This window comes from Gadus morhua, chromosome 13, assembly GCF_902167405.1.
Source record: "Gadus morhua chromosome 13, gadMor3.0, whole genome shotgun sequence".
In the NCBI taxonomy this organism is placed as follows: Eukaryota; Metazoa; Chordata; class Actinopteri; order Gadiformes; family Gadidae; genus Gadus; species Gadus morhua.
Genome location: NC_044060.1, coordinates 23,697,228 through 23,804,727, shown reverse-complemented (window position 1 = coordinate 23,804,727; position 107,500 = coordinate 23,697,228). Strand labels below are relative to the sequence as shown.

Sequence of the window (107,500 nt, the reverse complement as noted above, 5' to 3'; positions counted from 1 at the left end):
CCTCCGATTTTTAAGCAAAAACATTGTCAGTATCCAATAGGGTGTGAGATGCTGGAGGGTGAGTGTGATTTGCTGGTGGGTTCAGCTGTTGAAGGCACATGGCTACAGGCTGTGTGGTTTGGTTTTGCTAACAGGCAGCGAGGACCGAGCTGTCCTGGTTGTGGACGAGCTCTTAAAGGTATAAACACTGCATTGTGAAGAGGTTCTTTAGCACGGGATACATGATAGCTGATATCTCATTTTATCCAACTATGAATTTCTAACAATATAAAGTGATGTGTTTAATATACTGTCCGGAGAACTGAAAATGAAAGCTACAGGCCTATGTGAGATGGAATAATAAATCCTAACAAAGCAGCTCTATATGTTGGTGGATGCTCCTTGGGGAGCAATAAATAACTGTGCAATGGATGACGCGTTATAGCTACCCTTTGAGCAGCTATAGAGCAACCAGCCTTTAAGTCACTATTGTACTTCTCTCCACATTTCCCCTCCCCCCTCTCCATGAGGCCCCCGCCCCCCTCGGGCCTACCATCATTTATAGAGCAGCACGGTCATTCACCTAACTGCTCAGCGAGGAAGGGGGCAGAGATGAACCCAATGAGATGAACCCAATGAGAAGGGGAAATTAGTTCATTGCGCTTAGACCAGTGAATGCCCCAGGGCGGCGATAGGGTAGGGTAGGGCTAGGGCAGGGTAGGGCCGGGGTAGGGTAGGGCTGGGGTAGGGTAAGGTAGGGCCCGGGTAGAGTAGGGCTGGGGTAGGGTAGGGTAGGGTAGGGCTGGGGTAGGGATGAGTTGGGGTAGGGTAGGGTAGGTCTGGGGTAGGTTCAGGCTTGGGTAGGGTAGGGTAGGTCTGGGGTAGCATAGGTCCTGGGTAGGGTAGGACTGGGATAGGGTAGGGTTGGGGTAGGGTAGGATAGGGTAGGGTATGGTAGGACTGGGATAGGGTAGGATAGGGCTGGGGTAGGGTAGGATAGGGTAGGTTAGTTTAGGGCTGGGTAAGGGTTGGGCTTGGGTAGGGTAGGGTAAGGCAGGGTGAAACTGGGGTAGGGTAGGGTAAGGCAGGGTGAAACTGGGGTAGGGTAGGGTAAGGCAGTGTAAAACTGGGGTAGGGCTGTGGTTGGGCCGGGGAAGGGCTGGGGTAGGGTTGGTGCACTGCCTTGCAATGTATTGTTCGGTCCTATTGTTCAGGTTCTCAACGTGTGCCACACCTTTTAAGCATTCGTGTATTCAAATTAACGAATCCTGTGAAACACCACTTCCACATTTGCGTTGTCTTTTCTTTCATCTTCCATTTTCCATCTTACTGGGTTTTGTTTCTGCCTGTGCATATTGTCGGGTCCTCTCCAGCTCTGTCATCGTGAAACATTAATCTCTATACATGTATTATTAAATACTGCAAACATTAAATTATGAATGAGTGTGGGGTTAATCAAGACGTCTCTGCTCCACAAGACATTCTGACATTGTCCCCTATTTACCAGTTCACTTGTTAGACATTCATAGTCCAGGCTTGGTTTGGCCCCTTTGCACCTCACCTACTCTCTCCTTCCTCCTTTGTGGCCCCGATGGATGAAGATGCTCAGTGACACTCCAGCTGTTCAAAGCTCGTTCACAGCTCACTGTGGTTGCATTACGTTGCATATGTGTAGAAAAACATGCAACACATTCAGATACAGTGTCATTCATTCAATCTTCTCTGACATATGAAAGATGCACACACACAAATGCACACACACACAAGTGGTAAAACACACATACAAAGACACACAAACACTATCACGCACACTAATACAGACACACCTAAACACCAACATCCATGCACTTAGCAGTGTTGGTAGTGTGCTACACCAACGCCGCTCTACGTGTTGGAGAGCCTGAAGATTAGTGTAGAGAGAGGGGATCTCTCAGAGTAGCCTTCCATTAGGATCAACATAGTTGACTTTAGCCAAATGCACCTGCTCAAACCCACTTAGAAATAATGTTAACTCATAGATAAACCCATTCTGTGATGGGCTAACCCATCCTGTAATGGGCTAACCAATTCTGTGATGGGGCTGACTCCTTATGTGATGGGCTAACCAATTCTGTGATGGACTGACCCAATCTGTTAAGGGGTAAACCCATTCTGTGATGGGCTAACCAGTTCTGTAATTGGTTACCCATTCTGTGCGGGGGCTAACCAATCTTGTGTTGTGCTTACCCATTCCCTGATGGGCTAACCCGTTCTGTGATGGGTTAACCCATTCTGTGATGGGCTAACCCATTCTGTAATGGGTTAACCCATTCTCATAGGGGGTTAACCCTTCGAACATCAGCAATTCATCCATTCAGCATTAGCCACTGATGTGGTCAAATGTGAAAGAGAATTATAAATACCTTTATGGTGTAACATGTTTGAGTCGGTTGGAGAGGGTTATATACGGACAAATGCATTGCGGGGAGGGGGTGACATTTTCTACATCCATTGTGTGCAGAAGTCTCATCCCTCCTTTCTTTGGTATGGTCCATTAGATGTGTCTCTTCGTTCTTCTTAGCATTATTACTTTATCATCTCCCCTGTGTTCATCAGTCAATGCTGCTCTGCTGTTTTGCGTGTATTTATTTATTATTCACGTATCATTTTGTCAATTTTCCTCTGACTGAATTTGCCTATCATGTTTGTATGATAGTTTGCAATATGTCGACATTAATTCAATGATCTAGATATAGTTTGTGTGGTACTCCTGCCCCTGCCACGGGTTATGAGTTCTGGCCAACAGGACAGCCAAAGACAATTCCTCTTCAGCAGCACGAGATCACTGGGTTACCCTCATCCTTCTCCCTCAGTGAAGACAGCAGGCCCCTCCTCCAGGGAGCTAGTTAGGTGCTAGTGGGGGGTGCGTGTCATCATCATCACTGTTTACCTCAGAATTCCTCTCTGTGACTTGCCATGGCTGCTGGATTATGTTCTGCTCAAGTGACACGATCATGGCTGATGGCTGTGGGTAACCTTTTTCCAGGTTTTCCCTGCTGTTCCCAGCAGTACCCAGGATTTCCCAGGTGTTCCCAGGTGTTCTCAGGTGTTCCCAGGTGTTCTCAGGTGTTCCCAGGTGTTCCCAGGTGTTCTCAGGTGGTCCCAGGTGTTATCAGGTGGTCCCAGGTGTTCTCAGGTGGTCCCAGGTGTTATCAGGTGGTCCCAGGTGTTCTCAGGTGTTCCCAGGTGTTCCCAGGTGTTATCAGTTGGGCTCAGGTGTTCTCAGGTGTTCCCAGGTGTTCTCATGTGTTCCCAGCTGTTCCCAGCTGTTCTCAGGTGTTCTCTTCTCATGGCGGAGGCCTGAAACAGAGCTCTCCACATTTGAGTTAGCGAGTATGCTTCGGAGGGAGCTATTTCCTGTTCAGTTTCTGTATTCACCTATCATAGCATCTGGCTTTCTGATCTACAGAGCCAACCAATGCCTATGAGCTCAGACCTTTTCAGACGGCCAGGTCTTGAGAGACAGGGTTTCATTGGTTGGCTCTTTGTCGCTGCTCTAGGTCAAAGGCTCCCGCAGCGTTGGTAAAGATTGCTGAGGCATTCAGGTCCAGGCTTATCAGTGACCAGTGACGTCTGCTGTGAGAAGGGTGTGGTGTCCTTGTAACTGTGCCAGGCCTACAACGTTGGTTATGGGGACTTTGAGGTTTGATCTGGAGCTGTCTCATCCGTATTGCCCCCAGATATATGGTGCCGACATTGGCTTCTGCTCTATATATATACTCATTGCTTGTTGCTGTCACAATGAATGTTGTAATCAATGTTGACATTGCAACAGATAAACAAACCGTTCCGCCAATAGTAGTTTGAATTACTGATATCAAGCTTTTGACCCTTTATTACTCTCTCTCTTACCGTATATATAAATATATATAGATTATCTCACATGAGTGGTGATAGAATGCGACTAGTCAGCAAGGGCCATGACTCTAACTGCTCTGGCAGCTAATCGATGGCCAGGCGACATGAGGAACTAGCTCCATGGATTGCAAATGGGACATGCCATTCAAATTCACATGAGGATGGAGAGGGAACATGGCTGCATGTACAAATGTTCTAATTTGCAAGCTCATGCAAAAATTTTCTAATTTGCAAGAGACGCCGCCGCCGCAAGAGACACCGCCGCCGCCGAAAGGGCCGCCGCCACCGCAAGAGACGCCGCCGCCGCCGCCGCAGGAGACGCCGCCGCCGCAAGAGACACCACCGCCGCCGAAAGGGCCGCCGCCACTGCAAGAGACGCCGCCACCGCCGCCGCCGCCGAAAGGGACGCCGCCGCAGAAAGGGACGCCGCCGCCGAAAGGGACGCCACCGCAGAAAGGGCCTCCGCCGCCGAAAGGGACGCCGCCGCCGCCACCAGAGACGAGGCCACAGTGGGGGACGGAGATGACGCAGTGGGAGATGACGCAGTGGGAGGCGGAGAGGACTCAGTGGGAGATGACGCAGTGGCAGACGGAGCCGACGCAGTAGTAGCCGACGCAGGGGGAGACGACGCAGGGGGAGACGGAGCCGACGCAGGGGGAGACGGAGCCGACGCAGGGGGAGACGGAGCCGACGCAGGGGGAGACGACGCAGTGGGAAACGGAGCCGATGAAGGGGGAGACGACGCAGTGGGAGACGACGCAGTGGGAGATGACGCCGCCGCCGCAAGAGACACCGCCGCCGCCGAAAGGGCCGCCGCCACCGCAAGAGACGCCGCCGCCGCCGCCGCCGCCGCCGCAGGAGACGCCGCCGCCGCAAGAGACACCGCCGCCGCCGAAAGGGCCGCCGCCACTGCAAGAGACGCCGCCACCGCCGCCGCCGCCAAAAGGGACGCCGCCGCAGAAAGGGACGCCGCCGCCGAAAGGGACGCCACCGCAGAAAGGGCCTCCGCCGCCGAAAGGGACGCCGCCGCCGCCACCAGAGACGAGGCCACAGTGGGGGACGGAGATGACGCAGTGGGAGATGACGCAGTGGGAGGCGGAGAGGACTCAGTGGGAGATGACGCAGTGGCAGACGGAGCCGACGCAGTAGTAGCCGACGCAGGGGGAGACGACGCAGGGGGAGACGGAGCCGACGCAGGGGGAGACGGAGCCGACGCAGGGGGAGACGGAGCCGACGCAGGGGGAGACGACGCAGTGGGAAACGGAGCCGACGAAGGGGGAGACGACGCAGTGGGAGACGACGCAGTGGGAGATGAGGCAGCCCAGGGGATTGCAGAGGCCCTGACCAGGAGGGATGCTCTAGGGAGCTGGACCGCCCCTCCCTCTAGGTCGAAGCTGAGGTGGAGGGTGTGTGACCGACGCCAGGGAGGAGTGAGGGGAGGGGTAGGTCTGGCAACCTGCTGGCTCCACCCCAAAGCCTTACATGGACTTCCTCCCTTTAACGAGGCAAGCCTGGGGATCGTTAAGCAGGGGTGCTTGGGCTTAAGAGGGCGAGTAAAGAGACATGGGAGGATAAAGGAGGTGGATGACCCTTTTCCCACCCTAGTTTTGTTTACAAGGTGAATAAACCAATCGGCATTGGAACTGCTCTCTGTGTTGTGTCATTTTGTCTATTTAACTTGGTGGCGTGGAAAGCCCACACCCACAGGCCCGCTACAATATATAAACAATAGCACAAGATGTCAATTCTCTAAATCGGTTTGTATCTTCTCACGCCACATACAGAAGCCAACACTGCTAGCTGATCTAATGTTGCACATCCATTTGGCAGCTAAGAGCAGATGTGCTCCCTTCAAAATGGCCTTCAAGGCTGTACAATTGATATCTTTCTAAGGTCATATAAGGCTTATATTACCTTATATAAGGTCAAAGAGACTACCCTGAACAACACCTAGTGGTAATTTCTTATTTGATTGATCCCAATTCAATAGAGTACAATATATCACTACTGGCCATTTTCATGTAATTATCAAAGTGTTTCAGAGGCACTTGTTATTTACCAATATGCCATGTGGTTGTTTAGAGATGATGCTGAGATTAAATAAAAAATAAATACATGTTCTAAAGCAATACATGTCTTACTAAAGAAATACATGTTCTAAAGCAACACATGTTCGAAAGTAATACATGTTGGGTTAGTATACTAAAGCAGTACATGTTCTAGATGTTCTACTAAAGCATACATTTTCTAAAGCAATACATGTTATACTAAAGCAATACATGTTGTACTAAAGCAATACATGTTCTAAAGCAATAAATGTTTTACTATACATGTTCTACTAAAGCAATAAATGTTCTACCAAAGCAATATAGTTCTAGTAAAGCAATACATGTCTATGAAAGCAATACATGTTCTATTAAAGCAATGTTCTTAAGCAATACAAGTCTAAAGCAACACATTTAGGCCATGGGTAATCCCACTTGTTGTATTAAACAATATTGTGACACATAATACATGAGACAGCTCTCCCTGGCACATAATAAATAATCCATCCTATAGTTAATCGTCATCAGATAACATGCAATATCAGGTGATAAAGGTAATGGGGCCATTCCGTTCTATGGCTTCTACTGAGAAGATGCATTATTGTAACATGCAGTCTTCTTAGCTGGAGTATATCCATGGCAATGGATTGAGGAGGTGGAGTGACGTTGAGAGATACCAGTTAGACAAAGTTCAACTCATATGTACATCCTTGGCTCCAGAACCAACAGAGGACAAGGAAGGGTTTCCTCCCACCACTACTGCTACTGGCAGTTGGTGGGATGGTGGGAGCAGATATCCCGCTAGCGGCCTCGCCGTTGGCGTGCATCCCAGTAGACGAGAGGATCCAAACATGTGACTTTGAGGTGCATGGAGGAAACTCTGACTGTGTGTGTTTTTGCGTGTTCACATGAGGGTGTGCAGGTTACTTCTTAGTGCTAGTTATTCTTGGAGAGGTTTGGAGGACTCTTTGTAAGACCCTACCTACTGACTGACATCCGTCCAATGGGACCCCTCATGGGCCCCTGAGCCGGGGTCTGACTCCACTGCTCAGGGGCCTTTTAGAAACCCTGGTTGAACCACAGGGCCGCTCCTGGTACCATGAGCACCTATTAGCCAAAGGGTCAGGAGGAGTCGGCTCTGTAGTCAGGACATCAGACCAGCTGGGGTCCAATCACTTCATAGTCCTGAGTTGGACCAGATGGTGACAGCTCTCCCTGACCGCCTGTTGACCGCAGAGTACCGTGAGGGCTTGGAACTACCAATGACTGGACACTGATCTCACTCTCATCTCATGCCATTGATCAACAAATCCACAGAGAAGTGCCGCTAGGCTAGTCTGGTTGATGGTTAGGCTGGAGTCAGATGAGGCACTCTACAAGCCAGGGTATCTGTTCGCCATACAGGAGAGAGCGACAGAGGCCCCCAGGGCTCCATCCTTCTAGAAGGGCCAGGGAGGCATGTGCTGAAGGCGCTGACATGGCATACGTCTAGATTGAGTGAATAAAATAGTTATATTTTTGTATGCATGAGCCTCTGCTCTGCTTCCTTTATGGGGAACGATGTGTGGGGGTCAAAGTAGTAAAAGGTTAAACCACAGGTCGTGGGTCAGCCCTATGGGAGGGAAATTGTCTTCTGTCATTTCTGAGATTGCCGATTCAGGTCACACATGAACAAAACTAACCATAAACAGTATGCTTCTACCAGTGCAGGGCTATAACCGTGCAGTCGCACGGATATTCCAAAAATGCTCCTAGTTGTGAAAGGAATATCTGCTTTAAACAGGTTTGAAGAGGACTAAGATCCCCCTGATCCCACTATAAGACCCCAGAGCCCCTTGGGGGGGGCCCAAGCCGGCTCGGCAGGCCGGCTGGGTGCTCCTCTAGGGAGCATGAGATAGACGGTTCCCATAATTTATACATTTAATGTTCTGCTCCACAACAAGCAACAAACAATGACATCAAAATCAGGTTCCAATTGACACACAACCAAACCATCACGGATCAGAGTTGGCCTTTCTGGAGCCGCTGGGAAACCTGTTTTAGGAGGCAGCCTTGCGGCATGAGGGCCCCGGGACTCCACAGCCCCCGAGGTACTATTCCCCCCCTAGATCTATCCAGGTACCCTGTGGTCTCATATCCCACTTGGACAACCGCTGTATCCCACTAAACAGATTTATCCATTCAGTGCTTTACAGACAATAAGTATGTATGTTTTTATATGTTGACAGCCAGGAAGCCAGAAATAAGGATCTAAGAACAGAGTTGATATGATCCACTTTCAAGTTCAAGTTCGAGTTCAAGTTCAATACTTTTTTGCGATGTCAACATAGTTGATTGAAATTTGTCTTGGTGTAAATCAGGTTAAAAAAAAAAGGCAACACACACACAAGAACATACAGTATATAAAAGACAATCACATAGAAAATCCTTCAAACCAGAAAAAGCTGTAAAGATCTTGTGCTATTGCAACTTCCCATAATGTGCCTTGTGCAGTCTATAAAGTGCATTTAAAAAAGGTGCATTTAGTACAGGTTTACTCTGCAAGGTGCCTGAGCATTTCTTTCGGCTCAGTGAGGACGGGAGCAGCAGCGCTCTGAATCAACTGCAGCTCTCTGATTGATTCTTTAAGGAGTCTCGCAAAGAGACGCTGCTCCCTGCTAAGACTTGAGATCTGTATTCCTTGATGAAACCTTAAGGTGTTAGGTGGAAGTCGACCGGCTATTTGGTGGCTTAAGGTTGTAATTTGGCTCCGATAACAATTACTTTTATCTTTGTTTAATTTAATACGGTTTTGGCACATCGAGTCGTTCATCTGTTTAATGCACTTACTGCTAGAAATGGACCATAATCCCCTGGTGATATAATTATATAAATTTGTGTGTCATCAGCATAATTATGATAACAAATATACATAATTATCACTCAATTACTTAACTACTTAGAATCCATGACCCTTAGCCCACACTACCCCAAACCTAAAGGCCTGATGACATAGTCAGAAGAGGTCCTATGAACCGTTCTGTTTTGTCTCCTCAGTCCCCACGAGCGGCTAATTAAGGATCTTGTTGAGTATTCAGCATCTTGAATGGAGCCCAGTTGTCACCTGTTCATGAATCATTCTGTCCACCTGTGGTCCAGCTGTTGCAGTTCCCTGGTTCTGGTCCTGCCGGGTTTGCTATTGAGTCTGCTTTAAGGTTGTTTTCTGCGACTTCCTTCATGCTCTTCTGCCTCTGGTCTGGCGTCCTGGTTTGGCATCAGGGTTATAGAGGCAGAATGGATGGCTTAAGGGTTTTAGAGGCAGGACTGATGGTTCAGGGTAATAGTGGCAGGATGGATGGTTCAGGGTAATAGAGACAGGATGGATGGTTCAGGGTAAAAGTAATGGCAGGATGGATGGTTTAGGGCAGGCCTATTCAACTAGCGGCCCGCGGGCCGAATCCGGCCCATCTTACTTTTTATCTGGCCCGCAAGATGCTGCCTGTAAAAAAAAATATATATAAAAAAAAAAAAATTATAAAAAAATAAAAATTATAAAAAAATAAAAATATATATCTATGAATCAAATTACACCGTGTATTACACACGCGGGCCTTGACTTTTACCACGAGGCCCTAGTCCCCATTAGCGTCAGCAGCGAGGGTATTCTCTCAGGATTTTGAAGAGAATCTTTATTTATTTTTTTACCCAGAGACAGCGCTGGGAAATTATCTGATTGGATAAGGGCTCTAATACATATATTGTCGCGCTGGAGTCAACGCAACTGAAGGAAAAACAAATAAATACGTATTTAGACTTATGTGAACACACTTATTAAAATAGAATGAATGAAAAAAATATATATATTAAAAGGTATAAATTATATATTTAATAGAAATAATGTATTGTTCTGAAAGAATTATATAAAGAATTATACGGCAACAGGATTACTTCCGCTCTGTCTGCACCCGCCAACGGCTCAGTCAAGGTCACATTGCATTTTATGCTTGCAGACCACGGAGAAACTCACTGTAGCTAGGCTAACAAAAGCTCCAAGATGTCTCTTTCTAAGCCAAAAAAAAGGAAGGTTGATGGTGAAAATCGCCAATTCAATAGCGAATGGACTGAAAAATATTTATTTACTTTGCCATCCGCCGCAAGTAGTAAACCGATGTGTTTACTGTGCAACGAAGCGATTTCCGTGATTAAGGAATACAATGTGAAGAGGCACTACCACTCAAATCACGGCTCGTTTGCTTCCACTTATCCCGCGGGCTCGGAGGAACGGCGAAAAAAATTACAGGTGCTGCAAGCATCGTTTGAACGGAGTCAAATGGCACTTGGTCAGTTTTGCACGGAACAACAGAGAGCCATGATAGCATCCCTGCGTGTAGCCTGGACTCTTACCAGACAGAAGAGGCCCTTTACCGACGCGGACACCGTTAAAGACTGCATGCTTGCTGTCATTGATGAAGTGGTTATTGACCAAAAAGTAAAAGAGAGCGTCACTTCAGCCATTAAAAAAGTGCCTCTTTCAGACACATCAATTCTCCGCAGAGTGGAATTACTGGCAAAAGATGTGTCGGGGAAGCTTTTTGAAAACGTTCGAAAAGCGGAATATATATCGATTGCTGTGGACGAATCAACGGATTGTACCGACATGGCGCAGCTTTGCATTTACGTGAGGTTTTTCGATGGAGTGAGATTTCGGGAAGAACTTCTTGGGCTTATTCCGCTGGAGGGACACACTACAGGTGAAGTGATTTTTCAAAAGATAGTGTCATTTTTTAATGAACATGAACTGGATTTACAAAAGGTGTGCCTGTTGGTTACTGATGGCGCTCCGGCTATGGTCGGCAGAGTTCAGGGGCTGGTGGCGCGGCTATCAGCCATAGCCCCGCATATGCAGTATTTGCACTGCATTATTCATCAATCGGTGCTGTGTGCTAAACTCAGTGGTGATTTGAAAAACACTATGGACACCGTCATGAGCATTGTGAATTTCATCCGCTCAACCTCCAGCCTACAACATCGCCTGTTTCGTCAGATGCTTGCGGACACGTTCGCCGATCACACTGACTTGCTCGTACATAACGACGTGAGATGGCTGAGCAAGGGAAAAGTTTTGGATCGTTTCTGTGAGCTCCGCCAGGAGATTGTGTCTTTCCTTCGCACATGTAAACATAAACGAGCAGCGAATCTATTGGAGGGCATGTTGGATGAACGGTTTATGGCAGAAGTCTACTTTCTGTGTGACATTTTTGGACACATGAACACTTTGAATCTCGAACTGCAGGGGCGGGGAAAGTCGATCGCTGATCTGGTTGAGAGACTTTGTGCCTTCAAGACCAAGCTATCGATCTTCAAAACAGACCTGATCACAAAAAAACTGCTGCACTTCCCACAACTCCGTGCATTCATGAGCACATCGCCACGGGGAGAAATAACGCCTGTCATGACAGACTGCATGACAAAATTGACAGAGAACTTCACTGAGAGATTCCAAGGCTTCAGCATTCCCATTGAGGTATTGCAGTTTGCTCGTGACCCATTTTCCATCAAGCCTGATGCAGACTTCTGTGTAAAAGTAAAGGAGGTATTATCCTGTATCGATGAAGGCACATTTCAGATGGAACTGGTTGATGTGCAGTCTTGCTTTGCTTTAAAACAGCAATTGCAGTCTGAGGGTGTAGCTGACTTTTGGTGTAACCATGTTAGCCAGTATCAGTACCCCACGATTAGGAAAGTCGCATCACTTATCCTGACAATGTTTGGCTCAACCTATACTTGTGAGTCAAGCTTTTCACACATGAATGCCATTAAAACAATGGGACGTTGCTCCATGAGCAATCAGAAGTTGCATGAGTGTCTCAGGATTGGTCTTACAACGTATGAACCAAACTATGCTGAAATAGCAAAATCAAGGCAATGCAATTTCTCTCACTGAATATAACTGTGTCATATGTACAGTAGTTCTGTTTTGTGATAATTCCAACAACATTGTTGAATCATAAAAATTTGTCAAAAATATTGTTATTATATTGTTATTATAAATATGTCAAAAAATATGTTCGAATCATAAAAATGTGTCCAAAATATTGTTATTGTTATTATAAATGTGTCAAAAAATATGTTTGAATAAAAATTATGTCATATGTTCATTAGTTCTGTTTTTTGATAATTCCAACAACATTGTTGAATCATAAAAATGTGTCCAAAATATTGTTATTGTTAATATATTGTTATTATAAATGTGTCAAAAAATATGGTTGAATCATAAAAATGTGTCCAAAATATTGTTATTGTTATTATATTGTTATTATAAATGTGCCAAAAAATATGTTTGAATAAAAATTGCTATTAAAAATATTTGTCCAAAATATGTAAGATCAAGAATTGTTATAAAGATGCAATTAAAAGTGAAAAAGAAAGGAACGCGTCTTACAAGTTTATTCCATTTACCACTATATCAATTAAGTTAACACTGCTTTAAGTACGATTTATTTGTAGCGATTAATTGACATAAGTTTTGTATGTGTGGCCCATGAACCACCAGCGGTTTTCCTTTTTGGCCCACTTGTTAAGGAAGTTGAATAGCCCTGGTTTAGGGTTATAGAGGCAGGATGGTTCAGGGTAATAGAAGCAGGATGGTTCAGGGTTATAGAGGCAGGATGGTTCAGGGTAATAGAAGCAGGATGGTTCAGGGTTATAGAGGCAGGATGGTTCAGGGTAATAGAGGCAGGATGGATGGTTCAGTGTTATAGAGGCAGGATGGATGTTTCAGTGTGGCTGGCCTGCTTTGAGTGCACTGAGTGGGAAACAGCGTAGAGGAGGCTACTGATGTGGTAACTAACTATCTAACTTTCTGTGAAGCAATGGTTGTCCCTACTAATACTGTTAAGGTTTTTTCTAACAACAAGCCTTGGATTACAAAAGCCCTGAAATCAACCCTGAATGTAAAGGAAATTGCGTTCATTTCTTGAACTTCTTGAATGCTTAACGAGTCTCATTCAAAATAAACTGAATTGTTGCGGTTTTTTTAAGTAAGTAGTCCAATCCTTGGTCGCTTTTAACTCACATAATTTGTTAAATTGGCCTATTTTGGTATGGTAACTATGAAGCAAAAGGGAAGGAATTGTATCTAACGCGTATTGAGAATAATATCGTGCACTACTTCGAGTCCCGGGCTTAGGCCCGGTCCTCTCGGCGGGGCTACCTATTCGTTCTGGCCTAAATCTGAACTCTGCGCTGGTTTCTATCAAGTGGGCGTGGCATATGTGAAGTGGGCGTGGCCGCTGTGACGTAATCCTCACCAGTCTAAAGTTGCTGCCATCTGTGGCTGGAGTAGTTATTGCAGTTTATGTGTTCAATCCTGCTTCCTAGTGGCTATGTAAGGGTAATGCAGCTTGTGTGTTCGATCCTGCTTCCTAGTGGCTACGTGGGGGGAGCCACGTAGCAGCAAAGAAGGAATACAGAAAAAAAAAAAAGAAAAGCAGCAAAGAAAGAATACAAGGAGAGAGTTGAGAAATTCTTTCTGGAGGGTAATCCAAGAGATGCCTTGCAAGGTTTCAAAACCCTAGCTGGCCTCGTAAAACAACAACTCAGGTCTTCCCACCACCGGGACAAAAGACTGCATTGACATGGCAGAGAACCTTAACCAGTTCTACGGCATGTTTGAGAAGTTGGACCACACACAGGAGAGGGAGAAGCTAATGGAGGAGCTCACTGCTAGGATGCCGGGCTATGTAAATCGGGAGCTGCAGGAGGCGGAGGTGGGGCTGGTCTTGAGAAGGATGAGGCCAAATAAAGCACAAGGGCCAGACCAGATCTGTGGCCGCTTGCTGAAGGCCTGCAGCACCTCTTTAACCGCTCACTGGCGGAACACTCGATCCTCTTAGTCTGGAAACCTTCCATCATATGCCCAGTGCCTAAAAACCTAACCTGTGACCTTAACATCCCTGGTCATTAAAGGCTTTGAGAGGATAATTCTCACACAACTACAGGCAGAGGTCAGTAAGTATGCTGACCCGCTTCAGTTTGCGTACAAATGTCACAGAGGGGTAGACGACGCCTCGCTAAAGCTGCTGCACGGAGCACCCACCTACACCCACCTTGAGAAGCCCAAGTCATTTCTGCGGCTGGTGTTCATAGACTTCTCAAGTGCCTTCAATACTGTGCAACCCCATCTGATGGGACAAAAACTTACCCAGATGGATGTCAATCCCCACCTCATACTCTGGGTCCTCTCATTCCTGACAGGCAGACACAAGACAGTGAGAGTTAGCGGCCACCTCAGCTCATCCAGGTCCACCAATCCGTTCTGATAGCATTCTACAGTTTCAATGAATCCATAATCACCTTTAACATCACTTCCTGGTTTGGAGCACTGTCCAACATCCATAGGAACCCACTGAACAGAATCATCAAACTGAGAAGCAAAATAATTGGACAACAGAAGGAATTCCTCATCAATATATACAAGAAAATAACTAAGCAAAAAGCAACACAAATCAATCACCCTTGACATCACACACACTCTACACAGCCAGTATTCCCTCTTACCCTCAGGCCGCAGACACAGAGCCCCTACAGTAAGGACAAACAGAGCCCTGTCAAGCTTTGCCCGGCATCCATAAGACTTTTGAATGGTTGGACCCCTCTTTGAACTGTATCCTCTCGTTTTAATACCCTGAATCTTTTTAAATTATTGATTTATTTCTCCTCCACTGTGGAGGTACTACTATTAATCTGCCATGTGTCTAGTGTGGGCTGATGGTGTGTGTGTGTGTGTGTGCACGTGTGTGTGTGTGTGTGTGTGTGTGTGTGTGTGTGTGTGTGTGTGTGTGTGTGTGTGTGTGTGTGTGTGTGTGTGTGTGCTTGTTTGTTGTATGTACTGTTGGCTATGGACACACCCTGCTACTCCTCCAAATGGGAAGTTCCTAACAGAAGAATAAAGTTCTTTGAATTTTGATTTTAATAGAGGTAGGATGGTTCAGGGTTATAGAGGTAGGATGGTTCAGGGTTATAGAGGCAGGATGGTTCAGGGTTAGAAAGGCAGGATGGATGGTTCAGGGTTATAGAGGCAGGATGGATGGTTATAGAGGCAGGATGGTTCAGGGTTATAGAGGCAGGATGGTTCGGTAACCCTTCCTTTTACAGTCCCCTAATTACTAGGTATTTACCCGGTACATACATGGTAAATCATAGTGTATTACTGGGCAATTACCAGAGGTAATAAGAAGGTAAATACAGAGGAATTTTCCGGTAAATTATAGTGTTTTACTGTGTACTTACCACTGGTAATAAGGTAAATACAGAGGAATTACAGCTTAAGTACTAAGTAAAACCTCCACTATTACCCATCAACTCAACTAAGTAGCGTGTAGTTGCAACTGTTTTAGGTTGGTAATAACTCTGATATTGTGTACTTCCTAGGAAATTAGGCAACCAATTCTTGAAAACACCTATTATCCAAGGTTTATGTTGATAACAGCCCAAGTTTAATTATGTACTATCTAGAAATTAGCATAGTACTTTCCAATAAAATACTTAAATACAAATCTTAGTTATTATTCATAGCTACACCCATTTAGAAAGGGTTTATTCGATTTACCACTATGGAATTACTTACCTGGTAACAACCTCTGCAGGAACAGTTTTCCTCTGGTGTTATGGTACATCTTCTTAAATACTGGGTACAAAGCCGTTTGTTTCCATGGTATTACCAGGTTCTTAGCATATCATTTATAATAGATACATTCCATTATCCATGCAGTCAACACAAACTTGTACCATGTACGTTCTGCGACGTTACCAAGTAAAACATGACAATTTACCCAGTAATTAAGCTGAAACTGTACTGTAAAAGGAAGCCTCGTTTGTTTCCATGGTATTACCAGGTTCTTACCATATAATTTGTAATACATTATTCCCTTTTCCATGCAGTCAACACAAACTTGTACCATGTACGTTCTGCAACGTTACCAAGTAAAACACGACAATTTACCCAGTAATTAAGCTGAAACTGTACAGTAAAAGGAAGGAAGCCTTGTTTGTTTCCATGGTATTACCAGGTTCTTACCATAAAATTTGTAATACATTATTCCCTTTTCCATGCAGTCAACACAAACTTGTACCGTGTACGTTCTGCGACGTTACCAAGTAAATCACGACAATTGATCCAGTAAGTAAGCTGAAACTGTACTGTAAAAGGAAGCCTTGTTTGTTTCCATGGTATTACCAGGTTCTTACCATATAATTTGTAATACATTATTCCCTTTTCCATGCAGTCAACACAAACTTGTACCGTGTACGTTCTGCGACGTTACCAAGTAAAACACGACAATTTACCCAGTAAGTAAGCTGAAACTGTACTGTAAAAGGAAGCCTCGTTTGTTTCCATGGTATTACCAGGCTCTTACAATATAAGTTGTAACTGGTTATTCCCTTTTCCATGCAATCAACACAAACCATATATGTTCTGCAACATCGTTCACCAGTAGTTAGGCACTTTAATTGTCGTTATAAAACCCCAAACCACTGTTGATGAAAGGCATATTAAAATTAACCAAAATCAAAGGCTTATCTTTCAAACAATGCATATCTCACAAACTGGCACTGAACACTGAAAAAATCAGACAAAAAAAGAGCCGTCGACATCAACTCAATTTAAATGTTACTGATTGTGTTTTGATAAAACACATGACAGTGTTATGGCAAGTGACCACAAGGAAGACTGCTTCAACCCCTACAATTTGAATAAGTGGTGAATGCCATGCAGCAATCTGCCTATGGGAGCATCTTTGTGGTCATTCGCAAACCAATGAGTCCACTCGATGAATGAGAGATGGCTCTTTAGTGTCCTCTCGGGTATCCCTGCAGTCTCCACATCTGGGATTTGAAGGCTGACCCAAGACCTGATCCAGGTACCTCCAAATCTCCCCTTCCATACTGTAATAAAGAATCAGAAGACAAGAAAATAAACATTAGGACTGTCAATTAATGAACATTTCATTCACATGTAGTACTCAAAGATTATTTGACTTATCGGTTAAGAAACGATGCTGTTCCTCGGGCCATTGTGTTTGGTCATATTGAAAAGAGAAAAAGGCATAGCCATAAATACAGTTAATAGGACGGGAGGGGACAGGCTGTTAGCTCCGGTTAGCACTTTAGCATCGAGCTAGAGGAGCTTCTGTCATTCAAACAACTCGGACATGTTGTTTAAAACCTATAACACCCAATTTATTAAAATACCGGATTTAAATCGGGCTCCCTCCCATAAGTACAGTTAATAGGACGGGAAGAGACAGGCTCTGTTAGCCCCGGTTAGCGCGATGCTAAAGAGCAGCTCTACCGGAGTATGCCGCCTCAACAGGCGCAAGTTAGCCTCCGGTTTGATATTCGCCGTATATTCCACCCTATATTCCAGTTTACCACCCAATCGGATTCATCAACATAAGTGCAATACATTACGGGCTTAGTATGTTGAGGACGGTTTAGGACGGCGTATCGCGAAAATCACATGTTGTCGCCATCGATGTCTGTAAACTGAGTGTTTAAAGCAGGTTTCAATAACCTGTCTTGTGACGCTCAATGAAGGAGTTTAATGAACGAGCATGAAAGTTCGCAAATGTTCAAGAACCTTCCTACGTCAATCGACGCGATCTCCCGTTGCCAGGCGGGTTTGAAATTTGTCAACAACTGATGACGTAGGCCGGTACAATTTTCGCCCCCGGTACAATTTTAACGTGACAGAGCCCGTATCGCGAAAAATCACAAACACATGGGCCGTTTCTCAATTCCTAGCACGCGTACTACAGACTCGATGACTTGCAAGTACTTGGCAATTGGAACAGCAGCGGACTCGATGACGTCACCACCTCTGCTCGTCTGTTAACTGTGCTACGGCCTCATTTAGGCATATACTACTGAACAATATAAACAAATGATATAAAACAAAATCCCAGCCTCTTTCATTTTCAAATAGTATGTAAATATTCTGAATGAATACAAATTGAAAAGATATGCATGTCCTATCCTGTCCTGTCTTAACTTGTTCATTTATATTCTGGACTAACAGTCTGTCAGTGAAGGACATGAATAGTTTAAATAAAATTGTGAAGATCTGCTCTAAGATCACTGGCATCCAGCTCAAGAGCATAAGTTCATTGTGGAACAAACAAGCAGTCCAGAAAGCTAAATGCATTATCAGTCAGCCTGGCCATGTCCTCAGTAAAGAATTTAAACTAATGCCTTCAGGGCGGCGCTACTGTTCAATCAGGACAAGAACAATGAAGTACTCCCACTCTTTTATCCCTGCAACCATCAGGTTACTAAATGATGACAAAAGTCAGGAGTAGGTGGAGAGCACACCAGTGTTGCTGGGTGTTTCCGGGGGCAGGGTGGTTGATACTGACAGGCTGAAATGAATTGTGAGTTAAATGTGTGTGTTTGATATATGTTTTTGTCTACCTCCTATTGCTATTTATTGTATTTATTAAGTAATTTATTATGTGAGACTGGAAACTGTGAACGAAATTGCCCATCTTGGGATAAATAAAGTTGTTCTAATCTAAACTAATCTAATGTGTATAAACTATACACACACGACTTTATATATATATATATTTATATATTATCTTATATCATTATTATTATTAGTAGTATTATTATTATATATTTAATAATATATATATAAGTTAAGAGTAACTTAACAAAAAGAAAAACAAGTAGGATTTGACAGGTTGGAGAATTCAATGAAAGTCTAATAAAAACGTTAAAAATAATAAATACCGATATTCGTGAAACAATATAATAATACAATAGCTTACAATTAATAGCTTATAGATAATAGCTTACAGTTGTGCGTCTTCTCCATATTGTCCGCCATCGTACTGCTGCGAGTGCGAAATGCATCCTGGGATTTATAGCGGTTGCAAGAAGATACATGTTATCGCCATCGATGTCTGTGCAACAACGTCATCTACGTTCTGGCTGCCTGCTACCTGCTTTAGGGACCGTCAACAAATTACACTCACAGACTGGTGGAAGAGACGTTACCATGGAATTGTTTCTGGAAATAACTCATATAAAATAACATAAAAATCACAAAAAAATACATTTTGTCACCTGATTGTAGTAGTAGTTGCCAATGGTGGGCTGCTACTTACTACAGGTAACTTTGCTAATATATTGCATTATTGTTAAACGGGATGCAATTAATAATTTCAAATATAGTTTAGTAGATTTTTGTCGAATATTAAATTATTAACTGCATTATGATTAACTATAATGCAATATATTTGTGTGATTAATTTCCTGAAACAATTCCATGGTAACGTCTCTGCCACCAGTCGGTGAGTGTAATTTGTTGACGGTCCCTAAAACAGGTAGCAGCCAGAACGTAAATGACGTTGTTGCACAGACATCGATGGCGACAACATGTGTTTGTGATTTTTCGCGATGTGGTGTCCTAAACCGTCCTCAACATACTAAGCCCATAATGTATTGCACTTATGTTGATGAATCCGATTGGGTGGTAAACCCAATATCCGGCGAATATCAAACCGGAGGCTAACTTGCACCTGTTGAGGTGGCATGCTCCGGTAGAGCTGCTCTTTAGCATCGCGCTGTTCCAATACCCGTACTTCCATGAGTATACTTAAAGGAAGTATACTATCCGCACTGACTACTACGTTAATTTTTCAGATGCGAGTGCTGTTCCAAATCGAGTACTCCGTGGTGCACTAACCGGAAATTACGATCACGACTGCCGCCGTGGCTCCTCCCCCGCAATAAACATCCCGCTTTGAACGGTGAACTCTTTACGCCTAGCAGCTATAAAAACTACAAAATGACTCTATTAATGCAGGCTATGTGGAAAATGAGCCGACTTTGGCTCAGCCTGGCTCCGCCTCTTCCGCTACGTAGCTAAGATGGCTGCCGTTGAGTACGGGGAGTGTCCTTCGATCCACACTTCACGATTAGCCCGTTTTGAGTACGGCATACGGGTCCTTGAAGTATACTTCTTTTCGCCAGATCTGAATTGGAACGTACTACGTAGTCAAATTTTGGCTAGTAAGTACGGACAGTACGGGTATTGGAACACGGCAGCTAACAGAGCCGGTCTCTTCCCGTCCTATTAACTGTACTTATGGGAGAGAGCCCGATTAAATCCGATATTTTAATAAATTGAGTGTTATAGGTTTTAAACAACAGGTCCGAGTTGTTTGAACGACAGAAGCTCCGCTAGCTCGATGCTAAAGTGCTAACCGGAGCTAACAGCCTGTCCCCTCCCGTCCTATTAAAGGCCCACTGTGCAACTTTTTTAGCCAAAATTACATTAATTATGCTGGTTGAGAGTTATTCTGATGGTTCTGCACCCATTTCTGGGTTGTTTGGTGGGTGTGTCATTGCCCCATGTCACCTCTCCAAGGAAAAAGCGCATATGCAACTTGCTCTGTTCGGACCGACACAATCCGGATGTGACGCAGCGGAAGTATCCAATCGCGCCTCGAAAATGTAGTGAGATTGTAGTTTCGAAAATGCTTTACGGCACAGACACACACCCAAACATGGCACCGGCTAGATATAAACAGCCAGTTGCGAGGCAATTGTTGCATTCATCATGGATCAATCGACTGATAATGGACCCAAGAGGCGACTGTCGGTGGAACAAAAGAAGATTGGACCAGAAAAGAGATCAGACACGAGTGAAAGGGGAACTATGCAACTTTTTTGGCTTGATTTACCTTAATATAACAGGCTAAGAGTCATTGTGATGGTTCTATTATACATTTTTGTTCGATTGTTCGTTGTTTCGACTCCCCCTTGCGCATCTTGGCGGAGAAAATGAATATGTTTCTGCCGGCGACCCGCCGGCATTCTTGATGTTGATAGTCTCTGTGCAAATGTGTTTGCTCAACCATTTTGTTGTGAGCCCTGTAAAAAAAAAATTCTCGACCGTTTTGTTGTGAGCCCTGTATATTTCTAGCTTGCTTGGTTGCAATCATATAAACACTTTTGTTTCCATGGGTGTTTTGCTGTTCGTCTGTCTCGTCCCCCAGATACAGACTGAATCACCGAATCCAGGTTCTTGTTTATTTCGATTATTATGTTGGCCAACACTCTTACACTGATTGTTCTGTTCAACCTAAGATAAAACAATTATAATCTAGAATATAAATTCTCCCCGTCAACTATAAAAAAGGATGGATTTATGTTTATTGCAATACAAATACACCATTTTAAAAATGTATAACCTTGCCTACACTTTATGAACATCTACTTCGGACATGGCTCCACGCATTCGCCGGCTTCTTTGAAAACAAATGCACATGGCTCGCGTAGAAGTGCATTGGGAAGGGTCGTCAACGAGTTGTTACGACAGTGTTGTAAAATATCTACTACGAAGCTGTAGGGGGCGCTGTGTAGCGAAATGTGCGTGCCAAAACCAAGAAAACAGCGAAGAAATGCCCGAAGTTGCATAGTGGGCCTTTAACTGTAATTATGGCTATGCCTTTTTCTCTTTTCAATATGACCAAACACAATGGCCAGAGGACCAGCATCCTTTCTTAACTGATAAACAAACTAATCTTTGAGTTCTACATGTTGTAGAAATGTTCATTAATTGACAGTCCTAATGTTTATTTTCTTGTCTTCTGATTCTTTATTACAGTATGGAAGGGGAGATTTGGAGGTACCTGGTCAGGTCTTGCCTACAAATCCCAGATGTGGAGACTGCAGGGATACCTCTCAGAGAGGACACTAAAGTGGACTCATTAGTTTGCGAATGACCACAAAGATGCTCCCATAGGCAGATTGCTGCATGGCATTCACCACTTATTCAAATTGTAGAGGTTGAAGCAGTCTTCCTTGTGGTCACTTGCCATAACACTGTCATGTGTTTTATCAAAACACCATCAGTAACATTTAAATTGAGTTGATGTCGACGGCTCTTTTTTTTGTATGATTTTTTCAGTGTTCAGTGCCTGTTTGTGAGATATGCATTGTTTGAAAGATAAGCCTATGATTTTGTTTAATTTTAATATGCCTTTCATCAACAGTGGTTTTGGGTTTTATAACCACAATTAAAGTAAACAACTAAACTACTGGTGAACGATGTTGCAGAACATATATGGTTTGTGTTGATTGCATGGAAAAGGGAATAACCAGTTACAACTTACATGGTAAGAGCCTGGTAATACCATGGAAACAACGAGGCTTCCTTTTACAGTAAAGTTTCAGCTTAATTACTGGGTAAATTGTCGTGTTTTACATGGTAACTTTGCAGAACGTACATGGTACAAGTTTGTGTTGACTGCATGGAAAAGGGAATAATGTATTACAAATTATATGGTAAGAACCTGGTAATACCGTGGAAACAAACAAGGCTTCCATTTACAGTACAGTTTCAGCTTAATTACTGGGTAAATTGTCGTGTTTTACTTGGCAACGTCGCAGAACGTACATGGTACAAGTTTGTGTTGACTGCATGGAAAAGGGAATAATGTATTACAAATTATATGGTAAGAACCTGGTAATACCATGGAAACAAACAAGGCTTCCTTTTACAGCACAGTTTTGGCTTACCTTCTGGGTAAATTGGTGTGTTTTACTTGGTAACGTCGCAGAACGTACACGGTACAAGTTTGTGTTGACTGCATGGACAATGGAATGTATCTATTATAAATTATATGGTAAGAACCTGGTAATACCAAGGAAACAAACGAGGCTTCCTTTTACAGTACAGTTTCAGCTTACTTACTGGGTAAATTGTCGTGTTTTACTTGGTAACGTCGCAGAACGTACATGGTACAAGTTTGTGTGGACTGCAACTGCATGGATAATCGAATGTATCTATTATAAATTATATGGTAAGAACCTGGTAATACCATGGAAACAAACGGCTTTGTACCCAGTATTTAAGAAGATGTACCATGACAGAGGAAAACTTCCTGCAGAGGTTAGTAATTCCTTAGTGGTAAATCGAATAAACCCTTTCTAAATGGGTCTAGCTATGAATAATAACTAAGAAAAAGTATTTTATTGGAAAGTACTATGCTGATTTCTAGATAGTACATCATTAAATTTGGGCTGTTACCAACATAAACCTTGGATAATATGTGTTTCTAAGAATTGGTTGCCTAATTTCCTAGGAAGTACACAATATCGGAGTTATTACCAACCTAAAAGAGTTACAACTACATGCTACTTAGTTGAGTTGATGGGTAATAGTGGAGGTTTTACTTAGTACATCAGATGTAATTCCTCTGTATTTACCTTCTTATTACCAGTGGTAATTACACAGTAATACACTATAATTTACCGGATAATTCCTCTGTATTTACCTTCTTATTACCAGTGGTAATTACCCAGTAATACACTATGATTTACCATGTATTTACCGGGTAACTACCTCTGTATTTACCTTCTTATTACCAGTGGTGATTACCCAGTAATACACTATGATTTACCATGTATTTACCGGGTAACTACCTCTGTATTTACCTTCTTATTACCAGTGGTAATTACCCAGTAATACACTATGATTTACCATGTATGTACCGGGTAAATACCTAGTAATTAGGGGACTGTAAAAGAAAGGGTTACCGATGGTTCAGGGTAATAGAGGCAGGATGGAGGGTTTAGGGTTATAGAGCCAGGATGGTTCAGGGTTAGAAAGGCAGGATGGATGGTTCAGGGTTATAGAGGCAGGATGGATGGTTCAGGGTAATAGAGGCAGGATGGATGGTTCAGGGTAATAGAGGCAGGATGGATGGTTCAGGGTTATAGAGGCAGGATGGTTCAGGGTTATAGAGGCAGGATGGTACAGGGTTATAGAGGCAGGACGGATTGCGAGGTAATACTGACGCATCGAACAGGTTAAACCCTTTGGTGCGTAAACAATACCACAACATCCGTTCTCTCTCTCCTCCGTCTCTCCTCATCTGTAGGGCCAACTTCAAGAAGAGCATAGCCATTTTAATTATAGCAATAAATATATATATATATTAAATCACATTCAACGTTGAGTTTTGTTAAGCAGGGAATCTATTAATCCTAACCAATACATAGGGAAGGCAATGTGAACAACCTTTTGGACCAATTTGTGTTAATCTTGTTCATGAAGTGAACCTTGTCTGAACAATGGACTGTATAAAGTCATTGGTATGAGATACATTCAGGTAATGGAGAAGTCTCACGTCAAATTGAAGCCATCCTTATCCACGTATTCCTACAGAATTTCTAGGATTTCACCAATACCCTTTGCTGATGTAGACGTTTGGTAGAAATAGAGCGGAACCCATTCTAACGTAGATCCGAAGCCTGTTCACTGCACGTCCAGCCCTGTACAACCCACAGGATCTCACCTTAGTGCTCCTGTTCGACGTGCTCTATTAATCAGATCAATGATTTAGGAGATGCATTAGGGGGGGTTTATGATCTTCATGTTGAACACCATCATACATCAAAGTGCTCCCCCCTCTGTGTGCCTTCATTGGTCTTCCCGTTCTTTATCTGTTGTGTTTCCATCTTTACCCTGATAGGTCTGGAACTGAGATTGGCATCAGCTCGGATTGGCACTTAATTTGATTTATTCATAGAAAAATATTGAATGTATATCAATATGTCATATTTGTGAATTGCAATCAGGTTTGCTATATAAAGTCACATTTATTGAAGTGGTTGAGCCTAAACATAAAAACAACTCAAATATCAACTCAAAAAGGATGGAATGTGTCAGTAATTGCTAAGTCAATATGAATCGTTGAATGTCTTTTGAGAGAGCCCAAATATTTGCGCTTTACTATCCCTTCCGTAGGTGCATCCTGAAACATTTGACAATTGCGTCAAAACAAATCGTGTGCGGTATATTTGGTAGTATTGTGTGTCTGTTGCTTTGATTTGGTGTGTCTCCATGTGTATGTGAATAACCTCAATATATTAAGATGAATGTATACATTTTAAACATTGTGTGTGTGCGCTTGTGTGTGTGCGTGTGTGTGTGTGTGTGTGTGTGTGTGTGCGTGTGCGTGTGCGTGTGTGTGTGTGTGTGTGTGTGTGTGTGTGTGTGTGTGCGTGTGTGTGTGTGTGTGTGTGTGTATTTGTGTATCCTGTGTGGGAGCACAGCTTTCAGCTGAGGCCAGGCTGCTGTTTGAAGTGAGCGATGGGGTGCAGGAGCACAGCTGCTGTTTGCATGCTAATATTGAGGCAGCGCTGGAGAACGTGGGAGATGAGGGGAAAAGGCCAGAGCCTGCCCACTCTACCACTGTTACTTAGGAGACACACAGGCACACACACACACACGTGCGCACACACGTGTGCACATGCCCGTACACTTACACACACACGCAGACACAAACACACGTATGCATATGTACATACACTTACACTTACACACACACACACACACACACACACACACACACACACACACACACACACACACACTCACAAACATTCACACGCACGTACACATGCACATGCACAGTAAATACACACTCATATATTCAGCACCAAATAACAGCTATATATCTTTTTCAAACTAAAAACATTGGGCACATGATTGTGGCCAGATTGTTGATGATTACGATAGAACTGCCTCAGATTGCTGTAGGGAGCTACGTAGGATGTGTTCTGCGGGGGAGGAAGGCATAATTTGTATAGAGATTAAGGGTCATTATATAGTAGTAGTGCATTCGAAGTGATAACAATATTGCCTACTGAAAGGGACGTCCGGAAACATTCGTTTCGAGGATGTCTTTAGGTTACAGTCATTGGTCCATTCTGTGTGTGTGTGTGTGTGTGTGTGTGTGTGTGTGTGTGTGTGTGTGTGTGTGTGTGTGTGTGTGTGTGTGTGTGTGTGTGTGTGTGTGTGTGTGTGTGTGTGTGTGTGTGTGTGTGTGTGTGTGCATGTATGTCAACATCCATAGAACTGTGAATTAAAGCACAAACCAGTGTAATGCAATCACAAGCAAATACCCTGATGCAATACTAAAGTCAGTAAAGGCTGATGAATGATCATCTTAAATGCAAATTAATTAAAAACCTCTTCACAGCTAGTGAAGATAACTTCTGCAGGTAACTTCTGCCACAAACAGAATATTAGCAGTGGTTCTCTGTAGATTTCAGATCAGAATTCCGTGCTCTCATTTCACACATGCTGATAACAGGCTGAATGGCCTTTCAGACATCTGATCCTAAAGACACATCAGCCTAATGATCATGAGCTGCTTACTAATGTGACTATGCTTCACAGCATGTGTCTATAGGAAGGCTAACTGCATTACCCTTTGTCAACCAAAGCCCTCCTAATCAAGATAAATATTTGAATTATCGAATTGAACTTGTATCTAGATCCTAAAACTGATCTATTTATATCTCAGCCAGTTTACATGTAGGGAAAGTACTGCTAAACTGGTTTATTCTCTCTTAAATGCTAGTACTGGACATGGTAAAGAGAAGTTTGGGAGATCATTGCTTTTGATTGATGTTTTAGACATTGTTTGCATACTCGCTTGCCGGGATTACATCTGTGCTTTCTGACAAAGTGAACTTGCAAAACTTTAAATGCACTAGTTTATATTGATCAAATCCTTCATTGGTGTAGGTGGAGCTGTCTGCTTTCTCCTGCCAAGCATCACATCCTCCTTGTCACATAGCGAGGCCCTTCTTGCATCAAACACCCTTGCATAAATGGTCTGCATAAGGGACTTCATTGCTCAACTCAAATATATTTAAACTGCTGCATGACAAGCAACCTATGTAAATCCAAAAGCAATGAAATACAATGCCTTTCCTTTGAAGTCACATAAAAAACACACGACAACAGGCCTACCACAGTAGTACCTTGAAGGTATTAACTGGATGTTAATGTTTGACGTACTAGTGCAGGCAGTTCAAAATGGCTCTCAGAACAGCTATTAGAGAAACGCTCTTCCAAGCCACTTCAAATCTGCAGCTGCCAAATGTGACACACGCACACACAAGCACACACACACAGAAAAATACACACACACACACACACACACACACACACACACACACACACACACACACACACATACACATACATATACAAGAGTCTCCCTCCATTACAGTAAGATGGTATCTCTACATTTATATTTATGGTTTGGTTGGCAAATCTGCACTTTTTTGTAGTTGTGTAGTCCGAAATTGTCCCGAATTGAGAAAGCCAGTGCTAACGGTTTCTTCACAAGAATGGATGCATTCTCCTCTGGTAGGAGTGAAGCTGGAAGATCACAAGCTGAAAGATCCCTATCACTTCCCCTCCACATTCTAGAACTCTGGTGCAGTTCAGCAGAGCTTCTCTATCGACTCTGGACTCTGAACGATCTGGATTACAGGCGTCTTAAGTATACCATAAATTAAGATAAGGGTTTACAAGGCTTTGTTTAGCGGTTTAACTTTCTTTAAACTTCAGTGATTTGAATGTTTGCAACCTGCAATTGTTATATCCTTCCTACATTTCTGGTCATGTAGATGTTTAGTAATTGCCGCCACAGCTTCAAACAGCTTCTATGATTTGGGAAGCTTGGGTGAATACGTCATGCCCCTCCATGATGCAACAATTTTGCATTCCACTAAATTGTCATATGGTAAGGTATACAGTTAAAGGTGCAGTTTGTATGATTTAATGGCCTCTAGTGGTGAGGCTGCAGATTGCAACCAACTGAAAAAAACCCGCCCCTTCCCTCTCCCCCCCCCTCCCCTCTCCGCCCCCTCCCCTCTCCGCCCCCTCCCCTCTCCTCCCCCTCCCCAACCCCTCAGCCCTCCTCTCCCTTCCCAACGATGCAAGAGAGCTACGGTGGGCCGGACTGCCTGGAAGGTGCAGGAGGTGCTTCACAATGATCACAATGATCATCCTCTACGACAGCATCAAGCAACCAAGTGTCAGGTGAGGAGGTTCATGGTAGATTTATGAATTGTATTTAGCTAAGGAGTCTGTAAAACTATAGGTCATAGCTCACACGTATCCAATTGTACAGACTGGCATCTGTATAGCCGTTTAATAACGCCATTCAAGGTTTTCAGAAGATAGGAAGAAGACAGAATACACCCAAAAGGAGCCAGTTTTCCTGGGTCACATAATGTGAATACCAATTCAGTAGAAAGCATCTTAGTGGCAGCCAGCAGCAGTTTATATTTATTTTCACAACTGCAAATTGAAGGAATTGTGTGGGTCAGATGTATTCAAGAGAGAGACAGAGAGTACATTTGAAATACATGCTACTACTAGCCTGGTCCAAATGGATGTTCTAATGATGCATTTTTGGAAAATACTCAAGCTTGTTCTTTGCATTATCCACATAGGATCTGGGCTGCTGCTGGCTTGAATTCCACAGCTGAATTCATCGTGCTCCACTTGGTTGGCATAAGTTCAAACTGTTGTGGGTGGTTTTCACTCTGTCATCACCACTTTCCCTCATCATAGCGTCTGCCTTTCCTGTTATTCTGCATCCCATCTATCCCTGTTATCGCCGCTGCTCTGCTTTGATATCACCGTTCTACGGCTGGGAGATGTCTGAGGAGCCCAGTGTATTCCGCACCACCTGCACATGGGCGGTGGTTGCAGTGGAGCTGATATTATTGTAGTTGTAGTGTAAAGGGTACCTTTATTTTTTCAAATGCAATTTTTGCAGAGCAACATTTCTACACTAATGGTAATTATGGAAAAAGCCTCTGAATCAAATCCATCAAGCTTATGTAATGGAATGAACTCCTGGGGTCAGAATCCACCCACACCGCGGCAATCTCACAACGGCTGCATTTAGACAACTACTTGAGGTGGGAGTGCACATAAATCCCTGCATATATGCACTGACAAGGCTGCCGGGAGGAGGTATCCATGGCTACGGCTTTGCACACAATTTATTGTTTTTACAAGCAATCCAGTTATCCCCACCTTGGTATCATTGGTTTGAGCTTATCTTTTGTATTCTATGGGAGAACACATACGAAACAACGAATACATGGCACGCAGATTTATTAGATCCATCATTGAATAAACGTAGCAGAATGTGATAGGCATTTTAGTTAGTTGGTGGCCATTGTTAACACACACACACACACACACACACACACACACACACACACACACACACACAAACACAAACACACAGAAACACACACACACACACACACACACACACACACACACACACCGTTGTAAGACTTAATTATGTCATAAATCCCCTTCAGTCAATTAAACCCATTTAAGGATTTATTTATTTAATTTCATGATTTAGATTTAGTTGCTTATCAGAATTCAAAGGGGCGATGACTAACCCCCTAACCAAATGTAATTTGGGTTCCCTTGTTTATGGCAATACTGGGGTGATTGGATACAGCTTGATCAGCAGCCCATGCTCTCAAGGAAACATATCAAAGTCGCCCTGCAGTGGTTGTGAAGGTCAAGGACGAATGGATGTTACCATGAAATTGCTACTTTATAAAATAGGAGAATGTTATTTGTCTCAATTACCTATGTTATGAGCTTTTTGCCGAACAAGCCCTTTATATATCAACTGAAAATCAAAGAGCGAACCTTTCAAAGATGTGTCCCAATCAGAATGTACAGTCTGCTGTTATGTAAGAGCCTTGAAAGACATTGAGTGGTGATTCAGGACCTGCAAGAGTGTCCCTAAGATAAGAAACAGTTCTGGTGTTTCAGGGAGGCATCCGCTTTGGACAGAACCAATAGCTTATGAGCAATGGGAATCACATAGTGTGTTGATTAGAAAATCAGGCCAGGGTCATGATACTCTGGAGGTCTTTCTGAGGCGGACACGCATTGAGAGGGGCACTTCTCTCCATCTACACAACTATACTGCTGCTGAGGTAAATAGGAGGGATAATTCTAACTCTATCAACTGGATGCATAATGTTGGCATGTTGCATGCATACTGTAGCAACAGCCATGCTTCACACCACCAAGACGAATGCCACACTCCACCTAGTTGGCTTCTACTGGGCTCCTCCAGCCCAGGACGCAGGGTGTATGGGTCAGAACATTCTCATTAAGAATGAATGCACAGAGAAGGATTCACAAATGTATTTTGTGATTTATATATAAATTACTCTCTTCTCACAAATTCAATGCACACACAAATGGATATCGGTATGTTTAAATGTAAAATGTATCCATAAACAAAAATAAGTTTCACAAACACATTTCTGATCCACACACAAATGTAGGCCTACCTTGTTTTAAATAAATGTAATATAAATCCATAAATATATGAATTAAAAAAATATTTACAATTTTCATCAAAACGTGTTTGGATGTTAATAATAATAATAAATGAAATTTATCTAGTGCTTAATATGGTACTCTAAGACGCTTTACATATTGCCCTATCAAAACTATGTAAGACAGACTAGGAATAAAAGAAAAACAGAGGTTAAACATGAAGAGTAAGGTGGGAGTTAGGTGGGGAAGGCTAGTGTGAAAAGGTATGTTTTGAGGGCAGATTTGAAAGAAGAGAGGGTTGGAGAGACTTTGATGTGGGAGGGGAGTGAATTCCAAAGGGTGGGGGCAGCAACTGAGAAGGCCCGATCACCCCAAGTCCGTCGCTCAGTCCGTGGAACTTGTAGCAGGTTGGCAGAATTGGACATGAGGAATCGGGAGGGGGCGTGGTGATGGAGGAGGTCGGCAAGGTAGGGGGGGGCTAGGCTGTTGAGGGCCTTGTAGGTGATGAGTAAGATTTTGTAGTTGATTCTGTGTTTAATTGGAAGCCAATGGAGTTCACGGAGGACAGGTGTGATGTGTTCTCTGGAGCGGGTACCAGTGAGGAGGCGTGCAGCTGAGTTCTGGACATATTGAAGTTTTTTGAGGACTTTGTTGGTGGTGCCATAGAGAAGACCATTGCAGTAGTCAAGCCTGGATGAAATGAAAGCGTGGATGAGTGTCGCAGCAGCGGTAGTTGACAGGTTGGGGCGGAGGCGGGCGATGTTTCGGAGGTGGAAAAAGGCAGTTTTGGTAATATGGTTAACATGGGGGAGGAAGGAGAGAGTGGGGTCCAGGATAACTCCAAGGTTACGGATTTTGGTGGAGGGGGTGATGGTGGAGCCGTCAATGTTAAGGGTGAAATTCAGAGTGGAGTGAGTGAGGGTGTCAGGACCAATGATAAGGATTTCGGATTTGTTGGAGTTGAGTTTGAGAAAGCTGTTTTGCATCCAGGATCGTGTCAAAGGCAGCACTGAGGTCAAGGAGGATGAGGATGTTTAGGGAGCCAGTGTACGAGGATAGCAAAAGGTCATTGGTCACTTTGAGGAGGGCAGTTTCTGTACTGTGTTTGGAGCGGAAACCGGATTGGAAGAGTTCAAAGAGGTCGTTGGTGTCAATTTATATTACATTTATTTAAAACAAGGCACATGTGTGTGGATCAGAAATGTGTTTGTGAAACTTAATTTTGTTTACAGATTTATTTTAGATTTATACATACCGATATCCATTGGTGTGTGCATTGAAATGTATTTGTGAGAACGAAGAGAGTAATTTATATATAAATCACAAAATACATTTGTGAATCCTTCTCTGTGCATTCATTATTAATGAGACTGTTCTGACCCCATAAGGGTGGGGATAGGCCGGTTTATTGGAATGTTAGCAGTCAATCATACATGATGCTGCTGCTCCACGTTGTCATGCAGGAAGTCTCTCCCGGAGTGTGTGTGTCAATGGCTGTTTTAAACAATACACATCGATTACTCAACAAATGACAGGTGTGTAGCCTCACCCAGCCCCAGAGTCCAATCAGTCTGACTAAGGCCAGGTGAGGCTGCTTAAACCATCCTTCATCAACACAGTCCTATGCTATGGATAGCTTACCAAGGACCAAAATGTCATTTTTATTAAGACTATTCCTTTGAATTTGATTTTTTTTATGCAATAATGTTAATAAAAAAAACACATCAGCAGCTGCAGTGTATTTTACTTCCAAATGTACTTGGTTTGGACTTTTGTGTTATATTATACTGCTAACTTGGGAAAGGGGCTAAACGGGTTGGTTTACATGAACAGCCTTGGAATGTGCTGACTCACAATTATGGAACAGTTCACCCATTCCTTAACCTGCTGCAAATAAAGGCGAGGCCTTTCCTCCCTGCACATCCAGTGTGTGAGAGAGGGAGCACCCCCAGCATCCCATTGCAAATGGAAGGCCTGTTATGGCTCCGCTTCAGACAGACTTTATCACTCTGGGGGCCACAAGCTCACGGTAGGGGTCCGGAGACCAGGAGTGGTCGGGTCGAAGCGGGCCGTGACTGGGGGAGCAGCTCCGTGATCAGGAGGCTCCCGGGAGGCTCTCAGTAGGACCTGGTTTGAGGGGTGCCAGCCACTGAGACAAGACCCAGGCCAGGGACACCTGGGGGACTCCTGGGAGGATCTGGAGGAGCCCATCGGGGGGGGAGAGGCACCTGTCAGGGAGAGGGTCCACTTTCCCTGTGGCCACGGCAACCCTTACAGGGAGAACCAGGCATGAAGATGGTGGATCTGCACTAGGCGAGGAGCGTTCAGGTGCATATTAACTATTTCTGCATCACTTTCCTAGGTTGTGTCTTTAGAACACAGAGGCTCAAGGAGTAAAGGTTTATTTGTAACTGACCTGTACAATAAGACCTTAAAGAACATGACCTTTCTGCCATGCTGTGGTTTGTGAAGCCAGTCTATATTTCATAAAGGTGTTGCAGGGGAAACTGCAGTGTGTGTGTGTGTGTGTGTGTGTGTGTGTGTGTGTGTGTGTGTGTGTGTGTGTGTGTGTGTGTGTGTGTGTGTGTGTGTGTGTGTGTGTGTGTGTGTGTGTAGGTTTGAATTTGCATGTGTGTACTTGAATACACTCTATATTGAATGCTACAACCCTTTTTTCAGCTACAGACACTGTCTGCGAAGAGCAACCACTGAAACAACGTGACCGTGCCCATGCGTGGAAAATGTGACTGATCTCAATATTCAGCAATTCTTAGACAAAAAGAGGAAATTGGAAAAAATAGGAAATATCCATAATATCCCTCTTAAAACAATCTGTCAGACAAGCTTGTATACACACTTAAAAAATACCTAGACACCGTAGAAGGGTATTGATGAAGAATACCTTATTTTTAGGACACTCAAATATTTTATTCTATTAAAGAGCCCAGTCATGGTAGGATTCAGGCAGCAATTTACCAAGCATACATTCAATGAAACAAAGGTGTATAGGATTCTTATAGGGAAACATTCACATTGTGGGTAGTAAATACAAAGGAAACAAAGGTAAGGGGGAGTGACCATCGTGGAGAGTTTAGGATTGGCCATGGCTGAATTCAGCCATTGAGGGAGAGACCAGCTATATTGCAATACACTATGGTTGAAGTGGGCATGTCAGCAAGACAGTTAAAGGACTCTACACAACAAAGAAGTATGTTGCTTTGCATCAGTGTCAGTCCTTGTGGCTACAATGGAAATACAAAATGCTAACTATCTATCTAAACACATTTCAATTAGAGCGAGGAAGGGAGGCATCTCTAGGTCAATGGAGAATGCATACAAATTCCTTTTCAATTGACTAGTAATTATTTAAATGGGGTCATTGTAAAAACAAGGTTTATATCATTAGTATTTAATTATGTATTATACTTACGATAATGATTCCACCACAGGTGTTGCTGGTAAAAGGCCACCTCGGTGTTGGGATCAAAGGTCAAAAGGTCTTTGTTTTTACATACAACCACCACCTTTCAGAGTGAAAGGTCTGAGGGCGGGTACGAGGGGGGACCTGCTTGCGATGGGTAGATCAAAGATCAACATTCATATTGCACACATCCAGTGAACCATGTTGCACTGTACTGTACAGCCATGAGGCTCTAGACACAGAAAGGTTACTATACCCAGTAGCAGGATTACCTATTGTAGGAGCCAATTCCTTTGTTTTCTCTTGAATATATACTTTTGAATATTTGTTTGAATGAGCTTTGGAATCTGAATAGTTAATAAATGAAGATCCTTTTATTTACATCTCATCTGGACATTCAGTTTTTTCCCTCGACATCAAGCATCTACTATAGCCTATACCCAGTCAGCCCAAGGGTGATCTACACACAGGAAGAACAATAGACATCATAGTCACTAAACGGATCCCCTTCAGCTAGCCACAGTGCTGTATGGTAAACCATGGTTCACCATACAGCAGTGTGGCTAAATACAGAAAGGTTACTATCCTCGTAGCAGGACTTCCTATACCCTTCAACTAGCCACACTGCTATATAGTGAGCCATGGTTCACTACATGGCAGTGTGGCTATGGACAGAAAGGCTACTATCCTGAGTAGCAGGATGATCCCCTTCTGCTAGCCAGACTGCTATGTAGTGAGCCATAGTTCACCATACAGCAGTGTGAATACAGACAGAAAGGTTACCTTCCTTGTAGCAGGAATACTGATCCCTTCAGCCCCCCGCCCTGTCGGTGGTGCATAACAAGAAGCCATAGTATATCATTACCGATTCCTCGGGGAAGACTGCAACTTGAAGGTGGCATTAAAAATTAATTAGGCTTAGAGATGTTCCATATAGCTCCTGAATTAAATGAATTATATATATATATATATATATACACACACACACACACTATAGATGTTATATGTTCAGTTAAACCTCTGATATCCATACCAATTAGAGTGGAATGAATATTCTTTTACTGGATTAGGACAAATATGATGACCGGTAAATTGCGCATTTGTTTTCTACGAACTCCCTTGCTCTTTTATGTGAAATTGCACAAGTCTGTTTAAAGTGCCAATGAATATAGTTTTTTTTGTATGTTTATTGTCATCCAAGCGGTAGGAGCAGCTGGTGAAATGTACACGGAAGAGGAGGAATGGAGAAAGAGATTCTCTGAATGTGAAGCTTCTCCTTGGCCATGAACCGGAGCAACCTCGGAGACACACTACCCAGACACTAGCATTCAGCCCGCACCAGGGGAAGAGGACAGCCAGTGTTTACCTATCGCAGCCAACAACTGGCCACACTTTAGGCCTGCTCTCCAGTCTGCTCTAGAGTCTGACCAGGGCTTAGGTCTAGAGTCTGACCAGGGCTTAGGTCTAGACTCTGACCAGGGCTTAGGTCTAGAGTCTGACCAGGGCTTAGTTCTAGAGTCTGACCAGGGTTTAGGTCTAGAGTCTGACCAGGGCTTAGGTCTAGAGTCTGACCAGGGCTTAGGTCTACCATGCATACAGATGTTTTGAAATACATCTACCACATATACAGATGTTGTGAACTAAATCTATCACACATACAGCTGTTGTTTACTACACCTACCACACATACATATGTCGATTGTTAGACTTAAGGAACCACACCTTACTCAAAATCTTAAATCTCTTTTTTTAATTGCAATGATTCCTTTTCCAACTGCGATACAACTGAGCTCTTTAATATATTACTGTAAATATATTTATGTAAAAAATCTGATCTGACAGAAATTATAATGAACTAATACTAAATTCCCCCTCATGCATATAACATTAATTAACTTATATTCCTAAAAACTAACCTCCCTGTGCTTAGCTTACAGCAATGTCTGTCCCCCTTACTCATCCATTCTATCGTTAACGGCCATTTCCCGGCCCACTGAACAACAGGAAAGAGAATCGTTTAAATGACTCATTTTTGTTTATTTGAAGTCTATCAACTTGGTTTGTATCTGGATGTCATCATGCACCCCAGTGAAGAAACTCGACTTGTGCCCCTCCCTCCCTGTTTGGGCTGAAGATAATGTTTGGATCCTAGCATCAGTAGGGTCTGGGAAGAGCGTCTCTGCATTGTGTCCACCTCTCCCATTCCGTGTTGCCATAACAGCCATAGCCTTGTATGTAATGTCAACAGAGCACTGTCTGATGAGAGAGAAAGTCAATATTTATTGGATGAGAAAGAGTGGACAGAAATTCCCGTGAAAACTGATCAACTGTGAGCAACTCTGGGATACTCAGAGATCTATTCTACTGATCCTTCCATACTTAGCGTTGAGTAGGCCTATGCTTTTTTGAAACATGAAACATATTTGCAATTCTGTACTTTAAAAGACATTGTTTTTCTGAAAAACATTGCATTGCCATAGACTGCCATATGAAAGTAATTATTAACTGTAAAAACAGGCTGTTAAGAGGCTGAATTTACATCTAATGTAAAAGGTAGGCTACTACAAAAGGACTCCATAGGGAAGAATCTTTGTGGCCAACATATTTTGACAAATCATGTATATGTAAGATTATATACACTATATATATGGCCTATATGTAATGCCATACACTACATTCTCAGTTCCATATGGTAGGCCTATCTCCAAACACAATAATAGATGTGATTGGGATAGGCCATTCTGCCGCTCGGTTTCTTTGAGTCCTCTGGCCTAGCCCTGGATCAGGATATGGAGTTTGGTTTGCAGCCCATCCCTTTCCATTCAGGCCATGCCCACAGTCAGACAGTCAGACGGCTCTGAAGGGCCCGTTTAGAGAAGGGAATCCTGCTTTGGCCCCTCCCCTCTCTCTTTTCCGGGGCTCTCCTGCAGCGCATCGAGCTGAGCTCACCTCCTTCTTTTCAATCTCCTACCACCGAAATCACGGAAGACCTCGCAACTCTTTTTTTTGTCCCGACCCGGGCTCGCTGTCCACTTGCCTGCTCGTCTCGGTGCGGATGTAGGCTGCTGGGCTCCGTGTGGATGATAGCCTACCCTCAAACTTTGAAATCCAGACACATCTGTTGCAAATTGACGACTACAGACCTGTTGTGAACTGTATCTCTGGGTGTTTGGTGTCGGGAAACACAGAGACTACTGAAGAGACTACTGAAGACCAGGGGGACCAGGCGGTGCTGCATCAGGGTCTGAGCGGCACCACATGCGGAGGAAGAGCGCTTCTGTCCTGTGAATATTCCGCTAGTGCGACCACGTTGTGGTTCTTTTCGTCGAGCAGCCTTACGCCATCAGGTTCCCGGTGGAAACCAGCATTCCCCCCCACCCCCCAACCCAAACCCAAACTTCCCTGATCCTGCTCCATTTCCTCGCCCTTCGCCTTAAGACAGACTGCTTGTGGATCCTCTGAACGCTGAACCCTCGAGGTGTAGGCCGATATAGGTCTGGATTGAATGTCATTTCGCTGTGATCAAAGCAGAGGAGGGCTTTGACACACGTACACACGGGAGTGGATTTTAAACGAGGGTCTCATCGACAGACTCTGGAGTCCTGCCGTGGAGCATCTGGGTAAGGATCCTTCTCCGTCATAGTCCACCCTACCGGGTAACGACTGGGGACAGCGGTACCTTTTTTCCACAGGTGTGAAATGTGAAATGGGGCTCTGGTATCTGAAAGAGCACCGTTTAACGTATTATTCTTATGAACCGGGAACCAGTCCAAACCAACACGTATGGTTCGCGCTCGCACTCGTCTCGCATGAGTTTTCTAAACGTCCTTCATGGTACCCGTGCGTAAAATAAAAAACGTTGGGTCCCCTCCTCAGGTGGGGCTCGAGGACCCGGTCCCGCAGCGCAGTGGGGGGTAAAGCGATACCGTGGGGGACCGCAGAGGTTACATGTCCCCGCAGTTCCTGAATAGGCTACTTAAGTAAACATCTGATCAGAGGCACAATCATGTCTGAATAGGAAGCAGTACTTTCCGTCTGAAAAACGCCGAGGTGTGATCATGCCTCTGCCCGGACTGGTGTTTCCAGATCGGCGGGCTCAGCCTGCTTGTGCGGGTCAACCCATGGACCCAGGAGCAGGTCTGCTTTTTTCAGACCGCCTATCCTTATGGACGCCAGGCGCTCACAAGACACTCATTAGGCTCACTAGACTGACTAGGCTCACTAGTCACTCATTAGGCTCATTAGACTCTCTCACTAGAGTCCAACCAGGCTCTCTCAGTAGACTCTCTCTAGAGTCTCCCTAGACTCTCAATAGACACTTTTTAGACTCTAACTAGGCTGACTAGACTCTCACTAGACTCTAGGCTCCCACTAGAGTCTCACTATGCACCCGCTATGCAGTCTCACTAGGCTCTCACTAGAGACTCACTAGAGTTACTAGACTCACAAGAGTCTCACAATGCTCACTAGAGTCTCTAGGCTCACTAGAGTCCCACTCCCACTATAGGCTCTCACTACTCCCACATAGGCACTCAGTAGACTCTCATTAGACTCGGTTGACTCTCATTAGACTCCGACTATTTTCCCACCTAGACTCTCAAAGCAACTTGTTGACGAGTAAAGCGGCGGACGCAGACAGAACCGGTCTTGTTTTAATGTCCTAAAAGCTTCTCCGTGGCCTGCTGGTTCCTCCTGACGTCATGCCCCAGGACCAGGCCCCGCCCCCCTGTGGTTTTGGGTGTGTCCTCTGGTAAAAAGGGAGATCCCGCACTCTGCCTCTGTTTGTCCCCCGTGACCTCCAAAGAGGTTATATTGTGGCTTGTCATATTTTGTCTTTCATCTGAACACCATTTTTCTAGATATGTAACGTGACTAATTTTTTCTTAGCGCCTTTTTAAGCCAAAATAATGTTATGACTCGGGTTGGATTCCCCCAACCCGGTTGTACCGCGTCACAGAGTTCCCGTTTTGTTTTTTTTATGTATTCATTTTTGCATTTGTATGCTTTATGATAGCGTGAGAAAGACAGGAATGTACGGGAGAGAGAGGGGAGAATATGCAGCAGAGGACCGCGGGCAGGAATTGAACCCGAGTCGCTGCGATCATGAATGTGCCGTTTTGTTACGCGCTCTACCCTCTGTCACTGGGGCGCCCCTCCGGCTCTCGTGTGAGGTGACTCTTGGTGCGCAACACGCGGTGCGTTATTCATCCTCTCCCGCTGCGGAGAGCAGACCGGGTTGGTTGATAATGGAGCATGATTTCTCCATTTAGCGAGACGTTAGAACCGCGCCATCTTTCCCTCTCTTGTATGCATATACAAGAGAGGGAATGCATATTCAGAGAACGTGGCGGTAGTTAGAGGAATGCATATTCAGAGAACGTGGCGGTAGTTATTCAAAAAACGTCCATAGTTCTAACAGGACTGGAGCACGGTGTGGTGCTATTTGTTGTGGTAGATTGTTTGATTCATTGTCACGAATAATATGCCTGCTCTACCCTCCCCCTGAGGGAGCAGCATACGTCTTCATCCCTGTCTCATGAACCTGTAAGACGCTTACCCTCTACCTTGGGTGGGTATATATCGTTTAAGATTATGTACCTATATAGTCATGTTCCTTTCATAACACAAAGTATCGTCTATCACCAACATGTGTGCCCTTGAAGCGTGGCTCCTGGGGGCCCCCCACTGGGACGTCACTGGGGACCAGGAGGAGCAGTTCTGTAGTTAGGAAAGGCTTTGCTGATTTCCCTAATTTGAATGAAACTGATGTTATATTATTTTCCTCTAGAAACGGTTTCCCTAAAGTACCCTTCTAATAGCTGTATCCTCACTAATAGCTGATTCACTTTCGGCCAACATGAGATGAATGGTCTGTCACGTCATTGTCAACATCAGGGACAGTAAAGGTTGAATTAGGTTAGATTCATGACTCATGCAGGTCCTATATATAATTTAAAAATACAGTTTAGTAGCCTATTTTTAGTAGTTTTAGGAATCGTTCTTCCCCTTTTCCAATCATTGTAATGGTCTCTCCTTAACATGTACTATGTACTGATGTTCCCATAGCCACAGTATGCACGGTCTCTCCTTAACATGTACTACTGATGTTCCCATACCCACAGTATGCACGGTCTCACCTTAATGTGCACTATCTACTGATGTTGCCATATCCACTGTATGCACGGTCTCTCCTTAGCATGTACTATGTACTGATGTTCCCTTAACCACAGTATGCACAGTCTCTCCTTAACATGTTCCGATGTTCCCACTGCTACTCTGCAGAGCATGCATGTACATCTGCAGAGATTCGCCCACTTCATCCCCCTCTGACCCAGTGATGCACGTTGGTCTCCCAGAGCTCTGTGTTTCAACACTGAGCAGTTGGACATTAACCATGAACCTCAGATCAGGTGCCTGGCTGCTTGTCGGGCCTTAACAAGGATGTAGTACAAAGACGCAGAATCACGCACCAGTACCTGAAAGGGCCACGCATCCACACCATAGATGGGAGGCAAGACTGCCTTGAAGAAATGTATCACCACATCCCCCACGTTTGGGCGACTCGTAGGCAGCTGATGAATGATGCCAAGCCATGACTAAATGGCTGAAGGGGAGGAGTACATGCAGGTCATCTGTGGACTCATGTGATGCAGAGCACAATGTTTTCTGTTCGGGCCTCTCCTGGAAGAGGAATGCTGGTATCAGAACACATGCTCTGTCTGCATACTAGACATCATGAAGCATCTATGGGGTTTTCTTATAGTCTGCAAAAAGTGTAAATTACTGCTAAAATGTCTTGTGGATGAATTGATTAGTAGAAATATTATTGATTTGTACTAATATTTATAGTAAGTTCTCAAGGGGCCTATCTATATGGCATGTGTCACTTTATCTTATTTATTTTAACAAAGGCAAATCTACTGAGTCGTTTAGCCCATGTTGTTTTACACAGAGGAATATGGAACTCGTTTGAGGATATTTATTGAGTAGGGATGGATATTTTCAAGCAGTTGTTGGCTTTCCCTCATGGCTACAGGGTCACAGGGCTCTGCTTTGCTCATCCTTTGTGTTTCTTTTTCATCAACATCTCCACTGAGCTATGTCCCTAAATGACACATGGTTGGACAGAGGTGGAGAGAGAACACTGTGATCAAATATAAGAAGATTAACATTGGAGCTGAAAAGGCTATTACCATATGCGATCACTTATAAAACCAGGCATGGCTTAAAACCTAACGGCTGAATACTGCGCTTCCACTTTTATCTTGTTAGATTACATATAACATTTCCTTGTTGTGAACTGGAAAATCCCAAGGTTTTCTAAGCTTTTTTTCCATGGGTGTTTTGGTGCAGTGCAGGTAAATAACTATTGACTATCACATTAATGATGAGGTTGGAGCTATCTTGGTTTACCAATAACAGACACATGGTATGGGATGGTAATGAAATGTTTGTTAACCATCTGGAGACTTAATACAAAAATAACTGGTCATTGGTTAGACGATCTCATAGGGCTGGGAGATTAATCGAATTTCGATTTCAATTTTAGCGTCAAACAAGCACAAAACTAATATTTGTTCCATAGTCGAGCAGCCCTACGTTCACATGTAGAATACTGAATACTCCCATGATTGGGAATGTGCTATAGGGCAACCAGTGATCATGCTCGATAAAGATTCACCAATAAGGGGCTCCCACTATTCATCTCATCTCATTGCTAGATCAGTGGTGGTGTCATGCCAAATTTGTACCGGCTGCCAAATTTGTACCGGGCGCGTCATCCATACGTAATCCACTCCAAATCTGCCTGGCAACAGTTGATCGCTTCGTCCGTTGCCTGGCAACGGACGATCGCGTCGAATGACGTGAACATTCGCAAACCTTCTATCTAGCGATTCGTTATCTGTATTGTGCTATTTCGTCCTTGACCTGCTTTAAACACTCAGTTTACTTGCTAAATTTGATTGAACAATTAAATACAATACAAATATAAAGTAAAAACAAGTGTTATCTGTAATGATATAAACATCAGTTATTAGACCGTCACACGGAGCATGCGCAGTTGGATTGGCGCGCTGCATGTTGATGTCTAGATACATTGTGTGTTTATTAAGGAACCCAACAAAACATTACATTATCTAGCGATCCGTTAACTGTATTATGTTATTTAGTCTTTGGCAACATGAGCGCGAATGTTTACAGATAGCGATCCGCTATCTGTATTATGTTATTTCGTCGTTTGAAAACATGTTTTCTGCATCGCGTCGTCTGTTGCCGGGCAGGTTGTCAGGATGTAAACAAACGATGACGTAGGCCGGTACAATTTTCGCCCCCGGTACAATTTTAACGTGACACTGCCATGCAGGTTTGGAATGGATTACGTATGGATGACGTGCCCGGTACAAATTTGGCAGCCGGTACAAATTTGGCATGACAGTGGCATTGTGTCCCGGCTCGATCCCCAACCTGGCTCTTGTACGACATCTTGTACGACATCTTGTACCCCCTTATCATCCCTCTCTCTAATGTGATTCTATCCTCCTCCCCTGGTCTTGGGGCCAGTGGGATGTGAGGGTCCTATACTCACTGGCAGTGGAAGAGGGGTCGTATCCACTCCACATAGTGAGTGTGAGTGTGAAGGGGACAACCCGTCCCCTACACACTCAGTGACTCATAATCACCATCTAATGCCTTCAAAGGGCCTTACATGGTGATGGTGAGTGTAAAGGGGTCATATCCCCTTTACACTCACCATGTAAGGAAGGGCCTTACACGGTTCTTCTTATGATTTAGTTGTAGTATTATTATTAGTCCATTCGTTTATTTTAGTTATTTTATGTCATTCTGTATGGCATGCTTTTGATTTCTAAAGAAGAATACACATTGATATGTCCTCTCTGTTAGGCCATCCTGCTACCATCAAGTATTATAAATAGCCTCCTAACATATTCAATCCTACTTTCACTGTAAGCTCGATACAGGATGTGGGCCTGCTTCTGCCAAGATGGGAAACGCAGGCGCACACCAGTCATTGTTTTCATCCTTGATAGAAATTATTTTGTCTCAGGCATCTGAGATACTGTGGCGAGCAGCGCGGGAAGGACGAGACGGGAGCCCAGGTTCAGCGGTTATGCATCTCTCAAGCCCCTTAAACCGCACGACTACGAGAGTTGCCTTCATTGAACATGCACACATGACACACCAAAACACACTCAAAATAACTCACCAACATAAACGTCTTGGTGTCGGGAACAACAACTCAGTCACAGCAACGCTAACCCACCCATAGCGATCAACAAACCCCACACAATGTCTCTGCCGCAAAGGACCTAGGAGGGCGCCAGAGGTCCAACTTGCGATTGTCCTACCTAACCCTCACCAGGATCTGTTGCAGCACCTTGAACACGGCGACAATGCCCACGGTCGCCACCATACACTTTGGTCACCAGTAAATTTGATTACTTTGCATCGGACTCTTTATAAACGCACAAGCAATGCCTTTTTCTTTGTGCTATTATTCTATAGAGTACACGTAGAATAGGAACACGTCTGTCCACATTGAGGGTTGGTAGCACAGCCAGGCAGCCTGCTGTTCAGAGATTCATGCTCCATACGATGTGTCATGAGAGACTCTGGGTATGGTCAATGGAATGAGAAACTAGGTGTGGCGCTGCAGTTTGGACAATGTGATGAGGCAAGATGCATGGAGCCATTACTGTGTTTGCATGGAAACAAGCATTCTCTATTCGAAGGGTACAACCCTTCACAGTGCATCCATTCACACTCTGGCATGCTCATTCGTTGAAATGCTATTTGGTAATAAGTGTCATTTTAATTTAATCAAGATTAAGAAGTCAAGATGGTCGATGTGATTCCATGAAAACACATCATTCATTAAGTGTTTCAGTGCAATGCTGTTAAGAGATGCGTGCGTTCAACACAATGTGACCATGGCGTCATGATCATCCCAGACATGATCTAAGCAGTGTTGGAAGACATATTTTAGTTTCAGTGCCATTGTTAACACAAATTTTTGAACAATCATCTTTTAAATATTTGACTACGCAACCCTTAACCTGCCTCTTCTCGTTTCCTGGATCCTGCAGCCCCCTGCTCTTTGTTTTGACAGTGAGAGGAAGCTAAGCTACCCCTTTAGCCGGTTGGCTAACACTCATTTCAATAAGGCCTAAAGGTTATGATTTCTCAGGAATCGGTTGGCAGCATTACCTAAAACGTGCCTTAACATTGTACCAACTTCTGGTGTGAATTGCATTCTGCCGTGGAGCTGGGCCTGCCGCTTATTTACACTGGTTCTATTAGCACAGTGTCGTAAGGATCATGTACCACTGGCTTAAGCTCTGTCGGCAAGATGAATCAGTTTGCAAATGGAAGGCCTTAAATAGCCTTATGTTGGCCCGTGGTTGAGGTTTCATTGATTGTTTCTTTCTCCATTTACAGCACAAGAAAGTTCTCTTTACAGGATTATCATTTGGCCTTAAAACATACAATTTTCAATCCAACCATATCAGTTCCTCAGTGTACATGGGGTCTGATGGGAACAGGTTAACTTATACTAACCTGGGGCCTCAGGGCACTGTACCCTGGGGCCTCAGAGCATAGTACCATGGTTCCTCAGTAACCTGAAGCCTCAGGGCACAGTACCCTGGGGCCTCGGGGCACAGTACCCTGGGGCCTCGGAGCACAGTACCCTGGGGCCTCGGAGCACAGTACCCTGGGGCCTCGGAGCACAGTACCCTGGGGCCTCGGGGCACAGTACCCTGGGGCCTCGGGGTACAGTACCCTGGGGCCTCGGGGCACAGTACCCTGGGGCCTCGGGGCACAGTACCCTGGGGCCTCGGGGCACAGTACCCTGGGGCCTCGGGGCACAGTACTGTGGTTCCTCAGTAACCTGGGGCCTCAGGGCACAGTACCATGGGTCCTCAGGGCTAGGCCGTCCCTCCAGGGCACACTACCTGGGTCGTCCCTCGGAGAGTAAGAGGGCTTGTTAGGTGATGCAGCCCTTAAATGTGCAGATGTTTGGAAGCACTTCAAAATAAATGTCTTTCAAATTGGTGAATAAATAAATAGACATGTTTCACACAAAATACAATCTGGCATCCCATTGGAGATTCCAAAACGGTTAATGACATATTTCAGCACTGTTTGAATATTTGGCTCATTATCCAGTTACACGCCATTGAATACAAGCACAAAGTGACGCATCAATATTTAATGACCCGGTTTTGATTGGAAACTACTAATTTTGTCCTGTTCACTTGCAAGGAGCCCATGAAATAAATCAAATGAGATAGTTTAAACATGTGGATGTACTTGTATTATTACAGAAGTAAATCTTCCTTCTGTAAAGGCAGGATTCCCACTGAGGTGTTGGGCCCATGTTTCATTATGAAAGGTTCTAGAAACGGCCCATACTCATCGAACAACATGGATCTGGTTCGAAAGCTTTTTCGTGGAGCAGATTTTGTCATCATCCACATGATGGAGAGGTAGATCTTTAACAATGATATACAATTGAATTTGTAGTTATTTCATCTCCAGGGTCACACTCAACAGTTCCTTTAGCCTTTGTGGTCTACAGCCCCCGCAAGCACATGGAGGGTATAATAACCTTCTCTAGTTCACTCTGTGGTATAGCGGAAGGTTATTCAAAATGAATCCAACAGAAAAGGTTCCTAACATGAAATGCACACTAATGGGCCAACAGATGATCTGAGTAGACTTAATACTTCACATTCTCCCAAGCAGGGCTGGTTCCTTGTTTTTCTCATGGTTTTCGAACGTTTGGTACAGAAGTTCTGCTTTCTATTGTACCCTCTTGTGGATATCCATTATTCTCAGTGATCACAAAGGTCATTTCAAGAATTGTATGAGTCTACCTAACTATAGATGTTAAAACAACAGTAGTGCAAATTATTTGGGTGTTGTTTTTGTAAAAATAAAAAAAGATGACAGACAGAAACGATAATGACTGTAGGATTTGGGTGAACCGATCGGTAGGAAGATAACTGAAGTCCTATGTAGTAGCACACCATTGGCAATGCTTGAGAATATAGGCTTGGCTTGGGCCACTTCCATCTCCATAGGGGAGTATCTGATCAATAATGTCATAGCAAAGGAAAGTAGAATGTTCATCTAACTACCTAACCTACAAACCATTTGATCATCCTTGGTAATGGCGTTTGTCTTCTGGATGACTCTGAGGAGGTTAAGTTAAGGAAGTGTATGTTAATGATAAAACATGGCCTAATGTTGGTAATTGTTATTGTTTACACATTGGCTTTGAGTACTTCAATCGCCTAAGGGGTGGTTCATGTATTATTTTCGGCGTACAATGATATTGTGAGTAACACCGCGTATAAATGTGTCACATGTTTGCTTTTTCTTTCTATTTCAAGAACTGTTCTGGCATTTCTTTTTTCTCTTTCCCTTCCTTTTTCCCCTTTTCCAAGTCTAATTCGGTTCACAATGTATTTGCCTCGTCCCTTGATTTAATTCTGCTCAATCTGTGTCCATATAGTCCTCTCTCCGTTTTCGTCTGCGTCTGGGTTCAGCAGTGACGTGGACTTCCCTTTCCCCTCGGGTCACATGACTGCAGATACGGGTGTGGTCCTGCCTGCATTCCACCCGTACCCCCCCTTCCCCCTCTCCTCTAGGCACACACAGGTACACAGACAAGTAGAGTGAAGTCCTCATGAAGGATGGATTGGAACTGGCTGAAGGAGCTGTATGGAATAAGAGGGAATGGTGTGGTAGGAAACTTTGTGCATCGGTCCTTTCATGAGAGAAACTCCACGTGTTTGTGACGGCTGTGCACACAAATGGAAACCTCTTGTAGTGTGGCAATGAACGTGGAGTTGTACTTATCTCTTTAGCTTACTCCCCATATCTGTGTTTAGACATGTAAAAATCCACTCGGTGTCAACGTGGCTCTCTAAACTATTGACATAAACACTGTTTACAATAGACAAGTTTTGCAAATGTTGTTTGAATGTGCTCAGAGGCAACATGTTCGGCAGCCGTAACAGGAAGTACGCGATCGCTAACACTGTGCAACACTGCTTACCCTCCCTCTGAGGGTGGGGCGTGTGTGTGTGTGTGTGTGTGTGTGTGTGTGTGTGTGTGTGTGTGTGTGTGTGTGTGTGTGTGTGTGTGTGTGTGTGTGTGTGTGTGTGTGTGTGTGTGTGTGTGTGTGTGTGTACACAGAGCAGGCTTTACTGGGTGAGGACGGTGCAGTGTTCTGATTTGGTATGCAAGGCAGGTGTGTCTGCAGAGGCAGGGAGGTGGAGAGTGGGACAGGAAAGAACATAGAGGAAACGATAAGAGGGCAGACCTAGTGGGTAGTGGTGACGGAGACATCATGACTTCACTCCCTGATACTTAACCACCATGCTTATGTGAGCTCTCTTCTCTGCCCCAAACCTACATCGATTCCTCATGACGTCTGTCGTCTTTTAGGTGCATTACATTAGATGCATTGCGCTCCAAATGGGACCAACAGTGAAATCAACCATGAAGATACAACCCAGGCATTGCAAGAATCATGCGATTTCATACAATTCATCAAATAATGATAAACTGCACGCTACATTTTAGTGAACGTTTCAATATTATTAATTCAACGTGTGTGTCTGTGTGTGAAAATAATTCCTTTTTCTCATTCCTCTAAATCCATTTTGTACACAGAAGACTTCTTTTTTTTAAATTGAGCATCAAATTAAATGATTCATTAGAATGTTCCATTAATTAACATTTTCAAATTTCAAAATGTCAGACTGAATGATGCAATCAGATTGATTCGGTATAGAAGTACTCATCAGTTGAGCGTTGCTATGTTTAATGCACTGCACAGCCAATGCACCGCAGTTAAGGATAGGTGCTTTGAGTAAACACAATTTTAAGTGGACCAAATGGTTCCATGGATTATGGAAAGGAGAAGAAAGAAGAACTGAACATTATGTGAGGACAAGATGCAAATACATTATATGGTGATACATGAAAAGATCTTGAGAAGAACACATGATTACAGATTTTAATATTATTGGTTTCTTGGTGAGAAACCTACAACATAGATGATGCAATCAAGTAGTATTAAGCTGCCCTCAGTGACTGGGCACACCAACTTCATGCAACATCACCCTCAGCCTGATTTTGTTTCCAGTCCGACAGATTGTCCATCAAAGACCAGTTTCCAAATTCCAATACCCTTTTGGTCCAACGGGTTCTGTGTTGAATTCCACTACCGTACCTCTTTCTGTCTGGTATTTGAGCGTCTACATGGGAAAGGCCTACACAGAGACCACAATACCGGCCCCCATTAGATGGAGTTTGATACAGAAATGTTGGGGACATGTGCAACATCCCGGCAGTGAGATGGCTCCTCCTTTAATCTGGAGTCCATCAATTCACCTGACTGAGAACACACCCAGACTAGTTCCCCCACAGACGCAATCAAATGCTCAACCAATACATGCTTCACTTTTTCATGGTCTTTGAAGCGACTCTTTTTCCCATTGGATGCATATATTGGTGTTTAGAGGTTCCGGTAGTACCATCTCCACTGGTGTATCGAGGTTCCAGTGGTACCGTCTCCGAACAACTGGTGTATCGAGGTTCCGGGAGCACCGTCTCCACTGGTGTATCGAGGTTCCGGTAGTACCGTCTCCAGACCACTGGTGTATCGAGGTTCCGGTAGTACCGTCTCCGGACCACTGGTGTATCGAGGTTCCGGTGGTACCGTCTCCGGACCACTGGTGTATCGAGGTTCCGGTGGTACCGTCTCCGGACCACTGGTGTATCGAGGTTCCGGTGGTACCGTCTCCGGACCACTGGTGTATCGAGGTTCCGGTGGTACCGTCTCCGGACCACTGGTGTATCGAGGTTCCGGTAGTACCGTCTCCGGACCACTGGTGTATCGAGGTTCCGGTAGTACCGTCTTCCGGACCACTGGTGTATCGAGGTTCCGGTAGTACCGTCTCCGGACCACTGGTGTATCGAGGTTCCGGTAGTACCGTCTTCCGGACCACTGGTGTATCGAGGTTCCGGTAGTACCGTCTCCGGACCACTGGTGTATCGAGGTTCCGGTAGTACCGTCTCCGGACCACTGGAGTATCGAGGTTCCGGTAGTACCGTCTCCGGACCACTGGTGTATCGAGGTTCCGGTAGTACCGTTTCCGGACCACTGCCTCACTGCTGTGAAGGAGGGCACTCCCCCTGCCGCCAGAGGCAGGTTGACTTGGAATTATTAATCGTAACCATATTAAAGAGTGCTATACACATTTTATAAACCTTGTTTATATTATTACGAGTCAATTGAAAAGCCATTTGTATGAATTCTCCTTGGACTAAGAGATACTCCCTTCCTTTCTGTAATTGAAAGGTGTTAGGCTAGTTTGAATTGCAACTGTAGCCCCGAAGTCTGACGATGAGGCCATTCACTTGACTTATTTGGGGTGGAGATTCTTGCTCCTCCTTGCAGACATGCCCTCCTCACCCATAGTGTATTGAGCATTTACTTGGTCTCTCCCGCAATGGGTGTCTTCAGACTTGTGTGAGCGGGCGCAAGTTCCTGAACTGCATGTGTGAAAAGTGTAAATCACTAGCGGTGCCTGCGATGGTCTCCCAGTGGTTTACCGGGAGCTGTGTGTGAAAGGTCCTAGGGCTGTTTGATAGAAGGTGGGCAGGGTAGCGGGCCACAGTGCGTCAGCAGCAGGCTTATCAGCCGCTGCCTCCAGAACTACAAGTAGACAACAGGTGCATTGTGCTGCGTGGGAGAGGCATGACAATGTTCACAACCCTTGTCACTCATGACTGTTGACACAAGACGCTGTCTTGTGTGAGCCATTTCAGTGTTTATTTAGTGTTCAATCAAGTAAACTGTACCATTGATGTTTACAGAGTAAAATAATTGCAGCTTTAATGGGCTTATATTCTTGACTTTGAGCTTTGTCTGTATTTATTTTTTATATGAAGTATAATGTGGTAAGATAGCTAAATATTTCTTTACTCAATACTTATTAGAAGAAGACTTGACTGAAGAGAAGGTTATGCTATTCTTTAAAGGCCTTCTAAGCCGGCTCGTGGTTATCACAGGTAGGAAAAGAGATCAGTGAACTCTCAGAATAGATGTGGTGTTAATTTGAGTCCGAGTCAAACAACAGCACATGAAGGTGTGTCTATGGGTGTGAGTGGGAGAGAGAGTGAGAGCAAGAGAGTGTTTTTAAGCCTATGTTACTTTTGCTGACAGTTTAACACTTGCTTGTGAGCTGCTGTCACATGAGTTGAACATCAGGCAGGGATCATTTCAAATGTTTTGTATGTCCTACAGTTTTACTACCTTTTACATCTTTGCACAAAAAACATTGTAATCTGGAAGAGGAATAACTTTTTCTAATTATGTATTGTTTGTTGGTGTTGGTTTTCATACTTTGTGTATGTGTTTGTGTCTGAGATTCATCAATCCCTAGAGGTATTACTTGGTCACTACCAGTGCAAGTCATTGGCATAGGTAGCGGGCCAATGCTAGCGATTTAACACTATTTAACAATCTGTATCGTAGTGTAAACGATATGCAGCTATGTTGATGGAGAGAAATATGTCCCCTTTAACATATTGTGATGTTATGCATTCAACCAAAATGGATCGGTTAAAACCCTCAACAAATTGTAGAAAACCATGAATGGCATTGTGGTTCTATTCCCCAAGTGTGTCTTTTCCTGAAAGAGAAAACTTTAAATAATACATTATGTGGTTTCTGTGAAAAGTGTAATTTGTCTAGAGGAAACGCATCGATCCATGGATGTTTTCTCCTCTTTTAGACAGCTATTCTATGCTGTCCAATTTGTGTGTTACATTTAAGTAACAACAATGAGTGCTCTATAAAATTATGATCGAGGCTGGCACTTGTTAATTGCAATAAATGAGATCAATGCTTCAAATATGAAACTAAAACAAGGTTCTCCCCGTCTCGTGCTCGCTGCCCCAAGAGACGTCCACTCCCATTTGATGGCTTCATCCTCATGCCTCTTCAATGAGCTGCCTCCCTCAAACCTCTTTCTGTACCTTTCTCTCTGCAGTGCGAAGGGGAAGTCCACCGGATCATGTTTACATCCTCCTCTCCAGACCTGCTGACTGTGAGGTGCAGATCAGGTTAAAGATCTAACCTCAGAGATCCCCTCAGGCCGCTCCGACCTACCTGGGAACCACCAGACTTGACAGAAGGGTTCCCCAGCTGCTGCTGCCTCTGGACCAGGTGTGAGACCACGTGCCGAGGGCCCGCAGACGCTTGAAGGAGACGACAGAAGAGGGGAAGATGGCGAACAACGCTGCAGAGCACCCACCGGGGAACTCGGTGGCGGACCCCAGCCAGGAGGGGGACTTCGGCATCACCACCATGGACCTTAGGAACCTGATGGAGCTGCGCAGCGCCGAGGCGGTGGCCAGCATCAGGGACGGCTACGGAGACGTGCAGGGCATCTGCCGCCGGCTCAAAACCTCGCCCATAGAAGGTAAGGAGCACCACCCCCACATAAACACTTTTGTACACATGATTAGGTCAAATACTACATATTTAAGACCCCAGGTATAAACCTTCTCTTAAACAAATCCATTGTCTGTCACAATTCTCTCTCGCTGACGCTATCGCTCTCTCTCCCCCCAATTACGCAAAGTGCATCTCACCAGAGATCCATTCAGGGTTCCTAAATGAGTTTCAGTGGGTCCCCTGATGATGCCATAGATCATTGCTCTGTTCCATTTAGTAATCAAAGGACGGCCGTAACATCCATCGTAGAAATTACGAAGGTTAATGAATAAAAACAAGGGTATTTTTCGGTATGCTAGTAGGGGGATGGGGCTCCAGATGAAGACATGTACGGATGAAAACTTCTTTCATTCCTGGGATCACCTACCTACATAGATATCAGATATCAGGGATGGGTCTCATGTTGGATTATTCGTTAGAGGAAATGAAAGTCTGTACAGTCCACCAGAACTCACTGAATGTTGGTCGTCCAATCACATCACACACAGCGCTGCAATATGCGCTAATTTGCATAAAGCCCCCATTGCCCCACCCCTACAATACGATACCCCCCACCGGCAAACGAGCCTTCCCACAATCCCACAAAAGAAATGTGCTCTGCTTTTATACTAGATTGAGCACGAGTGATTGTTGGCACACAACGAATAATCTTTGGTCACCCCACCCACTGATTATTCCCCACTGACCATGAATAAAGGGAATATTCGCATCCCTAAATTTGTGTGTTTGGGAGATGGGATGGATGGATAGGTCTAAGAGGGAGAAATACATGTGAAAATATGATTCATTGTTAATTACTGAATAAGAATATAATACTTCCATTACTGCTGTTGAGGCTTGAACAATAAAGTATATTTTAAGACTCGGTCTCCACCCTCAATTAGACTAAAGTACACAGATATTGGCCTTAGCAATAAGCATCATAGCTTTTACAGCCTTTGAATTTAGTATAAAAGGCAACAAATTCCTCTAGGACAAAATACTATTTAGTCCTTTAGTGGATGCTTTTATTCCAAAGCAACTCAACGACTAGATATCAGGGTTCGAACCAGGACCTGTTGGCTGGCAGACGGATATCCTAACCACTAGACCACTAATCTGTTGACCCTCAACACCACACCCTATTGTAAGGTTTTAAGACAAGGAAATGTAAGTTGCATCTACCAGCTGTATGTAGCGAGGGGGAGAGAGTGTTGTCTACAGTGTGTGGACGGTGTGTTCACGCTAGTCTCTACCCTGGAGTCGGGCTGCTCTAAGCACTCTCTAATGGATTCTAGTGTCCTTGGAATGCATGCATACTGTCAACAACATTCTCTATCCATTAGTCCAGAGGTTAATACCCTTCAGAACCGCCACCCCAGGTTCTATCTATGAGTCCTCTGTATCTAAAGTGTAGATACACGTGTATCCTCTAAGAACCCCTAATTTAAAGACCCCCATCCACTCGGACATGGCTATTAAAACAGCGGGAGGATTTTTAGCGGTGGCTAGGGTACAGATTTGCCTCGGATGCTTTAATCAATCAAAAACCAATGCGTGCTGTCCATCATCATGCTTAATGATGAACTTGACTCGCACGATGCAATTGGATAAAGTACTTGAGTTAATGGCCACTGCAGGCAAATTCAGTAACTTCCTATTTCATCCGTACACGAGAGGTCAGCAGAAATCCAGTTCTGGGAACAAACGTATGACGCCAACCTCACATGAATAATGGTAATATGGTATTGGTCCGCCATGGTTTTGAGGTTATTCAACCCAATATATTGGGGTTTGACCGTAGAACTGTACTGGAGTTGGACCATACTGAGAGGAAGTGGGATGGACCGTAGAACCGTACGGGGGGGGGGGGGGGCGTAGAACTGTACCGGGAGTGGACCGTAGAACTGTGTGAGCGGCCTTCACACAGAGCCATGCCCTGGCTCAGCTGCAGATGACTTGCTGTATAGCTGGGAGCAAGATGGCATCTTGCCAGGTAACGCCCTGCCCCGTGTGACCGGGCTGCCGGGGACACCCAGTATCTGGTGCTATGGTTAGCTCTCTGTCTTAGTGGGGGAAATCCGTCCCTCTCTTGATGTAAGAAGGCTTACTCCATGCCCTTGCCCTTTGTTTGTGCTGACATGCGTAGTTTGATCTGCTCAACAGCTACTTTCATACGTGGGAATAACAATAGGAAATGTTTTGGAGACATTGTAAAAAGATAAAATATTTATCTTTTTTATATTTTGAGCCTTGTGAGATATTCCTGATCAACTATTCGCAATACAATTTTCAGTATAGTTCAAAAGGTTTCTGGTTAGAGAAAGAGATGGGAAGCCGCATTTAGAACAATGAAAATTCATCAAATGTGTTATGTTAAAGGTGCTATCTGTAACAAATGTGCTGTTCTAAATCACCAAACGACCGGGATGTGTCATCAGAGATTAAGGTAAATGCTAAATCAAAAATACTGGCTACTCCGACAGCAGAGCCCCAGCCAGGTGTTGGAGACCCTCTGTGGTGCGGTGACTGGTCGCTTTCACTTCTGAATCTCTATCAACACAAAGCACACGGAGCCGTTCGCCACAAACAACACAGAGAATCCTATTTTAAAACTGAACATAGCACAATGCTGTTTTATACTTTGAGAAGAGCAGTCTCGTCTCTGTTGAATATGCAGTCAGCCTGAAACCTGTTATTAATGTTTCATACCAAACCTGTGAGCACTAGCCGTTGAGGAAGAAAAGGTTCCAGAGACTTCTGAGATGAAGGGCAGCTTGGAAATGGGTCAGTAATTGGTACCAACATAAAGGGCCAGGTCTGATTCTTCAGCAGGTGCTGGCCGCTCATTATTAATGCGAAGTAAAACTTGTTTGAGGAACTTGGATTGGATCCGTATTCATAGAATCATTTTAGTTTGAGATTCTATCGGGAATCAATAACCAGAAATCCAGGTCCCTAGCCCCTGATCAAACAATTTTGCCAATTGAATTACTTTGCACGTCCATTAAAATCCCCTGTAGTTTCCTTTGTTTTGGTAGGAATGTCTAAATGAGATGGTGTCATATGATTGCAATGGAATAATGGGTTGCTCGGGTAATTCTGCGGGGCAATATTTTGTGCACAGTACCCAGTCGTCTTGATTTGTTGTAAATGAGTCATACACATGCTTCATTTCATAGGCCTTTCTTTTGTCTTGCGAGTTCAGAGGCAAAGAGACGCAGTGCTCCACTCAGTAGAACTCTTTTGTGAACCAGTGGAGTCACAGAGCATCAGAGCTGATGTTTTCGTGTCAGCATATTGAAGACAGCAGTGTTGTGAAGAGCAAGCATTGTGCTACGAACTACATGGGCTGACGTACACACAAGAGCATTCCTGCCTAAGCAGTCCTTCACACACACCATAAGCCATGGGGCCACAGCTGTCCCTGCTGAGTGGAAGACTGCTCTTTGAAGGGATCTAGGAAGAGGCAGGGGAAGACGTGTCACTGATCTTTACTGCCACCCTTACTCCCATGTCCTCTGCCTCCCATCACTCTCTGTGGCATTAGCCTGCGTAGCCTCTGTCCTTCTCCTTGAGTTTAATCATGCATAAAGGGTTAGGCAATTGGCCTTTTGTATGGATTCAAAGTCACACCCTCGTCTGCTTCGTAGTGTAACAGTGTAATATATGGAAGCTGCCACTTATGGACTGACAGTCTGGTCTCTATGTTTAACAATTGATGAACAGCTGGTTTGACAGCGGCGTAAAATCCGTCATTGTACATTTACATGGGGGTAAATTAGGCTAAATATTAGTAGAATAAATTATGTAAGACTGGCCTGTTGCATTTCATGCATTAATTCACAAAACTCAAAAAGAATCGCGATAGCATGCTAGCCCCGGTAAGGAAATGGCTCGTTTATCTTCGTTCCATCTGCTCTACAGATTGAATGCATTCACATATCTGAGCATTTTGTGTTGTTTTTACTTCCTAAAAAATGAAAAATAGGAATGCATTTAATCTGTAATGTCGATGATATTGTACATATATGGAAGGTGTGTTGCAGCATCACAAAGCATAGGGATGTCAAGTAAGTAGTGGATGAGGTGACGCATGGACCTACACACTCATGCATGCACACTGCACTTAATTATTATTAATAGAGGATCATAATTGTGTCTCCTCCCTCTTTCAGGTCTTTCTGGCAACCCTGTTGATCTAGAAAAACGGCACGCTTCATTTGGGAAGAATTTCATCCCACCCAAAAAGGCCAAGAGTTTCCTGGCACTGGTGTGGGAAGCTCTGCAAGATGTCACCCTCATCATCCTGGAGATCGCTGCCATCATATCCCTGGGCTTATCCTTCTATCATCCACCAGGGGGGGACAGTGAAAGTAAGCGCAAAGAAACGCATTCATCAGGAAGGCATTATCTTCTATTGTTTATGACCTAAATAACACTCCTTGTGATTGACTATCGTTATTGTGTGCAAATGAGGCATGCACATAGAAATGCAATTAAAATCAAACAAAGAAGGACAACAGGCTGATGTCTTTCGTGTGTCGCTGTGTTCACTTCTTATCCACACATCTCCAATGGTGAGCGTGTGACTCGGTGGAGGACAGCAGTCTTGACTCTGTCCCCCCACCCCCCCCCCCCCCCCCCCCCCCGCTGTGCCCCTCAGGTTGTGGGCAGGCAGCGTCCGGTGTGGAGGACGAAGGCGAAGCCCAGGCGGGCTGGATCGAGGGCGCCGCCATCCTCTTCTCGGTGGCCATCGTGGTGCTGGTCACAGCCTTCAACGACTGGTCCAAGGAGAAGCAGTTCCGCGGGCTGCAGAGCCGCATCGAGCAGGAGCAGAAGTTCACGGTCATCCGCAAGGGCCAGGTCATCCAGATCCCTGTGTCGGAGATCGTGACAGGCGACATCGCGCAGATCAAATACGGTGAGACCTCCCAGAACATCCACCCAGCCGGGACTCATTTGAAACAACAGGACCATGTTCAGTGAGCTGTTCCTTTATTCCTATGGTACATTTAGATGGAGTTCCCTGCGCTCCTGAAACAGAACCCTGTGCGGCAGGTTAGGTTCAGATCACTACTGAGGGGCTAGGGCATCTGAGATGGGATGTGGATGTTACAGCGGGAAGTACAGGGCAGCAGTGGAATAAAACAGATACAGATTCTAAAACAGTATCAACCCAATTGGTGGATTAAAGTAGGGTTTGTGCTTCACAACTTTTATTTTACAAATTAATCCACTTCACATTATCCCATAGAGAACCCAATGACTAGTGCCGCCATTCCACCGACAGTTCCAGCTCAACTTGCCACGACTTGGCGCGGCACAGCTTTCTTGCGTTATTTCTCGGAGGCGCGCCCACTTTTGGTCGGGCCCCCTCGGAATTCTAAGAGTATACCGAGTTCAGTGATGACGCTCTCAACAAAAATGGCTCCGCCCGTAACGAGATTTATTTTCTTTGTATTTGTATCACGTTGGTCATTTAATGTTGATTTTAAATTTTCTTACACAATCTTTTTTAACATTGCTACTTTATTCCGGTCACCAATTAATGCATTGCACGGTCTTGCTGTGTGAACGCGCTTTCATTTATTTTGTCTGTGCTTTCTAGGGTCACATCATGAATACATGTAAGACGTGTAAACTATTGCGTATTTTAGTGCCCTCGTAGTTCATTATTGTGAATGGGATATCTCACGTTTTGGGTTGCCTATAAAATGCAACATCTCTTTCTGTGACAAGTTGCTCATCTTGTGATGATATAAACACTGCTATAACGCGGAGAGGGGCTGTGATTTCCGACGGGGAATTCATTTTCGGCGCAACACCTGGTGTCGGGGGTCGGGCTCAGACGTCACACTCGTCCGTTGTCGTCACTCTCTGACCAATCAGTGGCCAGCAGCCTGTTTACGATACACCAAAGTACAGCATCAGCTCTCCTGGAACCTCAACGGAGGTGAGACTAAAAAAGTACCAGGTACCACATTTTGGCGATGGAAACGCAAAAAAAAGGTGGGTGGGTCGGGCGAGTTGAGCTGGTACTGTCGGTGGAAAAGGAGCATAAGTGGCATCAGCGCGGTGGCAAGGCGATCTCCTCCTTCTCAGCTCAGTAGGGGCCAGACGGGCTGACATTAGGATCAGAATAGCAGCTACTGGTATATAATTAAAGTAATAACACAAGTCACGAAGCCAATCAAAATCAGATGTTGTAGTCTGGTGCTGAGCGGGTCTCTGGAACCTGGTCATTATAAATAAAAATAAACCATAGGGGTACTGAGTCAGAAAGCAATGCAGATAGGTGTACATATGCATTTATACTAGCTGTTCTACTTCAAAGCGCACAGATTGGGAGCACATTTAGTTATTGTATCTAGTGAAAAATAAATCAATTCATCATTCTTTCTAGAAAATGACGTTTTGACCCAAACAAATGGCACATATAAATACATAAATACATAACGTAGGGAAATGGCCAGGTGAGTTGGTGACGCTGGTGAAGTGAGGTGCAGTCCCTGAGATGAGCAGGCAGCGCTCCAGGGCGAGGTCAGGAACTGGACCGCAGACCAGATTGAAACGGGCTGGTTTCTGGATGTCTGAAGATCGAGAGCCACCTCCCTGTCACGCTCATCAGGACAGGGATGCACTGATCTCTTGTTAATGAAGAAGTGGTCCAATCTGGATTAAGGCGACTGAGTGGATTCAGCCAGATGTGATGAGCCATGTGTGAATGACATGATATATTCGAGGTTATATGGCCGGCACTAGTGTTACGTGTCAAAAGTGGCAGCAAAGGCAGACAGAGAGTCATGGATGAGTTACCAATATTTATCTTCAACTTCAGCATTAAGACATGTTATTATTCACAAAGTTACACCATTTTCCCCCGGTTCCCTCAACACAATGGCCATCGCGACCACGGAGCGTCGGAGAGCGTCCAAACGATAGGGCATCACGAGGGAGGAAGTGAAGAGTGTTCAAACGATACAAAAACCAAGGCGTCCACGAGAGCGGAGGGAGTGAAGAGACGTCCGCGTCACGAGGGAGGAGGTGAAGAATGTTGGCGATCCAAAAACACAACGTCCACGAAAGCTCAGGGAGTGAAGTGACGTCCAAACGAAAGCGCATCCACGGGCGCGGATCGGTGCGGATAGAGTCAAGCCCCCTCTTTCCGTAATTCTCTGCGCTATATACTGCGTGTAATCAGGAATGGGCCAATCACCAATCACTAACGCTAACCACGCATGCTGATCTGGTGATTGACAAAAACAAATTAGATGTCCTTATGACCACAAATAACATACAGAATCATGTCAAAACAAAACAAAGCAATTCAGAAACAAAGTATCAATGTAGGTTCATAACACCTTCCCCCTTAAAAGGGAAAATTTTGATCCGATAGATCAAAATTTTCAGACAGGTCTATCTACAATTTCAACATCTTAACACCGAGATAGACAATCAGCAATGACATTATCTTTACCCTTGATATTCTTGAATACCATGTCATACTATTGCAAAATTAAACTCCAGTTTAACAATCTTCTGCTTTTGTTTCCCATCTTTTTTCCTTTTTCCTTCCCTTATTCTTCCTTCTGTTTTTTTCCTTTTCTTTTTCCTTCTTCTCTCTTTCTTTTCTCTAGTCTTTTCCTTCCTCTCTTTCTCTTTTTCCCTATTCCTCTCTTTTTTTTAAAGGCCCTAGAAATAGTAACTTCCTTGATATTCCTAAGTGGAATTGCTTCAGGGAACCTTGTTGAGGCACACATGATAGTCAGCGTGTACACATTTCCAGTTCTTGTCCTGGGTAAAGGTCCTATGCAATTCACAATAACCCTGGAGAAAGGTTCACCAAAGGCTGGGATCGGTTTCAATGGTGCTACCGGAGGGTCTAAGTTGTGCTTACCCACCACTTGACAAGTGTGAACTTTAGGTACGACAACCTGATTGAAGACTGCCCAATCTTCATTGGCAGGTATATCAGGGGGACGCCATTTCCGCATCAAAACCCCATCTTTAAGATAGTAACCAACTGGTACTTTGACAATTTCGTCATCTGGGAGAGCTTTTTCTCTCAATCCAGCAATATCTGGATCACTGCTTTGCTCAGTGATCAATTGCTTTCTTGACAAAGATAAATCATCAGACACTTGTAAATCGTTCCCAGTGTCTTGTGGTGACTTACCACTGTACTTCTCAAAGACTGTGCTAAGAAATGTATCTGACAGCTCATCAAAACCTGAACTCTTACTAGAGCCACGATCTGACCCCTGCTCTGAAGGATCATGGTCTCGTTTTAACAAAGTGCGAGATTGCACAGAGTCCTCCTCTTCTTTTGCCTTTTTGGCCATAGCTCGAGTCACTGCACATGAAGGGAAAATATCAATGTCTAAATTAGACTCATCTTCAGTGCTCGGCTTAGAGGTTAACTGAACCGAGGGGACAACTTTCACACCAGCTAGGTCGTTGCCAAGTAAAAGAGAAATACCTTTGATAGGGAGGCTGGACATAAGCCCCACTTTAACTTGTCCTGTTACTAAGTCTGACTTCAGAAACACAGAGTGCAGAGGTACAGTTACAATTCTCCCCTCAATCCCCTGAACAAGAATGAAGTCACCCATTTCAGTGTCTTCATTTTCACAGGAGGGCAATGCCTCTCCTAACAAAAGCGACTGGGAAGCCCCAGTATCGCGGAGAATTCGAATGGGTTGAGGAGCAGAATTTTCACTTGAAGAAACAAATCCCTCAGACACAAAAGGAAGGAATTCTTCCCTCAGAAGATCAGATTTTTTTGCATTGTCAGGACAAAATGATTCCATAGAACCACACTCAATAGGCATCTCTGTCAGAGTTCACCAAAGCGTTAGGCGAGGCCTCTTTTTCCTGCTTTCTTCTAAGAGTTAGGCACTCAGACAGAACATGACATGGTTTCTTACAATAATGACAAATAGGGCCTGTGGGGGCCTCTTTCTTGGTGTCACTGAACTTGTTCTTAATATAAGCACTTCTCTCCCTAACATCCGTTGCATGTGCGAAGTATGGTTTACTACCACTCTTCTTAGGCTGATATAGCCTATCATGAGACCCAAACTTATATTTGTGCGTGAGTGAATACTCATCCGCAAACTTAGCAGCTTCACGTAGTGTGGACGCATCTTTCTCATCAAGATAAGACTTAATATCATCCTTCACACACCGCTTAAATTCCTCAACCAGCATCAAGTCTTTCAACAATCTGACATCATTATTGACAGCTTTAGATGCACACCAACGCTCAAAGAACACCTCTTTGTCATGAGCAAATTCAACATATGTCTGGTCATCAGTCTTTCTGAGACCACGAAATTTCTGCCTATATGCCTCTGGAACCAGCTCGTAAGCTGTCAAAATGGCTTGCTTAACCACATCATAACTTGAGGCATCATCAACAGACAAAGCTGAATAGGCTCGTTGTGCTTTTCCTTTTATCACACTTTGCAGCATCAAGGGCCAATATTCTGTAGGCCACTTTAAACACTCAGCCACTTTTTCAAAATGCTGAAAATATTTGTCAACCTCCAGCTCATCAAAAGGAGGCACTAACCTCACTTCTCTGCTAGCACTGAATTTGTTTCCCCTTAATGGTTCTGCTTTTTCTAGCTTTGCCAACTCAAGTTGTTTTTCTAATTTTTCTCTTTCCAGTCCAATTCTTTCTCGCTCAATCAACATTCGTTCTTTTTCCATTCTTTCATGTCTTTCTCTTTCTTTTTCTCTATCCTCTCTATCTCCTTCCAATCTCAATTTCTCCAGTTCAAACTGCCTTTCTTCTTTTTGTCTTTTATTCTCCAACTGAATTAGGCGAATTTTTAACTCAGTTTCAGAGCTAGGCTCAGGTTCAGGGTCACCATCAACGTCTACAAACGGAGCTAAGTCTTCACTTGTGAACAAAGACTCATCATACAAATCTTGTGCTATTAACTTGGCAATCTGAGCTTTTCTGTAGCTTGCATTAACCTTAACTAGGTTCAGCGATTTTGCAACTTCCAATAAGTCCGTTTTTTTTAACTCCTGCAGACCCGTAACACTAGGTAACTCCAAAAACTCTTGCACTGCTGCTGCCATGATTATAAAATAAATCAGTTGAGTGAGTTGGATTCCAATTGAATTCTCAAAATTGCTTAATGCCAAAGACTCATCAAAACCGGTTCAGATCCCGGACGAGCCCCCAATTATGTTACGTGTCAAAAGTGGCAGCAAAGGCAGACAGAGAGTCATGGATGAGTTACCAATATTTATCTTCAACTTCAGCATTAAGACATGTTATTATTCACAAAGTTACACCATTTTCCCCCGGTTCCCTAAACACAATGTCCATCGCGACCACGGAGCGTCGGAGAGCGTCCAAACGATAGGGCATCACGAGGGAGGAAGTGAAGAGTGTTCAAACGATACAAAAACCAAGGCGTCCACGAGAGCGGAGGGAGTGAAGAGACGTCCGCGTCACGAGGGAGGAGGTGAAGAATGTTGGCGATCCAAAAACACGACGTCCACGAAAGCTCAGGGAGTGAAGTGACGTCCAAACGAAAGCGCATCCACAGGCGCGGATCGGCGCGGATAGAGTCAAGCCCCCTCTTTCCGTAATTCTCTGCGCTATATACTGCGTGTAATCAGGAATGGGCCAATCACCAATCACTAACGCTAACCACGCATGCTGATCTGGTGATTGACAAAAACAAATTAGATGTCCTTATGACCACAAATAACATACAGAATCATGTCAAAACAAAACAAAGCAATTCAGAAACAAAGTATCAATGTAGGTTCATAACACTAGTGATGGGTTTGTGTATCCAAGAGCTGCTGGAAACCAAGCGATCATGATGCTACAGTTATAATTTACAAAACATCTAAATCCAAATGAACCACCAACGCCAAACGGTGTAGAACTGAACCGTGAGGGTTGCTCATGCATCCTCTGAGTAGTGCAGAAGAGGACTTCTGAAACCACATGTAGAAGCATGAAGAGCTTTGAAGGACGTGTTGTAGTACAGTAGGAGAACTCACCCATCTTAAGGGTGATCCTAATAATAATGGATGAGGAAGCTTTGAAGGATGGGTTGTAGAACAGTAGGATAATAATAATGGATGAAGCAGCATGAACCTCTGGTGTCTGACTCCTCGCTGCCTTGGTGATTCAGGGGACCTTTTGCCAGCCGACGGCATCCTGATCCAAGGCAACGACCTGAAGATCGACGAGAGCTCTCTGACGGGCGAGTCCGACCACGTCCGCAAGTCCCTGGACAAGGACCCCATGCTGCTGTCTGGTGAGACCCCCTGCACTCGCTTCACATGGAATCAGATGGAAAGGGAAAAAAGTGACCATGAATAATTTCAACAATAATACTATCTTGGATTATGCACTACTTCTTTGTCCATTTAATTGTATGCGTATTTCTGTTGTGCAGCATTAACGTGTGGTGAGATTAGTTAGTGAATGAAAGGATGCAGAAGTCATTAAGATAAGCACTTCCCTCTCCAGGCACCCATGTGATGGAGGGCTCTGGGCGCATGGTTGTGTCGGCTGTGGGCCTCAACTCCCAGACAGGCATCATCTTCACCCTCCTGGGGGCGGGCGACAGCGACGAGGAAAAGAAAGTCAAGAAAAGTAAGAGGCAGACCAAACGCAACCCCTTTAATCTCCTACCGTAGGAGCTGCTGCTTTGGTTTGGGGTTGTGGGAAAGGGTTTCCAGGTAAATACTGATTGTGTAACGCATGTGACCATGAAAGTAAACGCAAAACGGGATATAAGTGGGTTAGAATGCCTCAAAGAGCAGCGTATTCGGAAGACAGCATTGACACGCTGTCTTTCATTGTGTTCTAATTGCGGTTTCACATCTCAGAATAATCTTCAAATGTAGTGCATGATCCCTTCTGTGAGTCATCACACGGCGGCAGCAGCAACAGCACAATGGACTACAGAAGAGTCGTACAAACATACACACTTGTCTCCCTTCTACCTCTCCAAATGGAGTATTTCCGGAGAAATGCACTGAACTCTCTGTGCCCCTCTTGAGATGAGACTTCAAACAGCCATTGGTAGACAGGATGCTGCTGAGCCTCATGTGGACGTGTGATCAGGAGTGATCTGATGGAACATGGAGGGCTGGCCCAAGACAAAGGATTCTACCCTGTCCACCTCCTTATGCTTTTCGTGCTGGAATCATCGTTAATTGGCCGTCTAAGGTGGCTAATTTGAAGCTTTTCACAAAACTGATGTCAATTATTTCAAGCTGAAAGCACGTCTGGCGCATGTATTCAGGTCTTAGAGCGGTCAGTGGATAGTTTAAATGTTTGGTGAAAGATATCAGGTTTATCCAGCAAACTGCCTTTTACGATAAAGTATCCGTATACAAGAAAGCATTTTCTCAACATGTTGAGGTATGTTATGGCTAGTTTAAATTTTAGGCTAAATGGATATGCACGTCCTCATTTGTGAACGCTATCTGTATGTCTTATTTATGCAAACATGAAGTGTAAGGTGTACATGTATTCATCCATTCACCAGTGGATTAAGGTGTTCACATGCTGGGATGTACTTGATAAACAGTACGACTGTGTTGAAAAAGAGGGAGGAACCAGGCCATGCGGTTTGTATCATTCACTTGAACAGATACCGCTCTTTATCAATATTTAATGTTTCGCAATTGCATCAGATTTGGTAGAATTAAGTGTCTGGCTGATTATTATTTTTTTCTTCAGTGCCTCTGACCAGCACTGAACACTGTTTTTTGCACTTGTTTTTTTTCTTGTATAACCAGGCCTTTATGAAATGTATTTTTAAAAAACACTTTGATCATTCTGGGTACCTTGCGTAGTATGGAAACAGCGAGGCCATTAGCTGGGGATGGTAACATGTTTTCTATTGAGGTACATCTTATAGCCCTTTGGGGCTGTTTCTTTCCGAGATACTGTTAAGCATTGTTCTTTAAATTCCATGTTAATCACTCACTATTATGTTTATGTTGAACTTTCAGAGGAATTGAAAAAAGGATGATAAATTAGCCAGCAGGGATGAGCCCTGAGATCACCTAGTCAGTCACATCCGCACTCTGAGAATCTCTTCTCAAACAGCTTGGTTTGTCTGCGTAAGGCAAGAGGATTGGGCTCGGATTTATATTTGGTCACAAACGAGACAAAGAAAGGTTGAATCAAACCAGACCAACTTGTCACCATTATCCTCTTACTCTAAAATGATCAAATCTAGCAATTTAACTCTAATCACATGAACAATTATTTAATGACATGTATTTGTGCCGCACACGTTGACAACATAAGCAGATGTCACTAGACCGTTCTGCCTTGGGACTTGTGTTCAAGCTGTCTAAGGCTTTAGGTGGATTCAATCGTTCTTAGGCATCTGTTCTATACACACGTGTGTGTGTGTGTGTGTGTGTGTGTGTGTGTGTGTGTGTGTGTGTGTGTGTGTGTGTGTGTGTGTGTGTGTGTGTGTGTGGTGTGTGTGTGTGTGTGTGTGTGTGTGCGCGCGCCAGGGAATGACAAAGTGTGTGTATTGGGTTTATTAAGTAGCTCTTTTATTCAGGGCCTGTTGCTTATGTTTTTTGTCAGTTAATGGGAATCCTTGAAATAACTTGTTAAATATTCAACCACAATTGGTTGTTTTACATTCACAATTACTTACTGCCTAGATCTCTCTCTCTCTCTCACTCTCCCCCCCCCCCCCCCCCCCCCCCCCCCCCCCCCCCACACACACACACAAAACGAACACAGAGACATTCAGATGGAGTTATATCAGTTTGTGACCTCTGCATTTTTCCTCAGTTCTATGATTTGTTTTTCCTCTTTCCTTTGAGTCATGTTATCAGCATTCCGCCCTCTCTCCTCTGTCCGAACAGGTAAAAAACAAGGACCCCCTGAGAATCGCAACAAAGGTAACCCCTCCCTCCCTCCATGACCTCATCCTTTCTCCTCTTTCCTCCTTTTTGCCTACTTTGACTTCGACTCCTTCCATTCAGTGGGTTGCTGGGAATCTAATGTCGGCCTCCCGTCCGCCTGTCTGTCTGTAGCTCTCTCTCTCTCTGTCATCTCTCTCCCCTCGCTCCATTCCCCACAGCCATTCTTTGACCTCTACCTGCTGCTGCATCAGGGCCTCACCGTGACATGACCTATAAACAAAGGTGCAACTCTCACAGCAGGTCTTACACAAAGGAAGGCGCAGGCGTCTCAAAAGACATATTTTCACCGCACATTTCAATCACTGTAGCTGACAGATGGCTATGCCATTTCAGAGATTGGCACTTAAATGTACCTCCAGCAGCTGCAGTCAATAGTTCTGTTTTATTACACAGTATAGATGAAGACTGGGCATCCAACGTGGGCTGTTGTGTGGACTACATGCATCCAGGAGAAGATGGTTTGCACTCCTTTTTAGAAGAGGCCTATCAGGATTCTAGTTATCCTTTCTAATGAGACCTAGAAGGTATCTAGTTAACCTTTCTAATGAGACAAAGCAGGTTGCTAGTTAACCTTTCTAATGAGACCTAGTAGTTGGTAGTTAACCTAATGAGACCTAGCAGGTTGCTAGTTAACCTTTCTAATGAGACCTAGTAGTTTGCTAGTTAACCTTTCTGATGAGTCCTAGTAGGTTGCTAGTTAACCTTTCTAATGAGTCCTTATTTATCTCTAGTAAACCTTTTCCAATGAGAACTAATATTGAACCTTACTAATGAGTCATACTATGTTGCTTGTAATTACTGCTCCCATGGGCTTTCTCATGTTATTCAGAATCCATGTATTCTTTCTATATTTTCTGCCCAAGCCTTTTCTTGGCTGCGTCTGCCTGGTAACTGAAGCATGTTTGTGTGTCTTCACCACAACCCCACCGTCAGGGGAGAGGTTGCAAAGTCCCTGCAGCGAAAAGCATCCTCCGCCACGCCCCGACTCCCTCCCTCTGACTCCTGGGCTCGGTGCGCATCGCACGGTCCTGTCTCACACACATACACTTGCGCACACGTACGCACTAACACACACACACATGCAGACCCACACATGCACACACACACATGCGCGCACACACACACACACACACACACAAATAAACACACACACACATTATCTAACCCTGTACCTCCCACGGGTTTGGCATCTGCTGCAAACAGACGGTGTGTGTGTGTGTGTGTGTGTGTGTCTGTTTGTGTGTGTTAAAATGAGTAAGTAAAAAAAGTTATGCATTTCCTCTAAGCTTTCAATTCAATACATTTTATCAAAATATTAAGAGAATATTGGCTGCATATTTTTGGAGTATTATATTGGTCATTATTTAGACGGCTCCATCCTTCCACATGGTCTCGCCCTCCTTAGTGGCCATTCAGACCTGCCTACACCACCAACAAGCTCATCTCCTCCACACTCTGAGCTCTAGCTGAACTAGATCTCTATCACCATACCGGGCTCAGTAAGCAAACGAGCAGAGCCCATGAACCCAGAAGGTGTGCGAGAAGCAGGAGTCAGTGTTGAGACTGTGACTCTGTGACTCTGCTGTGTGGGAGTTGCACCTTTCAGAATATACCAGTGGGCAGTCATGTTTTCTCTGTGTGTTTTCCATTTTCAGTTTTTCCTTTGAATTATCTTGTTTATGTCACTGTTGCCTTCTTCCGGGCTGTTGCCCGGGGCTCATGCTGTCTTGTAACCGGTGTTTGACTCTCTTTGTAACAAGTGTCACAAGCTCACTGTTTCTCTGTTCCCGGTTCTTCTCCTGCTCTCTGCCTCTGTCTCCATGGGATGTTGCTTACAGGATTTCTTACTTTACCATCAACGCTCACTCTTTGATTATCGTTGGAGTTTGGTATTGTTGTTTTATTTTGAGGGTATCTCCTTTATAACTGTGTTGTTGTAATCTAGTGTTATTTGGTTATTTATTCATCCATTTACTTTAAGACCTCACTGTTAAACGTGTTGTAAAGTGTATTTTATGTTGTGACCCACACTTGCTCCATTACCCCTCTTCTCTCTGGTGTGTGTGTGTGTGTGTGTTGTGTGTGTGTGTGTGTGTGTGTGTGTGTGTGTGTGTGTGGTTGTGTGTGTGTGTGTGTGTGTGTGTGTGTGTGTGTGTGTGTGTGTGGTCCAGTGGTTGAGTATTGCATCTGTCCAAGGGACACTCTGAGACTGTGTCTGAGTTTGCTGCCATCTCAAGGTTGAGCACATGTTGGCCCTTTTTAATTGAGTTTCGTAATCAAACCAAAGGTCTAGCTCGGGGGGTCTTTAGGATGGTGTTGCCATGACTTCTCTTAGTGAGGGAGTGAAACGGTTTCTGTGAGCGTCACAAGGTCTTCACAGTGACCCTGCCGGGGGTGTTGGCCTTGAGATGGCAGCTTGAACCTGGTCCCCTACCGGCGTCAGTCTGCCAGTGAGGCCCATTCTGTGGCTGTGTGAGTGAAGGGCGATCTTCTCCTACTTTGTTACTCCAATCTGTCATGGGGCATTTGTATATCAGTCTCACCTGGTTTGACTGGCTGTATTTTTCAACAAAAAGCATTATGATTCCTTTGACTGGATTTTTTTTAAGTGTCTTAATGAGATGGTAAACGGAGATATAAGCATGATGTGTTTCGTGATCAAATAGTTTTACACACACTCACGGCACACTGAAAGACACTAAATGAAGTCCGTTAGAGATGGAGCACAGAGCACTGTAGATGGATAGCCGATGATTGAGCACATAGTCATGTGGTCTCCACGTCTGCCTGCTTCACTGTATCTTAGCTCTGATATTTCCACTGGTTTCCAGACATTGTTGTGTGATCGCTGTTTCGTGTCTTTTCTTTTTCCTACCGCTATCTTTCTTAGGGCACATGCTAATCTCCCATAACCGGTTTACAAGTGTTCAAGATTACATTTAGCCGATTCAATTGTTAATTTATTCATGGTGGAGGACTTATTCAGTCCTCCACCATGATTGGATGGCTCCCTTTCTTAAATCTGTGACTTCTTCCAATAACGACTATATGTATAATTCATGTTTTGGTAAGTTGATCTTGTTAATGGTAGATCTTTAATATATTTTATTACCAATGTGCACCTTTGTGTGGGTCAGGAGAGCTGGCCCAGCCACCAATAGTAGCAATGTGATGAAGAACACACTTAATGTATTATATTTACTGCAGTAAAAAAAACAATTGTATTTTTAGGAGTAACACTTCAGGAATGCATAGCAATGAATAAAATCAATCTCACTAGTTTGACCTCCAAGAATATATCTTTATCAATATTCTTATTATTTATGAATCCTAATGGCCAGGGTGTTCTAGTCTGCCATTTTTTCTCTTCTTCAAGCTTCAAGATTGACACATTATCTGCCTCTCTACCCTGTACCCCCTATATCCCAAACCTGTCCTCAATCCTCCTCGTCTTTTCATTTATTTTTGTACTTATTTTGCAAATGCCCAATTCCACTTCCACTCCATCACTTATGTTTGCCCGCCGAAACCTTTACCCCGGCCTTTACTCTTTCTTGATGTCAACCAAACTCCTCCTACTTTCTCCTATTGAATTCCTTTTGAATCCCTACATTGACCTTTCCAAACGTTCGGTCTACCCTGTCTTTTCCATCTCTGTACCTTTTACCCTCTCTCCTCTCTTCTCATCACATCTTTGTTTTGTTCTGCTGCCTCTTCCCTCTACCCGTGCCCTCTCCCCTCATCACTGCTGCCTCTACCCTCTACCCGTGCCCTCTCCCCTCATCACACCCCCCCTGCTTGTTCACCCGCCTCCCTCCAGCCAAGACCCAGGATGGCATTGCTCTGGAGATCCAGCCCCTGAAGAGCGAGGAGGCGGCCGAGTCGGAGGAGAAGGAGGAGCTGAAGCCAGTGAAGAAGGTCAACGTCACTAAGAAGGAGAAGTCTGTGCTCCAGGGAAAGCTCACCAGACTGGCCGTGCAGATCGGGAAGGCCGGTAAGAGACAGGCACACAAAGCAAGGCTTTTGAATCCATGCTTGGTTCTGCTACTGTGTCAGCCCAGTGCTGATATCCGTGGTCAAAAAAATCCTACTCTACATGACTTTCTGAGCGTTGCGGTAACATTAGAACGTTAGCCTACGCATTATCTGGTGGCTGGTTAGGAGCCATCTGTCATAGCAGCACAAGACAGTAAGCTGGACGGATACTGAAATCAAATTTCAGCAGAGCAGGTCTCTGCTAGATACCGTTTCCCTGGAAGTTAGGGGGTGGGGGGAGGGATGAGACGACCTTAACGGGCAATTTTACCAAAGCCACTGCAGTGTTTCTTTGGGTTTGGTTATGGTTGAAACAATTGATAAAATGAAAGTACACAACTCAACAAAAAAGGTAGAGCAATTTCTTTTTATGTGGCAAATGATGTGTATTTTGAATCATTCAAACAAAATAATTTGATGCAGTAGGTAAAGTCGAATTATCCTGGCATTGTCTCAATCTTTTTTTATATCTGGAATATAAGCAAGAGTTTATGAATAACGATGCCGAACCCAAATAATTGTGACTTCATCATCCTGCTTCTTCTCCCAGGCCTCATTATGTCCGCCGTCACCGTCATCATCCTCATACTGTACTTCGTCATCGACACCTTCGGGGTTCAGGGCCGCACCTGGGAGTCGGAGTGCACCCCCATCTACATCCAGTACTTTGTCAAGTTCTTCATCATCGGGGTGACGGTTCTGGTGGTGGCGGTGCCCGAGGGGCTCCCCCTGGCCGTCACCATCTCCCTGGCCTACTCCGTCAAGGTGAGGGACCCCTTCACACACTGACGGCTAACCTCAGGGCATTCCCCACACTAGACTTGACATTTAAATTGGAGAAACACTTGAGTAACATGTTATGGTCAATACTGTATCAGTAATGTAGCATATCCTGTCATAATGTCTCTTTCAAGCGCCTAACAATTACGTACATTATTTGGCTTTACGTGGCTACTACTTGTATGATGTAGGTGCATACCGTTTGAGGTGGTTCACTTTCCTGTCCTTTTATCTCCCGGTAGAAAATGATGAAGGACAACAACCTGGTGCGCCACCTGGACGCCTGTGAAACCATGGGCAACGCCACGGCCATCTGCTCGGACAAGACAGGAACGCTGACCATGAACCGCATGACGGTGGTGCAGGCCTACGTGGGGGACACCCACTACAAGGCCGTCCCTGAGCCCGACGCCATCATGCCTGACACGCTGGAGGTCCTGGTCAACAGCATCTCCATCAACTCTGCCTACACCACCAAGATCCTGGTGAGGCTCCTCATGTGCAGACAGGAGGTCTGGTTACTGCATGGACCCGGGCCACTAGACAGGAGGTCTGGTTACTGCATGGACCAGGGCAACTAGACATGAGGTCCGGTTACTGCATGGACCAGGGCCACTAGACAAGAGGTCTGGTTACTGCATGGACCAGGGCCACTAGACAGGAGGTCAGGTTACTGCATGGACCAGGGCCACTAGACAGGAGGTCAGGTTACTGCAAGGACCAGGTTCACTAGACAGGAGGTCCGGTTACTGCATGGACCAGAGCCACTAGACAGGAGGTCAGGTTACTGCATGGACCAGGGCCACTAGACAGGAGGTCTGGTTACTGCAAGGACCAGGGCCACTAGACAGGAGGTCCGGTTACTGCATGGACCAGGGCCACTAGACAGGAGGTCTGGTTACTGCATGGACCAGGGCCACTAGACAGGAGGTCTGGTTACTGCATGGACCAGGGCCACTAGACAGGAGGTCAGGTTACTGCAAGGACCAGGGCCACTAGACAAGAGGTCCGGTTACTGCATGGACCAGGGCCACTAGACAGGAGGTCAGGTTACTGCATGTAGCAGAACCACCTTATGTGGTGATTGGTCCATATGACCAGTGAATGCAGCACATGAATATTCTGCCCATTTTGAAAGACGATTTCCAATGTTTTTTGTGTTAAAACATTACAACAATTCTAGTAGCTTGTACAATTGATTGATGAGAAAATGATTACAGCGGTGCAGCTGGGTTTCCATCTTTGTGTGGATCTGAATGCAGGCTGAATGCTGGCTGAATGCTGGCCCGTGTTCATCCTACCATGGGGGGAGGGTCTCCAATACCGAGTGTGTGTCGGGAGGAAAACTGAATTCACTTCAGCTCTAAATCCTATAACACAGCTTACAATGCCTTGTGCCACCAAATGAATCAGATCACATTTACGACTAGAGTTTCACTCACCTGTAGACTGTCACACCAACTTTGTGATACAACATCCTATTATTATATTAGAGTGGTTCAATTATTCCAAATATGATGTCTGCTTAGGCTGAGGGAGGCCTTTACAAGTAGAAAAAAGTCCAATGCATGCGCTACTTTAAAAGCAACACACACTGACATTGCATAAACTAGAGTCTGTTACTAGGAATGTCCTTTTAAAAGAGGGCTGGTGTTGCTGGATGGGTCAGTGTGGGGCAGAATTAATTATGAATTATTAATTTGGCACTGGGCATTCAAAGCTAGGGCTCATCAGCAGGACTTAAATCAAAAGTCACTGTCACTAGTAAGTAATATGGTGGATATCCAAACCTTGGAACCATTATATCATGTCCCGGTTCTCCCCAGCCCCCAGAGAGAGAGGGAGGCCTCCCGCGTCACGTGGGCAACAAGACGGAGTGCTCCCTGTTGGGTCTTGTGCTGGAGCTCAAGAGGGACTACCAGCCAATCAGGGACGAGATCCCAGAGGAGAAGCTGTACAAGGTGTACACCTTCAACTCCTCCCGCAAGTCCATGAGCACGGTGCTGAAGAACGCAGATGGAAGCTTCCGCATGTACAGCAAAGGGGCTTCCGAGATCGTCCTGCGCAAGTAAGAGAGGCCACTCCCGACCGGGCCCTGTGGCTCCATCACGATCCATTTACATTAAGGGCCTTTTGCAGACGCTGTTATCTAAAGCGACTTACAATAACTACATTTGTCAGAAGAAGGTGGAACAATATATCGCTGTTGGTACAGTAAGGATGTTCATAGAACCAATGGCAAAGCACTAACAATCCATAGGTTAACCCATTCCCTGGACACAACCAAGGGAGCTAGGATAAAAGCTACACTACTGAGTACTTTTTATTTATTTTGTGCTAGGACGTATGACATACAATAGGTGCGTACATGACCTACATGCCTCAAAGAGCCAGTGAACGTACGGATTGAGCAATGCCGATCCGATGGTGATTTGTCCCTGTTTTCTACTGAATCCTCCTCCCCAAGATGCTCCCACATCTTGGACACCAAAGGTAAGCCGCGTAGCTTCAGCCCCAAGGACCGCGACGACATGGTGCGCCGCGTGATCGAGCCCATGGCCTGCGACGGCCTGCGCACCATCTGCGTGGCCTACCGCGACTTCCCCGCCGAGGCCGGCGAGCCCAACTGGGACAACGAGAACGACATCCTGAACGACCTCACCTGCATCGTGGTGGTGGGCATCGAGGACCCCGTCAGACCCGAGGTAGGAGGAACCAGGAGCCGTGAAGCCAGTACAACATATTAACTCTGAACAATGTCCAGAGGATGAGGTGCATGCATAGTTCAGAGTAGCCCCCTCACACACTGGCTGCTCGGCCATTAAAAACACTCACTGTTTAATGTCTGGTCCAACTGATGCAGACGTTCTCCCACAGGTCACTTTTGCTCACATTTGAGTTTTGGGATTAGAGAGAATCCACTTATAACCCCAAAAACTGGTTGGATCAGTAACACGTGCAAATGTATTTAGAACAAGTTCATTCAAATTCCCTGAAATATTAGAATAAGTTATGCTAGAGCCCCGCCATCAGTCTTCAATTTGACTCAGCTACTGAGCTCATAACGTTGTTTTAGAATAACGTTGTTGCAGCGGCCTGGCATGTGTAAGGCTTACACCTGGACAACTAAACTCAGGCTTAAGATGGAGTAGAGCTCATGTCACTGTTTTATGTTTAGTTTATGCAGTAAAGGTGCCAGTGAAATTTCTCTCCATCACAGCCCCACTGCCAGTGAGGGGGAATCCATAGATGGAAATGTTAGCCGCTTTCCCTGGCAGGGAATCTGTGACTCACTGACTAGCGTTTGTTAGGCAGAGCTCGTTTAAAAGCACCGTCACCATGACGATGAACAGAGTCTAGAGGAGTGGGCGTTTTTAGTAGAATAAGTCTGAATGTAAATGAATAACTCTGCAGATGATCTCTATTTCTAATATATACTTTATGAACATGGAAAATGTGAGTGATGTCAGCCCTCCAGTCAGGAGCCCCCACCTCATGAGTGGAATGTAAAAAGCATTAGGGCTCATAGCCCCACATAGCACAGCATCAGAGTGTTTATCATCAGGTTAAAAATACAGGTTGAATCTGGTTCCATGCTATAGGGTTAAACATAGGTGTGGAGTGAAACACAAACAGTAAAGCCTCATTAATAAACATGTTTGTTTTGTTTGTTCTCTTTCAAAACAGTATTTATTTAACAGGAAGGCAAACTAGTCAACTTGTCAACCGCACAGCGGTTCCATGAACATGGTTGTCTTGTGCTTAACCCAGACATGGAACATGTTTACCAGGAGTGTTTATTGGAGGACACTGACATGAGGCATCTCTCTGACTCCTCTAGGTACCAGATGCCATCTCAAAGTGTCAACGTGCTGGCATCACTGTGCGCATGGTCACCGGCGACAACATCAACACAGCCCGCGCCATAGCAACCAAGTGTGGCATCCTTCTGCCCGGGGAGGACTTCTTGTGTATGGAAGGCAAGGAATTCAACCTACAGATCCGCAACGACAAAGGAGAGGTGAGACGGACTGCTATCGGTGCTATTGAGGAGGGGGTGGAATAGATTGGCGTCCACCGGAAAGTCTGTTAGTGCATATTCTAGGTCTTGGGGCCTGTATTTTACGTCATCGACTAAGACACCGTCCCTGATTGGCCCGGTCACGTCATCGATTGAGACACAGTCCCTGATTGGCCGGGTCTCGGGCCAATCAATGATCCTTGCACCGTACCTCCTATCCTACCTTTAATGAATGTTGGTTTATGGTTTTCATAAACATGTATAACCATGAACATAATTGAAAAGAAAATAATTGGAAACCTAACATCCATGTCCTTATCCACACTCAAACCAATAAAGTTAACAAATGAGTGAACAGTGACCCCGCTCCCAGCGTCCTATTGGAGGATGCAGAACAGAATATAAAACAACAGAAAACGGGCTAGCAGGCTGGGCTGATCTCCTCTGAGTGGTGAACCAGCTCCACTGAGCGGTAAACCAGCTCCACTTCAGAGCAGAGCTACCCCCTGTCAAACAAACTCTGCTTAGCATAGTGCAGGTTCAAACAGGAATACAAAAGAGAGGTCACGTTATGGTAAACTACCTCAGTAAACCGTGAACGGTCAAAAGAAAACCGATTAAAACTGAATAGTGACGTACCAATGTACTACGTTTTCCTTATGTTACTAAGCATGCGCTGTTCCTCAGTCTGCTCTCTCTTACACTCTGCTGTCTTCCTGTACGTCCGCAGGTGTAGGTTGAGCAAAAATACTATACTAATATATAAAATGTATTACATATATTGAATGCCGACCACGCTATTTATTTTTTTCCTCTTTATTTCCCCCCCCCAAAATTGGGGGGTATTTGAATGAAATAAAGGTTTGAATTTGTGCTTTGCCGAATTCCGTATTTGGATTGGGTTCTGACAGAAGCTGCCTCTGTCCATTCATGAGATTATACAACTATAATATTACAGATGAACCATATGAGTTAAATGAGCACATCTACTTGAAAATGATATACTTACTATTGTGAATGTGTTGTCGAGATATTGAATTGATTCAAAGTGAAATGTAACACTTCACTCTTCTGAACACAAGGTTGAACAAGAACGTCTGGACAAGGTCTGGCCCAACCTGCGTGTCCTGGCCCGGTCTTCACCCACCGACAAACACACCCTAGTTAAAGGTAGGTCAATGCTCCACAACGGCATTATTCCACTGTTCCCCTCTGAAACAGAGCTGGGGTATGTTCAGAGAGGAAGTACAATTCACTAACCATCTGAGAACGTTTCTTCAGCCATTAGTGAAACTTCTCGCATATCATTATATTTGCTGTGGATATTTGCAGTTATTGTGATAAGTGATATGATGATTGAAGTAATGTTATTTCATGAAGATAGTGTCAGAGTCTTTCAGTTCAAATATGATCATTTCTTTAAGACCTATACAACTATAATCTGTTCAATGAACAAATTATTACATTTGTTTATTCGGCAAGATTATTGAAAAGCTTGCCCAAAGCTTTACTGTGTAGGCCATCATTCGCAGGCCCTCAGATCTTTCTATTGAGCTCAAACACGTTTAAAGATTTAGATACTTTCTGGATGATTGAGAATCAAGAAATTTATTTAGTGTAAACAATGCCGATGTGACGCTTACCAAAAGATCAGTTTCTGTTCCAAATCAACACCTAGAGAGATCTATTGACGTCTCTGTCAGGTGCATGTGGTTGGTCTCCATGTTCCCGAATTAAATGAGAGCTGTTCTCCCTGTGCTGTGGTGCAGGCATCATCGACAGCACCGTGGGGGAGACCAGGCAGGTGGTGGCGGTGACCGGGGATGGCACCAACGACGGGCCTGCCCTCAAGAAAGCCGACGTTGGATTCGCTATGGTACATGTGACTATGTAAAGCATTGTTGGGGCGCCTCCTTTCGGTCCCATTTAAACAATTTGCTTAGGATTTTAAGGACATTTGTAGCCTGATCATCATCATAAATGTCTATTTCGTTAGACCTCATAATGACATATCAATATTCCACGACGAGCCAATCAGAGTGGCAAAACATTTCAACAAATGGGGCAGGGTTTCATAGCATGGAACCACAAGTTCCTTTTCTGTTCCAAGGTCTTCTGCAGCCCCTGATTGTTGCAGACCAAAGCCCTGCTGTTGTGGTGGATTAATCGAGATATAAGACTAATTCAAGGGAGAGAGAGTAAAAGAAATCGAGGGGTCCGGAGCAAGAATTGACAAAAGACTTTATCGTGAAGAAAAACAACAACGATAACAGCCTGAGTAGATCTATAGAGTCACTGCTCGTCAACAGATTCCAGCCTCTTCTTAAACACACAATAGCACAGTACTCAGCAGTTTCTTATTTTTTAGGTGTCCACACATAGTCAAACACAAATTCTTCTAAACAGATGGTCACCGAGATAGTCTAGGACCCAGGAAGTGGAGTCAGCATACATTGTGTCAGTAGCTTCCTGCTCCTGGGGGGTTGCGCCCCAACCCCTGCTCTGACCCAAGACTCCCAGGCCTCGTGACCAGCCCTGGATCAAAATCCAAGACGCTTTACATGTTTTCTACCATTAGATATACAGGCCTAATAATAATCATAGCTTACCATAGAATATAATCATTAATTTCCACCACACTGTCTGCCTCTGCGTTGTCTTGATCCTTTGTATGTTCCTCCGTGTCCCTCAGGGTATCGCCGGCACTGACGTGGCCAAGGAGGCCTCCGATATCATCCTCACCGACGACAACTTCAGCAGCATCGTGAAGGCGGTGATGTGGGGGAGGAACGTCTACGACAGCATCTCCAAGTTCCTGCAGTTCCAGCTGACGGTCAACGTTGTGGCGGTGATCGTGGCCTTCACGGGGGCCTGCATCACCCAGGTGAGCAGCCAGACCCTACATATGGGAACCAAGCTACAGCTGTATTAGCTGCTTTCCTAACATTACATTATGTTGGATACAAATAAATGGATAGAATAGAATTATCTGCAAAAAATACAGATTGTTTAATCTTTAAATTGCCATTTTTCCGTGTGTGTGTGTGTGTGTGTGCATGTGTGTGTTTGTATAAATATGTATGCGTATTTATAGATCTCTATATCGTAAAAGTTGTCAATGTTGCTTTTCAAGCCCAACCCCCTAGTAGTAGCACTGTGTAAAAGACGCTACCGCTACTCCAACCGTGTGCAATGAAAACTATTCTACCCCATAGTCTACATACACAAGTTGGTGATGAATTAAAATGCATTTGGATTCACTGACCTTCACAAGTCATCTCAAAACACTGGTGGTAAAAATGTCCCCGTTCAGGAAGGTAAAAAGATGACTATCTCCATAGATTGGCTCAAAGAGTGCTGCTATACTGTGGTAATGAACAGGAAACTCTTAGCTCTTAATGCAACCACCCTGAGGTGTGTGTTAAATGTGACCCTGCATTAGGAGTTCCCCTCGCCCCTACTCTGCGTGGGCACATCATCTCAGACCGCAGGAGGACGACCCGGTCGTCAAGGTAACGGTTAACGGAGATCCTTGTAACAGAAATAACCGCCCTGCCCCCTCTCCAGGACTCTCCCCTCAAAGCGGTGCAGATGCTGTGGGTCAACCTGATCATGGACACCCTGGCCTCCCTGGCCCTGGCCACCGAGCCCCCCACCGAGTCTCTTCTGCTGCGCCGGCCCTACGGCCGCAACAAGCCCTCATCTCCCGCACCATGAATGAAGAACATCCTGGGACAACGCCATCTACCAGCTCGTCATCATCTTCACCCTCCTCTTCGCTGGTGAGTCTCTCTGTCTCTCTCTCTCTCTGTCTCTCTCTGTCTCTGTCTCTGTCTCTGTCTCTGTCTCTCTCACTCTCTCTCTCTGTCTCCCTCGCAAGCCCCTCTCTCTTTCTGTATTTTCCTCTCTCTGTATCTTGTTCTCTCTCTGTATCTTGTTCTGTGTGTGTGTGTCACTCACACACACTCACCCGCCATTGTAGGTGAGAAGATCTTTGACATCGACAGCGGTCGCAACGCGCCACTGCACTCGCCACCGTCCGAACACTACACCATCGTCTTCAACGTCTTCGTCATGATGCAGCTGTTCAACGAGATCAACGCCCGCAAGATCCACGGGGAGAGGAACGTCTTCGAGGGCATCTACCGCAACCCCATCTTCTGCAGTGTGGTCCTGGGAACCTTCGTCCTGCAGGCAAGTCCTCACACGGGCTGTTCCTCATGAGCAGAGACTACCTCAGGTTGCTCCTCATGACCAGGTCCCAGCAGAGGCTGCTCCGGATGAGGAGAGTCCAACGTCTGGCTGGATAACAGGAGTCTAACGTCCCTTTCCTGTGTGTTCTGTAGATCATCATCGTTCAGTTTGGAGGGAAGCCCTTCTCCTGCACGGCCCTCACCATCGACCAGTGGCTGTGGTGCGTGTTCATCGGCGTGGGAGAGCTCCTGTGGGGACAGGTAAGAGAGTGCGTGTGTTGACAACACATTGTGGGGAAACGCCACTTTTGATTCTCACACACACAGAACAGAACTGTGTAATCCTCATCACCATGGTAATGAACTCTGTGAAAGTGGGGCAACTCCTACTTACAAAACCCTCAGGAACAAAGAACTCCACATTCCAGTCCCATTGTGATGATAAGCCAACATGCCCATAGAGGAAATATATAGCTTTAAAGCCACAGCAAAACCCGCTTGATGTAGGACCAAGAATGGATGGTATATGATGTTCTATAAGAGCTTTAGGTTCGCGCGGAGGCCAGATACTGCGTGGGATATGAATATGAGATGGAAACGATCTAAGGCAGGTGACGGGTATCTTTGTTTCGGTGCTTTGTTCAGCGCAGGCTTCGGCCTTTGTTCAAGGCTGAACTGAGTTCTTCAGCGAGGAGCTGAATGTTGTGTGATGAGTGACTGAAAGAAAGAGGAAGATTCCTCATCTCATGTGGTTTTTACTCGATGGTCTGAGACTATGGCAGGCCATCGACTGATCCTCAATCACCTACACATGGTCATCTATACATACATAACATAATACTAAAGATTAGTGTAGTACATATAAAAAATATAAATAAATATCTGGGACTGCAGCTGGACGACAAGCTGGACTGGACAGCAAATATGGAAGCTTTATACAGGAAAGGGCAGAGCCGTCTGTACTTCCTAAGAAGGCTTGGGTCTTTCAACATCTGCAAAAAACTACTGCAGATGTTTTACCAGTCTGTGGTGGCCAGCGTGCTCTTTTATGCCTGTGGTTCGCTGGGGAGGAAGCAGCAGGAGGAGAGACGCTGGTCGAATGGACAGACTGGTGAGGAGTGCTGGCTCAGTAGTGGGAACAGAGCTGGACTCTCTGGTGACAGTGGCAGAGAGAAGGACCCTTGACAAACTGCTGTCCATCCTGGACAACACCCACCACCCTCTGCATGACACCTTCACCAGGCAGAGCAGTGTTTTCAGTGGCCGACTGCTGTCCCAGTCCAGCTCCACTAATAGACTAAAAAACTCTTTCGTCCCCCTGGCCATCAGACTGTACAACAGCTCCCAGTAAAGGCAGGGAGGACAATAGATAACAACAATGGACATTTTATTTATTTATTTATTTATATTTATTTATATCTGTATTTTTGCACATCCATCTGCATTGTTTTTATGTGTGTTTTCGGCTGCTGCTGGATACTTGAATTTCCCCCGGGATTAATAAAGTATATATCTATCTACATAATACTACATCAGTCTGTTTTACTGACTGTTTATCGTTCACTCCTAAACGCGTGTGTGTGTGTCATGCTGTTAAAGCACCCTAGAAAACGTTGCCATTTGAACAAACTCTATCACTCTTCCTGATATTGTGTGTTAACTAGTGTATTTTAACACTCCATCACCCTAAGTGTGTGTGTTAACTTTCCGTCATCCTTATTTCCCCTTATTGCGTGTTAATTGGTGTGTTTAAACTCTCACCTTAAGTACTCCTTAGTGTGTGTTAACATTTGTGTGTGTGTGTCTGTGTTAACTTTCAGTCACCCTTAGTATTCCTTGGGGCCCTATCATGTACCCAGCGCAATTTACTTTCTGCACGATGCATGTATCGTTCCTAGTTTGCAAAAAAGCTAAATATCCCCCGCTGTCAACTCGTGCCACTAAACTTGTGCCCCGAGAGGCGTGTCGGCGAAAGGCAGAGGCGTGTTCCTGCTCAATTGATACATGGTGCTATCTTACAGATCGATAAAGCAGTTGCGCTTGAGTATATATCCATAGGGGCTGCATGAATGAACACTGTAGAAGGCTATGCCATGCTTTAAAATAATAACAATAATAAACTTGAGCAAAGTAGGCTAAATCCCAGCCTTAGAGTAATATAATGCTGGTTCAATTATTTGGGAAAGATACAGCGGTAAGAAGTTGCACGTTAAAACCATGCATCTGCAAACACCGTACAGCAAACCCATAATTTCTAGACACATACATCATGTACAAGCCCATAACTTTTAGGATTGATGAGTATTTGATCGTGAGAAAACGTAAAACATCTGTTTAAACATACGCAAACTAAACACATAACGCATTATACAGTCCATGGTAATGTATATTAATGGGGGGACACATGCATATTATAGACCAACAGAAATGTTCAAGACGACTCAGTCTTTCTGAAGTTGTAGAAGAAACGCTATACCATGTGTGAATTAGGCCATATTATTTGGCCATAAACTGATCCATTAGAAGTTTGAAATTCATGTGGTCATGCATCTGTCTCATCAGAGACTGCAAACACGCTGTCAAAATATCAACTCGTCAGGTTCAAATGTGCTCATGGCTCTTAAAGGGGATGGGAGATGGCTCTCTCATTGGTTTATTGCACGTTACACCCAAAACACACCTACGGGTATTCAGACCAACCCATTTTAGATTTGCGTGGGGCGCAAGAGTTATTTATCCGCCGGTATAATAGCAACAGCGCCAGAGATCCGCCCACAAAGCTACTGCCGTTTCGCGCTTCTCACTTGTGTTTAAGACCGCTAAAGTTGGGCCCTTAGTGTGTTATTACATTTCTTGAGGTGTTCTTGCGGAGGCCTTCTAACCCAGGTTGAAATGCAAATGTGCAGTGTGCAAATATTCAAGTGAAAATGGCAGCTTGTTAACAACCTGACTGTTAGTGTACACCAGGGACTTTTGAATGATTACCCCGCACAAGCTAATGACCTAGCAGTCATAAACACACCAACTCATTAGCATTCCCATTAGCATCTGTCGGATCGCTAATGGATATATATGGGGTCAGGGGTCAGCAGATCCAGCAGCCGAATCCCGGTCATATACTGTATAAACTTATGACCATGTCAGCGTGCTACGAGTGGGGGGCGGATGGCGCGGACACATGTGCCTCAGCAGATCAAGCCGGCTCCCGGGCCATCTTTGACCATCATTAGGTCCTAAACGATGACGTCATCTTACGTCACCCAGGGCTTGTACTAAACGCGTGCGTGTGTCTTCCCAGCTGATCACCGCCATCCCCACGCACCGCCTGAAGTTCCTGATGGAGGCGGGCCACAGCAGCACCAAGGAGCAGATCCAGCAGGAGGGCCTGAACGAGGGCACCGACGAGATCGACCACGCAGAGATGGAGCTCCGCAGGGGCCAGATCCTCTGGTTCAGGGGCCTCAATCGCATCCAGACCCAGGTACCCAGCACCGCCTGCGGGCCCTTGGGCCTCCCCTTGGGGCCCTTCAGCTCATCTTCCCTGAAAGATCGATATTGTGTTTGCAGATCCTCGTTACGATCAGACAGGATCGCTCTGATTCCAGTGGTTGGTCTCAATAATATCAATGAGCTGATATTATTGAGACACTATGATGCAGTGGTGGATTAGTACTGCAGTACGCCCCAATCCAGACATGGGGACAGAATCTCAATGGCGTACAAGAAGTTCCAAACCAATATCTTCCCAAATGATTATTAAAGCCCATTTTCAGTTGACTTTACGACCACAGGTTGTTTTTGCTAAACTGTTGAATTGGAAACCAAGATGTTCTACATAGTGGCATAGTCAAGGAGGGACCCACATCCAATACCTATGTGAAGTATATCTTTGTGAAACATTGTTTCTTTGTGGGTTCCTTGGTAGCATCACTCCATAGGCAGCAGTGAGGCTCCTCTCTGTACACGTCTGTAAACGGGGCCGTGTGCAGAGAAGAACAGCCTCCAGTATCTGAATCTACTGCTCACACCCCCATACAAACGCAGCACCCACCAACCCACATGCAACCAACCACATTCATCCCTCATCGGCTTTATGTGATGGTCGGTGGTTCTAGTAAGTTCTGGTAGGTTATTGTAGGCTCTGATACGCTCTGGTCGATTCTGGTTGGCTCTGGTAGGTTCTGGTACGCTCTGGTAATCTCTGGTAGAGCTGGTAGGCCCTGGTTGGTTCTGGTAGATTCTTGTACGACCTAGGCGGTTCTTGGAGGTTCTGACTCGCTGTGCATTGCAACTGGTCTTCTCTGAACTCCCGGTTTTGAGGTGTAAAATGACAGCAGTTTATATTTCAATGAGACGTATAGAGAGACTATTTTGAAGAGAGCCAATGGAGGGGGGGTGGGCTGAGTGGGGCTAAGGAAGCCAACAAAGGGATGCAAGTTAATTAGCTTTTTATCTTTCTACCCGCGCCTCGCTCCCAATCTATTGTAATTCTGGTGTGTAATTGCTGTGACTTTTCTAATTGTGCCATCGCATGCCTGGCTGATCTTACACTAAAGAAAAATAAATGACACAAGTAGCACTTCATGTCAAAACTTTCACTTGCTCGAAAGTAATTTGCATATCTGCCAGATGTATTTTAGGACATGCCCTGTAACGCGTGCCTGCATCAGCTGTCCCCCTCTCCCGCTAAAAAACATAGCCTGATACTGTCTCTTTTAAGATCCCATGGCATAAACATTTATATATTCAACAAATAAATCATCTTGCAATCAACCCTATTTTGAACCTAAAATAAATTTGGACTTTAATAGGCCTATCTTTAGAGGTCCCATGGCATTAAAATCTCACTTTATGAGGTTCCCCTAGCCTGACTATGATCCCCCAGGAGCTAGAAATGGCGTTAGGTGTATAACGAGCACTAGGTATCCTGCTTTGCCTTTGAAAAACAAAGCTGAGACGTGCCGATTTGGAATTTTCCCCGTATGACATCATTAGGGGACATACGCCCAGAGAATTTGGCCCGCCAATGAGATGATGAGCTACGATTGTTGGCGTTCTTTGACGACGTCTGGTATTTCCACAATGAGACTCTTAGTGGGGTTATCTCAGCCATGGTTGAGAAGGAATTGGGGGAAAGGAACTTTGGCTTTGACTCCCTGAAGTACATGAACCACGACAAGGAGGAGAAAGGGATTGTTGCCCGCCGCTGCGGGGCACCACCGCCGCGAGGTGGTATCTATGTATAATATGATATTATTTAGATATAGAGCTCCAGGACTCCCGCCAGAGCACCCAGAGTGTTCTAGAATATTTGAACAAGGCCTAAGACTGTGTGCGCCTCGCCATTGCGATACATCCACTGTAAACGCATGAGAGCACATGGTACCGTGGCCCCAAACTGCTCAGGGCCACACCCTCCTCCTTGACCCGCCTCTCTCCTCCTCATTTGCAGTAAAGCTAGAGACACCGATACGGCGCGTTTGGGGAAAGCTCAATGTGCGACTGGCTCGTAGTGGCTGTAATTCTGCACCACGGCTGAAATTCGGGAACGTCTTAAAATTCTGTGTTAGGAGTACACTAATATTTATATTAAAACATCCATAAAATAGCATGCCATGGGACATATAATATCGCCCTCTCTCGCTAAAAACATAGCCTCTCATAGGCTGATACTTAATGTCCACTTAAATACAGAGCCTCTCATAGGTTATAATGCCTCTTCAATGTCAATCAAACACAGAGCCTTGCATAGGCTGATACTGCCTCTTTAATGTCCCCCTAAACACAGAGGGCCCTATTTTAACGGTCTGAAACGTAATTGAGAAGCGCCAAACGCAAGTAGCTTTGTGGGCGGTTCTATGGCGATAAGCCTCTAAGCCTCTCATTGGCTGATACTGGCCCTTTAGTGTCCACCTAAACACAGAGCCTCCATTGGCTGATACTGGCCCTTTAATGTCCACCTAAACACAGGGCCTCTCATAGGCTGATACTGGCCCTTTGATGTGGGCTGTTCATCCTGGGAGGTCTGCTAGGGGCCCTGTTGGCGACCTACACTACTTTTAGGTCATTTTCGATAGCTTTTCAAGAGGAAGGCTGTCAATACACATGCTTGTAGATAAAGATTTATAGATTGAGGCATTCCTGTAATATTTTGATGCAATAATGGATACAATTAGGGTTGTATTGTTCAAACTCTCAGTATTGCAACATGATGCTAATACCTGCTAGCATAGGGCTCAGCAAAGCATTGCTGGGTCACGCCGTCCTCAGACCTCAACCTTTTTAAAAATGGTAAGATTCCAGGGGCGCAGATGGGATTTTTGAACTGGGGGGGACCAAGCTGTCAGCAAATGATTTCAACTCAATACGTTATTTTTGTGTAATTTGGGCTTTAATTAGCGCTCAAGTAGTTACTTTCGTAATAGCCTATGGGCCAATGGTTTGCACTAAAAAGCCATTGGAGAATTCTTATTTGAAATCATGGATAAACAACAGTGAACATTGTTAAACAAAGGCCTACTTGATCAACACTAGCCATATATGATGAAACTGTTATTTGTCTGGAAAGCCAATCATCCACAAAAACTTCATGCCCTGGGCAAAATATGTTTTATTTAAACATTTATGTATACACTCAGAAGTGTAAACAACAACATATTTACATAAATGAAAAAAAAGCCAAACAAATTTACTGTCTAAGCAGACTCACTGAAGGACCCAAAAACATCTCTCCTCCTTTCATTACCCTGAACATACTGCTGGGCAATATCTTGTCTGTCCAGCCTGTCTATAGCCTCAATTGGTGAATATGGCACAGAGCAATGCCATTGAGTCTTTTTTGCGTCATGGTTGATCGCAACCATGTCTTCAAACTAGCTAAAGAGAATGACAAGGTGGCCAGAGCCAGGCACACTCCTAATTTCTTTAGGAATTTTTCTAGTTAAAATACGATTATAACTAAAAATGAAAAAACATTAAAGCTATTCACCCACGGCCTGAAAATACTTTTATTTTACATTTAGCCTACTTCAGGTAAGAGCAAATGCCGTTTATTAATGTCACTAGCTCCTACTCAACATTACAAAACGATTAGCTGCCACATCTGGGAAAGTCAACAGGCAACAGGCATAGCCTACTTACATTGTTTGTTTTTTGAAAAAACACTCTGATTGTTTTTTGCTTCTTCATTTTGTTTCTTCATTGAAGCACCCGCTCTGTCATAGTAGACAATGATCACCGCAACAGATACAGGCGCAGCTGAGCTACTAGTTCCTCTTTAGGACCCTGGGGAGTGAGAGTCGTGCCTTATGGTGTGTTCGATTTACACTGAAAGTCGGAATTTGGAACTCGGAACAACGTAACCCCAAAGCTGAGTGCTCCCAGCGCTTCCCAGCCTCACAAACGTACAACAAACAAACAAACATGTAACTACTGTTTACGTGAGTAGCAGATAGCATGAATTCTATTTCTGGCTGGTGAGATTAATTAGACTTTCCGAGTTGGAGATCCGACTTCACGGGGGCACATTCGTGCACAACTGGAACGCACCATTAGTCGTAGCACACAAACGCCGGGCTCTCAATGCGCGCTGCATGTAAATTAGTCTAACAACTGAACATTAATCATCCGTTTTACCGGCAGTGTCTTTCGCCTTATGTAGTCTAACTAACGGAACATTAATTAAAAACAATTAATGTCTTAGCGGCGATGTTTGTTTATGTAGGGACAGAGTGGGGGGGGGTCACTATGAATCTGAGGGGGACATGTCCCCCCCGTCCCCAGTGCCATCTGCGCCTATGTAAGAGTCAACAGAGCTACAACCTTTGAATTTCAATCTGAATCTACATGACATTTTCCTAGTTGGTCTAATTAAAAAAATAATTATAAAAATCCAAATCAAGCAACGTATAATTTGCTGAATAAATGTCATCGGTATAAGATGATGATTATGATATTCAAGTCAGACGAGGCAGGAGCAGTTGAGTGGGTTCTCCAGGTCTCTGAGATGGATGATTCAGCCTTACTGAAACTTTTATTAGAACATCACTTCATTATGTACATATACTGTTTATACAATCTGCTTTACAGATTCAATGCATAATGCAAGTCCAGGGTTTATGTAGCGGTGTAACCAGTATTCTAAATAGTTTAGTCTGGTATTGGAAGCGGCACGTGTCGCCCCTGGCTCAGACTTCGCGGGGCCTTATCCACCGCCTCAGCCTCCACTTCCCTTCCTACGTCAAATCTGTTCAGAGGCGTGAAGCTCAACTGGCTGAGATGTTATGTCACCTGCACCTGGCTGCTGCTGTCAATAACTCTACCGCACAGAATTCCCAAAGGAGAGTCTTTGATATCCCCTGCTGCTGTCAATATCTCCACCACACAATCCTCCCAATACAGAGTCTTTGATATCAGCTGCTGCTGTCAATAGCTACCACTGAGTCCTCCAAATACAGAGTCTTTGATATCATCTGCTGCTGTTCAGTGATACTGTAGTCCGGCTGACACCCTCAGTAATGTAGAGAATCGGATCTTGAGAAATCGTGTTAATGAACATGAGTTTGTCATGACTTTTTAATTTAAGAGCACATTGAAAACTAGTTGTTGATAACGTATTTGCCGCTCTGGAAAAAATGTTGTATTGCAAAAGAAGTGCTTCAATGTTCAATCCTCCCTGAATGCAAAAAAATTCACAACTTTATTCACTGGTCGAAGTACAGATATTTATAATATTTATAAAAGTACAAGTTTCATGTTATGTTCATTTATAAGTTCAAAGAAAATCCGCTTGTTCTTCCAGTTGTTTTCTCTGCCTCTTTCCCCACTCTCTGTCCCTCTGACTATACTCTCGGCTCTCCTCCAATGACCGACCTGTTTTCTTCCACATCCATAGCGCCGCCTTCCTCCTCCTTCCTCCTCGGTCTAGACGAGCTCTCTCCAGACGGGAGCGAAGCGCGCTCCTCTTCAGACTAACCTTCTGCTGCTCCTAACTCTGCTGTGGCTGTGTCCTCCTGTAGATGGACGTGGTGTACACCTTCCAGACGGGCCAGGCGGCCGTGCCGGGGGCACTGCGCCGCCAGCCCTCCGTCGTCAGCCAGCACAACGACTCTGCGCCGCCCAAATCTGTCTCTAGCCCCTCCCACGTTGGGCTTAGCCCCTCCTCCTCCTCTCTGACCTATCCGAGCGGGGTGCTGCCTCTCCCCACCACTACTACTACTACTACTACTACCGCTCCCTCCTCTTCGGCAGGCAGTGAGTGCCTGGCCTGAGGGCCGGCTAACCGGCCTCTGCTCTGTCTGCTGTGTTGCTCCCCTCCTCTGTGGTGACCGTGGCCCCGCTGAATGCTGCATGAATAAACCCCTAATGGCCTGCTTAGTCGTTCCCTTCTTTGTGAGGGGCGAGTTCTGGACGGCTGTTGTAATGACACTGCCTTCCTCATTCCCCATCCATGCTCCTGCTTGTTCTTCATTTACTAACATCCCCCCCCCCCCCCCCCCCATTGTGCATCCGGCTCCCTGCTACATCTGCTTCCCTGTAGAGTCTTCATGCCCCAAGTGGGACTCCCCGGCTCCACTTCAAACTCACCTTGTTGCCCTCTTGAACCGAACGTGCCCCTCTCCTCTGACCCCCTGTGGTCGACTTTGTTAGAACAGCGGCCTAGCACTAGGGCCTAGCACTAGGGCCTAAAACTAGGGCCTAGCACTAGAACAGCGGGTCGAGCACTAGGGCCTAGTGCTAGAACAGCGGGTCGAGCACTAGGGCCTAGCACTAGAACAGCGGGTCAAGCACTAGGGCCTAGCACTAGAACAGCGGGTCGAGCACTAGGGCCTAGCACTAGGGCCTAGCACTAGGGCCTAGTGCTAGAACAGCGGGTCGAGCACTAGGGCCTAGCACTAGAACAGCGGGTCGAGCACTAGGGCCTAGCACTAGGGCCTAGCACTAGAACAGCGGGTCGAGCACTAGGGCCTAGCACTAGCACTAGGGCCTAGAACAGGGCAGGGCAAACCAAACATTGACTAGATAATTATAAGGACCGAGTAATACTCTTAAGTAAATCATAAAACGGCCATGTTAACTCTCACGAAGCTCACATTGCAGTACAGAATTGGAGTGTGTCAAGTTATTACACATGCATTTGCCCAAATTGGCCAAACGCATATGCATGCTGATGGACTATGACCTTCTGAAGACGACATATTTGTTATAGTTCACCATGCAGCTCAGCAGAGCAGCCATTTTAAACAATCTATCCAACCTGCAATGTTCACCTTAATTCAGCTTATTTCCGAGTGTCTATAATTTCTAGAATTAAAATTAGTTTCTAGATTTAATCGCTTGCCAATGCAGAGAACCAAGAATAGAGGATATGTCTGTGGATCCTAGCGTAGGCTGCGTTCTCCTAGCTGAGGACAGAGAGTCTGAGAACAGAGCTGCAGAGAGAGAAGAGATGAACCACGTTTGGTTCTGGTATTCCAAACAGAGCTGTGCTTGTGTGAACCTCTTTAGTGTACTTCCAAGTCCATACATTTGTGTTGTGTCTATTTTGAGCACTCATCTTGGTTGCATGAGAATATTGTATGTAGGGCTTGGGCATAATTCAATATAATCATAATTGCATTGGTATTTTTTTCTTCAAGACTATTTCGTCATGATACAAAATAACGACAAAAAATGAAGCATTTGTCTGGTAATATAATCCGTATTGCATAGCAGTTCAATGGGACAGACCTTGAGTGGAATCCTGAACATTTTAAAGTAGGATTTTAATTCTTAAACTGATAATGTCATATGTCGGATGATATTGATTTGAGTGTTTTGAGAACTATGACAGCAGATGATTTAATGTCATTCAGCCCTCTGCAAGGCGTGTGTGCATGATGCGTGTGCTGGCGTGTCGTGGCGTGACGTAGCGTTGTGCTCCTACATCCTGAGTGGAAGTTGCATCCTCGTGTTGAATGTCAAGTTGATCCATTCCATGCAATGTGTACTGGATTGTTGTTGTTGCTGTGGTTGTTGTCGCTGTTGTTTGCACATTGGTATGTTTTTGCCCAAATGACCCTTTTCCATTAAGCATCCTCTCCATAACACCCATTTGTTCCCAGGTGGATCCCCCCCCCCCCCCCCTCCATTCATCCGCCCTTATGCCCAGAGACCTCATCACAAGCACACGCTAATCCCCCTCTCTTTCCCCCCCCCCCCCCTCTCCCTCTCTCTCCCTCTCTCTGACCTCTCAGATTAAGGTGGTGAATGCCTTCCGGAGCTCCCTGTACGAGGGACTAGAGAACCCCGAATCACGCAACTCCATCCACAGCTTCATGGCCCACCCCGACTTCGCGTCGCTGTCCTCGGACAACGAGGACCCAATCCCCACGATCCAGGAGACGGGAGACGAGATCACCGGGCCCTAGCTGGACCTGCCTCCCTCCACCATACTCTCACCTTCCATGATTGGGCTTTATCTATACACATGTCTATAGATGTAGATATATATCTATAGACATGTATGTAGATATCTATATCTATATATATATATTGTTTATACACTATGTCCTTTTTTGCTCAGCCCTCATGTCTTTATATCATCGGTCTCTTTAAGTCCCCCTAACCTCTGGTGATTCTCATTCATTCACCTAACTCATGAAGCGGTCCTCCCACTTGCCCGTCCCTGCCAACAGGCTGTTGGGGCCCCACGCGCACAAACACATTACCTGGAGTCCATCTGGGCCCCCTTTAAATGTTCCTTTTCCATCGGTATCCCGGTGACCTATGTTTTTAATTCAGTCCGAGTTTTTGTCTGGTACCGAAGAAAAGCACGTCTGTTTGTTGTACAACTTCTCAATGCTCTGGAATGACACTACTGGAGCTTATCCTTTAAGAAGAACGCGTCGGGCTTTGATTCTTCAGCACAAACCCCTATTGGTTTCTTATCCAACCGATGAGTCGACTGATGCTTAAAATACCGAATATGTCTAAGGATTGTGTATAGCTTCTAACTGTCCAAACGTTGTCTATTGTCCCCAAGAATATTCCTATCATCTTTTTATAATTTATAGTTTTCTCTGCAAAGACAGGACTATTCTTAATGTGTTGTCGGACTAAGTAGAACTAATAGGCTTCTCTGCATTAGGGTCGGTGCATAGGGTAGGTGTTGGAGCATTTGATTTGCCCCTTTATTTCTAGTGTTTGTATTGTTTTTTGGTGTGAAGATTTTTATTTTAAGTGTGGAGTTTTATATTTTAATTTTTACCATTCCTAGCCCCTCTTGTGTGTGTATAGGGGGGAGGGGGCTTTTAGCTTTTTATTGTTAGGGTTGTTAGATTGGATTTTAGAAATGCTATTGAGTGTTTAATGCAACCAACATCCATCTTGTGTACAATATAAATATGTCATTTTTTCAAATAACAAGTCACTCGTAAGAGTGTTTCCATCCTCCTACGTTGTTGTCTGCGGGCTGCGGTTTGAATCGTAGACAAACAAAGCCGTAGGGATACAGTATCTTGAAATGATTCCTTTACTGTCAGCTTCTAAGTGTCACCCAGAGCCATATCTTAAAGGTGGTCTGTGACTTCATTTTTCTGCTTTTGTCATGACCCCTGCTCTCCCATCATAACCCTGAGGGGAAGAGTACAGCTCCAGTTGTCACTGCCGAACTAGGTTTAAAGGACCTCTGCAATGTTTACATAAAGTAATGTCAGTGACGATCACCCGTCTTCTGATCAGTCCTTCGGCCCTTGTGTGAGTCTTATGTGCTCTATTTAACCTAATGGGCAATCTTCTTGCATGATTTTCATAAAAAAACATAACTTTTCCCATTTTTTTTAAATCTTCTGTATTTTTATATTAAGTACTTTTTAATATTTTAGAGATTTGAATACGTATGTAAAGGCGTGAGTCTGGTGTTCGCACACAACATCAATGAACCTGTTTTGACGTATGTCTTTTACACCTCTCTATAGTTCTGCCATGCTTCATCTTCTCGTCATGTGATGTTGGGCTAAGAGATGACAACTTGTTTACTTGGTGACCATGCTACTGCGATATCAGCAAACTGGTGTCAACTGGGCTTTATTTAATCTTTATTGGATTTGTACAAATATGAAGTGAAGCCCCCCTTAACAGAGTTTTAAACGTGGAGGTTGTATAATTATGAATTGATGATAGTCCAATTCAATATAGTTTTTTACCTTGGGATACCAAAAGGAGGCTTTAGCTGGTGGATATTGTCAGGCGACCATGAAGAGGTTTTCAGCTTTCCTTGTTAACCCAGGAAACCTTTTGAAGAGAGCAGAGCGGATAACGGCTTCACCTGTTACTCGTGCTGTGGGTCTAGACTATTGGCTGCCTCAGCGTGGTGTCCTCATCTCAACGCTTGGTTTACATGCACCTTTCCAAAGGAAATGGTTGATATTTTATCCTTTGTTTATCCATCATCTTCTGCCAAATTTGCCAAAAACATGCTTCTACAAAGAATTTACTTTAATAGTAGCGTGTCACAAAATAATGTAAAACTAGGCAGCGGTGAAGGAGAAGACATGGTCCCCAGCTTAGCTTTAAGATTGATCAGGCCGTCTGCATTGTATAACTACCAATCTTCATATAGATTTCGATTTTACATTTGTCGCATGTTGTTAATGGCTACTTTCTGGCCAGGTCTCAGCCACCCATCCCCACTGCTGACTTAAACTGTGTTGCTTGGCAGATGTTGCAGAAAAGTGTGTGACTGAGGTGATGGGGGCTTGTGTCTCTGGGCTCACTGATGCTAGCTTGACACATTCTACAGACTGACACTCACTCCTGTGCAACATTGTTTCCCATAATACTGACAACATGACACCCAGGTCCCATGTAAGTCTAATGGGGAGGACTCTGCAAAACTCTAATGCTAACTTCTGGATCACATCCTCACAAAAATACTTTATCATTGTATTTCACTTGACATATAGTAAAACCTAAAGAAATCTAGATTTCGAAGATCTGTTATTGCACATCACAACTAAACTTCCAAATTTCTATTGCATAGCCATAAACAATCTACACAAATCTGATTCCTGAATTTATAATAGCTTCAGTTTTATTTGCACAAAAAAAACAAATCATTTCTGTATTTGGTAATATCCAAAATATTAGGCACTGGTGTTACTTTTATATAAACATAATAGCATTTATGTCGCATGCAAGACCTATATACAAAACATGGTTATTTAAAGCAATATGTTGGACCTGGTGTGATTGGTATTGTTGTGTTCAGTGTAGCCTAAAGTCGCTCTGTATGAAAAAGAAAAAAGACTCCATTTGGATTAAGCTAACTGCTCAATATGTGTTCAGTGTTCTGCATGTTTTTGTATGGAATGAAGTGTCCCAAATGTGACCCGCTTTAAAACAACTTTTATAACCCCAGTACACACTTAACATGCAAACATACATGCAGACTTAAATGTAAACATATATACTTGCACTGCAAGGTGGAACACACTGAGGAAAGTCTGACTGAAACATGCCCTTTAGAGATTGACAATGGATGAATTACTGGAAAGACATGGGATTATTCTTATTAATTGAATTTGACACAAATTCATCACTTCAAAACCATCACAATGTTTTTACTGACATGCATGTTGTTTGAAATTGACATCTGCATTTCTACAGAAATCATATATTCAGATTTACTTTTCATTTAAAGCCTTTCAAAACATTTGATTATACTATTTGTCAATTCAATCAATAGATGATTGCAAAAGTTTTTCCAACACATTTTCTCTTCTTTCAGACAGTATATTATTTAAAATATTTCATTTTTTGCTCCTGTAACAAAACACTGTTGTTACCCCGCACCTCACACCTGTGTCAGCTACCTGTGTTCATGTCCATAAGAACCTGACATCTTGATCACACATTAAGGGCTAGAGACTTGAGAAAGATCCTACTAGCACATCCGGACCACTGAGGTAGGGAGATCTTCTGAGGATTTGGAGAGAAAATTCGAGGAAAGGATTGTTTTAAGTTTGTCTATTTTTTTTATATTGGTTAATTTGGGTTTGTCCTCAAGAGAATAATCCACTTCATTTCGAGGCTGGCTTTGTTCTTTGATTTTACCCTGGGAGTATTACACATTGAAGACAACATATATTAGAGATATAGTTGCCATAAAAAAGCACATTTTCTCTGACTTTAAAACCTATTAAAACTGCCATATTTTGTATCGGGGTTGGTGTAATTGTTGATTTAACTTGGCGGAAACTGACTTCAGGAGCAGACGTTGAGAGAGGAGAATGGAAGGAATACTTGCTTGTTTCCATGTTGTCATTTCATAAAACATTATGCATCTCATTCATTCTGGTTTTACTTTCCTCTGCTTCCATATGCCTCCACCACAGCGTTTAGTAACATGGCTTTGATTTCAACATCTTTTGTATAGGATAACAAACATTTCCCATCTGAGAAACTGCCATGTTTGGTTTACGGTTAGAAAGTGATCTTCCGCCACATATAACTTGGGTGAAGTTGTTTTTCCTCAGTGTGTGTCCTTTCCTTACCCACTATTTCTGTCTTCAATATAACATATCCTGTGTTCCTTCAGTGTCCCCCAATGTGTTTCTCTGTTGTCACGCGTCAACTTGTTATTCCAGTTTGCTTCAATCTATGCAACATAATGATTTGATTTGTTGAGCTCCGCACCCTTGGCTTGACGTCCTAACATGTGTTTGACCTCCTAACATGTGCTGCCGTGTGCTTGTCTCTGTCTCAGTGGACGGCAGTTTGGTTATCATTTTATCATTTCAGTTTGCACTGACGGAATCACAATACATGTGCAACTCTGTATATGTGTAAGTGTGCGCATAAGGTGTGCACTAACCTATTTTCTTTACTCTTTTGTAATATATGATCATGTGGAATGCTTTGGTCTAAGTGTCATGTCATTTGAATGCATCAGAACAACAAAATAATGATAATCAAGCAATTGAAGATACTATATATTTATATCTATGTATGGATATATATCTATATGTAGATAACTATATATGGATATATATCTATATGTAGATATATTCAAAGCCATCAAATTTGAAGCACCTGAGGGTCAACTCAATGTTGAGCATGTCCTGTAGATTCCTGCGCAACACAGACGACTAGTCTTTGGTGTGCCGATAAAGAATGTTAATTTATAGGCTGTAATATTCATTTACTCTTGCCAATGAATAAAGTACAATGTAATCTTATTCAGCAACCCTGACGTCTGCAATCTTTTGTCTGGTGCCCCCTCCTCCTCCAGGCTCCTCCTCCATGGGACGAGGTAAGGAGGCACTGAACTCATGATGGCTCGCCAAAATTAGAAATAACCCACAGAAATGTATAGCCACAGATTAAACCATTTTTTGGAATTGTAAGAATCCTATGTCAAGGGATTTTGACAAATATCCAAAATATTGAAATCTGTCTGCTCCGAGCTATAGTACGGAGAGAAGATACAGGATATGCTGCTATGACTAAGCTTTGCAAAGACATTATGTAGCTTACCTTAATACATAAATAATTGATTTTGGTTTGGGTGTTGAGTCAAATGGAGGGGACCTATTTTATTATATGAACAATTTAAAGGTGCAGTTTGTATGATTTAGTGGCATCTAGCGGTCAGGTTGCAGATTGCAAACAACTGAGAGCCCAAACACATGACTCTCTTCCAAAAATGTACGAGAATCTATGATGGCCGGCACTGGCCTTTATTGGGTAAGGTGGCCTGTGGTGGGAAAGGTATCATGTCCTGGCCTGTATTGTGTCAGGTGTCCTGTACTGGCCTATATTGTGTTAGGTGTCCTGTACTGGCCTATATTGTGTCAGGTGTCCTGTACTGGCATGATTTGTGTTTGATGGTAAAGTAAAATACTTTAGTCTGTACATTTATAGCCTGCAGTTTTCAAGTAAAGATGGCAATTCTGTCTGTAAAAGGGCAGTGCACCCAAACTCGTTTTTGTTCTTGTTTAGACGAGGTAATGTCTTTGATTGTCAACATAGTAATCTATGCCACTGTTCCTAAACTAATACCGTAATTAAAAGGCAACAGCCATACAATTATATGTTCCTTCCGGTCTTCTCTCAGACGGTTTAAGAACGCTCCTCTCTGTTCAGAACACCGGTTGTTGTTGATAGCCAGGTCCGATACAGGGTTTACATCTGTAACACCACGGTGTGTGGATGTGTGGTGCTCCGTCAGATCAGCTGTGCCTGTCTGTGGAGCAGTCTGTACGTCCTGGGCTACTGTAGAAACATTCAAGATTCAAGTATTTATTTGTCACATGCTTAATTTGAGAAATAAAAAGCAGTGAAATGGGGATTGCGACTGCAACTACCAGATGTGCCAAGTTTAATAATAATTGAAAAGTAAGAAGATAGGATTAGATAAATAAAATAAAATAAAAGTTTATGAAGAGCCTTGGCGGGTTTACCGCCAAGGCTCCTTGGCGGTAAACCCCCTATTTAGATATTAAAATGGCTGATTTTAAGGTAATGAAAACAGAATTCTTATTATCATGGGATTATACAATCATTAAAACATATTATTACATTCCATTCATGTCAAGTCTGTTCCATTAGATACCACCTAATTCTACAAACTGCAAATTAAAAAGAACAGAAAGGTCATAATATTAAATTGACTAATTCTTTTTCACCACCATTATTGGAGATTACCTCAGGTTTTAGTTATTTTTGGATTAGCTACATGGAGCGGTTGGATTTCAGTTGTGTCTTCTATTCCTATAAATTCTATCCAAAAATAAATGGTCAACACTTTGGAAATTGCAAGTTAGATACTCAAAATAAATCTGTGCCCACTCTCACCAATGTATATCTGCTTCTTAGTTGCCAAATTCCGGATGTGTCCATTTTAACGTTGTCCAAACTGTTCTCGCAGGAAAAAATTCACATTGTTTTTCTGTACATCCTTTGTTGGAGAAGAAGCTAATTTATATGGAGCCTCCCTGTGGTCACCGGTCCATCATGCACCACTGTCAACCAGGCCCTGTCTTCACCAGGCCCAGTCACCAATAGTCCTCGTCTCCGGACCCCCCTCACCCTGTCAGTGACTTCACCTCTTAGAGCATGGAGGCCTATTCCTGGCTTCTGCTGAAGCAGCAGAATACCTGGAGAAACCTTGCATGCATCCCACTGCTCTCAGTGTTAGGAACCACATCTTTCTAGCTCTAGCTGGTAATTAAGATAGGTTGTTGGCCAATTTGTTTGAGATTCAACAGTGTCCAGAAGGCAAACCAGGGCCTCTTGATGAAGGACATAGATCGTTAGGATGCCACCACCTGAGAGGATAACCCCCCTGAGGGGATCCCTGCCACCTAAGGGGAGCCCCCCCTGATAGGAACCCCCCCACCTGAGAGAGGATCCCCCCCTGAGAGGATCCCACACACCTGAGAGGAAGCCCCCCTGAGAGGATCCCTCTCACATGAGAGGAACCCCAACACATGAAAGGAAGCCCCCCTGAGCGGATCCCTCTCACCTGAGGGGATCCCCAACACCTGAGAGGAGCACCCCCTGAGCGGATCCCTCTCACCTGAGGGGATCCCCAACACCTGAGAGGAGCCCCCCCTGAGCGGATCCCTCCCACCTGAGGGGATCCCCAACACCTGAGAGGAGCCCCCCCTGAGATGATCCCTCCCACCTGAGGGGATCCCCCACACCTGAGAGGAGCCCCCCCTGAGAGGATCTCTACCCCCCTGTAATCACTACAGTTGGTATTGCCCACAGAACTAACAAGGCAGTAGTGTCTCGTGCACCGCAGGCCAGGAGTAAAAAGACTGGAGGGTAGTGGTAGGAGGAGGCCAGGACCAAGGAGACTGGAGGGTAGTGGTAGGAGGAGGCCAGGACCAAGGAGAATGGAGGGTAGTGCTAGGAGGAGGCCAGGACCAATGAGACTGGAGGGTAGTGGTAGGAGGAGGCCAGGACCAACGAGACTGGAGGGTAGTGGTAGGAGGAGGCCAGGACCAAGGAGACTGGAGGGTAGTAGTAGGAGGAGGCCAGGACCAACGAGACTGGAGGGTAGTGGTAGGAGGAGGCCAGGACCAAAGAGACTGGAGGGTAGTGGTAGGAGGAGGCCAGGACCAACGAGACTGGAGGGTAGTGGTAGGAGGAGGCCAGGAGTAAAAAGACTGGAGGGTAGTGGTAGGAGGAGGCCAGGAGTAAAAAGACTCGAGGGTAGTGGTAGGAGGAGGCCAGGACTAAAGAGACTGGAGGGTAGTGGTAGGAGGAGGCCAGGACTAAAGAGACTGGAGGGTAGTGGTAGGAGGAGGCCAGGACTAAAGAGACTGGAGGGTAGTGGTAGGGGGAGGCCAGGACCAACGAGACTGGAGGGTAGTGGTGGGAGAAGAGCTTTCACTGTCGAACATCACCTGCGGGGCTATATTGCCAAGAGACCCCAGCTGGCTTATTAGCAAGCTTTCATCAGGGGCTGCGATGAGAATTAACTTCTTCTATTCGATTATTACTCCCTAAGATATTTAAGCCAACATTAGTACCTCATTGGACCAGGTCTGACTAGTTTCTGCTTCTACACATAGGGTCAAGACAACTCCATATAAAGTTGTACGGGTCTGAAGTTGGAGATACATCAGACCATATGGCCGTGGCTTCTTTACCATTCTATCCATGCCAATATATAGTGAATTTCTACTTGGATTTGAGAGATGCTTCCACCTCCTGAATGCAGGTCAGTTTACCTTGTGTCTATGAATAAACCGGAATAAATCTAAGTGTTGAACCGTTACTAAGTCATACCTTGCCCGAAACCAAGATACCAGAGGTTTAGGTCTACGCTCTTGGTCATCAGCTTTTGGGAATTTCAAAGTTGTTTCCTGCCTTATAGGATGTTAGCGTGCTTGTTTTAGACCAAAACCCCTTGCTACAATGATCAGCAGAGCATGCTTCTTCCCAGCATGCATGGAACCAACGGGTTAGGGTTAGGGGTTAGGGTTAGGGTTAGGGTTAGGGTGACCCTAACCCTAACCCTAACCAACCGCAAGTGGTTGACATACAGTAAAGAAACCTAATCACCTCATTGTTCTGTGTGTTTGGCATCTGTACCTGCTGCAAGTGATAGTCCTTCCACAAAGGGAGGAATGGAAACATGTTCATCAAGGTGTAGAAGAGAAAAAATAAGATCCACAGAGATAATACTGATACTTACTCTCTATTATTTGGCTGTAATGCTGTTGTGAAAAGCCATTTGAAAGGCAAAGAAATGCCTTTACATCATGAGCAAGTGCTGAAAAAGCATCAGGCGATGGGACGCATAGTTGATGTGATAGAAGTCATAGGCCAATGTGGACTTGGTTACAGAGGGCATTGAGCATAAGCTCCATGTATTAGAAAATACTGCAGTCAACCATGGCAAATTTGTGGAGTTGAGCATACGGATAAATTATTATGATCTGTGCCTTCAGCAGCACATTGAACCAAGCAAGGAGCACCAGGACCCAATCAAAGGGCAGAGGCTCTCTCAACTGTTGAAAAACATAATTGGTAAAGCTGGGGATGTTGTTAGCCAGGTGATAAAGGGCATGATGGCAGAAGAGATTAGAGCCGGTACTGTCGATAGATACGACCAAGATGTCACCTCTAAAGACCAGGGTGCAATCATTCAGATGCCGTTGGTGAGCGACTGGTTAATGTGGTGGTGCTGTTAGTTGAAGTGTTTCACAGAGTTACTGAAACCGACATTACACATGAAACTGACATTGTGGCACACTCGTGGGCGACTCCCCTGATGATGCAGCTAGCATGCAGGGGCGGTATCAAGGGCTCTCTGCATCTCTCTCAGATTCATGTCTGGTGATATGCACACATTCTGAACCTTCTACCTGCAGACACAACAGGTACGGTGGTAGAAAGCACCTCTCTTTTTCTTTTCTTAAAGGTCCCATGGCATGCTGCTTTATGGATGCTTTAATATAGATATTAGTGGGCCCGTAACACAGTATTTGAGGACGTTCCCGAAATTACGCTAAGACACTACGAGCCAGTCGCACATTGAGCTTTCCCCAAACGCGCCGTTTCGGTGTCGGTAGGTTTAATGCAAATGAGGAAGAGAGGTGGATCAAGGAGGAGGGTGGTGGTGTGGCCCTGAGCAGCTTGCGGCCACGGTACCATGCGCTCTGTTTACAGTGGATGTATCACAATGGCGAGTCGCACACAGCCTTTTGCCGTGCTCTGTAAATATTCTAGAACACTCTGGGTGCTCCGGCAGGAGTCCTGGAGCTCTATATCTAAATAATATCATAATATACATAGATATCTATATCATAAAATATAAATTATCACGGCCAAAAGCTGGTTGCACCTCCAGACGATATTATGAATCTCAAACGACTGCGTTGGGTTCTCCGACGTCTCTGGTTCTTCCACGTCCACATCAATCTGAAGTAGACTGAACCACGACATGGAGGAGAAAGGGCTTGTTGACCGCGATTGTCTCCCGCCGGAGCCTCGCTGCCAAAGGACCACCGCCTCAGCGGCGGGCAGCGGGTAGCGCTTAGGCACCACAGCCTCCTGCAGTGGGCAGCACCGAGGCAGAGGGGCCCTCGGCAGCGGCTAGCGGACAGCGGGAAGTGGGTCTCAAGCGAGAGACAATCGCGGGCAACATTCCCTTTCTCCTCCATGCCGTGGTTCATGTAATTCAGGGAGTCAAAGCCAAAGTTTCTTTCCCCCAATACCTTCTCAACCATGTCTGAGATAATCCCCACTACGAGTCTCGTTGTGGAAAAACCAGAGACGAGAGTCCGACGTGTTATGCGCCATAAGACCGACAGCAGAACGGTTATCAAAATAACAAAGAAGTGTGCAACACTTGCATTACAGTCCAGGAGCTCTATATCTAAATAATATCATATATCATGAATGATGAAGAGAAAGTTCTCTCACGGACATGTCGGACAGCAAAATATTTGATTTAATCTTAAGGCATGATCATGGGAAAAGTATGCTGCTCCCTGTTAACAGAACACTGCTGGCTGTTCCCAGAACGCTGCTCACTGTTAACAGAACACTGCTCACTGTTAACAGAACATTGCTCACTGTCAACAGAACGCTGCTCCCTGCTCCCAGAACACTGCTGGCTGTTCCCAGGCATCAGACCTATCACGATGGAGCTGCTTTTAGGTCTGTTTATTCTTTTAAATCTGGCCTCAACATTTTTTTTGTTTTGTTTTTTGTTTGCCCCAGCTTTTACTGTAATTGAAAATGCATTTGTAATCAATGACATTTGAATGATGAGTGAATTATCTACACATTGGTGATGTGTAGATAAACTTGCCTTGCCAGACAGAATTTCTCACCAAGGGAAACCTTCCACCATGTAGTCAAGACAACAGTGTTGCCAGCAGTGATGGTGGAGATGCTTCTGTCATCCCAGGAAGTGGTGTCACAGCTTCATTAGGGCTTGTTAGCTGGTGGGAGAATAGTTTCAGTTGTGAAAATGTCATGTGAACGCGAAACCAAGGAACAAGCATCTTAACTAGGCATGTTTGTGTGTGTGTGTGTGTGTGTGTGTGTGTGTGTGTGTGTGTGTGTGTGTGTGTGTGTGTGTGTGTGTGTGTGTCTGTCTGTCTGTCTGTCTGTCTGTCTGTCTGTCTGTCTGTCTGTCTGTCTGTCTGTCTGTCTGTCTGTCTGTCTGTCTGTCTGTCTGTGTGTGTGTGTGTGTGTGTGTGTGTGTGTGTGTGTGTGGTGTGTGCGTGTCTGCATGTGTGTGTTTGCGCTCTTGCTTGTGTGTGAGAGTGTGGATTGGAGAAAACATTTACCCCTTGCTTTCAGATGTTTCTCTAAAGCAGAATCACAGTGTCGCAATGTTTGAGCTGTGCACACAGTTATTTCACTTAAGTCTAAAGACCCACAGAGTTATTTTATGTGCATAGCACGAAAGATGGTGGAATCTCCCTCACCCTTATATCTCAACAATAAGGTATATTAACAAAATCATTAATTATGCTCAGACAAACGGAACTCAGACTAAAGGTTCATCTCAATCCTGATTAATGGATTTATTATTCTCTTCATTGCATGATAAACTTAAGCAATGAGTGGATCTGTGTCTATTCACTCAGCCAATGGGGGGGTACATATGCCTGAGCATGTTAAACTGTGTGTGTGTGGTGTGGTGTGAGCTTTTGCATGTGCGTGTGTGTTTGTGTGTGTGTGCATGTACGAGCGTGTGCCTGTTTCTGTGTGTTTGTGTGTGTGTGTGTTCGTGTGTGTGTGTGTGTGTGTGTGTGTGTGTGTGTGTGTGTGTGTATGTGTGTGTGTGTGTGTGTGTGTGTGTGTGTGTGTTGGTGTGTGCGTGTGTGCGTGTGTGCGTGTGTGCGTGTGTGCGTGTGTGCGTGTGTGTGTGTGTGTGTGTGTGTGTGTGTGTGTGTGTGTGTGTGTGTGTGTGTGAGAGAGGAGCTCTATAAAAAGCCTTGCAGCACAATGATCAGCAGTGAAAGGCTGTAAGTCAGAGCACTGATGACCCTGCTCGTCCAACCCGGGGCGGACGTAAGTACTGCCTCAATTCTTTACAGCCCGCAGGGAGCTTATTGCTTTATGTCATCCGAGAGATCCTAAGTCTTATGAATATTCTTTGTATTAAATCAACGCATGAATGAAGATTTAATTTTCAGGTCAGTTCGCCCCCCGTGATAAACTGAGTTTTAGGAGAATGTAAACATTTTTGGAGTGGGTCCAAAGTGATGGTGTACGAGTTTGATCATTCATGATGAGTGTCCCTTCAGGAGCACATCAGTCTCTATGGTGATTAGTGTCATTCATGGCTTCTCTTTATCCATTGCAGAAGATGTGGTTTGATCGTAAGCCTGTGCTGTTCCTTGCTGTTCTTGTTTTGGCTCTGGTCCCGGCTGGCCGGTGTCAGGAGGATGAGAGGTGAGCGCTGTGTTGAAAGAGCTCTTTACCTTCTGTAAGCTATGATTAAACACATGATAGTACAAGTCGTTTTTATAAAGTGACAATGTGTTTTTAGGAACCTAAACATTTTGCAATAAAGCATATTCATGTAATTATCTTAAAACGTGTCTATAGGGACAATAAATGTGTTTCAACCGAGAGGTTGGACGCCACCAGCAGGGGGAGCTGTTGTACTTGAACTTCACTAATGGGGAACTGATTGCTACTGCTATTTTTCAAGTTTTGCAGCAGCACAAGATGATATACTGCTCAATCTCTCCCCTTCTTTTCTCTCAGCTCCCGAGCCGCATGAATATTTTCATCTCACGCAAATGTGCGTTTTCGTTCGCTTCTGTACATTCACTTTGTATGTAAACATGAGTATGTAAACATAAGTACCAAACATAAAACTACTCGCTCTGCTTGGAGGTAAGGAAAACCTTATTGTTAAGTAAACAATTTGTGTCAAGTTCACTCACAAAGTGGCAGGGAAAAATGCACTGCAAAACGAAAATATGAAGATGAACACAGGACGTTTTTAACAGAGTGGGAGAAAAATAAATAACGTAATAGCGAGCCACTCTGCAAAATCTTCAGCGCCACTTCAGCTCACTTGTTGTTGAAATCTTGTCTCCTGAAAACAACAATCTAAAACGAATGGTACCAGACGTCCAACTGTCCCGACACACTAGGCATTTTTACACTGCCAAGCCGGTTCGGTCGTGGATTGGCACACCCTGCAATTTCACTGTCTTCCTTGTGTAAAACCGAGGGGGTTTATTCCGCCTCCGTCACAGAGCCGGCTTTCATGGTTCAATGGAGTAGAGGAATATTTGCATTCTCCGAATGTTTTATTTTTATTTTTATTCAAGCCAATCGCATGCACGAATGAGACATCTCAGTGTAGGCTACTATTTACAAGTGCAACGACGCCAACATATTCTTTATTTTGCTGACCACATGTTTTTTATCCAGACAAAAGCCTTGTAAGGAAAGTTGCTCTGCATCTTTCTCGTAGATCGCACCCTCTTTCTCCGTCTGCGTTAAATGCGACTGCATCCCCTTCTCTCCCATGATAGTCAGCAGCTTGCGGATTTCACCGTCTCTCCAGTAAGAACTACTCATTTTGATAACGCTGCGTTGTCTCTGCTTTAGAGCCGGTATATAACCTCTGTTAGTGTAAACCCGCAGACCATGCCGGCAAAAAGGCGGGCAATAAGATGGTTATATTTGGCAGTGTAAAAAACGTTTACTGAAGGAAACAGAATATCAGACATCAACACGGCTATTAAAAAGCAGCTGCGCTCCGATCTTCAAGCATGCAAGTATTTTTGTGTCTCATGGGATGAGTCTTCCGACATACAAGACAAGCCTTTTTGCAATATTTGCACGATCTGTGTGAAACGATTGTGTGATCAAAGAATAACTCCTTGATTTTGTGCCATTAAAAGAACCCTTGGCATAAATGTGAACGAAACAATGATGGCTGCATTTATGAAAGTAAATTACAGTAAATCTGTCTGAGCAGAGTTCTGAGCAGAGGTGTTTACATGTGTGTGTGTGTTTGTGTGTGTGTGTGTGTGTGTGTGTGTGTGTGTGTGTGTGTGTGTGTGTGTGTGTGTGTGTGTGTGTGTGTGTGTGTGTGTGTGTGTGTGTGTGTGTGTGATGTGGCTCTTTGCAGTAACAGTAAAACTGTGTCAGATTTGGTAGATGCAGTAGAACAACCTTTCTGTGCCGTCCGTCCTACATGCTAAGGTTTGGGTCTTAAGCTTGTTCTTGTTGTTGACGGTACCGTGCAGTAGATGCAGTAGAACAACCTTTCTGCTCCGTATACCCCTACCTCAGCCGTCGCTCGGTGACCGAACACCAGCTCCTGCACGACCGCGGCCGCAGCATCCAGAGCCTCAGGAGACTGATCTGGCTGTCCAGCGCCATGGAGGGCCTCCACACCGCCCAGCCCCGCTCCGCCCCGCTCATCCCCCCCAAGGCCCTCCGGCTGGGCCTGGGTCCATCCCTAGGTCCAGGGCTGGGGGCCCGCTTAGGGGGAAGCCCCCAGTCTGTTGGGTCAAACGGCCAGTACAGAGCAGCCAGGGACAACCTGCTCAGAGACTTTTTTAATCCCTACCTGATGCCACTGCCAGAGAGAGAGCCATAGAATCACATATATATATATTGATCTATATATAGATCAATTTATATACCTAGTTATTATATATAATTGAATCCATTGCATGGACAACAATACAAAGTATTGGATACATCACTTGTTATTTTTACGCTCAATATGGGATGGAATATTTCTTTCAGTCATTTTATTATAATTTTCTGAAGTATTTTTGATATCAGTAAGGTTGCCATCATTGTTTAACTTTGTATTAAGCAATCTACTATGTTGTGTATTTAAATGCCTTGTAATAATAGTAAATGTTGCTCAGATAAATACATTGCAATCATAATCTGTCAAATAATTTGGCATTGCATACGTTTTTTCCTCACTATGTTAGTAGGAACTGTGCCCCTGATGGTTGATTTGGCGTCCCCATTTAAGAACAGAAAGAAGACACCTTTAAGGTGAGCCAGACGTTGGCCCTGTTTGTGTTCTTGGTTTGATTCAGTTACAGATCAGTGCCAATTTAAATACACAATCAGAACATTGAGAAGGTCACAAATAATAATTTAAAATAGCACTTTTATTTTAAGTATTAATATGATTTAAGACATGTTTTGGATTGTTACAACATATGAAAACAGTTATTATAAATATAGATAATATACATTGATGATATATTATTATATCTATAATTGTATTAATGAATAAAAGAGGTGAGATTGTCTTACTCAGTTCCACATTATTGGCCGAGTGAAGATGATGGCTGGTTCAGGTTGGATGAAGCAGCATTTGAAACACAGATGTGCACTGCCACACTGGCAGTGTGCCCTGCATTGTGCACTGCAATACTGGCAGTGCATTCCATTACTAAGAGATATGGCAAATAAACAGCATGAATGAAATACCTAAATTGGCTTATATCATATGATATATGTAATGTGAGTGTGTAAGTCATATTACAAGAGCTATTGGAATAGTGAACCTCTGTCTAAAATTCTGCAAAGATTAATCTTTTGGTTGGTGAATGTATTCAAGGTTTGTGATTCCATTTAGATTAATTGACCGTCACATAAATCCATTCATACAGGTGGTTCAAATGACAAATGGATCAACAAATCTGTCCTGATGGATTTTGAAATTGTACATACTTGCATACTCAAGCGCATATTCTGCTTCTCTTAAAATATCTCTTAAAATATTTTTTTAATTTTAATTTATAACTAAATATTAAATTTTTGTAATTAAAAAAACATCTACTCAATTAGATAAAAACAAACAATTGTGCATTAGGGACAATACAGATCGATCACCAAAAGGGGAACAACATGGAGGCTGATGCAGTAGAGGTGGTCTTCGAGTTATGATGATGTTCTGTGTTGAGTCAGCTGTGTTCCTATGTTGAGGGAGACAGAACGAGAGAGGATATAGCAGTATCAACATCATGTTGTGTATCACAGTATCTACCTGCTGTACCTGCTCTGACTCTTAAACATGGGGTTTAGAGCTTGCTTAACACAGCTTAAGCTGTGTTAAGCATGGGTTTTTTAAGGTTTTTTTCTCTCCCTCCTTCCCTCTCTCCTCTCACTCCATCCCGCTCTCCTCTCCCTCCCTCCCTCCCTCCCTCCCTCCCTCCCTCCCTCCCTCCCTCCCTCCCTCTTTCCCTCCCTCCCTCCCTCCCTTCCTACCTCCTATTCTGCTCCCAGGGAAACATTCCCTGATTGGTCAGAAGTGGGCAGGGAGTGTTCTTAAATGTAAATTGGGTTAGGCTTGCATCCAATTGGAGCAGACATTTTACAGAGCATTTCAGTCACGACAAATGGCACTCAAATTATAGGTACGGCACCTTTAACTACACAGCATACTATCAATGTAGTGTGTATTGTGTCTATTGGGTCTATTGTGTCCCCGACACTACCAATTTAGTGTGAACTGTGCCTATTGTGTCCCCAACAATACCAATGTAGTGTGAACTATGTCTATTGGGTCCCCAACACTACCAATGTAGTTTGAACTGTGTCTATAGGGTCCCCAACACTACCAATTTAGCGTGAACTGTGTCTATTTGGTCCCCAACACTAGCAATGTAGGGTGTGTCTATTGGGTCACCATCCTCCCCGCTTTGCCCTCCACCGCCCCGCCCCTCAACACTCACTCTGGCTAGTACTGCAGTATGTCTGCCAGCTTCTCCTGGTAATACTCATAGCTGTCCTTGCAGTCTTCCCAGAGGTTCAGGTCACATTCATCGTTCTCCACAAATGTGTCCCAAATATATGAGAAGTCCAGGGGCTTCATGATCCGCAGTTTGCAGCCCGCCTCTTGCATGGCTTTGAGGCCCGTCTGGATCTCTGGCTCCTCCCACTCAAACAGCCGGGAGGCAAAGATGCTGAGTTTGACGTTCTTCCTTATCTTTAGAGCCTCCACGATTTTTGACGCACAGGCCGTGCATGGACTAGATGACACATACCTGAGGAGGGAGTCAAAGTAGTACTTTACTCTTCAAAGGAACACATGGTAGTATTCCTACCTTTGTGTGTTTCTTCTTCAAGTTCCTTGTACTTGTACTCAATCAATCTAGTAACACTAGATTGATTGTTGTGTAGGTTTGTTGTGTTTCTAACTCAGATTTATCAGTGTTCCTGGGCATATTCTTTAAGAGACATACCATGTTAAGGTCAAGCTTAGCTAGGTACCAGATGGGGACATACCATATTAAGGGTTATCTTAGCTAGGTACCAGATGGGAGACATACCATATTAAGGGTTATCTTAGCTAGGTACCAGATGGGAGACATACCATGTAAAGGGTTATCTTAGCTAGGTACCAGGTGAGAGACATACAATAATAAGGATCATCTTAGCTAGGTACCAGGTGGGAGACATACCATGTAAAGGGTCATCTTAGCTAGGTACCAAGGGCCAGCGTAGTTACCAGGTGGTGGACATAACATTTGAAGGGCCAGCGTAGTTACCAGGTGGTGGACATAACATTTGAAGGGCCAGCGTAGTTACCAGGTGGTGGACATAACATGTGAAGGGCCAGCATAGCTTCGTACCAGGTGACGTTGTATTTGAGCGCGGGGTCGTAGTCAGGCAGTATCTGTAAGAAGAAGGCCTCCTCGGCATGCAGCCCGGCGTGCTCGTCCTCCAGGTAGCCCCGGGCCAGGCCGTCGGCGGAGCCCTTGTCCACCAGGTAGCACAGGTAGGTCTTGTTCCGCCCTGAGGAGTACTCCACGTTCTTGAACTGAAACTTGAAAGCGAAAGGGTCGATGCGGTCTCTGTTTCGGTTGAAGATGAGAAATGAAGAAAACGATAAATACTGACTTGAGATCTTATCTCCATGAAATACATTTTCTTGAATACAATCTTTAGACCAGCTTATCCTTCAGGGAGGAAAACATAATATCTTTAAT

At 44.5% G+C, this 107,500-nt stretch overlaps 3 protein-coding genes across 3 annotated transcripts in view; 2 read left to right on the top strand and 1 right to left on the bottom strand.

The window, feature by feature from the left end:
• The first annotated feature begins 45,732 nt into the window (after positions 1–45,732).
• atp2b4 (ATPase plasma membrane Ca2+ transporting 4) lies at positions 45,733–94,275 on the top strand. The gene is given in 23 exon segments (XM_030375859.1): positions 45,733–46,219; positions 50,629–51,060; positions 55,253–55,450; positions 55,741–55,998; positions 62,246–62,371; positions 62,587–62,712; positions 64,962–64,997; positions 68,842–69,015; positions 69,607–69,821; positions 70,079–70,321; positions 71,663–71,904; positions 72,304–72,541; positions 73,678–73,857; positions 74,940–75,027; positions 75,627–75,733; positions 76,550–76,741; positions 77,425–77,592; positions 77,594–77,639; positions 77,840–78,051; positions 78,204–78,311; positions 81,349–81,531; positions 87,068–87,302; positions 89,285–94,275. Coding segments are annotated over 22 exon segments (3,576 nt in total). The 5' UTR covers positions 45,733–46,219; positions 50,629–50,864; the 3' UTR covers positions 89,290–94,275.
• A 7,252-nt stretch (positions 94,276–101,527) lies between these two features.
• pth4 (parathyroid hormone 4) lies at positions 101,528–104,566 on the top strand. Its single transcript, XM_030375858.1, has 3 exons — positions 101,528–101,576; positions 101,872–101,960; positions 103,827–104,566. Exons 1-3 carry the CDS (start codon positions 101,547–101,549, stop codon positions 104,134–104,136), a joined length of 429 nt encoding a protein of 142 aa, XP_030231718.1. The 5' UTR covers positions 101,528–101,546; the 3' UTR covers positions 104,137–104,566.
• An 87-nt stretch (positions 104,567–104,653) lies between these two features.
• apobec2a (apolipoprotein B mRNA editing enzyme, catalytic polypeptide-like 2a) overlaps positions 104,654–107,500 on the bottom strand; it is a 4,904-nt gene continuing 2,057 nt past the window's right edge. Inside the window, exons 2-4 of the mRNA XM_030375856.1 lie at positions 107,144–107,365; positions 106,244–106,555; positions 104,654–105,484 (exon numbers count right to left, since the gene is read on the bottom strand). Of these exons, the coding sequence (XP_030231716.1) occupies positions 106,249–106,555; positions 107,144–107,365 (529 nt within the window). The 3' untranslated portion in view covers positions 104,654–105,484; positions 106,244–106,248. The remainder of the gene's footprint in view (positions 105,485–106,243; positions 106,556–107,143; positions 107,366–107,500) is intronic.

Bases quoted from the DNA above. Each gene is read 5' to 3' on its own strand.
- pth4 (XM_030375858.1), top strand. From the start codon at position 101,547: ATGACCCTGCTCGTCCAACCCGGGGCGGAC. The intron at 101,577-101,871 runs GTAAGTACTGCC...TATCCATTGCAG, and splicing joins TCGTCCAACCCGGGGCGGAC to AAGATGTGGTTTGATCGTAA. The intron at 101,961-103,826 runs GTGAGCGCTGTG...CCCCTACCTCAG, and splicing joins CGGTGTCAGGAGGATGAGAG to CCGTCGCTCGGTGACCGAAC.